Consider the following 121,896-nt stretch of genomic DNA (forward strand, 5'->3'; position numbering starts at 1 on the left):
CTACCCCGGTATATTTATCGCTGACCATGTCATGCATGTAAAATGTATTGCTCCACCAAGATGCTGTGTATATAAATCGGGAGGGTCTTTTGAGGCTGATGTTGAGTAATATAGGCTGTCCAGTTTATTGCCTGGCTAAATATTTATATAAAATGAGTTCACTGATGGTGGGGAAGCCTCCATAAAAGGAGTCTTTCAATGTTACTAACTGATGAGCTACAACGCCTAAGGCTTAGCAAGAGCTAGGTGGTGGTGACTTTGGTACTTCCGCTCCCCAAACCAATTCCTGAGTTGCTCAGTGTTTTGAATCCCTGGGCTGAGTTGGACTGTGTGTGTGTGTGTGTGTGTGTGTGTGTGTGTTTAGCCAAGTAAGGCAATACCTTCTTGGTACCAAGACCAGTAGAGTCTGCAAGGAAAGAGGAAATGCTTTTTGGTACACACCCAGAAGAGTGCTCTTTGGAGCCATTTTTCACTGGCAGAACATGTCAGGGCAGGCAACGCTGGGATAAATGGGGGAAGGCTCACTTTATATCATAAAGGCCAGAGAATGAATCTCTTATGCAGGGGACTTGTTTTTGGCTGACCTTTCCCTGGGAGAGGAAAAATCAACCACATAGGTGACTGGGAGGATGTTGGGCCATGTCCAAAGACTTGATCATAGTGAATATCTTTTCAGTAAGTCTGGGAGTGGTAGGTCACTGGGCTGAAATAGTGCAGCCATTGCTTAAAGGATTGTTTAAAAATAAGCTGGAGTTGTTGAAGATTTAGAATTAAAGATACTCTTCACTTGGATTCTGAGACACCTAATGTTTCTGGTTTTCCTCATACCGCCCTGGTTTCTCCTTTTCAGTATCCTTTTATGGTTTCTCTTCTCTCCTGCTGAACATTGGTGGTCCTAGGGCTTGGTTCTCAGCCCTCTTGTCTCCATAGATGATTTTATCTAGTCTGATGGCTTTAAGTATTGTGCCTCCCAAATCTCTAGCCTGAACTGCACCTAAACTGCAAACTACTGACTCAGTATATCCACTGTGACACCTAATAAAGCATTTCATAATATGTCTAACACAGAGCCCTTAGTTTTTATCTTCCCATCCCCTGACCCCACAAGCCTGCTCCTTCCCCAGAATTCACCATTTCAACTAATGTTCTCGCTTACTCATTGGCTCATGTACAAGTTGCCTTTGAGTTCTTTCCTCATCTGCACCACACACATCCTGAGCTGCAGCATGAGGAGCTGGCTGACTCAGAAGGATGCCTTCTAATCTGGTCTTGGAAGATGCAGTAGGTAGGGCACTTAATGAACAGCAGACTACTCCAGGTCACTTCAAATTATTTTTTTCTTTCAATGGGCACAGGTGTTTCAGTGGAGATACCAGTTTGGCCCATCTCAGGGGTCAGATATGTAGACTTCAAGTCCTGGGTCTTTGTTTACAAAATTAGGAGTCTCAGTCCAGCTCATAAGCCCATGGACAGGAGCACAGGGTAAGCTGCTGTGTGTCAGATGGACCTTTGTTATCTGTCCATCTTTGGTCACTACAGGCACAAAGGTTGGGAGGAGAACTGACAAGACCAAATCAGCACCTGCCCCTCCCCCAACAGCCATAGCACCATTTATCTCCATCTCCTGGCATCTTTCCTTCTCTAAGGAATTTCTTCCCTTCCTAACCTTGCTTCACTCCTTAGCTTAGTGCTATTGAGAAACATGGCTTGTCCTCCCTCCACAGATCCCAGGCCAGCACTTTCATATTTCTTACTTCATTTTTCATAGTCAAACATGTTATAATGAAGAAATAGAATTCTTTATTGAAATGATGGTGAAAAACATTTCTTTCTTATTATTGGAACTACAAAAGTGATACACTTGATATACTAGAAATTTTTTTTAAAAAAAATCAGATGAGGAAGAAAATTAAATTCCTTTAAACCCCATCACTGAGAAATAATCACAACCCTTAACACTTTAAGATGTTTTCCTTCCATCTCCTTTTTAGTGAATTTATATTTGGAAGAAAAAAAATTGTACCACATTTTGTATGGAATTGGACCTTTTTTGTGAATTAATATACACAAACCTCCTCTTAGGAAGAAATTGGCCTTCCTGATAAATGCAGAAGCACCTTTCTGATGAATTTTTTTTTTTTCTTCTCTTCCCTTCCCTTCCCTTCCCTTCCTTTTCCTTCTCTTTTCTTCTTTGTTTTTTTGAGAGGGAGAGAGAGAGGAACAAGGGTCAGAGGGAGAGGGAGAGAGAGAATCTTAATTAAGCAGGCTCCATGCCCAGCGCGGAGCCCGATGCAGGGCTTGATTTCACAACCCTGAGATCATGACCTGAGCTGAAATCAAGCCTTGGATGTTTAACCGACTGAGCCACCCAGGCACCCCAATTTTCTGATGAATTCTGATGGGATTAATACCATGTCTGAGAAACCAGTTACTCATCCTCCCAGGCGACTCTCAGCTGACATTCTTTCTTTTGGTATCCTAGTCTAACAATGATTACCTAATGATTTCTTTTCCCCACTAAAAGGAAGTCTTTGGATTAGCCTGATGTATATAGCTCTTTTCTTGCAACAAGATTGCCATAAAACTCTGACTCTTAATCACATCTGGAGCAGAGTTCACCAGTTTCATTTGGAAACAAATTTCTTCCCCCTTCATTTCATTAAAAAAAAAAGGTCAATTTCATGTAGCTAAAATTTATGTATGATAAAATATATCCATTTGTTGACTGCCAACTCTCTAAAAAGACCATAGCTATACTCCGCTGATCAAGCAAAGCTGTTTGTTACTTACTGCAATAGGGGAGAACACCACCTTGACAAAGTCTTAGTAGTAGCTTCAAAGGGAAAGATCCAGGCATATATGTGTAGGGTTTTAGATCTGGGTTTGAGTGGTTTAAGGCAGACCTTTCAATGTGGGGCTTCCAAGTGGGCAAAGTTCATAGAAAGGTAAGGGTTCTAAGAAGCAAGGTACGCAGTGATAAGCAAGTAGGTCTGTCCCACAGAGCAACTTGTTGGCCTGAAAAAGGGGGCTGGTTGAGTGGTCCATTGTTTGAAAATAAGTAGATGTTCAGGAAGCTCCTGGAGCAAACACTGAGGTTATTTACTGGACAAGAATTTCCTGGAACAAATACTAAAGTCATGTTGATGTGGGCTTAGTTCTGTTAGTTATGAGGCTGCTGGCAGCTCCTAAAACCCAGTTCCCTAAGACTAAGTATAGAAAGGCAGATTAGTTCTCTGACCTTTATATGCTAAATGAGGAGACTATGCTTCACAACAATTGCTCATTGTTAAATCTGGAAAAATCTGTAGGCATGACTGGAATACTAACTGCTGCATTCCCACCTCTTGAATTTAAGCCATAAAACTTGTTATTATATAAAATACTAACATTTCAATAGCAAGTCCTGGAAACAAGATATGGATTTGTGAGGCTTCTCTCTTTTTGTCCTTTCTCTGACTTTATTTTTTGATTTATGATTCCTTTATGAAACAAAACTTTAGTTTCCCTGTCAAGAATCCAATGGGAATGAAGAGTGAGAGAAAGTACCAAGAGCATGTTAGTTTAATAGCAGATGATTCTAATGAGGTCTCAACATTTAGAAAGCAGTAGTGGTTGAGGTATGAGCAAGGTTGCACATGGTATCAACATAACTATTTTGCTGCAAAGTGGGGAACAATGAGCTCTCTATAAGACTCTGAGGATGGGAGATCTCCTTGACCAAGATAAATGGGGCTGGAGCTTAGGAGGAAGAGAGCAGAAAGAGTTACACAGACGCATTTAAGTGTAGCTGAGGTAAGTTGCCACTTCCCACCAATCAGGTCCCTAGCTACATCATGAACCATTCACGTGGTCAAAATGGAAGACACAGCCAGTCCGTAAAACATTCCAAAGGCACCATTGCCATCATGTTACACATAATTCGTGGCCAAGGCTTGATGCACAGTGTTGGAGGAAGCATGCTAGGGCTTGTGTGACTCCCCAGCCACACGTATGGTGAGGTAGGGATGTAGGAAAGTTTCTGGCCATGGAAAGTAAACATCTCACCTCCAAAAGGGCAGAGTCCTGCACACACCATGAAACAAAGACTCAGTATTGTGAACTGAGCCAAGAGTTTCCCAAAAGGGAGGGTGGAGCTTGGGCATGGCTTTCCTTCTCCTCCCTGGTGTAATATTGTCACATCATCTGGGGGTAGTGTGTGCAGAACGGAGCCTTTAGAAAGTTGGCTGTGCTATAATTTATGGCTCCCCTCAGCAACTAAATCTTTGCTCTCTGATCTACAGCCTGGCAGCCATAATTCCTCTCTCCCTTTTTAAGTTGTTTTTTTTTTTTTAATAAAATGTATGTACATAATTTAAAAATTAAATAAGCCCCCAAATATCAAGGGCCTTACCACTTCCTAGCCCAAGTCCTGCTGCCTAAGACCCACTTGCTTTCAACTATTTTTTTTTTTTTTTGGGTATTTATGTTTGCTTACACTCTTTCTGGATTATTCATTTTAGGCCCTGTGTGTTGACTTTCTGCTCTGTTAAATAAGGACACAGTACCTTTGCACACTCCCTCCCCTTTTCCTCTATCCCTATTCCCATAATTATATCACAGTATTTTAGCTAAATCAATTGTCACTATTTATGTTGTTATGGTTCGTAAATATGGTTTCCCCCAGAACCAAGTAGGGAATTGTGATTATCTTTCTTGCCCAATGCTTAATTTTATTGTTGTTTTCCACTTGCAGAGTTTTCTGGGTCCTACCTTAATTTTTCCAATCAGATCTGTCAACCCCCCCACCCCACCACCCCCACTGACAGCTTTTCCAAAAGCTCAAACATATTAGATAATTTATTCTACTGTCTTCCTCTGAAGTCTTCCCTGCAGAACCCCTCTGTTCTCCTGTTTTGATGCAGTCTTTAGGGCTGCTGCATGGTTGTCATCCTGGAGTATTTTTTCACCATTACCCTGTGACTTCCCTTTTTGGCTGCCTTGTTTTTTTTGATCCCCACATCTCCCACTTTCTTGGCTTACCCCCTCCTTTTGTAGGATCATCTTCTCTAGTGGTTTCCTAAGACAGAGCACAGGGGAGGCACTTATTTTTTCAGTCCAGGAATGCATCTGAAATGTCTTTATTATCCCTCTTACAATAATTTATAATTTGGCTATATATAGATTCCTGGTTGAAACTCAATTGCTTTACTGTCTTCTAGCACATATATTGCTGTGACTAGTCCAATGCAAATTTCATCTCCAATCCTTTGTAAGTGATGTCTTTCTTCCTTCTCTCTCTCTCTCTGGGATAGTTTTTAGGATTTTCTCTTTATTTCCATGAGTCTCACAGTACTGGTCACTCAGTGAGCCCTTTCAATCTCAAGGCACAAACCCTTTAATTATGGAATTTTTATTTTATTGTTTCCTTAATAATTTCTTTGCCTCTCCATTCTCTGAGTCTTTGAGACTTAGAGAATAACTATTATTTGGATCTTGGATCTCCTAGATTGATTCCCCAAGACTCTAATCAACCTTTATGAAAAATATTTTTCTATTTGTTCTACTTCCTGAGAGGTTTCACCCACTTTATTTTCCAAGCCTTCTGATTTTTAAAAATTTTAGCCACCCTATTTTAAATTTATAAGAGTTCTTTCTTATTATTTCATTCATTATTTTTTATAGTTTCCTCTTCTTGTCCCATGGATGCAACATCTCTCTCTTTTTTTAAAGATTTTATTTATTTGAGAGAGAGAGAGAAAGATAACGCAAGAGAGAGCATGAGCAGGGGGGAGAGGGAGAAGCAGGCTCTCCACTTAGCAGGGAGCAAGACATGGGGCTTGATCCCAGGACCCTGGGATCATGACCTGAGCTGAAGGCAGATGCCTAACCAACTGAGCCACCCAGGTGCTCCGTAACATCTCTTTTCAATCTAAGGATATTAACTTTAGTGGGATTTTTATAGTTTCCTTCTGATCGCTACATTATCTCTTCGACCTTTGTGTTTCTTTTCTCTGTAATTCTTTGTTTTGGTTTTTGTCTTTTATGTTAGGAGACATTCCTCAAATATTTGGTGGTCTTTGGCTCTCTGTTCCTATTTCTAGTAAAGTACTTAAGACATGACTGGAAACTTTATATGCAAGAAGGACTTCACAGTGGAATCAAGCAGTTGACCAGTTGCTCTGTGGGAGGACTCCCAAATGTCAGTCAACTTCCCACTGAAGAGTCTTCTAATTCTCTTACCAGAGGCTTATGCCTAACTGCTGAAGTGCTAGGGGTGCATACCACACCTACTGTGAAAGCCACATTACCCAAAGTGCTGAGTGTGGCGCTGGTGGCACATGAGTTGACTTTAGGGCACGAATGGCCAAACACTTTTCCTTATAATATATTTGCTCTAGTATGTGCTGGCCAAAATATAACTAACACACCAAATCCATGGTGTCATGGACACGATCACTTAAGACAAGCCAAGTGAATGAGAGTGTGTCATGTTCAAAGTATTAAGATCAGTAATAGTACAGGGAGGGATAGAGACAAGGCAAAAACTCAAGAAGGCAGTACTCAAATGATTGATGTTTGGGAGACACTGTAATAAAGAAAAGGAAGACACCTTTTATTACATTAAGAGAGGGTAGAAAGGGGACTCCATATGGGATTGATGGACAAAGCAAAGGGGCAGAGATGTGAGGTGGGAAAATTATAAGTCCCTCTCTGTGTGTTTGGAGGGTGGTCAGGGGCTAGGTTATAAAGAACCATGTATTTTTATAAGTATTATTTAAAACACCAGTTCAAGGTTGTATAGTGTCTGAGTCCAAGAGGCAGCTTGGTTACTCATTGAGGCTGATCCAAGTCCAAGTCAGTAAGTACTGATTTCCATCTGAATTATTCACAACAATTAAGAAAGGATAGAGACTGGCTTTCTGCTGTCACACAGGAAACTACTGGTGTGTCTCCTGCTCCACCCGTCTGCCCCCACCCAGCCCACATGCCCATCACTTCACTGGATGTAGTACGCTAAGCGAGTGTAAATTTATTTATTTATTTTTTAAAGATTTTATTTATTTATTTGAGAGAGAGATAATGAGATAGAGAAAGCATGAGAGGGGGGAGGGTCAGAGGGAGAAGCAGACTCCCTGCTGAGCAGGGACCCCCGATGCGGGACTCGATCCCGGGACTCCAGGATCATGACCTGAGCCGAAGGCAGTCGCTTAACCAACTGAGCCACCCAGGCGCCTGAATGTAAATTTATTTTAACCTAAATCTCAGAAAATCTTAATCGGGTTATAAAATCTAAGTTCATACATTCTCAATGAGTATACATGTGATGAATTTTGGATTTCTTACCATTCTAGGCATCCCTGTGTTTTCTGTATCTACACAAGTTAGGTAAACTCTGGAATACAACATAGCAATTCAAGTGTTCTGTAACTGCACGGCCCTATACAGTAGCTAGTGGCCCTATGTGACTATCTAAAGTTAAAATAATTAAATAGAGTAAAAAAATTCAGTGTCTCAAACTAGCCACATTTCAAGTGCCTTCTGGTCCCGTGTGACAAGTGACTACAGTACGGCATATCAAGATACAGAACATTTTTATTACCAAAAGTTCTCTTAGGTAGCACTGTCCTATGGTTATGAAAAGCTTATTCTTTTTCATTGAGATAGAATGGATATTTAACATTATATTAGTTTCAGGTGTACATCATAATAATTACATATTTGTACAAAGTCTACTGTTAAATTTAAAAAAAATCTTAAGATTAAAGTAACCACCACCACCATCATGATGCAGAACAGTTCCATAACCCCTCAAATTCCCTCACACTACTCCTTTAGAGGCACACTCTCTTACCATTCCAACACAGTGCTTGAACTCACAACCCTGAGATTAAGACCTGGGCTGAGATCAAGAGTTGGACACTTAACCAACTGAGCCATCTAGGTGTCCCAATATGTGACCATTTGAGACTAGCTTCTTCTACACAGCTTAATGCCTTTAAGATGTATCCAATTTGTTTCATGGACCCGAGTCTTCAGTGCTGAATTGTGTTCCATTATATGGTGGTTTCACAGTTTGTTAATCCACTCACCCACTGAAGGACATCTTGGTCATTTCCATTTTGGAATTTATGAATAAAGCTGCTAAAACATTTGCGATCAGGTTTCTGTGTGAATATAGGTTTTCATTTCTCTAAGGTAGATATCCAGCAGTAGTATTGCTGGGTCATATGGTAAGTATAGGCTTAATTTTACAAGAAACTGCCAAATTTTTCCAGAGTGGCTGTACTATAATGCATTTCCAACAGCAGGGTATGAGAAATCCAGGAGCTCTGTGTCTTTGTTAACACTGGTATTGTCTTTTTTTTTTGCCATTCAAATACATATATGGTAGTCTCTTATGGTATTGCAGTTCCTTAATGGCTAATTCTGTTTTGCTTATTTATCATCTTTATATCTTCCTTGGAGAGAGGCCTATTCAAATTTTTTGCCCATTTTAAAATTAGATTGTTTTTATATTGTTGAGTTTTGAGAGTTATTTATATATTCTGGTTATAAGTTCTCTGTCAGATACATGATTTGCATGTACCCTTCTTTTCTTTTTTTTTTTTCCCTTTCTTTTAATAGTGTCTTTTATGGAACAAAAGTTTTAAATTTTGATGGTTCTGATTACTGTTGCTTTATAATAAATCTTAAAATTAGATAGCATGATTTCTCCAAATTTATTATTCTTTTTCAAAATGGTTTTGGCTGTTCTAGCTGCTTTTCCAAATGAATTTTAGAGCCAGTGTTACTTTATCCACAAAAGAAAATCCTACTGGAATTGGGGTTGGAACTTAGTCAAATCCTTAGATCATTTGGGGCAAAAATTAACATCTTACTATGTTGAGTCTTCCCATTCATGGATGTGGTATATCTTCCTCCCTTTTTTTAAGATTTTATTTATTTGAGAGAGAGAGAGAGAGAGAGAACACGAGCAGGGGGAGGGGCAGAAGGAGAGAGACAAGCAGACTCCCTGCTGAGCCGGGAGTCTGACACAGGGCTGGATCCCAGGACTGGGATCATGACCAAGCTGAAGTCAAATGCTTAACTGACTGAGCCACCCAGGCACCCCTGTGGTGTATCTTTTTATGTATTTAGATCTTCATTGATTTCTTTCATTAACGTTTTGTAATTTTTCTCATATAGACTCTGCACATATTTTTTAGATTTCTACATAATTATGTCAGTTTGGAGTTATTGTAAATCATATTTTTTATTTTTTTGAGTTCTAATTTTTGATTGCTAGCATGAAGTAGTATGATTGTTTTTTTTCCTTTATTTTTAAAAATTTCGTTATATTATTATTACCATTACTATTTTTAAGTAAACTCTTCCCCCAGCGTAGGGCTCAAACTCATGACCCTGAGATCAAGAGTTGAATGCTTTACCGACTGAGCCAGCCAGGCACCCCTGATTGATTGTTTGTAAATGCTGACCTTGTATCTTGTGACCTTGATAAGTTCATTTATTAGTTCTAGATTTTTTTTTTGTAGATTCTTTTCAAATTTCAATATATACTATCATACTACAAGTGATGGACAGAGCCTTCTTTTTTTTTTTAAAGATTTTATTTATTTATTTGACAGAGAGATTGACAGCAAGAGAGGGAACACAAGCAGCGGGGAGTGGGAGAGGGAGAAGCAAGCTTCCCGCTGAGCAGGGAGCCCAATGTGGGGCTCGATCCCAGGATCCCAGGATCATGACCTGAGCCGAAGGCAGACGCTTAAAGACTGAGCCACCCAGGTGCCCCCAGAGCCTTCTTTTTAATATCAGGGTTTTGGCAACATTCTACTGAGGGATCAGATAAAAATTTCAAGTCATGTAAAACAAAGCTGAGTTTTTTTTAAACTTTATTTTATTATGTTATGTTAATCACCATTCATTACATCATTAGTTTTTGATGTAGTGTTCCATGATTCATTGTTTGCGTATAACACCCAGTGCTCCATTCAATACATGCCCTCTTTAATTCCCATCACCAGGCTAACCCATCCCCCCATGCCCCTCCCCTCTAGAACCCTCAGTTTGTTTCTCAGAGTCCAAATTTTTCAGAGTCCCCCCCCCCAATGAAGGGGGGCAATCGGAGGGGGAGATGAACATGAAAGCTGAGTTTTCTGATCCCTTTCTTTTTCATTTCTATCTTTTTGATTGAAATTCCTTTTAGATTATCTACATGCTTTCCCTCTCATACCCCTAATCATAAGCATAAATATTCTCTCAGCGAAATGGTCTCATGGTAAGAGTGGTTTTGGTGACATAGTCTTCAAACCAAAACCAACTTTCCTAGATGTTCTCAAGGATTTATAACTTCATAAGTTGAATAAGTTATTCCATATAGTTACTTGGGGATAAATGTTGCATCTTTAGCACTAGTAATGAGAACATGAAACTAGAACCAGACATCCTGGTGACCTCAGGGGCTTCTGATAATGGAATGGAAAAGCATCAGTCCCAGGAATGAGACAGCCCAAGGAGCCAAGAAGGAAGGGGGCTGACATTTCTGTCCCCTCAAAAGGTCACTGGCACCAAACCACAGCTGGTATCTTCCAGACATAGAGGTTCCATCGTTTGTTTATAGGAAAATGGTCCTCCCACCACTGGCTGACCCCTGCTGACCCCAGGATTTTTCAAACAGCTTAGCCCACACAAATGACAGGCTGAAGTTAACTGTGCCATGCTAATTGAGGACTGTCAAAAATACCAACATGCAGGAGGTGGCAGGGGACATGGGTGTTTAGCACATCAGAGTTGCTGGCTCTTGTATGATGCACTTGATCTGTTGTGGGTCCAGAATTGTCCCAGGGAATAAGAAGGAAGGTGAGAGAAATATTTCTCTTGGGCTGCCTTAGTTCACATGCTGTATGTCATTAATCTGGCAACAAAACAGGAAGCAACATCGGTGCTCAGAGCCAAAAATAAAGCTCAGGCGCCATGTCCAGAAGCCCTAAAGACAAGACAAAAGCAGTCTTTTAATTAAGACTGACCAGCCATAATAAACCTATGGAAACAGAACTACATGCTTTCTGGCATGCACTACACCACGCATACAGCAGTATCAGTAGCTAAAAATTTACATTGTTTGAGTGAAAAGAGAAAAAAAATAAGCCAACATGAAATTTATTGGGTCCCTAGGGATGGGTTGACTTACCAAATTTCTTTTCTAGTAATGCACAGCTATGATCGGACTCTACCAAATTCATTCTCTCTACCTCTTAGGCCCTATTTCTGGAGGGGCTTCCAAAGAGGGCCAGGAGCTGTTGGTAGGAACCAGATTTTAATTTTTTTCAATAAATACTCACAGCATGTGGCCATACCTGAACTTTTAACAAGCTATAGCCACTTTATCTTTTTTCCCTATTCTTTCCCAGCTTTATTGAGATATAATTGACATGTAACATGTTTAAGGTACACAAGATGATGATTTGATACAAGCATATATTGCAAAATGATTACCATAAGACATTTAAGTGTTCTTGATGATATTGAGGCTGGTCCAATCCATCCACCCACCCATCCATCCACCCACCCATCCATCCAACCATCTACAATTGCCCAGTACCTACCCCGTGCCTGCCACCTACTGATATAGGTGCTCAGAACACAAAGTTGTACAAAATATAAATATTCCTGCCTCAAGAAATTCATAGTCTTAGCTATCCTTTTTTTTTTTTTTTAGAAACCATGTTATTTTCTTCCTCCCGTCATTTGACAAATCCTAATTGTAGTATAGCCACTTTGTCTTAAATTTGAAAGTAACTTTTATTTTTTTCTTTATTGCTAAGAAAATAGAAGACGAACTGCTGTCAGCACTTCTATATATATCCTTCAGATCAAGGTTTCTCAACATTAACTCTACCGACATTTTGGGCCAGATGAATCTTTATTATGGAGGGCTGCCTTGTGTATTGTAGGGTGTCTAGTGGATCTCTGGCTTCTTACCCACTACCCCTTAGATGCCAATAACAACTCCCTTCCTACTTCTCATCTGTGTTGGAACAACTAAAAATGGCTCCTGACCGTTGCCAAATGTCTCCTAAGCCCTCACTGCCTTAGGCCATTCTGGGTTCAAGGTGGGGTTTATTGACTGAATCCTATCATCCATCCCCCTTCCCCACCAGGAGTCTAGATGATACTTATAAGTTATCAACTTTATCAATTATTCAGTTTGAGGCAACTGGAGCATGAGTGGGCCTGACTGGTTTCATTCATCCAAAGTAAACTGAGAAGCTGGAAGCAGAAAGAAGAGGCCTGGTTGGACCTGTCTGAGGTAAGAAAAAGCGTAGGGTTCTGCCAGAGCAGGTCTGAGAGGACAGGAAAGGAGACGTTCTGTTTTTGAGTTTTGAGACAGAATGACCCTAATTGCTGCCGATACAGCAGGTTAACATAAGTTGCTCTCTCCAGGTTGGAGGGTCATCTCCACAGCTGGGAACCTCCTCTGAGAAAGCCACACAGTTGGGAGGGGGTTCCTGCTTTAGGAGTCAAGGCAGGAATGTGGGGGTCATGCCAAGAAGGGCTCCCCCACATGGAGATTTTTTTCTATGAATATATAGATACACATACACATTTTGAGTAAAGGCTGTTTCGTACTGTTTTGTGGCCTTTTTAGTATCACACCGTACATACTGTTTTATAACCCTTTTTCAGTACCCATATCAACCCACATTAAATTATTTAAGACATCATTTGAAATGGCTGCATATTATTTGCTTGTACATAATGTAGTTAGCCAGTTCACTTTTGACTGTTGTTGTTTTCAAATTTCTTCTAGTATGAACATAGTTAAGCGTCTAAGAGATTAAGACTACAGTTCATCACTGATTCTTGCCTATGGGCAAATTATTAGACGTGGAATCATTGGTTTAATGGTGTGTATCGCAATGCCCTTCTCAAAGGGAGCCCCAAATTATAGGAAGCTTAAGGAGCTAAAATAACTAGGGCATAAATGAAGAAAGGGTAATTTAATAGATGCACTGCATATTTTTCTGCCTTCTCTAAAGCCCAGATGACTGCTGAAGTCTGGGGCTCCCAGTTTGAAAGGCTTGAGCCCTGATGTGGGTTTTGCTCCCCACCCCCCCAGCAGCCAACAGCTCCCAGGGCCCTGGGATGACTCTACTCTCCTGTGCCTGGGCCACTTAACTTTTGGCACACCATAGTACTTTGCCCCTGGCACGGTGCTGTGGACAGAACAACTGTTGTCTTCTGGATTTGGCATCCCTGATGAGGTTAGGTGCATTTTCATAGACTGTGGACCCATCTGGAGAAGGCTATGTGTATTGTAAATAATTTCAATTTTCTGTATACCATGATGTTTTGCCATCTTTGAAAAATCTTTTGGGCCTCCTGGGTGGCTCAGTCATTAAGCGTCTGCCTTCAGCTCAGGTCATGATCCCAGGGTCCTGGGATTGAGTCCCTCATCGGGCTCCCTGCTCCGCAGGAGGCCTGCTTCTCCCTCTCCCACTCCCCCTGCTTGTGTTCCCTCTCTCGCTGTGCCTCTCTCTGTCAAATAAATAAATAAAATCTTTAAAAAAAAAAAAAAGAAAAGAAAAGAAAAATCTTTCTCACAGCCCCTCCCTTGGTTATAAAATTCTTAGAGATAGCAAAGGATAGGGCCAGGAAACTGTCCTCCATGTGCAACCTAACCAATCCAGAGTAACCTACCTACTCTACTTGGCCAGTGCATCCCGGGAGGCAATATTCCTCTGCCTCAATCATCCCAGGGCTAGTGCTATTGCCAGGCAATTGATGACCGCTCTTAAAGCCCGGAGCCTCTTCAAAGTTTTCAAACTAGCAATCCTAAACTGTTTACCTTGCCCTGCCTTGCCCTTCCCAAGGAAACCCCCATAAAGGCTGTGGCCAAAGCATACCCTTCATTCCCGTTTCTGCCTCCCGACCACCCTCGTGCCTTTCCTACGTGGCCCGGCAAGGTGTGCCGTGCCTCTTGTCTCTAGGATCTGTGAGTATAAGAAACTTTGTTTTTCCCTGAACCTCTCCTCTGTCTCCTCTTGTGGCCACACCTGCTGACCGTCTCATAAAATATAAACCACGACGGCGCAGGACCAGTCTTCAGGCTTTATGAAGCTGATTCCCTGGGCCTCCAGCCTTGAGTTGTGGGGATTAGTTGTCACTTGAGTGCTTTTGCAACAAAGAATCACAGCATTGATATTTCCATTTGTGTGTTTTCGGCCTGAGGACCCCATAAGAAAGAGCTGCTGGGATTCACCCTTCTGCTCTAGAAGTTCCTGGAAAAGTAGTCTTTAACAGGGGTGGATTTTAAACACTAGCACCATTTAAATACTGTCTAGAAATCAAAAGCTCACTTTGTTCCAGGAGACTTCATATTTTTTTCTTCATCTCCCTCTTCCCCAACTTAAACATGACCCCAAAAAATCGCCGTCTAAGTTGTGAAGCAGGAGACAGACAGATGGCCAAGGTTAATATTTGTGTTTGGAAGCATGGTCCCCGTGGAACGGGCAGTAGCCCTTGAGCCGCCTCCAAGGTTTCTCTTAGACAGTGTGCTGGCCAAACAGTCCTGCTCTTCATTCGCTTTTTACCGTTTGGGAGGGAACTGAGTGTTTTCATGGGAAGAGACCGACTAGGCTTTGAGGAGCCTGTGGCAGTGGTGGGGGTCAGTCCTCTGGGGTCCTGCTCCACATCCCCAGCTGCCCCTTTCAACCTCTGGCAGAGATAGGAGAACCCATTGGGTCTGGGGAAAGAGTGGAACTGATGGGGTTGGCTCAGCTAACAAATGCCCAGTGTTCCACCCACTCTGAACCCAGTGCCAAGGTCCATCCTCCAGAGACACTGACGGCTCTGTTCTGTGAGGCGGCAGCCTTGCGTCACTCCACTGGGAAAAGGTGCGTGCTAGACCTCCCTCTTGTAAAACCTAGGTCCACCGGGAGCAGTGCCAGAGCCCTACCATTGGATATATGCAAGGCTGCTCAATCAGGGAGGCAGCTCATTTTTCCACTGGTCCTCTGTGGAGGTCAAGGACACCTTAGATTCTTTTGGGGAAGAACGAAGGGGTGTGGTGTCAGCCCTTTGATGTTGCCTCTTGAGTGGCACCGTGGGCCCCCCACCAATACCATTGCTGGATTCCAGTGCCCAAAGTCCTGATGGACCAGAAAATGCAGCTGAAGTGGAGAAAAAGTTGGCCAAGAGAATTCCCTACGTTCTGCTTACTGCTTAAAAAAAAAAAAAAAAAAAAAAAAAAACAGAAAGAAAAGCCTGTATGCATACATGTAAAGACTAAACGGAAATAAAAACAAAAATTTTAACTCAGGTTTCTTCATTTTTTTTGTAATGTGGTTATATGGTCTTTATAATAAAAAAGAAAAGTGGAAAGGAAACAATTCTAAAATTTTCACCAATTTTTCAAAGGTAGAATCAGGGAGGTTCATGTTTCCAGGAGTCCAGCTTGGCAAATGTGTATAAACATGCACAAGCCTGTGGAAGGTGGTGGTGGATTAGGAGTGGGTGGGAGCAGTCTGACTGGACATGCTTACCTGTGTGGGGTCTGACATCCTTACATGGAACCGAGTATGGTAGAATCCTGGAAGACTTAGGGCCTCTGCTATGCCTCAAGCCAAAGAAATCTTGGAGGCCGCTGGGGCTGTTTTCTGGGCCTGCCATGGCTCATTAATCATGTCCGCCCCTGAATGAGCTGGAGTGGGGTGAACCCAGGGCCAGCACAGATAGAGAGGGGCCAGCATAGTGGGCTAGGGGTGTGTGGTACATGGAGAAGATAAAGCCCTAGGAAGATGGGAAGAAAACAATGGATGCTCGAGAACTTGGCCTTAAAGGACATCCTCTCTCACTGAGTGGTCTAATCTTACCTTTACTTCCCAGGAGGGTGGATGTTTCCAAGTGTAGCAAGGAGACCATTGAGAGAATAAAGCTTCATTCCAGAAAACCTCCCCTGGACACAGAGATCTCTACTGGTAGGTCTTTTTCTTAAATTCTGAGAATCTCTGATTCTAAATGAAGGATCTCTCCCCGATCTTTTCTGTGCCAGCTTCCCATTCCATTATGTAGATAACTACCCCTTCCCTTTGCCTCCAGTTGCTTAAATTAATTGTACCCATGTATCAGGGTCTGAAAAGTCTGATTCTAATGTTTTGTTGAAGGAAACTTTGAAAATCCAGTCTGGGCAGGTGTGTGTGTGTGTGTGTGTGTGTGTGTGTTGTGTGTTGTGTGTGTGTATTTTAGACACTGTAAACTTGAGACCATCCCAAGACCTGCCCCTCCCCCCCAGTGATTCTGATTCCAATGCCAATGTGTAGGGACTTTCCCCATAAAGAAGCAAGCAATTCTTTGACACCAGTTGGGTGTCCTGCCATTCAACTCAATTCTGACACTCTCTACCCTGAGATGGCTTCAGATCCCACAGGTCAAGTCCCCCGACACTGTCACTTCCCCTAACTTCATATACCAATCACAAGTCCAGGTTGTTACCTGTATTTCTACTGACTGGCTATAAACCAGAGGTTCACATGACCCCCTCTTTGGGTTCAATTAATTTCTAGAGTAGCTCACAGAACTCAGGAAAACAGTTTACTCACTAGATTACCATTTTATTATTATGTAACTCAGAAATAGATGGGAGAGATTCGTAGGGCAATATATGGGGAAAAGGCATGAAGCTTCCAAGCCCTCTCTGACTGAGTGTGCCTCTCTTCCCAAATCTCCATGTATTCACCAACCCAGATCTCTGAATTCTAACTTTTTTTTTTTTGATGGAGGCTTCATTACATAGTCATGATTGATTAAATTATTAGCCATTGGTGATTGACTGAGTATCCAGCCCCTCTCCCCTTCCCTATGGATCAGGGGGATGGGACTGAAAGTTCCAGCCCTCTAATTACCTGGTTGATTCTCCTGGCAACCAGCACTGAGCCTTAGGTGGGGTCCAAAAGTCACTTCATTAACTTAACAAAAGGCAACTCATTACTTAGGAAATTCTAAGGGTTTTAGAAGCTCTGTGCCAGAAATGGGGACAAAGTCCAAATATATATTTCTTATTATAAATCACAGTACCACACCCCCAGAGCCAGAGATCAAGACCAAGGGTACTTCTTGGCCTTCATAGATCATGGTTCTCTCCTTTAGGATGTGATTACTGAGAGTATCCCACAACCCAAAAGTCCACTGAACACCAGAAAAGAGAATACTAAACAGAGAAAGATGGAATCAGCCTGGGATTGAAGCAATAGAGAAAGGAGGAGTAGAACATCTATAAGCAGAAGGGCTAAAAGTGAGAACATTCCTGAGTGGAGTAACCACATGGAAACAGAAGCTGGTGGGCTAGGGGGACCAACGGCAAGGCTGGTGTGGCTCTCGTGGCAGCTCTATGGAAACAGGGCTGCCCAATTGGCCTTGGGAACCCTCCCAGGTTCTGGATTCTGCAGGAATGGGGTTGGGGTCCCTGCTGCCTTTCGTCCTACAAGTTGGCTGCAACCATTGGTTGTGGGACCTGAGCAGGTGCTCTGCAAACAGGAGTCACAGATGAAAGGGGAGCCCTGCATCTCAGGACAGGGCTGGGCCTTCTGTAGATTAGGAGGACTTTCCTAGGAACCACAGTTGCTTGGTCCAGTTCTGCTGCCCCCAGTCCAATAGGGAGAAACACATTAAAAGAAAGTAGATGGATTCCTTTTGTTTTTCCCCTGGTCCAAGTGTGGTCTGGGGAGTCTCCTCAACTTTTGGACTCAGAAACGTTCACGTGGGTGCGCACTGAATTTAGCATTGTCTCTCGAGCCAGAAAGCAAGTACCTGAGGAATGAAGCCCAACAGGGCCGTTTTTCCAAGAGCCAAACTGGGCCGCCCTCCGGCACGCTGAACCTCTGCTCTCCCAGCAGTAGATGAGCATGGCCACAGCTTGTTTGGGTGGAAGTTCTGGCTTCCCCATGTGAGCCTCCAGGCATATCTAATACTGGCCTCCTGCCGGACCTCATTTAAGACCTCCGTGTGGGCGGCAAGGACTGGAAGTGGAATTTCTCACTTTCCCCACTTGCATGGGAATGCCACAAAGCAGGACTCGCCAGAGGTAAGGGAGGCCAGTGAAGGGGCATTCACCCCCATTGGCCAGGACCCTTCAGCAGCTTAGCATGTTGCAATATTTCCTCAGGAAAAGGCTCCATCGTTGGAGGCTTTGCCAGCAAAGTGCATGAAAGCAATTTTTCACTCTTCTTGAGACATTCCTTCCTGCATCTCTGCCAGTCACATCCTCTAGCTTCTCCTTGTCCATGCCCCAGATGGCCAGAAGTGATCCAAGCCAGGTGGGTAACCGCCCTCCAACATGCGCACGTCATCAGGGGGCACCCTGTCAGGAGTATTTGACCCCTCCTTGTCCCTGTGTGTGATTTCATCAAATGGGACATTCTAAGGCCCTCTGCAACCTTTCATGTCACTTGTGCAATCTCCAAACTTGAAAGCAGAGAGAGATGAGTCAGATATTGTCAACCAAGGGCCAGGAATTCCACAAATTCATCAGGCTGGAGTGTCCCCTATGTGCTGGTGAGGTAAACTTGCCTTGTCATCCCTGGCAGGGCTGGGTAACACTGGTCACACCCTTGACTTGCACAATCTTGGCTGTCAGGCAGCCCCAGGCAGCACTGCAGGAAGAAGACTGTCTCCTTATTTTGGAAGGGTGGACTCCCGTGCCTCGAGGGTCTGTCACGGACTCTGCTGCCTCTGTCCCAGGTTCCAGGTCCTCTCACCACAAAGCAATGCTCTCTCACAGCTCATCTTTAATACACATGGCAGACAGAACTGAGCCTTCTCTGCTCTGAAAGAAACATCCTGGAAATAGCTTAAAGTCAAAACAAATACAAAAACAAACAACCCATCCAGACCTGCAACCCATGCCCCACTGGAAAAACAAACTCTGTCTGGGTTTTTGGGCAGCGAAGATTTGGGAAGGCCAGCTCACATGTGTGGTTCCAGCATACTGTTTGAGTATTGTAATTGATTGCCAAAATGGCTGCAAATTCTTCCTAAATTTGTCTGTTACTTTGAAGCTCCTCTCATCAAGAGGTGAAGTCTGTTTCCTCACCTCTTGAACCTGGGTTGGCCTGTGACTTGCTTTGACTAAGAGAATGTGGCAAAAGTGAGCATTTGTCAGTTCTGAGTCTGAACCTCAGGGAGTGTTGCACATTCTCTCTCACTTTGGTGACCACCACGTGAACAAGCCCCAGCTAGCCTGCTGGGGGATGACAGACATGTGACTAGTCATCCTATAGCCTCACCAACAGCCATTCAGCCACCAGACATGTGATTGTGGTCATTGTAAAGCTGGCCATCAGCGGACCCTCTCCCCACCCCGCCATGTGATCACAGACACATGAGACAGTTTGCCAAGTCGGCTCAGAGGAGAAGAACCACCCAGTGCATCCATAGCATTTTGAAAAATAATAAATGGTGATTGTTTTAAACCACTATGTTTTGGGGTGGTTTGTTATGTAGCAAAAGCTAACTGATACACCAACTCAGTCCATCATCAGGAGAAGGGTGGAGAAAGGTGAGAGAAAGGGACTTCAGAAGAGGGGGTTGTCATGCCTCTTTGCTCAACCTTCCCGTAGACACATCATGTCCTCGGCTTTATCAGCAATTCTAATTTTACAGACAAAGTTCAAATATGAGCCCTTAAGGTGCACGAGGGACTTTGTCAGACTCCATAGCAGAGATAGCCTAGTGAGGAAATACTTGGGAATGTCTTGGCCTAACCAACCAATAGTTATGCTACAGGGGAAATTGGAGTATTTTCCTTCCTTCTATCCTTCTTTCCTCTCTCCCTTCCTTCCTTCCTTCCTTCCTTTCCTTTTTTTTTTTTTAACTTTTTGCTTGCTTGTACTTCCTGATATTTTGGTAACAGGCACATTTTGTGTTTTTTATCATAAGAAAGATGTTGATTAAAGGCTATTATTTTAAAACTGATGAAATAAAAGACATCGGCCTACTGTTTTCATGTTGAGCATGATTCAAGAATGGCTCAATTACACATGTGTTGCCTGGTTGTGGTGCCTCCTTCTCTGGTCTCCCGAACTAAGCAGAAGATTAATATTCAACCATTTATAAATGGTTGACAAGCTGCCACTTGTGACTTTGGGGAAACAGAGTTATTTTGGGGAGTTATTCTATATCATACCCTCTGCAGATTACTTTCGAGGCTGTTGTTCTCCACCAAAGGATCACATCTAAGAAAAGAACGGAGTCCTGAGATGCACGGAAACTAGTTCAAAATGGGCAATGGTCAAATGTCGAACTTTGGTAGGGATGAGGTATGCAAGCAAAGTTTAAAATCAGAATTCTGGATTCGGAGTCTAGGAGAAAAATCACCAACTGTTATTGACAAAGTGGCTGGTAAGCAAATAAAGAAGGTGACAAATGACGGCACCAGGAGATGTTGCAATCTGCAACATGTTACAGATTAGCTGGCATTGTCCTCACCAGTGAGACCCGTTATAGGGAAAGGGGGAAAATGTGGCTTGATTTACGGCTGATGATATCATGTGTCTAGTCACTGGAGATCAAAAGAAAGCTTGCCTGTAAAACACTGCTAATGAAATTGGAGCAAAGGGTAGGCTCTTCTCTTGGGTGTGTCAAAGGAAAGTTTTGCTCTGCATCAGGCCAGGAGGATGAATCATTGTACGTTCTTTGGGATGTGGTCGTGGCCACATGACCTCATGTTCAACTCCAGCAGCCCTAACTCTGCAGATGTATCAATTGTGTGTAATCAGTCCTTTTAACACCTAGTGATTTGGGGACCTAAAGTTTCTTTTTTTTTTTCCTATGATGTATGACTTGAGACTTCCAGGTACTTTGTTTTGTATTTTCTTAGAAAGTCCCTGTTGCACACGTGTGTGCTCATACTTGTGTGTGCGTGTGTGTGTGTGTGTATAGTGTGTGTTGGCGCTAGTGAGGGGACTGTGGAGAAGTGATTGACTTTCATATTCTCATTCTGTAAGACCAGATTTTGAACAGCTCACCTGTGATGACTCAATATTTTTTTTTTTTCCTGAAAACAGAAACTAGTACATGGAGGGTGAATTGATCTACATCTTCCTTAGATAACCCTGAGGAGTGCTGAAGTCACTATACATTTAGACAAGTCCAAGAAGTGACCGTCACATTGTCTGCAGTAGGGAATTAAGACGAAGGAGGACAAAACATCCCTCACATGAAACCCCATCGAAAGGAAAATTCTACTCTATTCTGGTGCTTGGGAGAAATTCATCATGGTAGGACTTATTACCCTGCGTAAGAGCAAATTCTTTCTTAAATACAGTGGAAACCCCCTGGGCCTTGCTTAGCTCCCTTCTGTTAAGTTCCATGTGCCCAAATTTCCACAGAATTCCTATTTCTAACACCACAGAGGTGCTGAAGAGCTATCAAACCCACACTCAAAGCTTAACTGACGCACTCACATTTCCTTTCCTTCTGGCCTCCAGTTACTGAAAACATTTGCTGAAAATTGCTGTCCCACTCAAGAACTGTCAAAGATAATTGTGGTGCACAAAAGTTACCGAGAAGCATGAAGTAATATGGTTACCACCTGGCGACTAACTTCATAGAACCTGTCTGATGAGCGCAAGGCTGGCCCATGTGTCCACACCTGTTTCTGTCTGAAAACCACGACAGCATACATTTGTGAGGAAGACGTGTCTCAGAGGCCTCTTAGGGGTAATTTACGATACAAATCCCTATGTAAAGGGCAGTTGTCAGGTCACCAAATCCATTGAGGTCTGAGGTTCTGGGGGTGGCAGCGAGGGGGAAGATGGGGGGAGAATTAAGGGCTCTGAGACTGTGGACCCGTGTGAAGCAAGTTGCAGTACTTACTTCAAAAACAAGGTCTGGACTTGGCTATTCTCACCACTGGCAATGACCTTGGTGTCTAAGAAAATGAAAATCAGAGACTCAGGAGGTTGGGGGTGGGGCTTGAGAGTCTGAGTCTCCCCACCTTGGCCTCTGGTCTAATCTGTGCTGGTCCAGATGAGCAGGAATCTTTTTTCCTCTTAAGATTTCCCAGAGAAGGACATCCTCTCATTCTCGATAGCCATTTTCAGAGTCTCACATTCTCCTCGAGATGGTTTTGCCTTAACTTGAACTTAGAAGACCCCGAGAAACTCTCCTAAAACAGGTGCCTCTATTCATATGGCAAAAACCTCACTAAACCCCTCAGTCCACTCAGGGATTTCTGTCTGAAACTGTCTTTCTGGGTCTGAAATTGTGGCTGTGTGGATATGAATCTAGTGCTTGCTTGTCAGCGCCCTAATCCGGTAGTCAGGGTGTGGCTCAGTAAAGGCACATTGGAACCCGGAATTTCCAACTGTGGGATCCAGGGTCCACACTGGAACGATCCTGACATTGTTATAAAATTAGCCAATATGAGGAGGACTTGCTTTTTTTTTTTATCTTTGGTGATATTTGCAGTTGAGCTTTTGAGGTACAAAACAAAAGTTCTCGCTTCTCAGGCAGTCTCTAAACTGAAGCCAGGGATGGCTGCATAGTTCCTGGGGCTCAGCACACACTGAAAATTCTCAAAGAGCAGAAAAAAAAGCTTTTTTCCTTTCTTTTGTGACCTCTCTCTCTCAACCTCCCATGGTATTTTTTTATTTGCTATTTTAATGTCACACTCCCTCAGGCATGGGGAGACTGGCTGGGTGAGTGCAGACCTTCACAAGCACCCAGAGCAGAGCCTGGCCACCAAGTGTGTACACGACCAACCCCAACTGTCCCTGTACCTGCACCAGGCCCATGGGGGGGTGCTCAGGGGCCACAGTAGCCTCTTGGTGGGGGTCAGGGAACAGGTGGCCGAGAACCCCTGCCAGGGAGGTGAGGGGGTGGTAGAAGGCAGTGCTGGGCACGCACCACCGTCCTGTGGGACTTCATTCCCAATACACAAATTCAAAGATAAAATTATTTAAAATGGTGACCACAGCATGAAATCCAAGTGTGAGGCTCCCTTCTGAGTTCAGGACCCTCTGTACCTTCACTGGTTCTGGTTGAAGCTTATTTTCTCTCACGATTTCAAAAGCATGACATGACTCACTGGCCATCTGAAATCTTATGGCTGGAGTCTTCTTTCCTGATGACCTTTTGATTCCCTTTTTTTTTTTTTTATGTAATCTGTTTCTAATTCCTGGAAGCTTTTAGGATCTTCTCTTTAACCTTGTCTTCTCTTCAGAAATGTCTCACTTCACCTTAATGTGAATTTTTCATCATTTATTGTCTAGAGCTCTCAGAGAACACTTCTGGTCTGGAAACCAATGTCTTCTGGGAAATTGTCTTGCATTGTTTCCTTGGTAATTTCTCTCCTCGATTTTTTTTTCTGTTCTGTCTTCTTGCAACTCCTATTGGTGGATGTTGGGTCAGTCCCCTAATTTGCTTTCCTTTCTTTTCCTTGTTTCTATCTCCTTGATCTTTGCCTCAACTTTGTCAACTGTCAATGAAATTAGTAAAATTTTTGCAATCATATTTTTCATTTTCAAGAGCTTTTTTCCTCTTTAGCAAACTGTTTTTATTTGTATGCAATATCTTTTCTTATGTATTTGAGAATACTAATAATATTTTCAATCCTTTTATTCATTCCTACATTAATTCTGTTCCTCCCCCCCCTTTTGATTTTTGTTCCTATTCTTTCATGTTGGGGACTTTTCATAATATCTGGTGATATGCTTATGTGGCATAAAAAATATTTGGCCTTTGTCCCATTTTCCCAGCACAGAACTCCTAAAACCCTTCGAATCTCCTGATGGAGCAGAGTTTCTTTCGTATGCTAATGAGATGACCTTTGGTTGAGGGGCTTCTAGATAGCTTCAGGATGGTAGCTGGTCTCCAGAAAGATCCAGCCATGATTAGAAGGTTAGGAGTCTCAGCTCAACCCCTGACCTCTGGAGAGAGGTGAGGGGCTAGAGGTGGAGTTGAATCACCAATGGCCAATGATTTAATCAATTCTGTCTATGTAATGAAAATTCCATAAAAACCCCTAAACTGCAAGGTTCAGGGAGCTTCTGGGTGGGTGAACACATGAAGGTGCTGGAAAGGTGGTGCCTGGAGAGGGCGTGGAAGCTTTGTGACCCTCCCACCACACCTTGCCCCATGCATCTCTTCCACCTGGCTGTTCCTGAACTATATCCTCTATAGTAAACTGGTTATAGTAAATAAAGCCTTCCTGAGTTCTGTGAGTTTTTCCAGCAGATCATTAAACCTAAGGAGGGGGTTGAGGGAACCCCCAATTTATAGCTGGTGGGTCAGTAGTACGGATGGCCTGAGACTTGTGATGAGCACCCAAAGTGGGACAGTCTTGTGGGACTGAACCCTTTAACATGTAGGATCTGACACTAACTCCAATAGAGGGTATCAGAACCGAATTGATTTGTTGACTTGAATTATCTGACCCAGCTGGTGTCAGAGTGTTGGGGAAATGGTGTTGGAAAAGACACTATGTTTTTGGTGCCAGGAGGGAAGAAAACCTCTCAGTCTACTTAAAAGTGAGGCAGTTTGATGGGATGCTCTAAGACCATGGATCGGGACACTTTACCGTAGGGTGGTCAGGGAATGAATCACCAATTCTTTGAAGAACTCCAAAATGTCACTATTTGAAGGTCTTTTCTGAACTGTTTAGAGGGGAACCTAAATCTCCTGCCAGGGTGTATGTTTGTGTGTGTGCACATGCATGTGTAGGTGAGAGTAGTTCTGGAAACAGTGAGGGGAAGGAGGATTGGGGGATTCACAGTATGACATGTAGACCTTTCTTCACCCGCCCCCCAAGTCCAGTTACTCCAAAGAATCAGCAGCCAGCTTTTTACAAAGACTTGAGAGAAGGGCTATTGCCTGAAGGAATGCAGGGGAGAGGAGACCTGAAGGGCTCAACCACATAACGGGCAAACTTCCAACAAATAAGGGGCCTTACTCTCATGTTTCTTTTGAAACTTTCGTTGCTTATAAACACTGAGCAGCTCAGAGTTTCTTCAGGGTGAAGCAGCTCAGTCCCCACTTGTCTGCAAGCAATTGGCTTTCTCCTTTCTTCATTTGCCAAGGTAATTACCATTCTTCCATTCATCTCTCACCTTCCAAAAATTTGTTGAAAGCGTTTATGGCAAATTGTCTCTCATTCTCTTTGACCTTGTTGATTAATTTGTTTTTAAAAATTCCGTGGCTATCATTGTAATGAAATTTGGGTAGGAAGAAAAGGTAGCCATGGTCCAGTATTTTTAACCAGAAGTTTCCTTTGGAAATCTTAATTTTTATTGGGGTCCAAGCCCATGCACCTCTCTTTTAGGCAAATCCCTGCTGTTTACTAAGTAAACAGTAAACAATCTAGAGAAATAGCAAGTTTTAGTCTGTACCTCATAGTGTACGCATATTTATTTAAATACAATTCAAATAATCCTGGTTATTTAGTATTTAGCTTTTAGTAGGGTAGAGGCAGAATTTTAGTAGGAAGTTAGATATGAATGTGGCAAGAGTCATATAGGCTGATGGTATCAAGACTAGCTGGCAGACTAAAAGGTGGCAGAAAACTTATAATAACAAGTTAAAAGAATGCATAACAGTAGAACAGTTTATACAGGTACACACTGTCCTATGCATTTCAAAATGCATTGCTGCAATTAAGTGTAATGCTCATGTCATCCTCCTATTACAAAACCTTCTATGGCTCCCCACCGTCTGTAGATACAAGTCTAATGCTCTCTCACTGTTCCATCTATTCCCAAACATTTGACCTGTGGTGCCAGCACAACACCCTGCTCTATTTCACCTTTCACTTAAGAAGTGTGAGTTTCTTAGCATGGCACACCCTTTCTTGCCATTGCAAGTCATCCTTCAAGACCCATTTGAATTCTCAAGATGTATTCTCCCTCCTTTCTCTTCCTTGTCCCCGTGATTCTTGTTTAGATGTATATAACAGCACTTGTGAGGAATTTTGAACTTACACATCTGCCTTACCTCTCCAGTTAGATCAGATGCACTAAATAGCATGGGCCATTCTAATGGACTGAATGTGTCCCTCCCAAGTTCATGTGTTGAAACCCAATTCCCATGTGTAAAGATATTTGGAGGTGCGGCCTTGGAAGGTAATGAAGTCACAATGGTGGGGCACTTGTGATTGGCATTAATGCCCTTGTAAGAAGAGGCTGGGAGTGAGCTAGCCCTCTTTCCACCATGAGAAAATACAAGATGTTGGGCAGTCTGCGACCCAGGAAGAGGGTCCTCCCTAAGAACCCAACCATGCTGCCCCTGACCTGGGACTTCTAGCCTCTAGAACTGTGAGAAATAAATACCTGATATTTATATTTGTTATACTCATATTTTCATTTAAAACTGGTATTGCACAATATAAGGATATATATGACTATGGTATATTTGTTATAGCAGCCCAAACTGACTAAGATAGCCATTACTCTTGGCATAATGCTTTGCCAGTAAATGTTCCTGAGTAAATGTTTGTTAAATCCAATTGAATATAATAATTGATGTTTGACATCATAATCTTTAGTCCTCAAGGACAGGTCAAATAGGGATCTGTACACTTTATTTAAGAAGAAAGCAAATGTGTGATGCATTTTAAAAAGATTTCAAAAATAACAAAAAAAAAAAAAGAAAGAAAAAAGCAAAAAAGAATGCCATATAATGAAATCATATAGTATGTGATGTTTTGAGATTGGCTTTTTTCCTCAGTATAATGCCCTTAAAATAATAAAAATGAAACAAGAAATAAATTTGTATGATGTATAAAAGAAATATTACCTTTAATTTATCATAAACTTTATTTCTTGTTAATAGAACAGTGAGACACTATTTTTCATATGGACAACAATCTTATTATACAACCAAGCTGTTTAAATTTGAACATTATAGCTTACATATGGAACATCCACTATGTCTTTTTAAAGGGAGGCACTGTAAAGGGGTTATGGCAGGTAGGAACAAATGTGAATATTTTTATTTCAGTATGTTTTGGGGAGCAGCTATGTGTTCCTCGACATAACTGACCTCTTCCCAAAATATTTGGGATCAAAACTTATCTTGTTATTGACTCATGTTGTAATTTCAAGGTGCTTTTATCTTTGCTTTGGATTGATCTTTGATTAGGTGCGACTCCTGACACATTTGCTTTAAATTTCTCTCTCCTCCCCTGTCAAGTGGTTAATGATCTCAAAATGTCACACTGGATTCCATGGATTTCCCAGGAAGTCAAGTGTGGGTAGAACAATAAAACAAATTTAAAAATGGAGAATCACCTTATTGGTGATTTCTACACATATATGCCAGGCCAGCTTCATGGGTATATGAGTTGGGTAGTTGCATGGGCCCATGCTCAGTAGGGCCCCATGCTTGGTTGAATGTTCTGCTGTTGCTATCTTGACATTTTTAATAGTTTTATCTTACATTGCACAAATGAAGTCTGACAGGGCAATGGAGCACGTATATGAGCTGAAGAGATATATACAATATGTGGGTCTGCTGTTTTTTGTTGCCCATTTGCAGTTAGTGTTTGCAATGGTACATGACTATAGAGCTCTGGCAGACCAGCAATGCATGGGAATTCAGCACAATTCAAAGCATGTATGTGTACAACATACAAAGCAAGCTGTAGTGTTGATAGCCCTGGGAGGCCACATTTTCCAGACTTGCTGTGAATGCAGAAAGAAGAAAAAGGCATTGTAAGAAGCATGAATGATCAAGAAACCTTATCATATCCTATATTAGCCAACCTTGTATGCTGGTAATGACACAGAGGGAAAGAGAAAGATAGGACAATGAATTGTTCTTTTCCTTTTAGTCCTTCCTAACTCATCTGTAAGCCCCAAATAGAGACTGGTTGGTAGAATGTGAGTGTGTGAAGTAAGATAAAAACCACCTGATTTAGCTTTTTTCAGCATTTCCACTGTTCTGATAAGAACAAAACACATAAGCATGTATGAGCCAAGAAATACAAATTGTGTAATTTTGGTGATTCCTTGCACAAGTTAAATACTCATATTTTCATTTAAATGTTAATATTTTCATTTAAAATTTCAATATAAGGATGAGTGGTAAAATTCATGCTAATACATTTTACATAAATTTTTTTACTTAAATTTTACATATATATTTACTTAGAACAACATTAAATAGCAAATAGAAAAACACATGGCAAGTCAAGAAGGGAAAAAGCTTCACAAATTACCAAACTCACCCGAGACAAAATAGGTACCTGAATAGTCCTACAACTAAATAAATTGAATCTGTAGTTTAAAGGCTTCCACTAAAGAAAATTCTAGGCTTGGATTTTCTCACTGGAATATTCTACTAATTACCTTAAAAAAACATACTACTAATTCTATATAATCTCCTCCAGGAAATCAGAGGCAACATTTCTTCCTTCCTTCTTTTTTTTTTTTAGAGAGAGAGGGAGAGAGAGAGAGAATCTTAAGCAGGCTCCATGCTCAGTGTGAAGCCCAATGCAGTGCTTGATATCAAAACCCTGAGATCATGACTGAGCCAAAATTAAGAGTTAGATGCTTAATTGACTGAGCCATCCAGGCATCCCAAGAGGCAACATTTCTAATTTCATTTTATGAGGCTTGATTTATCCTGACACCAAAATCAGTGACACTGAAAGAAATGAAAACTATAGACCAATATCCCTCATGAATACAGATACAAAAATCCACAAAAAAAATGTTAGAAAATAAAATTTAACAGTGTATAAAACAACAGGGGCTTATCTAGCACACGTAAGGCTGATTCAATATTTAAAAATTAATCAATGTAATCCAGCATATTAATGGTTGAAAGAAGAAAAACCATATGATCAAATAATAGATACAGAAAAAAACATTTGACAAACTTTAACATTCATTCTTGATAAAAATTCTCAACAAATAAAGAATAAAACAAACATCCCCAACTTAAGAATGATATTTTACAAAAATCCTAACATCATTCTTAATGGTTAAAGACTGAATGTTTTCTCTCTAGGACTGGGAGCAAGTCCCCATTCTGTTTTATACTGGAAGTCCTAGCCATTGCAATAGCAAAAACAAGAAATTAGAGGCATTCTGACTGAAGAGGAAAAAATAAACCTGTCCCTATTTGCAGGTGACACAATTGTCTATGTATAAAATCTCAAGGAATTTCTAAAGAAAACCTCATAGGACTAATAGTGGGTTTAGCAAGCTTACAGGATATGAGGTAAACACAATCAGCTGTTTACTATATACTAGCAGTGGACAACTGAAACTTAATTTTTTTTTAAAGTATGATTATTATATTACTTTTCTAGGGCTGCCATAACAAAGTACCACAGACCAGATGGCTTAAATAATAGAAACATTTTTTCGCAATTCTGGAGACCAAAAGTCTGAGATAAAGGTTTTGGCACGGTTGGTTTCTTCTAAGGCCTCTTGCCTTGGCTTGTGGATGGTCATCTCCCTGTGTCCTCACGTGATCTTCCCTCTGTGTGTGTCTGTGTCCTATTCTCCTCTTCCTATAAGAACACCAGTCATATTGGATTAGGGCCCACACTCATGACCTCATTTTAACTTAATTATCTCTTTAAAGACCCTATCTCTAAATATAGTCATATTCTGAGGTGCTGAGGACTCCAACACATGAATATTGGTGATAGGGGTATACAATTCAGACCATAACAATCATGAAATAAGATATTGCTAAAAATGAAATACTTCATTTATAAATCTAAAAAAAAAATGTGCAGAATCTGCATGCTGAAGACTTTAAAGTGTTATGAAGGAAATCAAAGATGTCCTAAATAAATGGGGGAGATATACCATGTTTATGGATTACTATGCAATTAAACATAATAATATGTTGAATTTACCCACATTGACCTAGAGATTTAAGGCCATTTCAATCAAAATGCCATCAGGATTTTTTATAGATAAGAACAAGCTGTTTCCAAAATTTATATGGAAAATTAAAGGAATTAGGATAACCAAAACAATTTTGAAAAAGAATAAAGTTGGTGAACTCAACCTGACTTAAAGACTTATCTTAAAGCTATAGTAATTAAGACTATGAAGTATTGGGGAAGGAACAAACTTATATATCAAAAAAACAGAATAGAACATCCAGAAAAAGACCCACACAAGTAAAATCAACTTATTGTTGACAAAAGTGCAAAGATAAATAAAAGGAGAGAGAATAATTTTTCAACAAATGGTGTTGAAGTAATTGGACATCCTTTTCAAAAAAGTGAACCTTGACCTCAGCCTCACACTTTATACAAAAATTAACTCAGAGCGAAAAAAAAAAACACCAAAAACTTAAAAGCGAATCACAGATCTAAATATAAAATGCAAAACTGTATAAAAATTTTAAAAAGTGAAAATCTTCCTGACCTCTTAGACATGACAGCAAAAGTAAAATAGATAAAAGAAAAATACTGATAAATTGGAATTCACTAAAATTAATCATTTTTGCTTTGCAAGAGACACTCTTGAGGAAATGAAAAGAAAAAACTATTGTCTGAGGGGAAATATCTGAAAGACTCATATCTGACAAACAACCTGTATCCAACCTGTATCTCTCCAAACTCAAGAGTAACAAAGCAACCCAATTTTAAAAATGAGCAAAAAATTTAAATATATTCCATTAAAGAGGATACGTGGAAGGCAAGTAAACACATGAAAAGATGTTCAATGTCATTAACTATTAAGAAAATTCAAACAAAGAACATAATGAGGTCCTACTATATACCTATTCAAATGGCCCAAATAAAAAAAAAAACATACTGACAAAACCAAGTGTTCACGAAGATGTGTGGCAACTAAAATGCTCATACGTTGCTGGTGGGAATTCAAAACAGTCCAGCTATTTGGTGTTTTCTTAAAAAGTCAAACATATACTTACCATACGACCCAGCTATCCCACTCCTAGATATTTATCCTAGAGAAATGAAATCTTATGTGCACACAAAAACCTGTACATAATTGTTTATGACAGCTCTTTTCATAATTGTCCCAAACTAGAAACAACTTAAATGTCCCTTATAGGTGATAGATAAACACACTGTGGTACATTCATACACTGGATTGTTACTCAGCAATAAAAAAAGAATGAACCATTTACACATACATACAACAACAACAGTAACAACTTGGATAAATCTCAGATTCATTATGTCCAGTGAAATCAGCCGTTTACAAAAGGTAATAGACTATATGTTTCTAGTTACATGACATTTCAAAAAGACAAACAGTGATCAGTGTTTAGCAGGATCAATAGGGTGCAGTGGAGGGTGTGACTACAACAGGTAGTAACAGAGAGTTTTTTGGGGGTTGATGAAACTGGTTTTTTGTTTGTTTGTTTGTTTAAAGATTTTTTATTTATTTATTTGAGAGAGAGAGAATGAGAGAGAGCACATGAGAGTGGGAAGGGTCAGAGAGAGAAGCAGACTCCCTGCTGAGCAGGGAGCCCGATGCGGGACTCGATCCCAGGACCCTGAGATCATGACCTGAGCCGAAGGCAGTCGCTTAACCAACTGAGCCACCCAGGCGCCCACGTTTGTTTGTTTTTTAATCCATAAAGGAGCCCCCATTTCAAACTGCTGGGCTTGAAGAACAAGGTTTTTGTTCAAGGTGAGTGTTAAGTACTCTTCTTTCAAAAATTTTTAATATTCTGCTCTATGCGTAGTTCATGGCATGAATAAGAAAAACCATGCCCAAATCGATGAATCCAGTTCATCAAATGGGAATTGTGAATGAATATGTATTACCCACATATCAGTATTTTGATGCTGGTAGGATTTACTGAAGAGCTGATCGTTTTGGATCTTGCTTTCACCTGAAGTGAGTTTTGCCTTCTGAAGGCAGCAGAGGGATTTTGGTCATGGTCAAGTGTCTGGGGACAAACAACCAGATGACTGTTCCAGGAAACAGGTTGGGGTGCAGAAAGTCGTATTATAAGCCGCGCCCCTTACTACCTTTCTTATAGCAGAAGTTGTGAGCCCTCTCATGACATCTAATCCCTGCTCTTTTCTGCTTTGTTTGGGACTCAAAGCGACAGGTTTCTCCCGGTTTTATTTATGGAGACAGATACTAGAAGAGCAAGCAAGCAAGAGCTCTAAACAAATACATCTTAAGCACGAGGTCTGCACGTGTTGCAGATTTTCTTTCCTCACTTTTCATGCCCAAACTCATTTTCAGAAGGGACCAAAGACCTCTAACCCCTTGCTAAGAACAAAAGATAATAATCTCAGTTGTGGTATCACATGTGTTTCCCATGAGAAGGGAGATTCTCCAGAGACCCCCCATTTGTCGGACTGTCCTGTGGGCACCCCCTGGTGGTCACTTAGGTGGAGTGGCTCTCTGTTCCTGCCTCCAGAAAGAAGCTCCCTGGCTGGAACACTTCTATAAAACAAATGGAAACATTCTGATTTATTTCTTTGGAGTCGCAAGAAATAGCAGACCAGCAAGAGAAGAAAGAGAAGAAAAGAAACAAAGTATTTTCTGACCAAATGGTGTTAAAATGTAGTCATCATGGCTAGGAGATCTGTGTTTTTCTTCCGCTGCATGAGTATATCTCTTTGCCCCTCCCTGTGCTTTAGTTTTCTCATCTGGAAAATAAGAAACTTAAACTAGGCTATTTATAAGGATGCTCTGGCTTTAAACTTATCTGTTATCCAATATATGTATGCTTAGGAAGTGTCTTCTGCAGAGGTGTGGGAAGCCATTTCTGCTCCCTGACTTGGCACCAGCTGGGAGAAGAGATCAGTGCCTGGGAAATTGAAGACAATGTGAAGACATCTTGTAGGCATCTTTCTGACCTCCATCACCTAGCCCCTTCCACCTGTGGGAGGGAAAGCATCCTGAATATTTGAAATAGCTGATAATAATTAGGGCACAATCAAAGCCAGTTGAAACAATTTCTTCCAAGAGACTGTCATCCAATCGCAGTTAAAACCCACCAGTCTTCAGAAAAACATAAGGATGCACATTTAAATCCTACACTCCTGATAAAAATGTAGATAAGATCCTCCTTCCACACTTTTGGGTCCTGCTCATCATTTTAAGCCTTCATAAGTCCTGAAGTTAAAAGCTGTATTTTAAAAATACACCTCACATTTAGTTATGTCTTAACAGATAATGAGGTAATTGATCCCTACAAAGTCCTGTGTATTTTTAAGCAACTCACTTAGTTGCTCACACCTTCCATTTCCTTACCAGTGAGTCGGGGATATGAAAGAGAACACCCATGAGGACATGTTTTATAAAGGGCCACACAAGCATGCATGTGTGAGTGTTATTGAAGCTGATTCAGAGCCAGATCCCAGAGATGTACCTGAAAGTTGCAACATTATTTCACATGTTTCTTGGCTTAAAATTAGAATTCCTCTTTAGTGCATGTTGTCCTTATTAGGAGGAAGATACATAACATTTCTTAGAGAAAAACACATCCTAAAAGTGACGAACTGACTACATTGAAATCCAGAAAGACTCGAGAAATACTCCATTTCCCACCGATTTGGCTACGAAAAAATAAATTCTGTTGGGAAAAGTGGACAGAAAAAAGGTTTGTTCATTCTCCCAGAAGCAAGCCTCCACTTCAAGCTGCTGACCGTGAAGAACAAGCTTTCCTTTCAAGGTGAATGTTACATACTCTTCTTTTAAAAATTGCTTTTAATAATCAACTGGAGGGGTGCCTGGGTGGCTCAGTCAGTTAAGCGTCTGCCTTCGGCTCAGGTCATGATCTCAGCGTCCTGGGATGGAGCCCCGAGTCAGGCGGCCTGCTCAGCGGGGAGTCTGCTTCTCCTTCTCCCTCTGTCTGCCCTTCTACCCCCGCTCATTTTCTCTCTTTCGCTCTCTCTCAAATAAAGTAAGATAAAATAAAATAAAATAAAAATCAACTCAAGGAGCAGTCCCTGGCTTGTGTAAGAAAAACCAGGTCTGAACTGATGAATCCAGTTCATCAAATGGGAGTAATAATCATAAGGTATTTATAAAGATTAACTAAGATAATAAGTATTTTAAATGCCTAACAAAATAAATGACCAAGAAGTCTTAGGTCCTTATGAGCCGAACCACATCTGTGTTTTTGGAAATAAAGGATACAAGAATCTCAGCCGCATTGGGGACAAAAAAAACGGTGCTGAGCTTTCTCTATGGTAATGCACTGGAGGGTGACCCTGGTTCTGTAGTCTTTTATCCAGCGGGATGAACTCTTTCTACCTCTGTGGTGTGATTCCAAGTTTCCCGTCCTGTTCCCCTTGAGTGGTTGTATTTCTAAAAAGTGACTTTCCTCCCTTTTGAACCAGTCCCCCCTTTTCTCAGCACCTGTCTTTTCAACAGGTCAGCCTTTGTGTGTCTCCTCCTTTACACGAACACACCCCACCCCGATCCCGCTCACCAGCTCATCCTTGGGACCAAGGAATGGAGCCTGTGGCTCTCCTTTCTTGGCCTCTATCCCATGACAGTCTGGTTCCTCTCCCTTAGTGCCTTCTTTTCCTCAGAGTTGTCCTGACACAGTCCCTGGCATGTGGGGAAAAATGCTTGTGACAAGTGGCTGTGTACCTCTGAGGACTCCTTTGATCCTAGGGGGATGGATGGTGGATGGTGAGGAATGTACGCAGAGAAGTAGAAATGGTGGTGCCTTCCCTCAGCGCACACCTAGTTGTTCCGAGAAGCCAGGAAGGACGGTGGCTTGGCCGAGGCTTTTCTGTCTTACTTTGTCAAATGTTGTCTCTTCTTCCTACAGTAATCCTGGGAACTCTTTTCATCCCAGGGTTTTATTCCAAATGGAATGTTAAGAGGGTTCAGATGCTGAGAGACAGCTCAGGGTGGTGGGGGTGGGGAGAGGTGTGAGCTTGTCCAGATCTGTGGCTTTGCCAGGACTGTTTTTAAGTTGACACAGGGCTAAATAAAAAGCCCCTTGCTTTGATCTCAGGGACTTCCTGGGTAGACTGTCTGATTAGATAAAGATCACGTATCGCCCCCACCCCCCAACCCACCCTCCATCCTTTAGGAAGTAATCTAAGCCTTGCAGCCATTCCTTGTCTTGCACTCCTGTCTCCTTCTCAAAGTCTGGTTCTCTCTGTGTCTCATTGGGTCCCTCCCTGGGTCTTGGGTTTTTCATTCTGTTTGAGCAGGAAAAGGAGCCTGAGAAAATAGGGCACTTCTTCCCCCTTTAAGCCTTCTTAAGTTGTTTAGAAACAAAGCGAGAGCTTCGTTTGAGAGCCTCATATGGACCTCGTCTGGTCCCGGGCATCAAAGGGAATTGGTCTCTGCAAGATGGTCAGCTGCTGGCATGCTATGAAGCGAGCGAGATGGCAGGTGGAGGGTTTGGAGAGAGAAATACAATCACTCCTTGAACTGGGTTCATCAGTCAAGACAGACAACAGGGTGTGAGGCGAATGGTGTGTGCGGGGGTCTCTTCTCTTAGAGTGACCTGTAATTCCGTAACCTGGCCCTGGACCCTCAGGAGATGCCCCACAAACTGTCTCTGACAGTGAGGAATTGGCTTGCTCTTGGGATTGGGGCAATTAAAAAAAAAAAAGCTTGAATCTAAAGAGCTGCCAAATTAAAAATCATCTAGTCTGGGTCATAGCTTTCCAGCTTTGTTCAGGAGACTCTCTTTAAGACATTAAAAAATGAGACTTTGTCAAAGGGTACGTGAGCTTTTAATATTTCATTTTATTTAAACCTCTGTGCCAATCACTGTCCTAAGTGATACAATTTACAGAATATAAATATTAACTCATTAAATCTTCAAGACAACCCCAAGAGCAACAGTACCAAATGAGGAAACTGTAGCACAGAGAAGTGAAGTATCTTGCTCAAGGTCACACAGCTGGTGCGTGGCCGATCACAGATTCAAACCCAGGCCGTCTGGCCCGAGAATCTGACTCTGCTGCCCAGCCCCCCTCCCCCAAACACACATGTACTTAGAAATGCACTGAGAAAATACACATGGGAAGAAAACATATACATTTATAAATTCAGTAATACTTTTAAATATTTTCATCCACATGAAAAATAGTCACACATGTATGTGGGAGGCAGTTGAATGTAGAGGTTCATTCATCGGTTTCATAAACATTTCTTTGAAAGCCGGCTGTGGGTGCCTGGCCCTGGGCTAGGTGCTGGGCAAAACACAGAGACCGAAGTACACCAGGTTCCTGTGTTCAAGCTGAGGCTTTAAGGCCACGGGCCTGGCCGGGGGACCAAGGATCACATGTGCACAGCAACGCTACTGAGGGTTTTAGATGCTGTGGGACCAGGGACCTGGAACTTCCTGGAACAGAGCATTTCTCTCCTCGGATCCAAGTGACAATCATCACTTACCTTGGGAGGGCTCTGCTGGTGAGCAGGGAGGGAAGAGAGCCCCTGCTCATGGGGCTCCTGGCCTGGTCTGACCACACTTGCCATAAAAAGTGTGACTGCAATTGTCATAAAAAATCATACGGTTTAGGTGCCTATAGAAGGAACTGCTCATTTTCTCTCCAGTATCTTCTTTGTCATGGACTCTTGTTAGCTGGGGCACCTGGCTGCCCAGCTAAAGACTTCCTCCTCTCTTGTAACTAGTTGAGACCAGAGGACTGAGTTCTGGTGAATGGGAAGCAAAGAGAAATGTGCCTGCAACTTCTGGGAAGTCCTTTTTCACCCCTTTCTCTTTTTTTGCTGACTGGAATATGAATGTGATGGCTGAAGTGTGGGTAGTCATTTTAGACCAGGAAGTGGAAATGGCTTGAAGAGAAATGTGGAAGAAACTGGATCCCATACCTCCCTGGGGCTATCTAAGGCCAGACTTATTTTTCACAAGAGAGCAATGAACTTCTATCTTATTTAAGCCATGGTTATCTTGTTTGATATAGCCTCCCTCTTAAATAATACATGATGTGGTTTTATTCTTACTTGTTTGAATCTCCCTAAAGCTACCCAACATCTGTCCAATATGCTTCCTTTCTTCTTAAATTAACCAGAGTTAAGTTCTCTTGTTTTCAACCTTGAGTCCTTACTGTCATCATCTGTCTCAAACTGCTGCCCTTGGGTTTGCAAACACAGGATGATACCAATGCTTTTAAGGTTAAAGTATCTCCTGAAATACAAAGCTAGTATACCACGTCGAACTCTGCTAATGAAGTCTGAATTCTCTTCAGAATTTGGGGAGTATTTTTGCTTGAGGCATACTCTGCTATCCTTTCCATAGGTTTATCTTAGTTCTGGGGAAAAAAAGACAAGATGCTGTATTTTTTCCAAGGCCCATGACCCCTCAGCCTTTGCTGGGGGTGGGTGGGGGGCCTCTGACTGCAGGGCATGGTTAATGGAGCCAGTGGTCTGAGTTATTGGTCACTTCCCATGGGAAGGGAAGCCTGGGCCCTTTGCTCTAGAGCTGCACCTGCTACACGTCTCCCTACCCCCACCCCCTGCCCCTGACTTTGGGGTCCAGGGTCACCGCCTCAAAGCAGGCTAGGCAGATCCTCTAGCCTTCAAGCTATAGGTGGGGTTTTCAGAATTGCCAGTGCTCTCTTCCCTCCCTGCTCACCAGCAGAGCCCTGCACAGTCTCTGTGGGACCCATGCTGGTCAGAGAGCTCCTTTCCTTTGACCAGACTTCAGACACGCCATTGCCAGGTACCCTGGTGGGACCACAGCCCCAGAGACAACAAGATGCCATACCCCTCCGTGGGCCTCTGTCATGTCTGATGTGTGTGTGTGTGTGTGTGTGTGTGTGTCGTGGGGAGGGGGTAATTTTTTTTGCGGCCAAAATGTAACCCCTTCATATCTTCAGGTGTCATAACAACCTTAGAACTCTGAAAACCAACTCTTTTTTTGGACAGATAAATAGGCTAGTGTGTGGGATATTTTTTTTCAGGCTTCCATTTCACTATCTTTTCCCCCGTTACTTCTCTCTCTTCTCTAATCTGTGCCTTGCTGAGCTCTTTTTTCCCACTTACCTGAGTGTGCCCTGTTAAGATTAAGTGGGGCTCACTCCTCAACCCTTGGCCCCTGAAAACCCAGATAAGGTGCGGATCAGCGGCCCCTGCTGTGTCCGAACTCTGCCTTCTATAACTTCCAGTTACTGACTAGAAGTAGAAACACCTGGCACGCCAGGCTCACATCTGGTTCATCCAGTGGAAGCCAGAAGTTGCTCATAGTCTAGTTGTTCTTAATCTGTTTGGTTTTCTGCAATTCAGTTTTTCAGGGGAGCAGGCGGTGGGAGAAATCTGTGGCATATGAATGCTTAGTCATCAGTGATGGCGGTGGTTTAGACCCTCAGATGGACCAGTGGGGAACAGGGGCCCAACTTGAATTTGGAAGGTGCTCAGATGAGAATCAGAGCTCACTCTCTCACACCCCTTTCAGATGCTGGTTCCGTGTAGGAAAGTTGGGGCAGAGGGGAGAGAAGTAAGCAGACAAACTGCCTCTATGTTTGATATCCAAATGGTGAAAGAAGAAATGTGGATTTGGAGTCAGACATCCCCAGGTTTAAATATGGATCTACTACTTGAGTGATCTTTCTAATACCTGAGCCTTGGGGTCCTCACCTGTGAAATTTTAAGAAAGTGACTGAGATGATTTCTGGATCCAATGTCTAGCACAGTAGGCAGGCATGTCAGCCTGAGATGGGAGCCAGTGGCCCCAGAAGGGGCAGTTTTTATGCTGTCTTTGGCTCCTCCTGCAGATCTGGGGGCAGGACTGCAGGGGGGTGGCAGGAACTGTGACTCAGCAAGGCTGCGGGATGGGCTCGGGGCCTCCCGTTCAGTAGATGCTGGATTTGGGACCATGTTCCCAGTGCAGGACTCTGTTTATCCCAAGCTGTGCACACAAGAAAGGAAGGAAGACTCTGAATCTGGGGAGAGGCTGTGTGTGCTTCTCTTGGAAGAACCAAGGCGGCCACTAGTTGGGAGTGGCTTCACTGCCTGGGAGTTGGTGAATACAGATGTCCCAACTTCACCATTACCATCAACAGCCAATGGCGGCTTGCACATCATCCTCTGTGTGTGGGCTCATATGTACCAAGGGGCATCAGACTCATGACCCTGTAGGATGCCATCCAACCTCACTACATCATTTATTTTTTCTTTTCAGTTTCGTGTATTTTTAGTACTTACTTTAAAATATATCACATATACAGAAAATCATGTAACAATTGTTCATTACCCAATGCTCAGATTTAACCAGTATTAAATATCTTGCAATATATTTTAGGTTTCCTTTTTAAAAAAAGAAATAACATATTACCTCTAGTGTTTTCCACTTTTTCCACCCGCTCACTGTCATCCATCTCCAGAAGTAACTGTTACCTTGAAGTTGGTGGTTAGCCTTCCCATGCATAATTTAGTACTATTGCCTATGTCAGTGCCAGACATAATATAACATTGTTTTGCGAGTTTTTAAATTATTGAAATAGTGAAATACTTTATATATCCATTTCAGATTTACTTTTTTACATATTATATGTTTATGACACATCTGCAACAGTATGTATGGCTTTAGATCATATATTTAACGGCTGGATGATATTCTATCTTATTAATACATGTTTTATGTGTCCATTCCTCTGTTGGTAGACAAGTTGTTTCCAATTTTTAACAATATAAAGAAAGCCCTCAGGAGTGAAATTGGTGACTTCTGCTATATCCACTTTATAGCATCCACTATACTAGGTATAGTCAAGTTATCCCCCAATTTATATCCCAATAAGCAGTGGCAATAAGAATTTCTGTTTTTGCACTATCTTGCCAACACTTGGTATTATCAGACTTTTTTTTCCTAAATAAAATGTGGCAACTCTGACTTATTAATTACAACTGCTGTGATTAATCACATCCTCATCTGGTCCATGGCACCTATCACATTGTAGTACAGTTGTCTGAATTGGTCACACCACTGAACCATTCACTTATGACAGGATTCCTGTCTGTTCCTATTTGTGTCTCCAGTATCCAGCATGGTGAATCGTGACAAGCACACAGTAAGTGCTTGGTGCACATACGTTGACTTAAATCTAAAGGATAAGAATATCAAAGAATGTTTAGTGTAGGGGTAGAACCAAGATTGATCAAAGAACCAGAACCTTCAACCACTCCTGGATAGAATGTCAACCAATATAACTACTTTGGAAAACCCTTGGGCAGTATCTGCTAAAGCTGTGCACACCCTAGGACCTGTTAATTACACTCCCAATACAAAAGTGTGCAGACAAGCATGAAAAGATGCACCCTGGACCATTCACAGCAGTGCTGTTTATAAAAGCTCCAAATTGGCAACCACCCAAATGTAGAAAAGGTAGAGACATGCAACCTAGATAGTGATGAGAATGAATGACCGATAACTACAACCAGCAATATGGAAGACTCTCACAACACAATGTTGAACAAAAGATGCGAGACCTCAGGGAGCACATGCTGTAGGATTCCACCAATGTTCGAAATCAAGCAAAACCAATATCGGGTCACGACACCTATTACTTTTGGTGGGAAGTGGGTACTAACTAGAAGGTGGCGCAGGAGTGATGGGGATGTTTTAGTTATTTGATGTTGAGGTAACATTGACATATGATAAAATTCAATTTTTTTCGATAAGGGCCCGATTCAGTGAGTTTTGACAAATGCAGACAGTTGTGTAGCCACGACCCTAACCGAGACGTAGAACATTTCATCCCAGGGAGCTCCCTCAGGAACCTTCTATTCTCTTTCTTGACTCTGGTCACGAGTGTGTTAGCTTTGTGAAAATTCACTGAGCCACACGTTTATGACACGTGTACATTTTTCCGATTGTATGTTATACATCAGTCCAATGTTCAAAGGATATTTTTATTTATTTATTTATTTTTTGAAGAGTATTAAAAAAAAAGGGTTGGCCCCAAAGAATGGCGGCTGGCTATGAGATGGCCGGTTGGGTGGCAGAAGGAATAAATGAGGAGCAGTGGGGAAGGCGGTTGGAATGGCACAGGGTAGAAATCTTGAAGAAGAGGAAACAGAGAGTGAGTTTGCTTTTATCTCAAGGTTTGGTTTTGTATATTTGCTGATGGTGATTGGCATGAACCAGGCTTTATCTTCCTAGAATGGGATCCCTGCTTTCCTCCTTTTTTTTCTCCTTATAATTCTCCTTAATTTCTCCTGTAAGAGCAGGACAGAGTGTTCAAGAGTCGCTCCATGGAAGGCTTTCTCCAGACCTGGGGAAGGCGGCCTTGGCCTCCACTCAGTAGAGTCAGTCCCCAGGTGAAGACCCGAAAACATTCTTGAAGAAAGGCCTTCCCTCCAGAGCAATCAGCACAGAGCATCCCACTCTCTTTTGACTGGAAGAATCTTCATCACGTGGCTCTGAGGCATGAGGCCTCTGGAAATCTCTTCCTGCTCAGGGCTGGTCCCTAAGGGGGGATTTGAAGGCTCCTTGGGGACAGGACTGCATCAGTGGTCTGGGTCTCCCCGGTCTTCCCCTGTGTAAATACCTCACCTTAGTCATACCGACAACCGGGGGCAATGAGTTACTTTAGAAGCTCCAAAGAGGATTTTGTTCTGGGAAATCCTGGCTTTCCTCTTTGCCTTCTCCTGCCTCCTTGTCCATTTGCTAAGCTCTCCAAAGATAAACAAAACCAAATCCAGGCTGGGTGTAGAAGGGAGTACAGGAGGACAGAGCTGGATAAAGCGAAACCGCACGTCTACTGGTGTGAAATTTCGAACCGGTGCTTGTTGAGATCTGCTAATGCTCCATTTCTCTAAGGAATTAAAGGTGTACTTCATTTAGAACCTAACATGCAGCCATGACCTTTGTGAAAAATAAACTTGGCTGCATAGAAAAAATTCCTTTTTTCTTTTTTAGAAGTCAGGCTTGAAATTTTTATATCCTTTGAGTCATGTTTTTGAAGAAACTGGCCGGTTGATTCAAGAAATGTTACTTTCCCAATTCAAACATGACATTTTGAAAATCATCCATGAATTACATGCCTCAGGAATGAAAGGCTTTTCTGTGCCATTTAAAAGTTGTCTTTATTTTATTTTATTATTATTATTATTTTTTATTTTGAGGGCAATCATGAATATCTGTAAGGGTATATTTATTACTCCCAAAACAGATAGAAAATTAGCAGTCACAAAGTTCTTCCCCAGCTTTGCTTTTGCAGCTGTGTCTCAATCCAGTCCCTCTACCACTTGCCCTGCCACTAAAATGGTTGAGGATGATGTTCTTTTTACCATTCCAGGCAAAGCACTGATCTTTGTATGTTGGCTTTCCAAACTTCTACATGGAGATGGAGATAGAAAAAAAATAAAAAACAAAAAACAAAAAACAAAACAAAACAAAAAACCGCAACTGTCTCTAAGCTTTTTTCTTCTGGTTCAACAAAGAGTTGCTAGTCCCATAAACTTATTTCCTAAGAAGTCTTACCTTCTGATCCCAGAAAGTGCCCCTCTTCTTCTAATCCCATATGGTAAACCAATACTAAGCTTCAGAAAAGCACCAGGCTGTAAGCTTTCTGTCTTAATTTATACTACTGTATTCAGGATCTGTACACATGGATGTATGTTCCTGTGGATACCCACCCAGTAATTACCACGGCAAGCCTTTAATTAGTCTGAAATAGTGCAGGCATAATGGTGACAACCCACATATTTTTCCATTGGAAATTGTAAGTGGATGACAAAGGGAGAACCCCGTCATCTTCCCTCCCCACACATAATTTCCTGTGAAGTTTTTCATGATTTTGTATGGCAGGCCAGAATCCCTGCTCATGGGGGTATTGATCACTGTTGCTCAGTTGATTAGAACAGTGCTACTCAAAGTGTGGTCTGTGGAGCAGGGCTGATTTGTAGTCAGCAAGGAGATGAATTCGAAAGTTAGGAGACGGTTTCACCAATTTTTAGAGGGATCTGGCAGAGTCATTTTCTGTCTGTTGGATCTAATCATAAAAACTGGGGGCTTATTATTTGTTTTGTAAAAGCTCAAAAATCTAGTAGAGCCCCAATCTCTTGTCAGAATGAGATTGAATTTTCTTTTTTGGTAGAGATATCACCAACAGTAAAACCTCCTCTCCACATGAGCATGATGATAATAATAGTAAGCTTATATTTGAATGGCACTCAGTAAGTATTAAAGCATAAAGTATGTCTTGGTTTGGGACTCCCCCAAAAGAGAATCTAGAGAGAATGATCTGAGCAGATAGCACACTGGAGAAATGATTCCGGCAAGCAACAGAGGGGGGTGGGGGAAGAAACGTGGGGATGGGAAGGAAGCCAATAAATGGCGTGTTAGCAAGGAAGTTACCACTGTGGGTGAAGGGAGCTCAGTCAGACTGGGAGCTCTGAGAATAGTATAAAATATGCTTCAGAATTGCTCCACTTAAGGGTGAGGAGGCTGGGGTATTCATCCACATAGTTCCTCTAGGTCAGCTGTTAAGTGCTCCTGGGCGGGGGGGCACTGTTAACACCCTGGCACTTTACTCTGTTCCTTGTGCAAGCCAAGGGGCCCCACTGCCCAGAGAAAGAGATCAGGCAAAGGCTTGATCAGTTGAGAGTTGGGCTGGTGGACTTCCACCTGAAAGGCTGGTGGACATAGATGTGTAGGAAGTGTGGTAAGTGCCAAGGGGGATGTGCCAGCAAGTAGGTAGAACAGGTGGTCTTATCCAATTGATAGATGGGAAACTGAGGTCCAGTTTAGCACTATAATGCAATGTGGAAGATGGTGAGGGGCTGGGAAGGACTTCTCTTCTTTGGTCACCTACTTTGGGCCCATCCAGAGATCCTTCTGCTGACTTTCATTCCTGCCTTGTGTAACCAGGTAATTGGTGGTTTACCGCTGTGGCAGACACAGGCTGAGTGCTCACATTGCCAATCTCGGCTTCCTGCACCCCCAACGCCCCAACTAAACTCTATTTCCCAATCGTCCTCGCAGAAGAGTGTGGCATGGAACAGAGCTGTGGAGATGGAGAGGAAATGATGTACAGTACTTCTCTGCTTGACCTACATAAACCTTTATGCTTGTCCTGCCCGCTCTTTACTCTTCAAGCAGGCTGGAATAGAGATGACCCCCAGGACATCCTAGAGAGTCACAACTTGAAGATAGCTGAGCCACAATATGGAAGGAGCCTGGACCCCTGGGTCATCACTTAGAAGAGAGTCACTTGACCAGAAACAGACCCTAGCTTTTTACTGAGTTAAGCCACTGTGATTTTGAGGATTATCTATTACAGCAACTAGTATTGCCATAAATAATGCAACATACGTGTGTGATCAAATAATTTATTTTTCTTTATATCACCTATCATTATCTCAGATTATGTACTTATTTATTTTTCGGCTGCCTGCCCTCCAACAGAAAGACTCGAATTTACATACTGTTGTATCTCTGGTAGCTGGAACAATGCCTGGCAACTAGGAGATGTTCAATATATAGTTGCCAAATGACTAAATCCCAACGTCTAAGCTTCATGGCACATGGTATCTGACAGGCCCCAGGAACTTCGTGGCTCTTATCTTAGTTTGTTCTCATAACAACTGTATGAGGAAACGGAAATGCACAGAGGCTGATTAACTTGTCCAGTGGAACCCTGCCGGCAGGTGTGGGAGCCGGGACTGGAATACAGGTCATTTGAGTCAACCTTCAAATTCTTAAGTCCTCTCTGCACATTGCCTGACGTCTGCCCAGTGCAGTGCTATGAGCTCAGGGTGTGGAAAAGTAAGGGACACGACACCTGCCCCAGAGGCCCACCCAACCGACGACAGCATGGGACTTGCCTGTGGGAGGGAAAACAGGCCAGACTCTGTTCTTCTAGAAATGTTGAGCTCGGTTACTGACCCAACCAGAGCCAGAGCTCAGCTATAGGATCAAGAACGACCAAGCTGAGCAGAATATGTAGAAATAAAGCCAGATCCTCTGTGCCCAATATGAGACACTGTAAGGGTTGATGCAGGGACATTTGGCAGATTTGAACAATCTGAGTAAAGGCAGAGTGAGTGAGAGAAAAACAAACAAAACCCAAACTGATCCTGTGAGTGTCGGAAGGGAGAAGGAAGGGAATGTGAGGAAGGGAGTAGAACAAGGATTAAGGTTATGAATGTTGGCTTGGTGATTAGAAAGAACTGGCTTCAACCAGCTCTTCCAAACACTCCGGAGACTATAATCATGGTGGATGATTTTACTGGGGCCAAGGAGAAAGCCCCGTGTCCCAGTCCTCTTCCTCAACTTTCCCATGTGTGGCCACTAGAGGGCCTTGGGCATCTCTGTTTGCCCCTCTTGACTCGCTCACATGGGGCACCCAAGAGGCCCAGTGGATTATTAGAAAAGGGGCTCTTTTTCCAGGGAGAATTGAAGGAGCAAAAAATCTGATGAGAGGTCTTTGTAGAGCACTTGCTGAGGGGTCATATTTAGGGACTGTGGGTGAGGGTGCAGGCAGCCTACTCTGCTGCAGGTGAAGTTGGCCCTTGAGTTCATGATCCACTTGCAAGGAAGGAATTACTTGGGGTTACCCTGGAGCTGGCTTGAGGTCCTATGCTGAAAATAAGATAAGATTGCCTTGTCTTATCAGATACCCGAGTAGAGGGGTTCTGGCTTTCTGAGTATCACTCATTGGCTTTGGGACTGAAAACTAGCTTATCCTGATAGAGGCAGACCATAGTTCAGCAAATTTCCAGAGGTATGGCACTAACCTGATGATGTATAGGAGACCAGGGATGTATTCAGTAGGCAAAGAGCCCAGGGGCCCTCCCCTGCCCCCAATTCACCTCATCTTCCAACTCTCATTTTACTAGGTCAGCAAGGTCTGGTATGAAAAGGCAAAGAGCCTGTTGAAAATATTGTTCATATCAGTCATTCTCACTTTAGTAGGAAAGACCTCTGTTCCTTTTAATCTTCCATGCTAAATCCTTAATAAAGACATCTTAGATATAGCTCCAAAACTTACTACTCTTGTTCCTCTGCTCATCACTCTAAATATACTGGCCTTCAGAAAACACCAATTTCATTCCTTGTTCCTTGTTTTTATTCTTACTTTTTTCTAACTCCAAGTATGTCCACTTCCCCCTCCCTCTTCTCTGCTTTATGAAATACCACTCCTCCATTAGCCCCAACAGGTACTTCCCTGATTCCTGCCTGTTTTCCCATAGTACTTTGCACTTACCCTTAAAGAAAACATTTATTAGAGGGTGTTACTGTTGTACATTTTTTTCTCTCATCACTCAGTTGAGCTCCTCATGTGTTTCATCTCCAGTCTCTGCTTGAATACCTGTCCCAACAGGGAACTCACCACCTCAAAGGCAATGCAATCCATTGCAACCAACTTTCTTTTTTTTTTTTTTTTTAAGATTTTATTTATTTATTTGACAGAGAGACACAGTGAGAGGGAACACAAGCAGGGGGAGTGGGAGAGGGAGAAGCAGGCTTCCCATTGAGCAGGGAGCCCAATGCAGGGTTCGATCCCAGAACCCTGGGATCATGACCTGAGCCAAAGGCAGACACTTAAAGACTGAGCCACCCAGGCGCCCTGCAACCAAATTTCTTTGCAAAAAATGGTTTTCTTATTATTAGAAACCAAATCTGCTTCCCTGATATATAGATATATTGATTCTCTCCCTATCAGTTCAGTTGTTTAAAATTCCTTCAGATGTCAATAAAGCTTCTCATGTCATAATAGAAATAGCTTTTAAATATAAATATTCTGAGAAGGGAAATACATGGGTAATTCATTCTAAAGTGTATATGATTGATAAAACCTTTTCCAAAAGAACATATTTTATTAGGGGAACTTAGGGGTGGGATCAAGAATACCAAAGACACCACCAGGACACCAATAATTTGATATAGTAGAAAGAGCATTGGGCCAGGAAATGAAAGATGGGTCCAATGTGATATATGTTTTTTTCCTGGGTTTTGGTTTTCTCATCTGGAAAATGAATAATCTGCATAATGAGTAGTTCTACTTACTTCTGTCATTGCAGAATTTTGTCCTGCTCACCTGGATGGTCTTTTTTTGGAAAGGGATGGGGGGAGGTAGGGGAGGGGTAGGGGTAGAGGGAGAGAGAGAACCTTAAGCAGGCTCCAAACCTAGCATGGAGCCTGACACAGAGCTCGATCTCACGACCCTGAGATCATGACCTGAGCCGAAATTAAGAGTTGGATGCTTAACCAACTGAGCCACCCAGGTGCCCCTCACCTGGACTCTCAAGCCTTTGTTCTGGCCTGCTTTTCTTAGCTCTTTCTTAGCTCTGAGTGGGCAAAAACTTATCTGTGTGTCAATGAGTTCAGCCTCCTGGGGACTGGCTTGACATTCTTGGTGCCAAAGATGCCATGAGATATACCACCCACCATCACATCAATCAATGAGCCTTTTATTCCCACCTGGTTTGAACCTTCCTTTCTCCTGCCTTGATGCCCTGGGCCTACTCTTTATGGTATTTGCATCATAAATATTTGCAGGTTACACATTTATTGCAGGTAACACATTTGATCATGATTTTATGATATATTCTCTTTTCCTGGAGTTTTGCAAGGAAAGACTGCATAAGAACAAACTCTTTGTCTTAAGTTCCACACTACATAACCAGGTCATATTACAATGCTTGATGCACAAGACTCAATGACTCAATAAATACTTTACAAAAATAATGTAGTTTTTTCCCCCTTTCTTAAAACATAAAAAAAAAAAAATAGGATTTTCAAGACTTGAGTCCCCCTACTCTTTTTATATGTATTTACTGGTAATATATTGGTGGAGAAAAACATTGTTACGATGGTATTAGAATAAAATAGATGAAATGAGGTCCATGTTCTTTTCCCATCTATTTTGCTTTTATTTTTTCTTTTGGAAAAGTGCTACTACCTGTTTTTATGTCCGACCTTCCCGCAGGCTTCTGAACCTCCCACTAAGACATGAGCAGAACTTCTGCCACTCTGAAGCCTTTTAGTAGAATTATAGCATTATGCTAATATTGGCCTTTTATTTTAAAGCCTATTTAAAACCAGTCCTCAGATTTGCCCCTAAAATACCCCTGTGCCCCCCACCCCCTATCCAATCTTAGGCAAGGGCATGTTGGAAGCCGAGACGCCAGCAAGGTGCGTCATGACTAAAGAACATTTGGTTTAAGGTGGGCGTTTTCTTGTTTTTGATACACTTCCATTGAGTTATTTAGTTTTAAAAAAGTTATTCCAAAATTCCCTTTCTCTTCCACCTCCTTAAGCCCCTGTCTGAACTCTCACAGAAGTGATTAAACAGTTTCACAACTCCAGCGAAAAGATTATGCTTAAGTCACATTCATATTAAATAAGTTATATATAAAAACTGCTTATAACGTTTACAACTCAGTCTTTCCCTCTTTGCTTCTCCTGGAAGCGCAGGATCTGGGTATAAATCGAATCCCACCCACTATGGCTTCCAGGTTCTTCTTCTGGCTCCTTTGTCCTCATCCTCCTGCTGACATCACCCCTCAGAGGGATTCCAAGGAGCTCTGCGGGCATTTTGGATGGCAAGGTGGCTTCAGACGGCAGTCACCCGGGCCTTGTGCGCACCTCTAGTGTAATTTATGGAAAATACCCGCGTGGTATATACAAATATCCATGGATGCGGATAAGACGAACTCTGCCCCGGCGGCAGATCAGCGCAGTGCGTTTGTGTCAAAATACCGGAGGTGACATCTCCTTAGTACTCCCTGGCCTCTTGGAACTGCTTGATGTAATCTTCGTCCGAGGGGCTCTCCGTGCATTTCTGTCCATTGTTGGGAGGCCGGGCCTCGTTGTATCTGCTCCAGTCGCCCTTGCAGATAATCCAGGGCAGGACGTCCACCTTGTAGTGGAGCTCCGCTGAGAACTCGGTGCTGATGAGGTTGGGCGTCCCCGCCCCTTTGCCCCTGGTGATGAGCTGCATGTTGTCGCCATAGCAACAGTGCTGGGCGGCCAGCGTGGTGCTCTCCAGGGACAGCATGGAGCGAATGCAGTACCGGGCCGTGGGCTTGTAGATCTCCAGCTTCTCCTTGGGCCCACTGGCGTCCTTCCAGCGGAAGTCCTTGCGCTTAATGCGATCAAAGATGTCCGCGGTGCTGTAGGCCACCTCGGTGGGGTAGGAGCACGGGCAGCTGGGCAGGTCATTGATCACCTTGTGCATGTACTTCTTTAAGAACTCACTTTTGCAGCTCATCCATCGCTCGCAGCTGTCCGTGTCTGAGAAAGACCACAGAGAAGCCCGCTCACCACATGCAACACCGGGGGCAGGTTAACACTGAAGTCAACTCCTCTCCTCCCAGGGACAACCCCTGCTGTCCCCTGGAACCACCAGCCCTCGGTTTGGTCATGCTCACCCCCCTTGAACTTGGGAACTTTATTTACAAGGCAACCTCCTCCCCACTTTATACTATGAAAAATGTTCAGACACAGAAAAGTAGAGAGATGATACATCAGCAGTGACTACCTGTCAGCAATCACCTAGATTTAACCATTACAGTTGCTTCATCGGTCTTGTTTCTTGAAAATATATGATATTATTATCCCTGAATTTTAGTAGGCATCTGGAAAAAAAGGGAGGATAGGGGGCCTATAACAAAATGAACAATAATACAGGGCAATTTTGAATCTCCTCTTTAAGTATCTGGTGACAAGGTAGAAAGTGCCTCAAAGGCAAACTGGTAGGACTAAGTTTTATTTGTGCCACTCACCGACAGGTTTAAGCTAGAGCTGGTGGCCTAATCTCTTAACCACAGGCACTGGAGGGTGACAATCCCTGTAAGCAAATCCATATGATAAGATGCCTCAAAGAGGAAGGGGCTGGTAGCCCTTGCTTTTAGGGAACTTAACATTTAGGCCAGAGGCCACTGACCTCTAGGCTTCCAGCCAGAACCTGCCCCTAGAGGTTGTTGTATTTGGACCTTACAATATTAAAAAATGCTGAATTCATTGCTAATTAATTAATTGTTGAAATAATTTAAGACTTAGGTGGTTCCAGTTTATTAATGTGGATTCCTGGTTTTATTTGAAAAAACAAGATATGTTTGTGCTGGTCCTGCCCCCAGGAACAGGCCACTTGTACAAACCAAGGTTGAGCAGAAAAAAATCTGCTGGGGTTGTCTGGGGGTGTGGAAAACATTCGGTGTCACCGGGACAGAGTTTATGGGGAAGGAAGGCTGTGGGTGTCAGATTTTGGGGCTCTTCAGTGCAGTTTAGACTTGTTCAGAGGACACTAGGGAACCACTGAAGGTTATTAAGGACAGTGAGCTATTGGCTGAGCTGTACAGGAAGAAGATATATTCAGTGCTGGTATCAGCTGCAAGAGTCCAGGTGGGAAGGAAGAGAACAAGAGGGATCAAGCGTGCTCAGAGAGTTAGGGCCACCGGGCCTGGGTGGGCTTGAGGGGAAGGAGGAGAGACATCAGGAGTGACTCCCCAGCTCTGACCCAGGTGCCTGGGAGGCTGGTGGTGCCCGAAGAAGGAATCAAGTGGCCAGGATGGGGGCAGGGTTGGGGGCAGTTTGGAGGAGGGCTCAGGCTTCTTTCTCTTCAGTGGAATGAGGAAGAGAGAGATGGGGCATCTCTCAGGAGCTCAGAAAGGCCTGGCCTAAGAAGAAGAGTGTGGGATCTTGTGTTCGGCTCCCTGGGATCGAATTCCAGCTCGATGGAATTAGTAGCTCATGCCCTTGTGCAGGTATAGTCTCCCTCCCGGGGTTTCAGTATCCTCATCTCTAAACTGGGGATGAAAAGAACGCCTGTCTCCTACAGTGTGATGAGGATTAAACTGCAGGAACGTAGGGAGCCCTCCACACAGGTTCCAGGGTGCTGCCGGCGGGGCTGTGCTAAGGCTCCACTGGGGCCTGAGTTCTAAGATTCCAGCCCTGTGAGCCCCGGACTGAACAGTAGGGAGAGACTGCAGGCTCCCTCCTGGGAAATGTGTTTCTGCAAAGCCAGGGAGGGTCTCCTCCATCAGACAGGTCTTCAGAGACAATATTCAGTAAGGCCCTAGAAAATGGCTTGGTTATTTTCCTTCCAGTGTGGAAGGTCATCATAATTCATGTACCTACAGAACATACACTGACTCATTTTTATCTATCAAACTTGGTAGGTGTTCAGTATGATGGGCACGTTCTAAATGCTCTGCCAGTATTAACTCATTTAATTCTATAATAGCTCTACAAGGGGGCCCTATTACCTTTTACCATTTTGCAGATCAGATAACTGAGGCACTACTAGGTTGACAAGTGACCCTGTGCAGATCAAGCTGTGTCCCATCTCGGCTAGGCTTCTTCTGTTTGTCCTTCTCTATCCTCATTCCATGTTTTCCCTTGCCCTGGAAGGTTGTCCTATGTGGACTCTATCAATGGGCCCCTTGAGCCCTGACTTCTCTTTGGGTTGAGCCAAAGGGAGGACCTGGCCAGAGACCAGGGGCAGAGAGGAGAGTGAGGTCAAAGTATTTGTTCCTGTGGTTCCTCCCTCATTGTTGCAGGTTGGCTACATCCTTCTGAGAGCCCCAAGTGCTGACAGGTAGGGGCCCTTCAGGCCAAGGGGTGGTAAGGGCTCCCCACTGTTCTGTCCAGCCCTTCTTGGTATCCATTCTACCCTGCTCATCACAACTTTGCCAACAGACCCTCATCAAATGCTCCTCAATTACCTGATTCCAGTGTGTCATGTTTGTTCCTGCCCAGAACCTGATTGGCACCCATCCTTGCTCATCTCTGTGTGTCTTTAGTCCCACCTCAGGTGTGGCTTTGTGCTACTGGACCTATCCTCTTCAAAAAAGCAAGCAGCTACCTGTTGCAAGGTGTGCAATATGGAAAGACCCGAGAAGCTCTCTGCCCCCAAGAGACAACCTTTGTTGCTCTACCATTTTTATGTAAATTTCCCACATTTAGTCTCTAATTTCTTTTGGGGTGACAGGGGTGGGGTAGTCAAATGCATTGTGTTTGCAGAAAGTTCCTGCCAAAGGTAGTTTGTGCATATGAAGGACTGAGGTTGAAGCCCTGGGTCACACAGGATGTCCAAACTGACTCCTGTTTGGCCGAGGTTGAAGAAGTTTTGGGTGGCACACAGACATGTGACAGAAGGAGTCTCACCTTTCTTTAATAAAGAATTGCATCCTGAAGCACATGAAGCTATTTTTAAAAAGGAAGCTTTTCCCTTGCACCTGAGTAGTCACTTGCAATTTGGCTTGGTTCATGTGGATTGTGTTTGGTCTAGCACTTTTGAGCAGACAAGTAGCAGGGTATGCCAAAGGTTTACAAAAAATGTATGCGGTAGAGGGAGGCAGTCACAATACTGAGAGAGCTCCTTTTCCCTCCTTTTGCTACAGAACTGAGACCAGCATTGCCTGACTTCTTGGGGACACTCAGTGAGGGCTGTCAGAAGAGATTCCATGTGGCCTGAGGCCCCACTGGAGACTGAATCCATGCTGAGGAGAGAGCGGCCCTGTCCCACTTCTTGCCATGGAAGCTGGATAGTAAGCAAGGCGGACACAGAGGCCTCTCTGCTCTGCTCAGCCTGCTGCAGGAGGCACGGGACGGCTCTCTCTTGCTTGGAGTATATTCAGTGAGCAAGAAATACGCTGGGAGAACTAGACCCCATAAGAGGAAAATGAAACACTTAAATGGATCCTAGGACCGGATGGCACTGCAAAGGCAAAGGAATCTCCAAAATAGTAAATCAATATTTGGATTAGAAAAAAAGGGGGAAAAAAAATCTCCTTACCAACTTCAAACAGTTTGGTGGCATTAAACTCCTCGCTTCCGGCCAGGAGACTCACTTCGGTGGCAGCTGTCCTGAAGGTGTCTTCAATTCCTAAAAACAGACAGGAGCTCATTTTTCCCTAGTTATATGGAAAAAGTGACCCCCCCACCTCCCCAGCAAAACAAGAAACAAATACACCTGAACAAAGCCTTTTTTGTATTCATTACTACTCTTGGGTAGGAACTTGCCAGTGGAGAAACAGTAAAAAGCAGGTAGTAGAGCATAAAATATATTAAACCCCCAGATACCATTTGCAGCATGAAATCAGATCCAAATGTGCCTGAATGAGTCTTAAGGAACTCATTCACTAGGCCCCGGAATAGGGTTTGGGGCAGGAGGGGACACGTATCTGTCTACAAGACTGTCTGTCTGGTGGTGTCAGGGTGACAAACTGGATTAGAGGCAGTGGTTAATATTTTGTCTAGTGGTCAATACCAGTTTTCAGGACCGACTGACTGGGTTCAAATCATTCCTAGCCTGTAACCTCGGGCAAGCCACTTAACCTTCATGTGCCTCAGCTTTCACATCTGTAAAATGAGGAGATACAAATGCCCCACCTCATAGAGTTAAATGCAATCAATGAATTATGTGTAAAGAAAGCACTTACAGCAGTAAGTGGTGAGTGTTAGCTGATAATTTCCCCAGGAGTATTTTCTAGCTCATTTTGAGGATATAGCAGTCCATAGCTAAAGAGCAGATACCTCACATTCTAGGACGTCTAGCACTGCCCATGATGCTTCAAAGAGAGTAAGCTGGGCTTGTCATTACTTGCTCTAAGTGGCTGAATCCAGTTTGTTTCCTACTTCCTGGTTCCCCTCTCCCTCCCTCAAGCTACCACTCCCATCCAGGCTTCCCTTACAAACAGGATTGCTGTGCTAGCTGAGGCATCTGAGGAGGCCAGGGTGGTGGAACATGGTAGTCTATGCTGGTGGAGAACCTTGGCTGCCTGCGAGGCATGACTTGATTTCCTTTAAGGGGCTCTCTCTGGCTTTATGTGAGGCCCCTTGAACTTATTTGTAGGGTTGACCTAGGGGACAAGCTTTTACAGTGTAATCACTGCCAGGCGGGGGTGGGGTGGGGTGGGGGTGGTTATTGCCTGCTCCATGATTCTTCCCAGTAAGGCTGAGAATCAACAAACCAAATAAAGAAAGAGATCCTGTAAGAAAAAAAATCCTTCATGTTCCAAAGGAACCCTGAAACACTGGACAGATGGCCCAGGAACAGAGAGGCAGAAAGGATGGAAGAAGGGCAGGGTCAGAAGAGAAGAAAATGTATAAGCAGGGCTACTGGGAACATTGCTCTAGGTGGTGAGAGAAAACAAGAAGGAAACATTCAAAATGGTGGTCACCGGGTGGTAGACTTGGATCCGGGTACCAGCTTGGGACAAGAAAACAATAGGCAAGCCCCTGAGCCCCAAAACTAAATGCTATCTATATCCACGGGTGGCTGAGCCCCATATCCTTCCTCCTGGTGGCAGTGGAATAGATTAATTGTTAAAACCATGGACTCTGGAATCAGACTGCCTGAATTCAGATTCAAGATTGATCTCTTGCTGCTTGTGTGACTCATGCAAGTTAACCCCATGCCTGTTTCCACAGCTGTCGAGTGGGGGCAATAATAAACACCCACTTCATGAGGCAATTGCAGGGAAAATGAAATAAGGCACATGAAGACCTTAGAAATTTGCTTGATACTTAAGTCCTCAAAAAATCCTATTCTCCATGATCTTCATTATCATCTTTTTTTTCTTCTTCATCTTCATAGTCTTTCTCTTCCTCCTTTGTTGTCTTCCTCCTCTTCCTCCTTCTCTACTTATTATTTATGGGTTTATTTCCACCTATCTAAATCCCATCACATCAGACTTCCAACTCAGCTTCATTATGATGAGCATGAGAAAGATCAGGAAAAGCATCTTGATGGTTGCTCCACTTTCTGAAATCCACCCACATGCCTGACATAGACCAGAACAGCCACTTGTTAAATTTCAGCCCCATTTTCTACATATGCTCTTTGCTAACATACACATGCCCAATCTGATCTTTCCTCTCTCCCCTCAGAAACCCATTTGCTCTTCTGCTTCTTCTTCTTTTTTTAAAGATTTTATTTATTTATTTGAGAGAGAGAGAGAGCATGAGAGGAGGAGGGTCAGAGGGAGAAGCAGATTCCCCACTGAGCAGGGAGCCCGATGTGGGACTCAATCCTGGGACTCCAGGATCATGACCTGAGCCGAAGGCAGTTACTCAACCGACTGAGCCACCCAGGTGCCCACTTCCACTTCTTTTTTGTTTCAAATCTCAGCCTTATGGTCTGACAACTGAGTTCTAGGAATAGAAAGAGGAAGTCTGGGGGCGCCTGGGTGGCTCAGTCGGTTATGGCCGGACTCCTGATTTTGGCTCAGGTCGTGATCTGAGGGTTGTGAGATTGAGCCTTGCATCAGGCTCTGCATTGAGTGTGGAGCTGGCTTGAGATTCTCGCCCTCTCCCTCTGCCCCTCCACTCACTTGCACTCTCTCTCCGCCCCCCCAAAAATAAATAAAGAAAGAAAAGAAAAAGGAAGTCTGTATCAACCTCACACCCAAAAAACAAATAATCCAGTCAAGAAATGGGTGGAAGACATGAATAGACATTTCTCCAAAGAAGACATACAAATGGCTAACAGACACATGAAAAAATGCTCCATATCACTTGGCATCAGGGAAATACAAATCAAACCACAATGAGATACCAGTTAGAATGGCTAAAATTAATAAGATAGGAAACAACAAATGTTGGCAAGGATGTAGAGAAAGGCAAACCCTTTTACACTGTTGGTGTGAATGAAAGCTGGTACAGCCACTCTGGAAAACAGTATGGAGGCTCCTCAAGACATTAAAAATAGAGCTACCCTACGACCCAGCAATTGCACTACTGGGTATTTACCCCAAAGATACAGATGTAGTGAAAAGAAGGGGCACATGAACCCCAATGTTCATAGCAGCAATGTCCACAATAGCCAAACTGTGGAAGGAGCCGAGATGTCCTTCAACAGATGAATGGATAAAGAAGATGTGGTTCATATATACAATGTAATATTATTCAGCCATCAGAAAGGGTGAATACCTACCATTTACACCAATGTGCATGGAACTGGAGGGTATTATGTTAAGTGAAATAAGTCCATCAGAGAAAGACAATTATCATATGGTTTCACTCATATGTGTAATATAAGGAATAGCATGGAGGACCACAGGGGAAGGGAGGGATAACTGAATGGGAAGAAATCAGAGAGGGAGACAAACCATGAGAGACTCTTAACTCTAGGAAACAAACTGAGGGCTGCTGGAGGGGAGGTGGGTGGGGGGTTGGGGTAACTGGGTGATGGGCATTAAGGAGGGCACATGATGTGATGAGCACTGGGTGTGATATGCAACTGATGAATCATTGAATGCTATGTCAGAAACTAATAATGTACTATATGTTGGCTTATTGAATTTAAATTTTAAAAAAAAGAAAAAGGAAGTTTGGGCATGTGGGGATCAAACTTTCTCTGAAATATCTTTCAGATGAAGCCACTCAGAATGTGCCGTTTCTTGGAAGAACCCGAGATCTTATTTTAAGCTGGTATTCTACCTGGCAACTGGAACACATGTAAAATGCAAAACTACAGACCAGGAGTTGGTAAATTGTTTTGTAAAGGGCCAGAGAGTAAATATTTTAGGCTTTGTGAGTCACATGTGGTCTTGGTTGCATATTTCTTCCCTCCTTTCCCCTCCTCTTTTTCCTCCTCTTCTTTCTTTTCCTCTTCCTTTTCCTTCTTCTTGACCCTTTAAAAATGTGTATGCTGTATAAAAACAGGCCACACTTTGATACCCAACTGCTACAGACAAACACAATTATTTTTTTACCCCCAATATGGCCTCTCACCAAGTTTACAATTAGTTTAGTTTTTAAAACACTGACAATGCAGTTTATTTTTTTTAAATATTATTTATTTATTTATTTATTTTTGCTTTTGAATCTCTGGATTTTAATGCATTTGCCCAGAGTAGGCAATGCAGTTTAAAGTAATAATTAACTGGGGGCGCCTGGGTGGCTCAGTCCGTTAAGCGGTTGACTCTTTTTTTTTTTTTTAAGATTTTATTTATTCATTTGAGACACAGAGATACAGAGAGAGAGCATGAGCAGTGGGAGAGGCAGAGGGAGAGGAAGAAGCAGACTCCCCACTGAGTCAGGAGCCCAATGTGGGGCTCGATGTGGGGCTCCATCCCAGGACCCTGGGATCATGACCCGAGCTGAAGGCAGACGCTTAACCATCTGAGCCACCCTGAGCGGTTGACTCTTGATTTCAGCTCAGGTCAGGGTCTCAGGGTCCTAGGATTGAGTCCAGCAGGGAGTCTGCTTCAGGATTCTGTGTTTCCCTCTGCCCCTCCCCCCATTTACTTTCTCTCTCTCTCTCAAGTAAATAAATAAATCTTTAAAAAAAAGTAATAATTAACTGCCAAGTTTCCTGTTTCCTCCCACGGAGCCTTTAGCAACTCTCCCGCCTCACCGACAGGGCTACCAGCATGGTTTTCCTGTACGCGTCTGTGAAGTCTTTCATCCTGGCTTCCTTATCAGACCATGAATGTCTCTCTGCATGTGTCTCTTCAAGGCACAACAAATCCCACATCAAAGGCCCAACTTAACCAGAGTCCCTCCTTTAAATTAAACAAGTACACTGCAGCATTGTCTTCTACGTCATGGCCTTTGCAATTGTGCATAAGACTCAGAAAACCCATGTTTCCATCCATTCAGCTCATTACCCATCTCTTGTTTCAGTCTGGTCAGAATTCTTATTAGGGAAATGGTTGTCCTTTAAAAAGTCATTTTCTCAAAGGTCTAAATATAAATGAAAAATTTCCCCTTGAACTTGGCCACTCCCCTGCATAAACCCACCTGGGCAGTTTGGACGGTCACACGTCCTAGATTCTGTTGCAGTACATGCGTAGCCACAAGACCTGGTGCGTTTCTGGTTGCCATTCCCACAGGTGACACTGCAGACAGACCAGAGACTCCAGTCGCCCTCACCATCTGTGGAATCTGGAAGGGAGCCAGGGATACGGTCACCAGCCTCGCCCGAAGAGTCCCCAAATCCCCCTTGTCAAGTAGCCTGCCAGTTGTCTTCTCCCATCGTTCTCACCGTTAGAGGGGACCAGATGCCAGCTGGAGTCAAAAGGCTTGTGGCTCCAGAGTTCATTTTAGGGATTAGCTTCATGAGAGCAGGGACTCTGTCTGAGGTTTTGAGCACTGTGGTGGTCAGCACGTGGCCAGGGCCTGACCCCTAGGAGGTGCCCAGTAAGACCTTCATGAGAATGCATGCATTTGTAGAGTATGGGATCATGCAATACTATGGTAGGTAGTTTCCAAAGATGACCACCATCACTTCCTTCCCTCCCCATACATACATTCATCGAGAGAGCAAGAGCGAGAGTGAGCAAGTGAGAGAGAGAGAGAGAGTTTATTTCCCCTTCCCTAAAATCTGAGCTGACTTCCACCCTAGGAGCCTGGCAGCTTCCGACTTTCGCTCTGGGCAATCCAGTCACTCTGAAAGAAGCTGAGGCTAAACCTGTAAATCATGGGCCACCACATGGAAGAGAGGAGGCACATGAGGGGCCTTAAGATACTACACAGGTGAGTGAAGCCTTGTTGAACCTTCTAGCCCCTCCCAGTGGACAGCTAAATAGAGCAGATGCCATGGCGAGCATGGCAACTGCCTCGTGGGGCCCTGCCTGAACTCCTGAGCCACGGAATCAAGAGATAATAAACTGCTGTTGTTTTAAGCCACTGAGTTTTGGGATGGTTTGTTATACAGCAGCAGATAACCGCTACATCATGGTAAAGCTAGAAATGATCCTTCGAGGTCATCACTTAATATCTATCCAATGAATATTTATTGAGCCCCTTTGTATGCCAGGCATAATTCTAGGTATATGGGAAATATCATTAAATAAAACTGTCAAAGATTTTTGTCCTGGTGGAACTAATATTTTCGTAGTAAGAGTCAGGCAATAATTAATCAACACAAAATGAGTAAGTTACACAGTATATTAGAAGCCAAGAAAAGGTATGGAAAAAAGAAGTAGACCAAACTGGGGCGCCTGGGCATGTGAGGGGTGTGAGGAAGGTCGGTATATTATCAAGAATAAGTTTCTCCTTTTAAAAGTAAAGAAACTAAGTCCTAGAGTGATTGTGGGGGGACTTACCCAAGGTCATAAGGGTAACAGAAAGGAAAGCTGGGGTCCTAGTGCTGAGCCCTTGATCTCCACAGCATGACTCCCTCTGCAGCATCTCTCCTCTGTAATAATTTCTCCTGGTTCCTCCAGATCTTCCTACAGCCTTGGGGCCTCTGCCAGTGCCAAGCTTGGCGCTATAGGCATGTGCTTTGCTGGGAAGGGGTCCTTTCGGTTCCTAACAGGTCACGGTGATCATTATTATGTAGACCTGGCAAGAATGTAGTCCACACATGTTTCTACCTGCAGTGTGGGCTCTTTGCCAGACTCCCAGGCTGTTGTTTACATGGTGCTCACTCTGAACACTCCTCAGGCAAACACAGGGCCGCCGAGTCTCCTCAGCCCATTAAATGGAGTTGGGGGTGGGGGGTTGTTCATGGTTGTATTCTCATCCCTAACCCAGAGCAGAGAGTTTGCCCACAGGGTCCCCATCCACTTCTCCTCCTTCCCCAAAAGGAATCTTTTTGTATTTTGATCTTCTTCTAAAGAAATGGTTTTCCAGCAACACAGCCAAGCCAGATGTTTGAAACTACTGTCTCATGTGAAGGAGTTGGGCCTGTTTCCCCAGTGTGAGCCTCTTCATCTCTCCCATCTCTTACTAGGCATCAACACATAGAATTGGGGAGGCAAGCTGCTTCCGGAGGGAGAAACCACCTTGGTAGGGGCAGCTGCTGCTTCCTCCAAGACCTCTGGGGTCTGGTATCTCTTGGTAATGTCCCCAAGAACATCAGAGATATGCCTGGAACCATCATGACATCACACTCTCATCAGGGGGAGCATTCAGGTGCAGTGGGTAATAGGCACACATGAACACACTCAACCACATCCTACACATACCACCAAGACCAGCTTTGTTGAAGGGAACAACAGCAACAAAAAGTCACAAATAAAGACTGTACTGTCATTAGACTCATCAAGGGGGTGGTGGGCCAGTTAGAAAAAGTTTATTAAATCACATAGTAAAGTTCCTGTATCTACATGGTGGGTACGTAACCAATGATGCCAAGTGGTGTTCCTGCTTGGCTCAGCAGAAGCAATGGGACTGCAGCCTTCTAGAAATCTCTTGCAACATTTCCTTCCTGTTGCAGTAATATGGAGAGATAATTTTGGGAAATATCCTTGAACTTTGAGACTTAAGCATTAAACCTGCTATGAGGCTTATATCAGAATCTTTGCACAAGGTAATTTCTGGTCTTGGTTTCTTGGATCTAAATTACTACACGTTAATACTGTGTCAGATTATGTGAAAAATGACTTCCATAATTCCTCTCCCCATATCAACCCTTTGGTTACTTTCCTCTCCTGCTGACCCCCAGCCTGGGCTATGTGACTTGCTATGGCCAACAGGAAAATATAATGCAAACAAAGCCTGGAAGAAAAGTGTTCGTGCATTAGGGTTTGCCCTCTTGCTGTAGAGAACTCTTCCAACACTATGTGAAGAGCCTGAGCTGGCCACCTTGAGGGTGAGGGACAGCTGGAGAAAGACCCCAGCCAGCCACCTGTCCAGCTGGGGCCCCACTGCTGAGGGAAACCATCCTACACAATCCAGCCCCAGCCAAGCCAGCCCAGAGCTGAAGAACAGTCCAGGCAAACTGCAGATTCTTAAGAGAGAATATGTTCTTTGAAGCTACTAAATTTTGGGGGTGGTTCCTTAAGCAGCAAAAGTTAACTGTTACAAATATACCATAAAATTCTCCCTAAAATATGCTTTCTAGATGGCTAGTGGACTCTGGAACAATGAAGGGTTCATTATCCCAGTAAGTGGCTTTCTTCATGTTTTTATTTTAAATGCTCACAAAGCCCTTTATTTTCCAAACTTAAAACGTGGTCCCCCAAAGTCGGGCACAGAATAGATCCGTTGCCACGTGGCTAATCATTTCTATTAGGCTAGTGATGAAGGGCTAAGCATGTATGTCAGCTCACCATCCTGAAGGCTCCGTAGCAGATTGTCTCAAGATGAATGTCCCAGGAAAGACCCTGCTCTTGGGGAATCTCTATTTGTTCAATGTGTGTGAAGGACAGAAGGCTTTGAGGGCAGTGTTCCATTCTGCTTTAATAAAACAAGCCTGTTCTCATTTGCTCACCTGCCAGGGAGCATCGCTGAGAGCAGAAAATGAATGTGAACAGCAGTAATTGCTAAGATGACAACAATGACAGTAAAAACCAGTCCCTGTGACATCAAAGAGTTCAGTGAGGGAAGAAAACAATCTGCAGTGTACTGGGCTGAGAGCTGGGTTTCAAGCATGTCATTTGAAATTTTAAAGTAGTGATTAAGCAGTTTCAGGGCACTAGATTTCTGTGGGTCAGTGACAGTGTCTGGGCAACTGGAGTGATTTGGGTCTTGACTTGGTCATGGGCAAGCCTCCACCACTAATCTTAGATGAGAGTGGCTACCAATTTTTGAGGGCCTGCTTTAACCAGCTTCTCTGTCTAAACATACTGATTAAACTCCTGTAATAATCCTGTGGGTAGGTGAAAACATCCACCTTTTATGGATAAGGAAACTGAGGCTCAGAGAGGTTAAGGATCTTGCCTAACGTCACACAGCTCAAACCTGGCAGAGCTGGGATGAGATGTGAGGTCTCTCTGTGCCTGCCGTATGCTGTTCTATATCCCGGTACCCCTGCAGCTATAATTCTGGCCCACACTGGCCTCTCTTTTTTAAGACATCCACTTAAGCCTTGACAAAACTCACTGTGAACTCTATTAAAATAGGCCTATGACCAGGCAGAGAATTGTAAAGAACGGAGTCCCAAACCCAGGTTATTGTAAGCAATACCCATCTGGTTTCATTATGCGGGTTATTCAGAACAATTTTGGGAATGGTATACAACTATTTGACAGAAAAATATTTGTTTGGACTCTTTCTTTGTCCTTGACGATACCTTAAGTATCTCTACAGAAGGCATTTCAAATATAGCACCTCAAATACAGTCCAGAGTGGAGCCAACTCATGGTCCCATCATGTTCCCACAATCACCAACTAGGTCTAACTAACTTCCACCAACTTCCACCAAATAGGTCTAGGTGTTTTATAACGTAGTCTAAGAGAAGAGAAGCCTGGGCATTGGGACTTTAAACAACTGCTTAGGTGAGTATAAGGAGCAACCAAGGCTGAGGACTGTCACTCTGGAATAGTGGTGCTCAGTGCACCAGAGCCCCCTTGAGGGCTTGTTCAAACACAGATTTTGGAGACCAGCCCAGAGTGTCTGATTCAATAGGCCTGGGGTTGGGGCCTGAAAATTTGCATTTCTGTCACAACCTCAGACCATGCTGATGCAGTTGATTTGGGGTTCACACCTTGAAGGCCATTGGTATAGAGGGAAGGAGCTGGGGCCAGGATTGGTAACTTTAAACACTCAATCGGGGGATTCTGATAGGGAGGGTCTGAGCTCCATTCTTCAAAACAATGTCCCCTGTGTGCTAGGCAAACAGGTTAAGCCAGAAACCTGTGACATGTCAGACTGGCACCCAGGGATCCTCTGGGTTTCTCTTGCTTTCCCTCCCATTTCTGTCTCCCAAGTTAAGCATGCATGTCTAGAAACCACTCTACTGTCTGAAGGGATATGTTATTTTTTGTTCCCCAGAGAGGCAGAATAACAAAGTGGTTAAGAGAACAAACTCGGGGCTCAGATTGCCTGAGATGAATCTTAGGTCTTGACCCTTGAGGTCAAGTTGCTTCACTTCTCTAGGCTTCAGTTTTCCCATCTGTAAAATGGGGTACCTGCCTGAGAGAGCTGACTAAATAAGCTAATATATGTGAGATGCCATGAAGAGGCAGTAGTGCATGGGAAGTGCTATATAAATGTTGGTGACTTTCTCTTGGAAAATAGATAAACTGGACTTCTGGGAAAGGGGAGGTTTTACAAGCCTTCTGGCTAGAAGGAGTATGGGAGTTCTCTTTCTGCTCCCCTAGCATCTGATGTGTATCTCTACCATGGCACTGTTTTCCTCTATCACTCAACTTTTCTCCCTTGTCCACAGACAGGTGAGATCCTCTTTATGGAAGGCCTGTGTCTTTCTAACTTTTGGATTCCCAGAGCCTAGCACGGTGCCAGTCACAAGGCATGCTCTTAAAAAAAGGTCTTCCTGTTTTGGAAGTTGCTTAGCATGGTTATTAGCGACAGAAATGACAGCTGGTCTTTCCACTGAGAAATGGAGGTAAGGGTGAGAGTACAATGGTGTGAGACAAGTCATTCCCATCATATAACATTTTTTCCTAAGGCTGCTTAGGAACCACAAGAACACCGTCATGATGGAGGCATGTGTATGACCTCAGATATTCTTATAACACAAGGCAGGCTGCCCGATTCCCCACGAAGCCTTGCCGGGTCTCTTTCTCTTCTCACATACCCAGGATGTGTTTCCCAGCTTTCTTTGCATCTAGATGGGGCCATGTGACCACGTGTTGCCAACAGAGTCTGAGCAGATGTGATGTGTACCATCTCCAGCCTGAGGTGGTTAAGAGCATGTGTGCCTTTTCCAGGCTCTGCCTGTCTGTCTCCTTGGCTGCTAACCAAATGCAGAGCATCCGGTGCGTAACTCAGGCCCTGGCAGCTGGCAGAGCTCTAAGAGGGAAGGAGCCTGGATCCCTGAATGACGGAGTGGAGCCCAGTTTCCCCCACTCTGTCTCCCACACCAACTGAAGTGAAAAGGGATTTTTATTATTTAAGTCACTGAATTTGTAAGGTGCATGTTACTTCCCCTCTCCTACTCTAAAAACATGGGGAACTGGAAGTCCCAACTTGGCATCTTGATATTTATTGGTGGGGAAGCCTTCCTTTGACAACCCGTGAAGCACGCATTCCTGTGGGTTCCCACGGGATGCTCCACTGCCAATGTCAAGCAAGGAAGCAGCTGGACACATCTCTTTGGACTAAGCTGATTTTCAGTATGAATTTTTACAGTAAAATATACAAGGAAGTTAATTTGGCAACTTCTTCATTGTTAGAAATAAAACCAAAACTTGGGGGGAACCTCAAAGACCCCTAACTAAAAAAAAAAATTCTCTCCTAGGATAATTGGTATGATTTAAAAATTATAGTCTTTTCAGAAAAATGTGGCTGTTGGTGCCTCCTTGGGGCTTCTGTGGAACAAAATCTTTATGAGGTATGCCTCATAGAAGACCCAAAACCACATACTGTAAACTGGGTTTTGCTTGGCTCCATGTCCATTAGGTCTCATCATCCTCATTTATTCTCCCCACCAATTTTGTATTGCTGGGTGGTAAACTCACCATATTCTGGCTGCTCTTTGGTTTCAAAAGTCCGGTGGCCCGGGGCTGGACGGTCCCACCCCCTGGGGGGGTTGAGGAAGTTGCTGTCATCTGAGGTACTGTCGTACTTATAGTCTTGGTCCCCGCTGTTGGCCCTCGTCAAGGACAAGGACCTCTGCCACCAGGCCCTCCAGTCGGGGGATGGGACTGACCAGCTGGGCTTATTCTCTGGATGCTGGTCTTTATCTGCTTCAGAGTCAGGACCGTCCACCACCTCTATGGTGACCTGAAGAATTCAGAACAGGCCAGAGTCAATGAGGAGTCTACAGCCTCCAAACTAGGTACCCTCGGAAGAAAGTCTAAGAGAGCAGAGGGAAATGATGGATGCGTCCCTCATGGAGGAATGCTGAAACTATATGGGGATGCAGGATGGAAAACACCCAGAGATGGCCCAATGGGCCCATGACCAGATAGGACTGATGTACATGGGCCTCAGGCTGGGAGGATACAGGTCATCACTGGAGTTACTGATTTACTGAAAACTACATTGTGGGGAAGTCTTTAATTCAAGGAGTAAACATGTACTATATGTGTTCCTGAGGTAACACAAGAGTAATTACAATAAAACCAAACACTTATTGAGCACTAAGTCTGTACCAGGCACTGTTCTAAATGCCCTACATATATTAATTTATTTAATCCTCATAACAACCGTATACGGTTGGTACTATTGATTGGCCCCTATGGTTGACCATCTGCAAAGACGGCCCCAGCAATTCAGCCCATCCTTGTAGGTATGTGCTACACCTCCCATTAAGAAGTGATTTCCTCTCCCTTTCATTCTGGCCTGGTCTTGTGACTTACTTTGTTCAGTAGAATATGGTAGGAGTGACACTGTGACAAGGTTTTGCAGCTTCCATTCTCATTCTCTCAGAATGTTCCTACCACTAGGGTAAGGAAGCCTTACACATAGAGACCACGTGGAGAGAGAGGCCACCTGGTGGAGAACTGAGGTACCTCAGCCAATGGCCGACTCCAGGGCCCCAGTCATGTGAGTGAGGCCACCTTAGATGCTTCGGCCCCGTTGGGTTATCACAGCCAATACCATGTGGACCAGAGACAAGCTCTACTGGCTGAGCCCTGTTCAAATTCCTAACCCACAGGACCATGAGCAATCCGATGGTCATCGCTTCAAGCTGTGAAGTTTTGGTTGCTAGACAGCAACAGGTTAGCTTTTCACAGAGAAGTTAACAACTTGTTTAAGGGTCACGCAGCTGGTCAGTGGCAGATGTGGATAGTCGAGCCCCAGAGCCCATGCTCTTTTTTTTTTTTTTTTAAGATTTTATTTATTTGCGAGAGAGAATGAGAGACAGAGAGCACGAGAGGGAGGAGGGTCAGAGGGAGAAGCAGGGTCCTCGCCGAGCAGGGAGCCCGATGCGGGACTCGATCCCGGGACTCCAGGATCATGACCTGAGCCGAAGGCAGTCGCTTAACCAGCTGAGCCACCCAGGCGCCCCAGAGCCCATGCTCTTAACAGCTTTGCCACCCTGCCTTCCAAAAAGTCACAGAAGTACTGTCCCCTGCAAGTAGGGGCACGAAGGCCACAGAGGCTGGTGGGGGCTGGCTGCCTCAGCTTGTGTAGAGGTGTGAGCACAAGGTCCTCAAGATCCACAGCTGTGGCTTTCACTCATGCCATACCCTGACCCTGTGTGCACACTCCTCAACCGACCCTCAGGGTCAGAACAGAGAATTCCAAAGCCAAGGTTAGAACTTGCTCTCGAATTTACAGAGCCTAGTTTTGAAGTCACGGGGCTGGAAGAATGCAGTTTCTTGGCTCTGAGAGACAATCAACGTAGAGAAACTTGTTTAAAAAATATAATAAAAGACTCGCTGGGTTCCTTTGGCCATCACATAGCCCTTGCAACACCCCCTGGATGAGTTGTGTGCAAATGAATCAGAAACATGTGCTTTGAGTAATCAGCGCAAGATGTACTGGGCAGATGCGTTTCCAGTTTTGCCCTAACCCAACATCTGATAGAGTTGCTGGGATGCTCTGCCAAATTGCACCAGGGTGTGCCCATCCCTGAGACAAACATCCCCTTCCTTGTGTGCTAGGCATGGGGAGATTTGAATTCTCCTTGCTTTGACCTTCCAAGGAAGTTGCCGGGCCGAGGCCGGGCCAGGGCTGTGACCTTGTGTGGTCCAGATACAAGGTCAAGAGTATGGCCATCAGTCCCGGAGTGTCCTTGGCTGCAGCCAGCCAAGGGAATCTTTTTTTCTGGTGTGGGATGCCTAGATGGGTAACACTGGCTTTATTCCGCACAATCACAATTTTCCACTCTCGTAAGCATCCCTTGCATATTTATAAGTAATTATGGAACTTTTAGAAATCTTTCAAAAAGGGGAAAAAAGGGAATCATATGTCTTATATCACTGCTGTTTGTTGGAATGTCTGGTCGCTGGAGAGTGACTGGGACCCACACGCAACTCTGGAAGGACAAGTGTCCCAGGAGTGCGAAGCTGGGCGGGGCAGAACCAAGCCGGGCAGTGACGGGGCAATGCTGAGCCTTTGGAGACATAACCCTTCTCCTCTGCAGTCTCGTCCCCCTCTGCCTACAGACAGAACAACTGAGCCGCAACAATCGTCTGTAAGGCTATTAAGGGTCTCGGAGGGGAGAAGCTGCCAAGAGCCAGGCAAGCCTGCAATTATGGTAATGAAATCAGTCTCTGGGTAGAAGATAAGGGGGAACATGCCCAACAGTTTTGGTATTCGTTTGTATTCAGACTGGAGTCAAAGGGATTGCCTAAGCAAAATGTGCCCTGCAATTTCTCCAAGCCGGGAATAAAAACAATTTCATGATTTAAGCTATTACCGTCAATACGATTTCTTTTTCCAAACCGTTGCTCAGATCCAAACAAAATAGATTTGTTGCCTGGCCAGGCAATAAGTAGCAAAATACAAATTTACTCCAAAAACTATATCAATGACTAAATCTCAACAGCTTAGAGGTTTCTTTTTCCCCTTTAATTTCTGGCCACTGCCCCAATTGAATTAAAAACAAAACAAAACAAAGCCCCAAAAAACAAAACAAAAAAACCCCACAAACCTTAGAATCCACCCTTCCCTACAGTTAATAATGTGGAAATCTCATACTGATATCAAAAGAAGAAATCTAAACCTGAACCTGAAATTTTATAGGCATCCAATTAAAGAAACTTAATGAGCATGATCAGTGGCTTCTCAGATGGCGGGGATTAGTTTTATATTTCCTGTTGCTCTCATTCTGTTTACATGTTCTTTAGCATCAAAGAATGTGTTGATAAAGATGCCTTAAACAATAATCGATGTGATGAGCTGAAGGTGTGGGAGTGAGTACAGCAGATTTCCAAGCCAATAAAGATGCTAGACCTTACCATCCTTTCTCTTCCTTTATACACATAATTGAGGTGTCTTAGTATATTTATTTCTTCTGGACTTCCATACCATGAGTCAAGACAGTACAAGCAAGAGAACTCTTTCAAAAGACCCAAGTCCAACAACTGGCAGGATCTTGTTAGCTCCGAGAGAGAGAGAGAGAGAGAGAGAGAGAGAGAGAGAGAAGAGTCCAAAATAGCTGCCAGTTTGGTGTCCAAAACTGGGAAATGAGGATAAGATCTTATGAAGTGTTACCAGCTTCTTTCCTCCTCTTGACAGTTAAGACATTTATTAGAAACAAACACTTTACACTCAGTCTCAAAAGTCTACTGGTTATTCAATGAATGACTGAGAATACAGAAGCCTTGACCTCAACTCAGGAGAATCTTCTACAATCTCTTAGCTCAGTCCTCTAAGCCTTGAAAGCTATGGTGACTAGGTAGGCATGGGTCAGTATTTCCCAGACAGGAATGTGAGCCCTAAGGTGAAGTGATTTCCTCAGGAGCACAGAGCATCCAGGGACAAGAAAACAAATCTCCAGTGAAAGGCCCGGGATTACGCCACTCCTCCTTCCTTGACAATCGCTGCAGAAAGGACACAAAATGGACTATGGAGATATATCATCCCCTCCTTTCAGACTCACTGATGCTCTAAAAACAACTATGGTAACCCAGCTAATGGTGGTTAATGCTTTGAGACTTGCAGCATGCTGGCCCAGATATTACTGCTTGTTCTCCGCAAGTTAGATTTGAATTTCAGGCACAGAAACTGGCATGGAGAACTCACGTTCCTGAGGTGAAGAATGAGGAAGGTGTAGAGCTGGTCTCAACACTAGCTCTTGTGATTCCCAATTACGTTACATGTTTCATCTGTCATCTCAATCTATGGTCATCACCAGCCTGCATCCACTCATTTGGGGAAGCTTACCATATACCTGTCCCTCTTGCGAGGTGCTTCACATGGATGCTCTCACTTCATCCTCATAACAGCCCCTGCTTCTGTGCAGTGGTACTGCAGAGGTACTCATGGGTAGTATTATCATGCCCATTTTATAGACAAGGAAAATGAGGCACAGGGAGGTCCAGTAACCGGCAGGAAGCCATTGTGGCCAAGCCTGGCAGACACGGTGGTGGCACCTGATCTCAAGTGCAGGTCAGTGGGCTCTGTCATTCATGTGCTGGACAATATGCCCCCGTGAGAATCTCCACAATACAGGCTTGTCCCCAGACGTATGTGGGGCCATGCTTTGGGCACAGAGATTTCCTGGTTCTTGGTTGGCCAGAGCTGCCGTTCCAAAAGTAGTTTAGAGAAAAAGGAGGGGGGGAATCAAAAGTAGAAGCACATACATTTGTAGCCTGTGGCCAACCCATCTGATTGTATCCGTGGCACTCAAGAGGCCGACGCCCATGTAAATAAGTCTTCGCAAGGGGAAAAAAGACCTGTAGATGACTATTTTAAGTCCCCCTCAATGGGAAAAAAAGAAATAAGTATATTGGTTGAAATGAATACTAACCTCGGCTTGATCCAGAAAAGAGAAATAATTGGTTGTGAATAGCTACTGTGGTAATGAATTGATGCAGTAAAGCCTAAAAATGAGCTTATTTTAGAGACTTTTGTCTTTGCTATCTGACCATCAGCTGCAGACCAAAAGCCCAGTCAACAAGACTAAAGTTCGAGTCTAACGTGTCCTGGGAGAATTTCCTTTCTTTCCTGAATGATTGACTGATTGATTTTTAACAAAATCCAACTTCTACTATTGTTTCAGATTTAATATGGAGATTGGGTTCAGGAGTTTGAGGCTATTTCTTTCTAACTTGTGCCTCCCACTCACTTCCACAGCCCTAAGCCAGTACCACCTGGCTTGGAGGGGAGGGGGGTTTAAAAAAGCTCCAAAAAGCTGGGCTTTTTAACGGATTTTCCTTCCCCAAAGTTAAAAGGTCCAGGAGGGAGGTGACCCCTTGTGCAGGCTCAGCAATGTCACTCTGGAAAGGTGTGGGTTATTTGGCAGGAGGGACGGCAGACCCTAGGCCTAGAGCGTGGGAAACTTTTTCAGACACTGGAGGGGATGGGGGGGTTGTTCAGAGAGAGGGTATCAAATTCCTGTTCAGCTCCCCGGCTTCAGTAAAGGACAGCTAGGTGGGGGCGAGGGGCAGGTTGCCAGGGGAGGGGGGAGACAAGGCCAAGGGCCCTGGCAGCGGAAGCCGACCCACTGATGCGCCCTTCACCTGTCTTCACTCTGCTCCCCAGGGAGAGAAAATGCTTTGACGGCCCTGGGTGATCACTGGGGCTGTCTGCTTGGCTGAACCGCCCCGTGTCAAACCAGTGCGTTTCAACAAAAGATCAGTGCTGTAAGGAAGGGGTAAGGGCTGCCAACACAGAACCCATCACCCCCTTTTTAGAAAGCACCTCATCTTTTAAAGGACCACCAGGGAACTGGTTTACTCAGGTGCAGTGGTGCATGGGGCTGCAGCAGCCAGCGCTGTGTGTGTGTGTGTGTGTGTGAGTGTGTGTGCTTGTGTATGCACACTCACACTCACACACACAGGCCTAGGCTGCGGCTCTCAGGGAGAGCAGCTGCTTCATTCTTTCTTTGAACATCTTTCTGAGTGACCTTTGTGGTCTTCCAGAAAGAGAAGGCCAGAAATAGAGCTCAATTTTCTTTTCTTTAGGGCCAACAGGTCATCAGATCAGTAAAACATAGGCTGCTCCCCCTCACCCCACTTGCCTGCGGAAGGCTAACAGCCATGAGGATTGTACAGAGCAGATGTGGAGTGGCCTGTCTAGGCAGTGGACAGAAAGGTGGTAGTACTTTAGTCTTCATGGGCTTTGCACTCTAACAGGATCAGGGTTGGTGCGCCATTAAATGTCGAATCCATTCTGCCCATAACTTTGATATTTGCAGCTATGGGGAAGCCTACGATCTTGGGAGCTATGGTGAACTTTGCTATCCAAAGGCCAACTCAGGAAAGGGATGAGGACATCCAGGAGCGGCCCTGTCCTCTTCCCACCCTGTGTTCCAAAGCCTCCCTTTCTGAAGCAGCACCCGAAGGCGAGTTTTTGTCCCCGTGCTGGGGTGATGGTAAGATAGAGTGAAAACGAAGCACTGATTGTTACTTTGCCCCTGTTGTAAGTCTATGTAAACATGTGCCTTGGGGTCTCAGAGGGGACAAGGCAAATAATTTCCACCTGTACCATCTCTGCAGTCCTACCTTCATGACAGTGCAGAGGGAAGCTGCCTTTTATAAAAGTGCAAGAGCCTTTGCCAGACTCTCGTGTGTGGCCTTCTCATAACTCACCTCCATTTTCTGCCCCTTTGGCTCATTCTAGTTCTCTCCACATCCACCAACTCCAACAGCCCCTCGCCCTCAGGAAGCCAGGTGGAACTGTTCCAGAGCATTCTTCACTTCCCATCCAGCTAAACAACATAGATGAGGATGATTTAAAATGAATTGGAACCCTGGGTGCTTTACTGACTTCATGCACAGATTGATCCATCGTGTGAGCTGTAGAGGGCTTAGCACTTCACGGTTGCCCTGTCCTTCTGTTTGGAAAAGGAATCTGGGTTTCCTGGGCCTAAGGATTTCAACCACTGTTCTTCTCTGACATTTAGGTTCATGTTTTAAAAAGGCCCAAGTGAGGTCTGGGGAATCCCAGACTCACGGATTTATCTAGGAGAGAGGCAGGGGATCCTGAGAAATTCTGCTCCAAATTTGGTTCTTAGGTAGAGCCCCATGTACTTAATAACTTTCCAATGAGAGGATACTCTCCCTGTAACCTTCAGTTCCCAGCATCCAGGCATTTTCTTGTAACTTAACATAAGAAATTCTTAAATCTGGGGCCCCTGGATGACTCAGATGGTTAAGCATCTGCCTTTGGCTCAGGTCATGATCTCCAGGTCCTGGGATCAAGCCCCATGTGGGGCTCCCTGCTCAGCGGGGAGTCTGCTTCTCCCTCTCCCTCTGGCTCTCCCCCTGCTTGTGCTCTCTCTGTGTCTTTCTCTCTCTCTCTCAAATAAATAAATAAATCTTAAAAAAAGAGAAATTCTTAAATCTACTACATTAATAGCTCAATTCTCAGCATTAAACCCCACAGTGTCATTTCCCACCTGTGCGGGGGGGGAAATGTGAGCCACAGCAAGCCTAAAATTGTTTTGGGCATGGCCTAAGCTCCCTTGGAGTGAAGGTGGTCTGGTCCTGAAACCATAAAATCTATAAACAAAGAAAAAAAAAATCACTTCCTGTAGGTAAAGGCCCAGTGGGGAGCACTGTTGAGTAACAGTAAGGAGATGTCTGCACCTTTTTTTGCCAATCTGCACCTCCCCCCAATGGATCCTTTGTTCTTTAGCAGAGAGCCATGTAACCACTTCCTGGAGAGAGAACAGTGGAGCAAAAGGCCTGTTTTTCCAATTAATCAATTAGAACAATACAAGACTCCCTGGAAATGTTAACAGGTGCATGCAGTGATTTCTGTTCATGGGTCATCAAAGAGTGACCTCCGAACATTTTTCATTTCTGGACCCTCAACATTATCCTGCCCTACTTCTTCCTGCCTATTCAGACCTGTTTACAATGGAACATAGCATTTTTCCTCCTCTGTCTCCATGTTCCCTTTGGCACTGTCTTGGGTGGTAGCTGGGACCTTCATACCTATGTCATCTCCTAGATGGAGAAGGTCGTACACTTCTTACTTTCCCATAACCCTAACACAGCAGTTTATACCCAGTAGGAGCTGGTCAACATTCTAATTGGGGCATGGTCTCAGTGACATTTGTTAGCCACTATGACACTGGTGTGATGAGCAAAACAACTCTGACCAAGGAAATCTGATCTAAAATGGTGTCATGCAGAGAATGTTAGTCTGGAGAGAGGGACAGTTAATTTAATTAAGGATCAATTGCTCTGAGGCCAGGTTCAGGAACTTTCAGCCATGTAAGCTAATTGGAATTTGAGGCAGAGGGGAAGAATAAGAAAATGCTGCCCTTTCCCAAATGAAAAGAATCAAGAACAAAGCTTAGGGGTATGGAAGCAGGCAAATGAGGACAGGAGCTACAACAGGGATGAGGTTGCCTTGTTGACCAGTCCTCTTCCTTGGCTATCATGGGCACCATCTCTGGGAAGACACAGAAGGAAGTACCAGCAAAAATCAAAATCAGGTTTGTCTCTGAAACATGGATTGGTAGGGTGAGTATTCTCAGGAGCCCAAGAGCCTAGATTTGAACTCCAACCACTTTTACTAGCCATGTAACCTTGGGCAAACCAAATAGGAACTTCCTGAGTACCTGTTGCTTTACTGATAATGGAAAAATGACGTTGTGCATCTCCTTCATGAGGGTGCTGGAAGAGTCAAATCAGATCAACATTTGCTTTGTAAAGCATGTCTATTTCAGCATAGATGAGGGTTATTATTTTTAATCCCACACACACTTTTCCCTAACCTCCCATTTCCTTCAGCTTCATCCCAGCCCATTTTAGCGGTACAGATTCATGTCTCCCCTAGGAACTTCTGTTCTCACCTCCCTTCCTCTCATCCAACTTTTTGAATCAGTCATTTACATTTTAGAGCAACTGAAGTGTTGTCACCTCCTGAAGGAGTTGCTGGTGTCTGAGGCAAGCTAAGAGATATTTGAGGGCTTGCCTTCTTGAATACCTTTGAAATCATACTATACTTTGCTGAGTGTACTTTCCATGTTAAATTGGCCCTTTTCTACAGCTACCATATTTTATCAATTTCAGGGCATATAATTTTGCTTTGTTTTTACATTTCAACATCTCTGAGAGCAGGATGTATTGTAATCCTTGGTGTGTCCTACTTTAATTATCAGTGTTTTCTTTTTTTAGTGGTGCATAAACTAAGGGTGCATCTCCCAATCAAGGGTGTCACACAGATGCAGTACAACACTGCTCTTACAGAGATGATATGATTGCTAACCAGATTCATAAGGGGGTGAGAAAAAAAGTGAGGTGAGGTAGTAGTTGCTTTGGAATCAGATTGGGACACAAAAAGATAGACTGTTTCATTTTCTTCCACCTTTCAACTCTTGAACGTTACCTGGATATTTGGATTCTGCCCATTGATGTCAGCTTTGGAAAGATCTGGAAAGTTTGGTAGATCAAGGAGAAAGGATCTGGGGCCATCTCTTTGCAGTGAAGGGTGCCCAGGCTGTTGCCGGAATCGCTGTCTGGGGAAGGGTTGGTGTGCAGCCTGGTGGTCCAGATGTTCCCCTGCTGCTTCTTTGGAGAAAGGAAAGCTCGTTTCTGATGTAGCATCACTTTCCATGTGGAGGTTATTCTAAAACAAACAAACAAACAAACAAACAAACAAGCAAACGGACAAATAAATAGGAGGCACATGATTTGAAAATACCCCCCTTAACAGACCATTAAATTCAAGAGCAAAGACAATTCACATGGCTGGAATTAAACCAGAATGGTATTCTCAATTCATCTTCACTCCCCTTGGTTTTAGTTACTCCATCTTCAAAAAGTCAAATCATCAGGAAACTTTTCCCAGCCTGCTACTTGGGAATTTTCTGAGGACTAAGATGTTACGGGATATTTATTACACATTGAAGCACATCAACACAAAAGTGCTATTTTGGAGGAGAATAGGTGTTCATTCAGAACTGGAATCAAATGATGGTTTCCTTCTCATAGCTTCAACTAATTAATCACTCTGGCATTAGTTATAGCCCCCGTGTCCAGAGCTTGTTTCTTTGGTGCAGGCCATGGAAAAAAGATCTGACCAAACTGGATAAAATGCTTGAGCCAAATCATTGACTATATCCATCCATCCATCCATCCATCCATCCATCCATCCATCCATCCATCCATCTCCCCATCCATCCAGTCAACAAGTGTCAGCCACATTCTAGGCACAGGACATAGAGCCATGAACAAGACATGGGCCCTATTCTCTTAATGTGTACAACTAATTGAGGGAAAAAATAATAAATATGACAAATAAAATCAGATCAGAAAGTGGTGACTGGTAAGAAGAAAGAAGAACATGATGGACAGTGGCCAGGGACAACATTAGACAGGTTGCTGGGGAAAACTTACTTGGGAAGGCGAGACCTGAACACCTGCTGCAATCTGAGGGAGGAACATTCTCACAGAGGAAACAGTAAGTAAGACAGTCCTCAGCTGGGGATGAACTTGGCCTCTTTGTGGGACAGAAAGAAGGCCAGTGAGGCTGGTATGGAGTGAAGGAGGGAAGACAGTATGTGATGAGGAGGAAGAGATGGGGATAGCCAAAGAAAAACTGACAAGAAGGCATTTTGAAATTTAATGCCTTTATTCTGAAAAGAAAAGTGCAAGTCTGTTGTTTTTCCCAGCTAGTAAAAAATGTCTCTATTTAGTTGTCATTTGGGTAAAATTTTTGTAGTGATTGAAGAGTGTAGAAGTTGCTGGACTTCTTTCCCAAACCAGCCCTTCTCCTCCTCTTGTTCTCCCTGGACCTCTCATTGGTGGCTTCCTCCATCCCTTCAGGGATCGCATTTTCATGTTTACTGGTGAAGGGAGATGTAGAGATAGAATTTCACCAGCGTTTGGGTCAGTGGTTAATGCTCTTGTTATTCTTGGGCATGTTTTGGGGTTTTGGAGTGTATATTCTAGCACACTGTCTCCACACGCACTCCCTGCCCCACCGAGGTGCCTTTGACCCAGCCAAAGGGTTACATCTGGTATCAAAACACTCCCGACTCTGAGTACCAAAGGTCAAGAACGGCCAGAGGATGAAACACATGTAGCAGATAAATATCTTCTTAGAGAGTTAATCTGAAGGCATGAATCTTTCCTATATCGTTTAAACAGAAATGGAGCTGAGGAATAAACGTGCTGGTGCAGAGACCACCTTGGTGAATATGCGAAGAGGGCAAGGGACCACCAGGCTGCACACTGACCCTTCCCCAGACAGAGATTCCGGCAAGGGCCTGGGGCACCCTTCCCTGTAAGTGCAAGACAGAGATAGCCTGTCTGCTCTCACCTCTTTAAAACATGCAGTTAGAGAGTTACACAGCGGGGAGAACCTGAATGCTCGTCATCATGTTTTTGCTTGCCCTCCCTTTTTTGCTCAAGAAATGTGGCCAAGGGCAGTGTCTTTGTTCACCTTTCCAGGCCCCTCTCTGCCATGGTTTTTGTCTCCGGGCACATCCTCGTAAAGGGAGTTGCCCTGGCATTCCCGGGCATTGCTCAATGCAATGAGGGCCAAATGTATTATGCTGAGACTGAGCCCAGCACATGGGGGGGGGAGGGGAGGGAAGGAGAGCAGGGGAAGGAGAGAGAGAGAGAGGAGCATGCTAAGTCTTCCCTCAACATAAGAGTTCTCTCTATCATAGTCCAAGGAGTGAGGACTGAAGGCAATTGTTCTCTTGTTCTTCTTCCTGGATCCCCAACCCTAAAACTTCTCCAACAGTGTTAGTGAGCACAGTTGGATTCTCATAGAGAATTTCTTGCAGAGGATTTGTGAGTATAACTCTCAGAAGGGAACCAAGGCTTGCTTGCCAATTGCTTCACGGATTGCCTGCATATCCAGCCCTAACTTTGTTGTAGTAACTGGGACACACTGCTTAACTGGGTTCAAAATGGAGCTCTCCTTCCTTTACCCTGTGAAGAAGTACACTTTCTACTCTTAAAAATCACATTTTAGGAGAAGAGATAGGAAATGCTATTTGGCATTTTGTTTAGATGGCTCAAAAACCAAGGACTGAATCTGATTGGTTTCTTGGTCTGACTCTGGAATTTCTTGGTAGGAGATATACCACCACAGAGTGATCCTGGCTTAGCATGGACCAAGAAAACCCATTAAACTCTCTGTGGCTCAATGATCCTCCATGTAAAACAGCAGATAATAAGGAGAGTCCCATGCTGTCCCAGCAGGATGGTCAAGACAACTCAGTTGGGTTGCGTGTACACATGAAAAAAGAGAGAGACAGAGAGACAGAGAGAGAGAGAGAAGTGTAGAGTTAGGGCAATCGGCTGATCAGCTCAGGCCAAAAGATCCTCTGCTGGGAATAGACTGGGGCTAAAGTATGTTTTGGCTTGAGTTCTGCACACAATTGTGGCATTTCTCCATCTTTTCCCAATACCCCCACCCATGCCCCAAACAAGCTTAGTGTTCATAAAGCATTTGGAAGATGGGAAGTAATAAAGAAACACTAATGACAATCTCTGAATATCTGAATTCCTCTTGCATCTTTATCAAAACATATTTAACTGGAAACCTTGGCTCTCAGCAATGGCATGGCCCCAAATTTCCAGAAACTGGAAGCCCTAGGATAGAAGGATGTCTTACAATGCCTCATATAAAATGAAACTCCACTTTATTCAATCAATAACAAGTTTCGGTAGTAGCCATTATTTTGAAAATCTCAATTTTACGTCTGGGGTGGGAGGCAGCAAACAGGATCCACCAACGATGCAGGAGAAAGCCTTTTCTTCATCTTTTGTCTGGGGGAACACGCTGCACGTCTTCCTTGCAGAGCCACCCCCCCCCCCCCCCGGAGGTCTTGGTTGATGGCCATCACTCCATCTCTATCAACGAGCTCACCCGCTGAATGTCCTACTTAAGTTATGCTAGCAGAGTGAAGATTCTCAGGAAGGGTGGACCACAAAATGAAGATTTTAAATAGTTTGTGTTTTATTTAGAAAAGCAAACGCTCTTTTCTGAAGGCATTATTTTGGGCGAGCCCAGGAGCTAAAGAAAGGAAACGTCGCCATGCTTTCTGCGGTGCTGCAGGATCATTTTGCCTAAATTCACATGACATGAGGAGGTTGGCTTAGCTTGAGAAAACATTTCTTTACCCATAATGCGTCTTTGAGCTGATCTTCAATCGGTGCTGCAGCTCCGGTCGCACTGTTCTCTCTGGAGCTGGGATTACCAACAAAAAGAGGAACCGAAGCACTAAGGCTGTTACATGCTCTATACACACGCACTGCTCAACAGCTGAGGCAGGCGATCTACAGTGACCAATTATATAGCTACTACTTGACGCTCCCCATCTTTGTGCATAAAGTCTGTCCTGTCCCTCCGTTATTTTACTACTATTCTTATCTAAAATGGGGGAAAGAAGTAATAAAATGTTAACAACTATGATAAAATAATGAAATGGGAGCCATGTATTTTGCCCTAGATGGCAGTATTGTGGCAGATATTGCAATTGCCTACCCAATTCTATCCCCCTATCATTCGTTCATTCATTCATTCATTCATTCATTCATTCATTCATTCATTTTTACTCAGTATTCCTGTCAGGTGGCCCTGTACCTGGCTAAAGCTACATTTCTCAGCAACCACCGCAGCCAGCAGCGACCATGTGACGCAGTTCCACCCAATGAGATGTACGCAGAAGGTGCTGGATGAGACTGCCCGGTGGGAGGCGGTCAGTTTACCTTTTGCTCTTCTCTCTTACACTTTCTCCTACCTGGAATGCAGATACAAGCGCTTCAAGTGAATGAGGCTGCTGGCAGTCACGAGGTTGAAGGCTAGTCTCTAAAGATGGCTGAGCGGAAAGATAGGGGAGCCTGGGTCCGGGATGGCAGGGTAGAGCCATCATAGGAATCCTGGACTGGTGACCTCTGATCTTTTACCACAGCCCCGAGCATTAATGTTAACGTTGACAATGCTGCAGCACCAGTAGCCACGTTCCCTGTTGTGACTCAGTATTAGAGCTGTGACTACCAGTGGAAAGGGAAAAGCCCTGTTCAGTGAAGGGACTCAAAGCTGGGTGCTCGGTTCTGTGCAATGCACATAATCGGCAGCGCACAGAGGTACCGACAGGGCACTTAGTGAGTCATCGTGGTGAACTTCACAGTGGCAGCCAGGCTACATATGCCCATTCTGCCATCTATGCCCTTCCCCATACGTTTACAGAGTCTTCTCATTGTGTCAGCATCTGTATATTACATTTCTCAAGTGTATTTCCCACTGTGTAATGTAATATTTCCTTTAAGTTGTCTTAAAATCCTATCATTAAATTTCAAGGAGTTTGCCCTCACGAAAAGAAACCAGAGCCCCTTGGACAAATGGCCCGCTGATTCCAGAGCTTGAGCAGGGAAGTATAGGTGAGTTTGGGATACTTGGATGCTCCAGAAAATGAGGAAGCTTTTAGTGGTTAATGGTGCCCTCCCAAAAGAACACAGGAGCCAGGTTAAAGGGCCCCCTCTGCACAAAGATTAGACAATTTGTGTGTCAAACAAACCCAAATTGTTTGTAGTTTACCACTGCACATAAAATCCATGCAAATCCATGAACTTAGGATGATACACACAAAAGAGAAAGCATGGAAAATACTGTCACCATTTGAGGTAGGAATTATGACACTTGTTACTTGGAACATTGGTGTTAAAAATAGGGAAAGGTTTGCCTGAAGAAATAATGTCTGAGCCGAGACTGCAGAGGCAAACAAAAGTGAAGCAAGTGAAGCAGGTGCAAAGCACAGAGCAGGGTGGGGGTGGGTGGGCCAGCGGAGCCCACAGTCCTGGCAAAGCAAATGGGTGCAGGCTCCCCAGGGCGTGGGAGGGCCTGGCATAGAGACCCAAAAGACATGCGAGCTGGGATGGAGTGGAGCCACTCTGCGGTCTTAGTAAGATATCACGGAGTTAAAGAATATAAACGTCAGGCCCAGCACAGAGATCTCAACCCATTAACCTTTGGTCTGAAAGTTTTCTGTCATAGTGTTGTGATTTTCCACCAGGCCATCACTTCCCTGGTGGCATTTTCTGGGTCATCTGGAGGCTTCTGAAGCTATGGGGTGCTGGGATCTCCTCCCTCCTCCCAGCTCTCAGTAGCTGGTCCTGAATGCCCCTGGGAAGGCTCTACCAAGATGAACAGAGAAGAAAAATGTCTCTCATCTGTAGACTGGGGACAGTTTCTAAGATGATAAGCCAGATGCTTTATCATCTGCGTCCTTTCTTCCCAGGACATCACTGGCCCAACCACTGCCTCCAGCCACTGCATGGCGGGGAGTTGCTCATTCTGGCTATCCTCGCGACCAGCGAGGGTCGCCGCAGCCCCTTCGAGGTCAAAGTGGTCACAATGTTCAGAGTTTCCAGCTGGCCATTTGGCATAGGCAGACAGAGAGGGAGAAGTTTTTTTGGGGGACACAGGGCAAACGAGGGTGATCAGCTCACAGGGAGGCAATCAAGGTGTGGAAATGGGTGATGGGTCCACCTTTGGGAAACGTGTGCTAAGCATCATTGTCCCAGTCTGCAAATAGGCACCTGCCCTATTCTGCAAACATCTACCAAAGACTGGTATGTGTGTGTGTGGGGGGGAAGGCTTATCTGACCATTTCCAGAACCTCCAGAAGAGGCACAAATTGGTGGCTGGTTAGGAAGGTTTTAGTGCCTTTTTTTTTTTTTCTTTACAAGGCTGTGGTAACTATTCCCAGATTAACACAACCAGGCAGACTTCTTGGAGGCAGACGGGATGGCAAATTTCTGGAGGGCAAAGCACAAGCGTATCTGCAATCTCAAAGCCCACACCCTCCAATTCCACAAGCTCAGGGGGCACCCAATAAGTACTAGTTGATGATAATGATGGCTATGGGCCTAGTTAGATTTCATTTTAATTAGGCTCAGGCTACAGGCCTCATTACCCCTAATGTGGCTTTTATGTGGGATTCTGAAGAAAAAAACCATCTAGGCATCGTCTATTGAAGATATTAAAGAAGATATTATTAGCAATGCTTTTGGTCTCATAGACTTTGAACAACAAACAACAGAGATTATAATTAATGTCACTGCAACCTCTCTTCTTAAAACATACTAACAATATAGCTAATTAGCAATATGTCCTCATTTGGGGCTGGACATCTGCATATTATTATCGACAATGCTTGTTTCCTTTTTCCAGATTAAAGGAAGCCATACTGCACCCAGGCATATGGCCATGCTCCTTTCACATTAAAACACTCCGTTTTTCTTCTGCCCACGATAAACACACTCAAAACTCAGAGCTTTATCTGCGCTAGGCATCGATTTTTGTCTGGAACACTTCCACGCATCTAAAAATAAGTTCAAGAATGCCACTGGTGGTATTTCAAAGGGAAGAGCAAAATTTCCCCGTTTGGGGAGATAAAAGAATAAAAGGGCACCCTGATTATCTTTACACATGATTGGGGAGCAAGCGCTTCTAGGAAGAGAAAACCAGAATAAACAAATGAGTTTCAGGCAGTGAAGTCGGCTTTCTTAGGGGGTTGCGCTTGCTCTTAGGGCCTGGTTGGGCAGACAGCATCGAGACCATTATGGCAGCGGCAGTAGGGGGTGGTGGAGGCTTGGTCTGCAAAGTGTCGGAAAGAAGTAAGCAGGACCCACAGGTGAAGACGCAGATGACAAGGCTGGCCACCTTCTGCTCTCTCTGTTCGGGTGTGATGGTAATTGCTCCCCTCCAGGCAGCAGGAGCAAAGACAGTATCATTGGCTTTATTTAACAGCAAGCACGGAACGGCAACTTCCTGGCAGAGGGGAAATGGCCAGAAATATGCTTCAATCTTTGTTGTAGCAGCCTGAAGACGACCCTGGGAGCGAGTGACACAAACACATCATGTTTCAAGAATGCAGGAGTGTGGCATCTCAGTTGGGTATGGATCCTTCTATTGAAAGCCTGACTAATGGCTGAGGAATCTTACATTACAGTGGCAGAATGTATCGCAAGAATGTCTGTTTTAGGGCTTGGGAATGACCCTGCTGATGATCCCAGGCGAGGCTTTAGAAGACATGAAGAATGGTCAACTAGTTGCATTTGAGCAGGGAGCTGGTTCCACAGGGGAAGGGGTCACTATGGCAGGCCACCCACTCCTGTGCTTCTTCCTTAATGGAAGGCTCTTGGGGCTGGCTGACAAAATGGAAGTCAATACCCCACTGGCTTGTCTCTGATACTGCTATAAACAGCTTTGATCTTGGAAATGTGTGTGTTATTTGTGATTTTTCAAGTTGTGCTCTCTCCACTGCTGGCCAAGAAAACAGAGTGGGAACTATCCAGGACCCATTTCCTTTATGTCCTGTGAGGCTAAAGAATGAATAGAAGTGAAACACAAATTATTCTTTCAAGTCTAAGAAAACATGTAAGAAGTAGAGCCTAAGGGTCAGAAGCCAATTTGGCCAAAAGAAACCTTCACCCATCATCTAAAACATCTCTGCAAATGTAAGGGGATGGAGAAATTGTATTTTCCAGAACCTTTCTCAGAGGCAATGGTGGACCTGCCTAGAAGGCACACTTTGATGAGTCCTTTTTGGTGTGAGACTCTTCAAGAGTAAGATACAGGGAGGTTTTATCTGCTGAGAGGGCTGTCGGAGTTTGAGGGCAGAGCTAACCTTCTCAGGGCTGTAGAGAACAGGCCAAGGGTGGCCACCAGGGGGCCCTTTAGCCATGTGGGGCTTAGCCTCCCCTCCATGTCAAATTTTGAGCAAATATTTCATGAGTCTGGATTACTGAGGGTTTTTCAAGTCGTGATTTCTCCATTTGTAGCAAAGAAAACAGAGGGGGAACTGTTCAGGACCCATCTTCCAGGACCTGATTTGAAGAGGCACCAAATTATTAACATGCCTAAGTGGCCCAACTATCTAAGTCGTCCCTTGGCCAGAGTGGGAGGATGTCAAACAGGACAAGGAGACGCATGGAATGGGGGGCTTCCAAGGCCCAGGTCAAGGCTGGTGTTCTGCTGTTGAGAGGCAGAACCAAAGAGCATTAGATGGCAGACCCCCAGAGGCTGGCCTGGGGTGCGGGTAACCCTGGGGACACTTGCCCAGATTATGATTTTAATCAAGAAGATGGATTTCTTTCAACACCCAAAGTCAAGACCCTTCACTGAACCCTACCATGAATCTATGTTCCAAGTACCTCCAAAATAAGTTTTAAAGGGAATTGGACCTTTACCTTGAAATCCTGGAAAAGGGTTCATGGTACTGTGGAGGGGGCCTAGGCCAGGAGGTATGAGGCCTGGTTCTATGTCCTAGCATTGCCCCTATCTAGTTTTGTAAGCTTAGGCAGGTTACTGTACCTTTGTGCCTATGGTTTGCAAAAATGTCTACAAATACTCTCTTAATATCTATGCTTTGGGTAGCTGCTTCCCACATTGTCATAGTGCTTGGCCAATGAAATGAGCTTGTGTACTGGGGCTTGTCTATTTTTGCTGCTCTTTGTAATCCCAAGACCACTGTGTGAAGAGGCCTGGGCTAATCTATTGGATGATGAGACACATGTGGAATGGAGCAATCCGCCCCAATCAGCCAGCCAATGACCAGCCACTCAAATGGAGATCATCCTAGACCACCCAGCCCTAGCTGAGTCAACCCAGACTAGAAAAGCCACTGAGCTGACCCACAGACTCATGGAAAAGAATCAGTGTTCATTGTTTTAAGCTAATGAATTCAGAGTGGCTTGTTACAGCAAAAGCTAAATAATTCAGAGCTCAGTTATTTCTTCTGTAAAATGGGCATGGTGAGGTGGAGTGGGAACTGCAAAAAAACCCCTCCATCTATCCAGTTCTGACATCCTAGGAACAGAGTCCTCAGGAGACACTAGTCCTGGAGAAAAATATTTTCCAACAATGCAAAAAAAAAAAAAAGTTACGTCAAATGCTTGAAAACATCAAATTGAAGGTGGGCAGATGAAACAAAAACTGATGGTTCTAAATATCTAAAATGTAACTACTATCTTCAATTGCTAGAACACATTTACCTTCTCCACCTGCTAACTGCCAAGCTGGGTGAAATCTGTTGGAAAACAACCCCCTGCCTACCGCTTCCGTCAATCACGTGTGCTGCTTTGTTAACAGCCCTATTGCGGGTTTTTCAAAGATTCAGACCTGAGATTTAACAGTTCTCCCCTCTCACTTTCATGATGCACCTGTACAGCTCTGTGGGCTGCCAGAAACTAGCAAATGCCCATTTATTAGGGAACCCCTACTGACACTATAAAACAATTATAAAGCCATCATAGACCAACTACAGCCCGACGTGCAGAGACCAGGACTAGCTCGCTTCCCCACCTGCCCATACAGATTGTTCTTATTTGGACTGCTGGTCTGTTCTCCCAGGGAAACTGTTTGATCCTTACGTGGATAGCTGGTAGACCAGGCGATTGTGGTCCCTCAGCTTAGCTTGGCTAACCTTTCTTTATAAATGGTCGGGGGTGTTTGTTCCTTTCTTAGATTCACTCAGCGAACACTTCCTGGGCACCTACTTTGTGCCGGGTGCTCTGCGGAGGGTGAGATAGTTCAATGGCACATCGCTTGTGAAGGACAAATTATCCAAAGCTTGGAAATAAAGCAAGAGGATGTCTGCAGGTCTCTCAATTCATACCAGGCTGAAGGACAACAGGCCTCTTCAAGATTATCTAATTCTCCGGGAGAAGGTAGCTTTGTTTCACCTATTATTTACTACTGATTAGGCCCCAGACTAAATGTTACATGCTAACCTGTACATTTTCATCCTGTAGAAATATAAGTAGTTTTTTGTTTTTTAAAGTTTATTTATTTATTTGACAGAGAGCCACAGTGAGAGAGGGAACACAAGCAGGGGGAGTGAGAGAGGGAGAAGCAGGCTTCCCACTGAGCAGGGAGCCCGATGTGGGGCTCGATCCCAGGACCCCGGGATCATGACCTGAGCCGAAGGCAGACGCTTAACAACTGAACCACCCAGGTGCCCCAATTTTTTTTTTTTGACTTGGTAGAAATAATTCCCTAAAAATTCTCATCATAAGGAACATGTAACTCCATGAGGTGATGGATATTAACCAAGCTTATTGTGGTGATCATTTCACAATATATACATATATCAAATCATTATGTTGTGCACTTTAAACTTATGCAACGTTATATGGCAATTGTGTATCAATAAAATTAGGGAAAAAAAAGAAACAATAACTGAAAGCTTACTTATTGCCCTATAGGACATTAATCAGTTTTATTTCTAGCTTACAAATTTACATCCTTATGATTTTGTTAAGTAATGTTTTAAATATGTGTTCCTCAAGTCCTCTGACCTGGCGTTAGCATCTTAGCTCCCTTATTAATTAAATTAATTTTTGATATGTATTCCTTTCATATTTGTATCAGACTCATGTTTTTAACATTATGAAAACCATATTTGGACAGTGTTTTTTCTTCAAGGACTTCAGACTCCACTGGGGAAGTTAAAAAATGCTTACACACATATAAGATGCAAGGTAGAAGTGGGAAATTCCTTAGGAGTGGAAGCTTTCAATGTAAGGAAGTAAAATGATCCAAACTCTTACTAATGACTTCAAGTCAGCATGTACTGAATCTTTTACAGCACCATATTATGTTCTTTTATTTTCTCTAAAAGACCCCTATCTGTATACAGGTCCCATGCAGCAGCAAGCTGAAATGAGTGTGGAGAAGCATGGTTTGTGAACAGGACTTCTCTTGGGATTTCTCCTCTGACGAAGGGCCGTGGAGGGAGGGTGGAAGGCCATGTGCCAGTGGGCACCCACACTACTTTCAACCATTTTATTACCTCCATGCACCCATACAATTTCCTACTCTGACCCTAGGGAAACAAGGCAACCCCCAATGTTGTTCTTGACAAAGATAATTCTCCCAGTAGAATTCATTCAGTGAGGAGAAGTTCAAGAAAAGAGGACAGCAAGGTTCTCAGAAGCTTGCTTTCTCGGGGCGGTCATGAAGAGGGGCGGTTTGCAACAGAGAACATGCTTACAGGTTTACTACCCTCCCCAGTATAAACACCATGGTATTAGGATGTATCAGTCTGAATCTGGGCAGGAAATGGATGGCACTGAGGTACTGGGCGGCCAGGGAGAGCTTAATAAAGGAACGATTTACAGATGTCTGATCAAAGATGCTGGAAACCGCCAATGATACTGCAGTACCCATGCCCAGTAAAGCCAGGGCGATCTTACAGCCCCAGGCCTGAAGAGGCAAGGAAAGGGAGACATTACCATTATCCAAAGTGGAAGGAGGAGCATGGTGTGTGGGTGTGTGGGGGCAGATGAGGCTTGCTAAATACTGCCACCCTCCCTCTCTTCTTCCCCTCTTCTGCTGCCCCAGAGCAAGGGAGCCTGTTGATGTAATACATACAGATCAAGTACCTGAGGCCTAAGTTAGGATGGAGAAGGGCAAACGCTGGGTCCAGAGACAGAAAGAGAAGATATAGGGCACATAGGACATGTCTGGGAAGACCACGTGATCACTCGTGCCAGGCACTGGACGTTAAATCGAACCTTCACAGCATCCATTTGAGGTAGACATGAGTACCCCTATTCCAGAGATGGGGAAGGTGAGTCAGAGAGGTCCCTAGCTAGTAAGTAGGCTCCACAGCCCTGTTCCTCCCACTGTGCCCTGCTGTCCTAATTCCTCCCCTGGAGGTGCTCTTGAGGCTAAGAGGGTCTGCAGCCCCTAGAAGTCCCCATCCTCCCCTGACTGCGGCTCCTGTCCAGGGGTATTGAGGGGTAGCAGTTCCAGGGGGATGGCTCAAGAATACTGACCTGCAGCACACTGTTGATTTCATCCTCAACTCTGCTCCCCTACTTTGTTTGGTGGGGGAGTCCTGGACTCTTTTTCTTAGGAAAACTTATACTAGCCCAATGCCTCTTCACTTGGGCAGTCTGATTTTATACATTAGCACATGCAATATATACTTATATATTATATATATAATTTATATTTATAAATAAATATATATATAGTCACACTGCACAAGTTGAGAATGAATGAGTTTTCCTAGGAAAATGAGTCCAGGACTCCCCCTACTAAACAAAGTATATATTTAAATTTATGTATATATATATATTCATAAATAAAAAATCTATCTATCTATATATGTGTATATATACATAGAGAGAGAAGAGATGAAGTAAGAATGGAATGGCACATGAGGGTGCCTGGGTGGCTCAGTTGGTAAAGCATCCGACTCTTGGTTTTGGCTCAGGTCACGATCTCAGGGTCCTGGGATCGGCCCCCCACATTAGGCTCTGCACTCAGTGGGGAGTCTGCTTAAGATTCTCTCCCTTTCCCTCTGCCCCTCCCCCTCCCCTCTCTCTCTCTAAAAAAAAAAAGAATGGAATGGCGCATAGTACTTCATGCAAACATTGTGACAGCTATTCAGAGGGCCAGATGAGGCAAAGAACAGACAAAATAGGTCACAAAGAGCCCGGCCTCAAACATGTGTTGCTTCGGAGATTAGCATTTGGTGCCATCACATTCTTCCTCATGCCTGCTAAAAGTCTGGGGTGACCTTTGAAAGTACTGGGGGCCCAATGGCTGGCCATCCACAGGAGAACGTATAAGTGAAATGCAGGCATAAAATAGTTACAGAATGAAATGCTATGGAGCAAGGAGAATGAACAAAGTTCATCAATGAACAAACATTGATGAATCTCACAAACATGATAGTGAACAAAGGAAGTCAGATACCAAAGAACATAAAACATACGATTCTATTTATACAAAGCTTAAAAGCAAGCAGAATGAACCAGGGCTGTTACAAGTTAGGACAGCGGTGACCCCGGGGGTGCTAGTGACAAGAAGGGAGCCGTTGGGTTTCGGGGGCACCAGCCATGCTCTATTTCTTGGTCTGGGAGCTGGTCACGCAGTATGTTCACTTTGTGAAAATCGATTGAGCTATGCACTGTGATTTGTGCTCCCTTTGGTGTGTATGTTACTTAGATGCAGAGCTTATATAATTACCAAAAACCAAAAGAAAAGAAAACAGAATGAATCATAGAGCAATGGCAATTGGCAAGATCACGAATATTTCTTAAAGATGCCACACTTCCATATTACTGCTATTTTCTGAACAATAAAGGGTACAGGGAATGCAGTTTTTGAAAAAAGAGGGGCTTCACCTTGCCAACATTACTTCCCTGTGGCTCAATTTTCTCACCTGTCAAATGGGGAGCATCTCTGTAGTAAACACAGGTCTCTTCTTCTCCTCTTCATTATTCCTTTTTCTCATTAGCCTTTCTAGTACTCAGAGGTATCTATCTTTTCTCTTGAATGTTTCCCCACTCAGCTCCTATCTTCCCTAGTTGTAAGCACTCCTCCACCTCTGCTACCTTTTCAGAAATGTCTTCTCTGTGCTAGCCTTGTCCAAACACTCATCATGCATCAACTCAGTGCCTCCCAAAGCTCCCCATCAGATGGGTACAAGCACACCACCTCTACTGTACAGATGAGAAAACTGAACGGAGAATGTCACCAAAGTCGCTCAGCTCATAAAGGGTCCAGCTGGGGCTTCCTATTGAATTGACTGCTTCCGTGGTATTGCTCTTGTCCACCACAGTTTTCCACGATGGAATCACAAAAATTTAGCCTTATCCTTTAGAGTTGCCGTCTCATCAAAAAATCTGGACCTGCTAAATACCCTCTGAATAAGTGGATGGAAGGATAGATGGATGGATGAATGAACAGGATTTCAAAGCCCCATAGGTGTGGGCACAGCTGAATCACCCCACCTCCCTGAAAACATGTTAGGGTCCTGGGATGTGGGGGGGATGAACAGAGGCTCTGACAAAGGTGGGGAAAGTTCTCCCTACCTCAGTTCCTGGCTTGGTCTCCACTTGTGAGGTGACCCCAAGTTCTGCCCAACATGACATGGCAGAGGCACTTGCCTCCCAGTGACATCATGAGCAGTGCCTGGCTTTACTCTCTGCCCAGACAGAGAATGTAGAGACTGCACTGGAGGGACCAAAGGGGACAGCCACCTGGGCATGACCGATTCACCATTCAACACCCAGGGAGTGTACCAGCAACATAGGGCAGGAGGGGCTTGGGAAGCAGGGACAGAAAGAAGACTCAGAAGGAGATGAGGGGTAGGAGCCCAGGTACATTCAGTTCTGATTCTGAACATTTTCGGAATCTACTTGTTCTCTTCAATGTCAAATAAGAATCCAAAGATGATACATATGTATGTCTAGATACATACTGATTTGCAGATACACATATTTATAAGTATGGATACATAAGTGTATACACGTGTTCACCAAGCTCACAGAAAGCTGGTAATAAGGTGAATTATCACTTTAACCTACTTGTTCTCAAAGTGTGGTCCCCAGCATCAGCATTCCGTGTTAACTTGAAAAATGCTGATTCTCAGGCCCCACCCTGCAGAATCAGTCTCTGGGGTGGGGCTCAGCAGCTCGTGTTTTAACCAGCCCTTCCAGTAATTCGGATGCAGGCTAATATCTGAGATCCTTGGCTCTAACCAGGAAAATATGAGGAACAGGTAGCTGAGTAGTAGTTACGGAGCTATTATTCTGATAGTCACTTTAGCAAAGGGAAAGACTTTCAGGAAATGAAGGGCTCTCAAATGGTTGGTGTATTTTTACTGGGGAAATGTAATCAGGTGAATAGCAAATTAGCCCGAAGGCATCCAGTCCAGCCTGGGGAGACCCTCTGAGCTGTCACCCACTCCTCAGGGACTTCCCCCCAACCCCCCAGTGAGGACACCCAGGACAGACCTCCTTACCCTCCTGAGTCCCTGGGTGAAGGAAGCTGTTGCTGAGTCAGGTGACATTAGAAACCAATACACGGGGTGAAAAGGTAGAACCTCGAAGGTAGAGGGTGTACTATAAGATTTGACTTGCTTCCCACTTATCCCCAGCATCAATATATTCTAGCCTTGTCCTGCTCACTTAGGTAGCAAGTGTCCCGAATGGGGCAGCAAAGGGTTTCTAACTGACATCCCCTTCACCGTGTATCTATCTCTGAATAAGCTACGTGGGTCCATGGGGAGGGACAGGCTTGGGCCCTGATTGGCTACTAGATAAACTTTTCTAGCTCAGAGGGCTGGCAGATTCAACAAGGCCCTCAGGAAGGCCAAAGAGAAATTATCAATCAGTATACAAGAAAAGAGGGAAGAAAGAAGGCAGAAGACAGAGGAGAGAATTAGATTGAGAGTTTCCTTCAGGCACCCCAAATGCCAAGTGCCTATTACCATGGTTTGGAGGTGGCTCCTTTTCAAACCTGAGAGCTCCCCACTGCCCTAAAAGCGCCACACAGCAAACCCATCATCAAGGTTAAATCCCAAACTGTCCAACAGCTAACCCGCAATTTTTCAGGAAATTAAAGAATGACTCAGGTGTGAAGTTGAAGAAACAAATCTATCTGTTCCCAGCCTATCCGCAGCAGTCACCATAAAAATGTGCCCCATTCTAAAGGGAAACACCCCCGAGGAGCATTCCTTCACCAGTTCACCTGCACACTTGCTCCTTATTCTCCCAGGGAGATCTTCTGGAAAACAGAAGCCTGATGGATGAATCCAACCCGAGAGAATGCTGTCTTCAGACAACCCCCACAGGCCCCGACTGGAAAGGGCTCGTGCAGCAGCCAGAGATTTCCTCTCCTCCAGCAAATTTATACCTCATTCTGTGAAAATGCCATTTCTTGGCTTCAGCTTGGACTCTCCCCTTCACTCCCCAAGTCTGCAGATGGAAAGACTGGTTTTTAGGTAGAGAAAAATCCATTTTTAACCAAATCATGAGTAGTCAGTCAAATGCTCGCCCTCCCCAGCGGTCTACAGGAAAGGCACACAGTACACAGAAACTTCTCCCACATGCCAGGTTCCATCAACTTACGAATGACTTTCAACATCCTGACTTTTGAAAGCAGGCTCTAGAAGGTCAGAAGATAGAGTTTGTTACAAGTGGGTCTGTTCATTCTCTGACCAAAGGAAATCCGTTTCTTGCTTTTCAGAAGAAAAAGAAAGCATCTTATGACCCCTCCCCCCTCACACCACTGCTGGTTCCCTCACTCCCTGACCGGGATCTCGGGGGCCTCAAGTCCAACTAATAGAGGATCCCATTCCCTGGAATTCCTGCCCCTCCCCAAGGGAATTGCTCCCGTCCTAGGTTTTGAACAAAGATTCCACGACGCATGTTTGATCTCTTCACGCTCCATTTTCATTAGTCCTTCACACTCTCCATCACTTGGAAAAATACAAACAGCATGGTTCAGTTTTAAGGTTAAGAACTGACAGTCTCCATAAACATTTTTACAATGGAAGTTGACTTATCCACTGCCAGGATTCGGTGTCTGTGGGAGGGGGTGAGGTGGGACGAAGGCACAGTGCGTAGTAGAAGCCTTCAGTGTCAGAACGAGAGAATAAGAACTGTGCATTAAAAGCGGGTGAGAGAAGCCCCTGTGAATTTGCTGGCCAAGAACTGGATTGATCCATTTCTGGATAATTAAGGTATCACAGGGAGGGACAGGGAAAGCCAAGGTGCAGGGTACCCCAGGTATAAATTCCTGACTTATAGAAAATACAAAGCAATCAACGGTCCTCAGCTGGGACACTGCCATGCCATGAAGATGAAAAGTAACCTAGGAAGAGCTTATAAAATCATTCTCAGGATGTTTTAAGAAGAGAGACAGAGGATAAAATAGATGGGGTCAAGGAAGACCCAGACTTAACCCGCATTCCACCCTAAACCACCTCAAATATTTAAGAGCTGCTGGGATTCATTTCGAATGGTATGTGGGCAGATGAACTTCAGGACTTTATTTATTTGCTCACTCAACATGTAATTATTGAGGGCCAATTACTCTACCCCAAGCACTGGGAATACAATGATGAGAAGACAGACACCATTCTTGCTTTCATGGAGTTTATAGTTTCCAGCAGGGGTTCCCAAACTTTGCTGTACCTCCTGATACCCAGGTAACACCCCAAACCATTTAAATCAGGGTGTCTGGAATAGGACTCAGGCACCAGTACTTTTCAAAGATCTCAGAGTTTCTGTGATGCCACCAAATTTGGGAATCACTTAGGATTCTAAGCTGTGCTGCCACGATTTGCCCAATCTAAGAGTGCCAAACGTTGCTCGTTGCTTGTTCTAGCAGCTTCCACTCTGCATTCTGAAGCTCCATGTGTTCACAGAACTTCATCCTAATGTCTTCCAAACAAGTGCAAAATTCTGTGTAGCTCCTAGGGGAGTTTCCTGACTACAAGTACTAGCCACATTTTTAAACACTGGTAGGAACACCTCCTATTCCAAACCCTAAATCAGAACACATTAGCCAGCACATAATCTGATAACAGTGTAAAATATATGAGACCCAGGCCATCCCAGAAACTCGAAGCCTCCTGGCTGCCATATCTACATGGTCATTTCGTGGCATAAATCCTGGGAGCAGATTCCCAGCAGGTTTAAATCACCCGATGTCTTTGTTAAGGTAGAAAAGGAGAACTTGCTCGGTAAGCCCTTTCCCTCTGTTCTCTCCGAGTTTTTTATATCCAGTTCCCCTTCAAGCAATCAATGGAAATCCATTATAGCCTTTCTTGGACCTACTCCTGGATTTTCATCAATTTAGAAAGGAAACATTACATTAAGTCTTTTTCTGGAAGGCCCCAGGAATGTTCAAAAATCAGAATAAAAGAAAAGAGAAAGAAAAAAGAAGTCTGTTTTGAAGTTGCAATGAATGTGCCAGAAGAAACAAAACAAAATAAAAAAAAAAACACCCAAAACCCAAATGATGGATCCTGAGAAAAATGTTGCAGAAGAAGGACTTCCCCTGCTTCCCGTTGTGCGTTCTTAAGGCTGAAGTGGTCCCTACTCAAACCGCCAGAGCCTGCCAGTTGGCCAACCCAGCGGCATTCCACTGTAGAGATTAAAACCAACTTTATGATTGTGGTGCAAATAATAAAGAGCCTGGCAGGGTATCCTTCCAAAATGAAAGCTCATTTATTTTCCGAGGTGTATAATTTGGTTGTAAATGTTTCCTTTGGGCCAAAACATCCCAGATTGGGTTTTTGCCTGGAACGCATCATGGCTTTGCTGGAGAAGAATGGACTCCGTGTGGTCCTGCCCCATCCATCCACTCAGGGCATGGAGAGGTTCAAGTTGACCTGCTCTGGCTTCCCGTCTGGAGGCAGAGCAGAACCAGAGGTGAGGAGGCAGGAGGCCCTGGGGCCTGGACTGGCTGCACCAGCTCCCAAGTCCTGGTCCACCTGTGAAATGGACAGGTTCACCACTGGCCCTCACTCATGCCTGTTTCTGTACCTCTTGATGTAAGTGGAAGATCATTAGGAGCCCTATTCCCTGCAAGACTTGGCTTTTCTTCCAGGTCTTTGTGTCCTCATTTTATTTATCTTTTCAAAAAAATCATCCTACAAAAATCCACCCAGCAATGACTAATATTTGGATAAAGGCAAAGTCAGATTCTTTCCAGGGCTCATGTGCTGACCACACGTACTTGGGGCCAGAATTTGGCCCATGGTGTGTAGCCAATCTCACCCAAATACAAACAGCTTTCTCTACTATATAAGCAGCTTCAGAAATAACAGCCCTTTCTACCAGTTTTGTGTTTATCACCTCTCTTCCTTACATCATATACTTTCACCCTGTCTCCCAGTTGTATCTTCATGGTAAATCCAAAGCCAGTGCTATGCTTTGTAGATAAAAATATATTTATTCCATTTTTCCCCACTCCCAAACATCTTGTGGGATCAGAGGAATGGCATCAAAGCCATCATGCGACATCCCTTCAGGATCTCTGAAGTTGTCACTCTAACATGGGGATCGGGGTGCAGGAAGGGGAAAGACATGGGCTGAAAGGAGAAGCAAAATTCATCCTAGGGAACATGAGAGGAACACTTGTAGAAATTTGTGTTAAGGGACCTGGCTCAAGTGGTGAAGTTCAATGGCCTCACGTATTATGAAGTCACCTGCTGGGAAATGATGAAGCATGCTTTGGCTAAACCTAAGACCCTTCTGAGATTGACCCTGCAGCACTATGTCAGGCAAAATGTTACATAAAAAAAATAGCTTCCTACGGAGTGTAGACACCTCACTGCTAAGATGAATGGCCCACCAGCTTGTCAAAATTATATCAAATTTTCCAGTTGATCACGGCCTCTCTGAGTCAGTTCACGCACCACCAACTATGGGTAGGTCACAGTCAGCTTTTTGGATAATAACCTGCTGCTGGACATCAGGCTGCTAATTCAAGTGGAGAAACAAGCAATGTTCTTGAAGGAGAATCAAGGGATTAAATGCTAGAGAATAAAGTCTTCTGAAAATTCATGTACAAAGAAACTTACTAATATGAATGGGGCACCACAGCCTTAGCCTCCAGTAACCCAGTAGCTAATTCCTTCAGCCCTTTTTGCTGTCGCCATCAACTGCATGGCCCACCTGGCACTTGGGAAATCAGGTTCATACAGTATTTGGAAACCACAATACTGATGCAGCATAGACAAGCCATACAGGAAATTCTGACTTTCCTCAGTATCAGACTCACTAAAGTAAGGGATTCAGACAAGGCCTGTTGCAAGAACATCACGTTTGCACTGAGGTTAGAGGGCTTTATTCGAGGACACATGCATCCTACTGAGATAAAAGAGAAACCAGGATCCGACTTTTTGAAAACCATAATTCTTTCCTACTTCACTACCTTCTGTCAATACATCTGAGCCTCTGGGGCTGTAAGTCACTTCCATCATGGTCAAGTTACATCTCCTTTATGAAGCTTTCAAGACTGTTCACAGTTCCCAGGTGCAAACATGGCTTGGCTGAAAATCATTTTGAATTCAGAATATGGTCTACAGAGGTCTGGAGAGTGGGCTTGAGAAATAATTACCCTTCATGCCTGAGTCTCTTTTAAGTTGCTCCTCCTCCTCTGAGGTGTGCGCATGTGCGCACGCACCCACACCCACACACACCACATACACACCACATACACCACTTTCCCGACAGAAATGCCTGTGGTTCCAACCACAGCATCTGGCGAAAGTGTCCTGGGTCACTAGAAACCTCTTGACCTGTGTAGGCTCCAAGCTACATGATAACTTACTTCATCACATGGTCAGAAGTGAATCAGGGGATAGCAACACACACACACACACAAGGTGACATTTAATAGCACAATGTTTCCTGATGCTGCTTTTTTTGGTAAGTTGAAAAGGTTAATTCACAGAGGAGCAAAAATTGCAGATTCGGGCCCCCCTCCTGCCCCTGATGGTCTTTTATTTATTTACTTCTTAAAAAAAAATCTCTGTTCTACTCCGTCTTTTGCCCTGGGACGGTTAAAAAAAAATCAAAAGAGTAGAGCATTTATTATAATGCGGGGGTTGTTGAATGACTGTGAATCATTCCACTAAAAAATCAGGTCAAGTTAAGCAGTTTTACATTTAAAAGAAAAAGTAAGATATGAATGGAGAAGCCCTAATTAGTCACTTCCTTCTTATAGGTCAGGGGTTGGAACTCAAAAATCTAATCACGGTCAGCTGTCAGCAAGGAGGTCAATTTTCTGGATGTCAGTTTTCTCATCTCTAAAATGAATTTAAGAATGTCTGCTCTGTCTTCGCAAATCTAGTGAAAGCATTTTGGGAAGCACAGTACTAACTGACAGAGCACATTTTACTGAACATGCGCTGTATACATTCAGGGATTACACCATGTGCTGTGGGGTAGAAAAGAGGAGCAGCTACTATTTCTGCTCCCAAGACCCTTACTCTGTTTTGGCAGGCAGAGGGGGGAGTGGGGATGTTTAACATCCTCAGATAATTATATATGAAGAATGATGGAGTCATCACTTAGTGGACACACAATGCCATAAAGGTTCAGAAATGGCCCGTTTCCACCTTGACAGTTCATAGAAAAAACTTTTGCGACTTGTCCAGAATTTTCGTAGCTGGAAAGAGGGAGCAAGGCAGTATTAGCCAAGCGAATGGTCTCAGCAGAGAGGCAAAAGAGCACAAGGAGGAATAAGAGTCTAATTTGGTTGCAAATACAGCCTATAAAGCAAAGGGTGAGAAAAGTTGATTAATTCCAGATATGCAGTTCCTTTATACCTGTTCTGAGGCAAGCAATAGGAGGAGCTTCTGGAGGTTCTTAAGCAAGAGAGGGCAATCATTTTTAAGGAACTTAATGTATTCTATTTTAAATAGACAAGAGAAACTAGAATTAAAAATAAGGAGATCTAGGAAGTAAGGACCCAGTTCACCACACCAGACAGGGAAGGGGAATGGTGCACTGCGACAAATCAGAATGGGCAGGGACCCATTTACATGTGGAGCCCAGTACAGAAGGCAGCTTCGGAAGGGTCCTCAGTGGTGGAATCTCCTGCAGTTCACACTTTCCTGCAATCCCCTTTCTTTGAGTGTGGGATGGAGCAAGTAACCTACTTCTAACAAATAGGATATGACAAAAGTGATGGAATGTCACAGAGATTAGGTTACAAAAGACCATGGGTTTTGTCTTGCTCATGCTCTCTTTCTGGCTTTACTCATTTGTTTGCTCTGATGAAGTGAGTTGCCATATTTGAGCTGCCCTATGGAGAGGCCCCCACGGCAAGGAGCTTTGGGGACCCTCTGCTGACAGCCCGTGAGAACCCGAATCTTGCCAATAAGCAAGCCAGTAAACCTGGAAGCCAGTCGTCCTCCAGCCATACCTTGAGATGACCATTGTCCTGTCCAAGAAACTCGCAGCCTAAGCTGTGCCCAAGTACCTGACCTACAGAAAATGTGAGATAATAAATGTCCTATTTTAAGCTGCTAAATTTTGGAACAAGAGGTAACTAATACAGGGGGGAAGATACTTAACTGGCATGGAGATGGTGGGGACAAATGCTCTTTGAGATTAAAATCCCAGCCTCATGGTCCAAAGTTGTGCATACTCTTTTATCTAGGCTTTGTTGATTTTAGAAATTTTCATAAAAAAACCCCACCTCTCCACCACCCCCTTCTTCCACTGTTTCCTAGAGCTGATTAAAGAAACGTGACTTGATTTTCAATTTCAAGCAACTTAGGGGGGCATTCCAATAGAAAAACTGGCAGGAAATTAATGCGATACACAGGAGGGAAGGCAGATACTTCTAAATCTGATATTTAGGTCAAACACACCTTTCCTTTTGCCCTCTTTTGATTTTGCATTGGCAGTTTGTTTTTAGGAGCCTGGTAAGGGGAACTATTCTCTCAGTACAAATGCGTTAGTGGCACCAAAATACTTGAAAGATAGTTAATAAAAACAAAAAACTTGGCCGAGGATGTTTAAGAAACCGAATTATCGCTTCGTTTGTGCTTGAATTACAGTAGTCTCTAGCAAAACTAATATCATGTAAACTATGGAATAAACTTCCATGTTAAACCTTTTATATGTGTTTCTTTATATGAAATGTGATTACCTGTAATTAAATTCTTTTCACTGGTCTTCTTGCGAGAAAAACAAATTCTAAAACTGCCTTACCACATAGCTTGCAGGACTTAAGGACATACAATGTCCAAAGAAGTAACCACACTCCATTTCTATTAGCTAAGGCTGTTTCGTTCTTCCCTCCATAATGACATCTTCCACAGTAGTGGGAAACAGAGACTCTGTACTTGAGCTTGACACCTTGGTGAGAACTTGTGGTCATCATAGCGGTGAGAGACGGCCACCTGCAAATCAGTCCTAGGTGAGCTGTTTTGAGTCAGTTCTCCTGCTCATGGACACTTTTCATTCTAAAAAAAAATGAGCTCTGCATTTAGTACCAGATTGAGGCATATTTTCTTTCTGCTTGAGTTTGCGTCGCCCATCTGTGAGTGAAGGGGAAGACAGCATACAGTGTGGGTTTGTCCATGAGTGTGACCTTTCTAAACTGCTAATGGGCTCTCTCTCTCACCTGCAGGTGCATCAGCACCTCCTCCATTGCAGCTGGGTAATAGATGAACATTCCTTTCTGCAAATTCCATGAGCATTGAGGCTTATCTCCATTTCATAAAGGAAATATGTTATCTGGGTAATAGAGAAAGTAAGTCCATCTTCCCTTCAAACATCTAACTATTTCAGGGAAACCATACCTGCTACTCTAACTGCAGAAATACTGTGAACTCTAAGTCCTGTATTCCTAATCAAATGGGTTATAGCAACTTCTACCCAAACTATGTTTTGCTGATTGGTAGCTGGATATATATTCACATATAGGTGCAAAGGGATGCTTTTCTCAACTATATGTCTTACAATCTGCGAAGTGATGGGCTGTATGGTAATTAACGGTCAGTTGTGGGTCATGCCATGAGACACACCTAATGGTGAGGCAGGAAGAAGACAAAAAGCTGAGAGCACAGGCTCAAGTGTGGTACGCAGGAGTGGACACACAGAGTCCTGGAACCATAAGGCACATTGAATAATAAGGTAGGGAGGGCTAGCCATCCACCAAAAATAGGTACCCCTGCTCCAAAGTGGAGGCAGCCAAGGGATGCACTTGCCAGCCACCTTGCATCAAGGTATGATTGATGTGAGCAGAAGTGATGTGTGTCCTTTCTAAGCTGGGACTGTTAAGACGACAGTGTTAGGGGCGCCTGGGTGGCTCTGTCGGTTAAGCGGCTGCCTTCGGCTCAGGTCATGATCCCAGGGTCCTGGGATCGAGCCGCGCATCGGGCTCCTTGCTCGGCGGGAAGCCTGCTTCTCCCTCTCCCACTCCCCATGCTTGTGTTCCCTCTCTCGCTATGTCTCTCTCTGTCAAATAAATAAATAAAATCTTTAAAAAAAAAAAAAAAGACGACAGTGTTAGGATGCCTGGGTGGCTCAGTTGGTTAAGCGTCTGCCTTTGGCTCAGGTCATGATCCCAGGGTCCTGGGACTGAGTCCCGTACCAGGCTCCCTGCTCAGTGGGGAGTCTGCTTCTCCCTCTCCCTCTGCCTGCTGCTCCCCCTGCTTGTGCTCTTTCTCTCTCTCTGACAAAAAAAAAACAAATAAATAAAATCTTAAAAAAAAAAAAAAAAAGACGACAGTGCTTCCATCAGCTTGGGTCCCTGAATGACTGCATGGAAATGGCCACTAAGAAAGCTGAGGACGATAGAAGTTAAGTGCTGTGTCCAAGATCACAGCCAGTTAGTGGCAGAGTGGAGACTCAAACTCATTTCTTCTGATTTTCAAGGTAAGAGCTCTTTCTGACAATGAAAAAGGAACTTGCCCCAAGCTACTGTGGTCATAGTGATTGAAAGTATGGACTCTGGGATCCAGGCAGCCAGAGTTCAAATCCTGCCTCTACCTCTACTAATTATGTGACTTGGACAAGTTATTTAACCTTATAGTGTAAAAATAGGGTTAATAATAGTGCCTGCTCATGGTGTTGTTTTGAGGATTAAATAAATTAACATTCTTCACTTGCTTAGAAAAGTGCTTGGCTCATAGTAAGTGCTATGTAAGCGTTTGACAAAAACAGGTAGATAAAATCAGGTGAGATCTATATAACTACCAGCGTACACCATTCCACATGTGAACACTAAGGGAGCGATGCCTTAAGCTATGGCTGCCAATGCCACCTTGTGAGACCTAAGTAACTCCTATCCCTCATCTGATGCCATTACATCAAACTAATCAGAGAAACAAGAGCCCAGAGGCCACCATTTAGAAAAGGTGTCACCTCCAGTCAAGAGAATTTCAAAACCATTCCCATCATGGTTACTCTAGCTGCCATTGAGAGATCTTCCATGACCATAAGCTCTCCATCCCACACTGCTTTGAACATCTCTTAATTGGACTCAAGCTTCACCCCCCCCAAACCCTCCTTCTAGACTTTTATTCCATGATAAGCCATCTCCTCTCATTTTCAACTTCATCTCTGACTATTCCTTCAACCTCCTCCTAGGTCTTCCTGGTCCCCATAGCTTCTTCCTGACCATTTCTTCCCCTTCTTCCTGAAAAACAAAACCAAAAATGCATAAGCATTTCAGGATGATGGCCATTCCAATTGCTATGTGGACCCTCTCATCATTCTTCTTCATTCTTTGAAAATATAACCTTCTGGCTCAGTCTTCTTCACCAATCTCATCTGTTATCCTGTTTGGTAATTTCAACATCTATGTAGATGGCCCTCTCAGCTCCTTGACTTCTCACCACCAACAACCTTTTCCTCCACTGCATCTCAGCTACCCTCTGCCTAGACCTTCTGTCAGAACATCTACACAAAGATACTTCCCGTCCTGTTAGCTCATTTCCCTAGATTTCAACTCACTGAGATCTCTGGTCTGCTACCATTTTCTTGCCACCCTGCAGCTTTCTCTTTTACTTTCCTTCTTATTTAGCACATATTCCTTTATATAGCCATTTCTTTGTAACTCCCCTCAACTCTCCTTGCCTCCTTCTCTCCCTATGATCTATTTCACTGGCAAAACTTCAGTTCTGGTTGAACCCCATGATCCAACTTCTCTATGTTAGTAGCCAAGCAGATGGACGACAGGAAAAATAAAATAGCCCAACTTGAAAACCTGCTGTTTTCCATGTTCTCAAAGCTCAAATGAGTACTCAGCACTGTTCCAGAATCAATGGCCCTTCACTCACAATCTCGCCTTCGCCGGTATCCAAGATAACTATTTCATATCTACTCCCTCCAAATCCCCTACTCTTCCTCACTGTCCTCACTGCATATTTCATTGAAGGAACAGGAGCCATCCATGCTTAATTCATCCATGAGAGTTGTATGGTTGACTTTTGTATTCTCACACTAGAGCTACACTCCCATCTGCATAGCTCCCCCTTCTTCTCAACTATTGCATGGAACGGTCACCCTGCTTCTATCAAAGGCCAATTTCCACACATGCGTTCTTCTTGTTTTCTTGATCAATTTACCCCTCAGCCCTCCCCTCTCAATCTGTCATCATTAATTTTCTCCTTTCTATTGGCTCAGTCTCAGCATCAGTGACACCCTGGTACCTCTGATCTCAAAACAAATGAACCAAATATCTGCCCTCAACCCCAAGTCACATGTTTCCCCTTCATAGCAAAGCTTCCCTAAGACCTACTTACAGATTCTGTTTCTTCTTCTTCACCTTCCATTTGCTACCTCACCCAGAAGAGGCTGGCATCTCTTCCCATGATGCCTCTTATACTGCTCTCATCAAGGCTTTCAGCAATGGCCATGCTGCTCAGTTGAATGGACACTTCTCTGTCTTTGTCTTCTTTGCTCTCACAGGAGCATTCAAAAGGACTCTTTCCTTGAGGTAGTCTCCTCCCTTGGTGTCCATGACATAACTCTTGGTTCTCCTCTTACCACTTTAGTCATGACATCTCAGTCTCAGTTCCCAGTCCATTTGACCACTTCCCTGCTCATCATCTTCACTTGGATGTCCCACAGGTATCTCAAATTCCATATGTCCAATATAGATCCACTGATATATATGCCCCATTCCCCATAAAACTGGAAGTTATCTCTGACTTGTCAGTTTTCAACTCTGAAATACGATCCATCAGCACATCCTATTGGCTCTGTGTCAGAATGGTGTCTTGCATCCATCCACTCCTCCCCATTCTGGTCCATGTCCCTTTTTTTCTTGCTGGATTATTTTATTACAGGACCTCCTAAGGTGTTTGCACCCATCCCACCCATTCTCCACAAACGAGACAGAGCCATCATCCAAAATCTCTTTAATGGTTCCTTCCTTGCTGTTCTCAGAAGAACAGATACATCCTTTAGCATGACCTAGAAGCCTCCACCCTCTTCTGCAAGTTCTCAAACCACTTTCTCCCTTATACTTACTCCTTTTCTCCAGTCTCTTTTCTATACTTTAGTCAAGCCAAAGTTTCCCACCTCAAGGCTTTGGTGCTTGTGATTACATTTGCCTGCACTGCTCTCCAACTAGGTCTTTGCAAAGATGGCCCTGTCTTATTCTTCAGCTCCAGACTTCAGTGCCACTTTTCCACAAAGTCCTTCCCTGGCCACACTCTTTTAGTAGGTATCCCCAGGTATTCCCTATCTTTGCTCCCTATTCATGTCCTGCTAAGCACCTATTATAATCCATAATAATTACTTTACTTATGAATTAATTATTTGCAATCTCCCCTTCCAGAGCATAAGCTTGTACTCTATTGAATCTCCAGTGTCTAGCAGAGTGCCTGCACCTAATAGGCAATATGTAAGTGCTAAGTGAATGAATGGAATCATGAAATGTTTACTATATAGTCGGGCCATGCTCTATACTTATATGTATACCATGTTTTTTACTTGACTGCAACCTGGTCTCTGAAATAAAACAGCCACAATTCATGTTCATTTAATTTCCTTTCAGTTCTCCTAACAACCTAATAGCAACTGTACTATCAGAGCCTGGGCATTTCAGATGTGCATTTGCTCCAATTCTCTTCAGCACAACAAAACCATGTTAAAGATGTCCAGAAATGGGAGTTTGTGTGGTTTCATGAAAGAGGACTGGCTTGGGAGTCATTCAACCTGGAATGAGTAGTATGGCCTTGAGGTAGTTCTTTCATTTCTCTGGGTTTTGGATTCCTCATGCAAGAAATGGGAAGTTGGGACTCTATTTTCCAGGTATCTTGCCAACAAGAAAATTCTAGGGTTTGGTGAGTGCCTGTGACCTGCCTTCTAAGTAGAGTGCCTCATCTTGGTTGGGGAGTGTGTGTGTGTGTGTGTGTGTGTGTGTGGCACAGAGCTTGGATGAAGCCCTGGTTCAACCTGGTAAGCAGGGCAGGGACCCTGACTACACCGTGTGCATGCACAAGCACCTGTTATCTACACAAAAGCACTTCACTTAGATTGTTAGGACCAAGACACAGAACATTCTAGGGGCATAGCCAGAGCAATTCTCCTGACAGCATCCACCTTTCCTTGAATCTCAAGGGGGAGCCCACAGATGGCTCCCTGATGTTGTTCCAGGCTGAACACTTGGGATTTTGCGGGTGCTGAGTTTTTCTTTTTAAAGGGAGTCTATGTGGCAAACAGACAGCCCCTGCCACTTGGGCGAGCTCCATCTCACTGGCAACTTTCCACGGCACTTCCATCACATCCTAAGTGGCATGAAGAACCCCAACCCCAAGAATAGTAGACACATAAAAGAGACTGCAAAATAAGTAAATTGAGTTAATGGTTTGAGCAATCTTGGAGCAACAAGCATTCAGAGGCCCAGAGAAAAGAAGTAGGATCCTTAATTAGAGGGTAGCTCTTTAAAGCTGTGATTCTGTCTCTTAGTTTTCCCCTGTGTTCACATCCCTGTCCTTCGTTCACATTAGGAAGGTGGGAACGGTGTTCTTCTTGGCTCATGGCACACGGTTCTTTGCTTATTTTGGGCCATATCATTCTGTACTTGAGTTCTCTGCGTTTGGTCAGGCCCATTTCCCTTCTCTTCTTCCCTCCTTTTCCCATTTATGAGCACATTTAGGGCCAAGGATATTGACGTTCATTTTTGGGTTATCCTGGAGCTTAGCATGGGGCCGGGCCTTGGATAAAAAGAGACGAATCATGAGAGACTGTGGACTCTGAGAAACAAACTGAAGGTTCTAGAGGGGAGGGGGTGGGGGATGGGTTAGCACGGTGATGGGTATTAAGGAGGGCACGTACTGCATGGAGCACTGGGTGTTATATGCAAACAATGAATCATGGAACACTTCATCTAAAACTAATGATGTAATGTATGGTGATTAACATAACATAAAAAAAAAAAAGCAATGAAAGAGCCACGATGGGCCAGGGGCGCCTCACTGGACCGTATTTCAGGGCGACGAGGCGAGAACTTGGAACAGAAGGCTGTCTGCTGCAGGTGCCTTCTGAAGAGCCCGACTCTCATTACTTCCACCTGCTACTCAACAGTTAGAGTCACTCCCCTTGGGGATTCCATGGCCTTTCCAAATATTTCCAGTTTCTTCCCTCCAATGCTTATTTCTGTTTTAGGTGAGATTTATCTTATTTCATAGGTGTCTTATGAATTGTTTTGCCTCTGTCAAAATCTCACCAGGAAACCTGCAGCTGTTTCACATGGTAGGTGTTTCTTCCTGAAGGTGCCAGTGAGGGGAGCAGAAAGGAAAGGATCTACTCAGGAGTTAGCCTTTTTCCAGCCAAGTGTGGCATGCCGAACCTTTTCAAATTTCAAAAGTAATGGATTAAATAGAAATGGAAATCTTGAGCCAGGGGGACTTGGCCACTCTTGAAAATATTTTATCCCCTGTGGACTGCTTCACTGCTGTAATAAGTGATTGCAGATTGAAAGGATTGTTCTGGATTGTTTGGTTTTGAGTGGGCTGGCAATTGGGATTGCAGAAGCCTCTTCCTCTGCCACCTGAGTTAGACCTCAAGTTACACTGAAGACATCCTGTATGTTGTGATTTTACTTGTGTACTGGAGAACTGTTTTCCCCTTACAGAGGTAATAAGGTTCTTCATTTTCTCAGAGTCATAAGAACAACTCTGTTCTTTTCTCACTCAGTTCTAGTATCTGTAAATGCTAATAACTCCCTGAGATTTCCACTCTTAGGGCTGTGTGAAGGAATGCTGTCCACGTGGGTCCTGAAGGACTGCAGAGAACTGATCCAGGCTTAGTTTGGTCTCAGTACTTAAAAAAAAAGTGTACTCCACAAAGGGCAACTCCAAATAAGTTAATGAGTAATGGGATATGGACTTTGCCATTTTGCCTGATGTCGGTGAGGTGGCCCTCTGGTTTGAAGTTGATCGCCCCTCACTAAGGACTTTCCCAAGACTTCGCAGAGCCTAGGGAAAGGGCTGGGGCATAAAAATATAACTCAATTAGTCAAAAAAAGTCACCATGTTGAATAGAAGGCTGTCAGACCAATGGCTAGACTTTTAGGAGCGTTTGGGCACACGTAACCACAGTGATGGAATGCTCATCTCACAGCGCTCTCAAAGGTGTTTTTTTTTAAAAAAATTTAAGTTATTGCTTCTCTTTATTGTACACAATGTCCTATAAAGAAGATATATGTCCACAATTGAGCTTTGAAAGAGGACCACGGGGCCAGTTCCATTTAAAGGGAATGAAGTCAAGCAGTAAATTTGCTGGTCATTCTTTTCATATGGACTGTATCTTAGTCAGCAGTTGGTCTTTGATGTCGTAACAATAGCATGGGGCCATGGAGGCAGCAGACGATCCCCATAACACCGAAACTCGTCCACACTCATTAAAATGTGGAGACCAGTCTGCAGGGTACCGCCCATCAGGGAGCAAAGGGAGTGGGCTCTGGGGCTTGTGGGCTGCCCTTCCCAGGGAAAAATGGCCATCTCTTTGGTACTGTCCACCCCGCCTGTTGCATGCCTTACTGTATTTTTCATTGAAGTCTTGACACACATATAGAATGCACATACATATAACTATACAGCTCCGTGAGATTCCACGAACTGAATGCATATGTGCAGCCAACACTCACATCAAGAAACAGAACATTACCAGTACCCCCGACAGCCCCCTGGTGCTCCCTTCTAGTCACTTCCTTGACCAGGGTAACCCGTGTCCTCTCTTCTCAGAGCATTCATTTGTTCTTCCTGGTTGTTTTACATAAACAGTATCAGCCAGCAAGTACTCCTCTGTGCCTGGCTTCTTTCAGTCAGCATTACATTTGTGAAGTTGTATGGGTTGTGAGTAGTTGTCATTTGTTCGCTCTCAGTATGTGCACTTACTGATGACCTGTTCTACTGTTGATGGGCATTTCGCTGGTTCCACTTTGGGGCTATTTAAATAGTGCTGCTCCAGGGGTGCCTGTGGCTCAGTCGGTTAAGTGTCTGTCTTCAGCTCATGTCATGATCCCAGGGTCCTGGGATCGAGCCCCACATCAGGCTCCCTGCTCAGCAGGAGTCTGCTTCTCCCTATGTCCCTCACCCCACTAGCGCTCTCTCTCTCTCTCAAATAAATAAATAAATCTTAAAAAAAAATAAGTAGTGCTGCTCTGAGCATTCTTTCTCAGGTCTTTGAGTGCACAGATGAATACAGTTCTGTGGTGTATATATCCAGGGTAGGACAGTTGCGCCGAGGGGTACATATACATTATTTCAGTAGTTTGGAAAACCAATTTTCCGAAGTGTTTATATCAGTTCACATTCCCTATAGGTGCTCTATATTCTCGCCAACACTTGGTGTCTTCAGTTTTTTTGTTTTTGTTTTCCTTTTTGCCTTTCTGTCGGGATAGTATAGTGATTTCATATTTTCAGTGGTCATGTATTTTTTACAATTATTTTGTCCTTTCTATTTTAGCTATATACCCAGTCGATGCTCAATTCTGTGACAATCAACAAATTAATGAGCTATTAAGATAGTTGAAATGAGACTTGCCCAACTCAACATTTGGGGTGCAAAGGGAGAACAAAGAGGGCGCTGCAGAACATACCAGAAGTATGAGACACAGCCTACCAAAACCAAAACAAAACAGAGGATAAAATACACTGGGGATTCAGGGCAGTAAGGGACTTGGGAAGAATAACCAAAAAAGACCTGGAACCAGAGTGGCCCACAAGCTGATTAGATATTAGCAATGTAATGCCATAGCTAAAAAAGGGAATGTGATACTACTCTCAACTATGGGAAACATTTTCAAAACTGACCACTTGTTCTTCAGAAGACCTTGAAGAAATGGACTTTGTGACACACTGAAAAAGGGGAAAATTGAATTAGTCGCAATGAAGAAATTCTTCTGGCCAGCAACAATCACTAAAAAGCAAAATATATAGCTCACCGAGCCTGGGGAACTCCTGTCCCCCAGGCATGTCATGTTTCTCTTGTTTTGTCGGGGAAAGGAAGGTAGGAAAGGGTGTCCCTTCGTCAGGGAAGTGGTTGCAGGCTTAAATGGTTAAGGCTCTGTGAGTGATGAAGAACATATTTGCGGGCACAGTTCCATCCCTACCATGAAGCACACGATGTTTAAGCAGTGGGACTGCACAAGGGAGGGCATTCAGAGGGAAGGCAGAAAGAGATGGACATGCATTTCTTTTTTTTTTTTTTTTTTTAAGATTTTACTTGTTTATTTGACAGAGGACAGACAGCAAGAGAGGGAACACAAGCAGCGGGAGTGGGAGAGGGAGAAGCAGGCTTCCCGCCGAGCAGGGAGCCCGATTTGGGGCTCGATCCCAGGACCCTGGGTTCATGACCTGAGCCGGAGGTTGACGCTTAACGACTGAGCTACCCAGGCACCCCCGGACGTGCATCTCTTGACTTAGAAACGACCTTTGGTGGGTGGAATCCTGTGCTGACAGAAATCCACAGCCTTTTCTAGTTCTAATTTCTCAGAGGCAGGGTCCTTCGGGCCCCACCCTTCCCCTCGGCCTGATGCTGGCCCAGAGCCAGGCTGAGTGCTCCACAGACACACAGCCCTAGGTGATGGCTGGGTTCCACTGGAAATGCTCATCACATCCATCCGGCATCTGCTTTGGGATGCGGCCGCGTGGTGGGTCGGGTGGGGAGGGGGCCTCCGCTGAACCAGGAGGCCAGCTGCTTTCGAGTCTCTTCTCTCAAGCTGTTCTTGTTCTTTCCTTTCCTTCTCCCACATGGCAGAAGAAGACAAGAATAGCCTTTTCAGAAGCATCATTGATTGGCATGAGGCAGAATGTGTCAGCCACATGGAGCCAGCCTGGACTGCATCAGTTCTGTCATATCTTGCCCTCCACAGGAGGTGCTCTGAACAATCAGATGTTAAACCTTGATTTCCTGACATTGCTTTTCCTCAGTTTCTTCAGCTGCAAAATAGAAATAGTCCCTGTTGGGCTATTTTGCGAATTAAAAGGTGTAAAGACATATAGTCTTGATGCCAGGGCCTGGCACAGAGTAAATGCTTGCTGTTAGCTTTTGCATCATCATTATCAGTTTTGAGGACGAAGTTCAAAATTTAGAATTATCCCATGAGGATGTCTGTTCTCAGATAAAGCAAATGAAATGCAAAGAGTCGAAGTGACTTGCCCGGGGTCACACAGCTCTATCATACCAATACCCATGAGTTAAACCGTTCCGGGACATCTGAGGACAGTCCTAGCAACATGATAAGCTCCCAGTGATGTAGCTATTATTATTATTATCCCATTTTACTGAACAGGATACGGAAGCACAGTGAAGTGTGTGACTTCTGCCTAAGGGTGCGCCTGTTAGTGAGAAGCAGAAGTGAAGTTGGAACGAATCCAAAGCCCGGGTCTTTGGCCACTCTGTCGGGCCTGGCAATGAGTGTGTGCTGAAGGAATGGTGGGGCCCCGGCAGAGGGGGAAGAGTGTTTGTAGCCTCTGCCTTGCTGAGCGTTTTCCTTGTCATGACAGGAACACGTGGTAAGTAGCCTGCTGGTTGCAGGAACATGGGAGACGCCTGGATGACACCCAGACCCAACCCACAGCTTGGCTCTTAGCCTGCCTAGACCTACTAAACCCCAGACGACCTGCAGACCCATGAGCATGAGAATACATGCCTACTGTTACAGCCACTGAGTTTGGGGGTCCTCTGTCGTGCAGCATAACTGGGCAAGAGCTGAATAATCCCCGACTTGTATTGAATGTTTTCCGGGACTTGCAACTTACAAGATAAGCATCTTAAATGATGCTACTTAAACTGTGCTGTGCCTAGGATTAGCTTGGGGCCCTTATTAAAATGGAGGCCCTAACTCAGTTGTTCTGGGTGGGACCTGAGATTCTTATCTCCTTAGGAGATCCCAGGAGGTACTGCTGCTCTACTCAACACACTCTGGGTGCAAAGGTGGAGCAGTCATCCTGAGCCTCTCCTCTGTGTCTCGGAGCCACAACTGTGCCTGGTGAACATCAGGGTGGTAGATGGGTGAGGGAGGGACAGTTCCTGCCTTCCAGTGAGAACTCTGCATGGGTTTCTAATCCTGAGCACTCTCCCCTACGTCCAGCATAGCCAGGAGGTCAGCTCATGTTAACATTTCCTTCAGCCCACTTCATGGGCTAGGGATTAGAGTCACCTAATGAGATCTCCCCTTTTTTACTTTTTGCCCTTTCTACTTCCTGGAATTTGAAGGTTCCCAGCAATAAAACTGGCTTCCAATTCATTTGGGGCTCATAACCAATACCAGATTTCCAAGTCACAATGTTATTGAGTCCCCAGGCAAGAGATAGAAAATCTATTTCTGGTTTACTTAATTTCTAGTCAGGGAGGGCATGGGGACAGGAAGATGAAGGGTGCAATGGACAGCAGCTTACGTAGGAAGCTGAGTCTTCTGCTGGGACATCTTTGCAACCTATTTTTTTTTTTTTTTGGTCTAGTATCTAACTTTTCTTTCCATCACCATCACCTGGTGAATTGAGCCCCATGAAATTTTATCCTTTGGGCATCCTGCAAAAATAGGAGAATTCTCTCCAAGGAGATATCTTCTCTCCTTCCTTCAACTTTTCCATCATATAGATGACTCTTGAACAACAGGAGTCTGAACTGCCTGGGTCTATGGATTTTTATTGATTTTATTGATAAAAACAGTATGATACTGTAAATGTATTTTCTCTTCCTTATGATTTTCTTATATTTTCTTTTCTCTAGCTTACTTGATTGTAAGGATACAGTATATAGTATGTATAACTTACAAAACATGTGTTAATCAACTGTTTATGCTAGCAGTAAGGCTTCTGATCAGCAGCAGGCTATTGGTAGTTAAGTTTCTGGGGAGTCAAAAGTGATACATGGATTTTCAACTGTGTGGAGAGGGGAGTGTTGGTGCCTCTAACCCCTGCATTGTTTAAGACTCAACTGTATATTGTAGATCACAATCTACAAATGTTTTAACTGTAGGAAGATCTCATCCTGAGGCTCAACTTGCAAATATTCTGAAGTTTTCCATTGGATCCCTGGATTGTTATAGATCCTAAACATGTTATGTGAGTGCCTTAAAAAGATTGCCACAATTTCCTAATTAAGCTAAACATACACCTACCATGTGACCTAGCCATTCAGCTCCTAAGTATTCACACAGGAGAAATGAAAGCATATGTTCATGCAAAGACATACCTGAATATTCATGGCATCTTTATTTTATAGGCCCAAATTGGAAACAGCCTAAATGTGCTTCAGTGAATGAATGGATAAGCATATTGTATGCATACTGTAGAATACTAATTGGCAATAAAAAGGATCAAATGCTTTATGCATAAAACAACATGGATGATTCTCAGAATCATTATGGTAAGCAAAGAAACTTGCTGTATTGTACATTCTGTATGATTCTACTTATATAAAAATCTAGGAAATGTAGAAATGAATCTATGGTGACAGAAGGCAGCTCAGTGGCCTGGAGACTGCTGGAGAATGAGGGAGGACTCACAAAGGAGCACTAAGAAACTTTTGGAGATGATAGATTTACTTATCATCTTGATAGTGGTGATGATTTGACAGGTGTCAAAACTCATCAGATTGTTCACTTTAAATATGCATGGTTCACTGTACATCTACTATACCTCAATAAAGCTGTATTTTAAAAAATAATAATACAGTTGCCATTCCCCGCCCCCCCCCCCATTCTCTCCCCATCCCTATCTCTGAGAAGTTGTTGGGAGCCAAGGCATGTTTTTCATTTGTTTCATTGGCACTGGCATGAATATTCTATCTAGACACTGGTGGGGGTAAGTTAACACCTGGGTGGCCTATGGCATCATTTCCAGCTTCCCTGGATCCTTCATATAGATTCTGGCCACATCTTTTTATTTTTGAAAATAGAGATGTGGTGTCTGGTGGGAAATGGCCCATTGCCTTCACAGTCTACCTTCCTTTTTCCAGGTCACTTATCTGAACATCTGGAGGTTGGGGTGCCCCAAACTGTGAGTCTGGCAGCCAGGAACCCCAAATTTGAAAACAGAAACTCTCCTATTCTATTGGCCCTGTAGCACTGTCCCTGCCAGGGGGTCAGCATTTGTACTCCATCTAAACTCTGGACTCAGCAGCCACAGAAAGAAAAAAATTAAGTTTTATCTTTTATGTTCATGGCTTCTTATGAAGTTGGAAGTGGAGTACAGAAAAGATTTAAATAAAATGCAAAATGAGATCTGTTTCTTAATAGCACACTCCTTTGCTATTTCTTAAAGTCACTGTCTATCATCCTGGGCATTAAATTGATAACCCTATCCCATCCCCTAAGGAATCTTCTGTCTTTTAGTAAATGAGTACAGACAGAGGGACAGATAGCTGTCCCTGAAGAAAGAGGCTTCATCACCATCTCTTTCTTTTTATAAATCAAAAAATCCTGAGCTAAGGGTTGTAGAAGAATTCTCAGAAAATGAGAGAGAAATAAGAGGACCACAGAAACCATTAAATGCTATAAAATAAGACCAATGCAGACAAGTTAAAAAAAAAAAAGATGGAGATAATTGAATCTGGAGAAGAGAGAGAAACTATTAAAATAATAGTCTTCAAGTCCTGCACGAGATGCTTTTTTTGAAAAGTGAACGAATAGTGGTAAAAAATAGCAAACATGAAATTAAGAGGTAGCGTAAAAGATTTAACGGACACATCAGAGGGAAAATATTGTGACACTGAAGGTTGTTAAAAGAAATACTTGTACGACATACAGAAGATTGTGGGATTCTTTCCTTCGGAGGCTTTAAAACCAAAATAGATTCTCCTTTACTGAATGGATAGTTCTCATGACTTCTAAAAATGTCCCCCAGACTCAAAGATCAATGCCTATTAGAACATGGCTTGGAAAGAATGAACGAAGGGGCTACACAAACAATAAAACTTTCTTCTAGTTTGTATAAAGGAAAATTAAATTAAGAAATAAAATTACAGTGTTTCAGTTCAAGGTGGTAGACCAAGAATTTTCATTTACTTCCTTTCCCTCTCCAAATTCTACTGAAAAGGCAGATGAAAAAAAAGAATCCACAACAGAGCTGTAAAGCTGAAAGGGTTCACCTATAGAAGAAGGAATGATTTCTAGTTGACATGGAAGAAATGGTAACCAACTGAAAGTGAAACACTACAGAGCTGAGAAAGTGAAGAAAAATCTCTTTAAAAAGTGAGTTTCTTTAGAGAAATTCCTATAATACTAGGAACAATAGAGGCTATGTCAGTTGCCCTACTAGGCATTTACTCATAAGACATGAAAACATATGTTAACAGAAAGGTTTGCACAAGAATGTTAACATGGACTTTTTTATAGTATCTGAAGCATTGGAAACAACCCAAATGTTTACCAATGGGGGGAACGGATAAACAAATTGTGATATAGTTATGCAATGGATTACCATGTGGCAATAAATTAGAGAAATCTACTAATATACACGCCAACAAAAATGAATCCCCAAATCATTATGTTGAGCAAAAGAAGCCAGACACATACACAAAAATGCACACAGTATGGTTCCATCTATATGAAGATCTAGAACAGGCAAACTAATCTATGATGATAGGAATCAGACACTGGTTGCCTCCGGGAGGAGTGAATTGCCTATAATGATTCACTAGAAGACTTTCTGGGATGATGTAGACATTCTATATCCTAATCTTGATGGTGGCTACATGAGCATATAAAATTGTCAAAAATGGACCTGAACTTTTAAGAATCATTTATTTTATTGTATGTATATTATATTCATTATTTTTTTTTAAAACTAAAACTGCTGAGAGAAAAAATAGAAGAGGAAGAGGAGGGGAGGAGGGGAGAAGGAGAAGGAAGAAGAGAAGAGAAGAGAAGAGAAGAGAAGAGAAGAGAAGAGAAGAGAAGTGAAGTGAAGTGAAGAGAAGGAAGAGGAGAGAAGGAAGAGGAGAGGAGAGGCAAGGCTATAGAAGTTGGGAGAGAAAGGTGAGGACAGGAAACTGATTAAAGAGTGCATAAGCAAGAAATTACTCGAGAAGTGTTCTTAAGATGAAGACAAACATGGAGCTTCAGATTAAAAGGGTCCACTGAGTGCTAACCAGAACTACCTAACTAAAGCCTTAAATCTAAACATAACATGATGACATTTCTGAACATTATGAATAAAGTGAAAAATCCCAAAAGCTTCTAGTTTAAAAAAAAAGTCATCTACAATGCCACAGCATCAGGTTTTTGAGTGAAACATGAGATGGTATAATAAAATTGGATTTTATCTTCAAAATTCTGAGGGGAAACAATATGGAACACAGCCAACTACCAAATTAGCATTTAAGTATGATAACCAAATAAGGATATGTTAAAAAATTTAGGATCTCAGCGAGTTTAGCCTTTGATAAAACCTTTCTAAAATAAATTTTTGAGAATATTTTCCAAGAAAATAAAAGATGAAAATACGAGATTCAAATAGCAGCAACAGCAGATAAAGAAATAGCTAAATCTTATAGTTACACCTAGATAATTATTGGGAACATAAGTGAAACTGCTAAGAAATTATTCCTAAGATAGTTCTAATGAAAAAGAAAGAATGAAAGAAAGGAAGAAGGAAGAAAAAAGAAACAGAAAGAAAGAGGAATAATCTGGTACTAAATATTCATATAATGTATTAAAAGTTGAGAGATACATAGAAAAGGCATGTCAGATTCTTATTTGGGGGGGATTTAGGTTATAAATATGGATTGATTTTCAGCACTGATAGAAAAGTGTAAGTTCAAATCTGTTAAAATCTTAAGAGTAACAGCAATAGAACACTTTCAAAACTTGAGGAAAAATGAACAAAGTAAATACTTATTGAATGTTCATGTGTTAATAAAGTACTTTTTTAAAAAAGATTTTATTTATTTGACAGAAAGAGACACAGCGAGAGAGGGAACATAAGCAAGGGGAGTGGGAGAGGGAGAAGCAGGCTTCCCACGGAGCAGGGAGCCTGAAGTGGGGCTTGATCCCAGGACCCTGAGATCATGACCTGAGCCGAAGGCAGACACTTAACAGCTGAGCCACCCAGGCGCCCCTCATGTGCTAGTAAAGTACTTAACATTCATTCAGTGTTTTAATTTTTACAACAGCACTAGGAAATAGTTATTACATATCTAATTTCCTGAGGAGGAAATTAAGACATAGGCTAACTCTCTTGCCAATGGTCACACAGATAATAAATTAGAAGGTAAGAGGCAAAGTGGGAAAAATTGTGGAAATTTGAGAATACTACATAAAATGGGAAAAATATCTTCAAATCTATTAGTAATCACAATAAATATAAATGAGTTAAATTCATTGACATACTGCATGGAAAAAGAAAATTTAGCTATTGGTTATTAATAAGAGAGATATTTAAGAGACACTCAACAAATCCCAGAAGAAAGAAAAATAAAGCAAGAGTTGCAACATTAATATCAAACAAAAAAAGTATTTAAGACAAGGAATTTCATCTTGATAAAATATAACCACCAAAAAGGATACTTTATGTCCCAACACTATGGATTCTAAACAAGTAAAGCAAAAATTAATGGGGTTATGAGAAACAGACAAATCTACAACAGTAGGATAAAAATGAAATCAATTTCCTTGAGGAATCAGCAGATAAGTAGATAATAAATAAATCAAGAGTTGGAGGGTTTTCATAATATAATTAACAATCTTGATCTGATAGGTCTTACAAAGAGATGTAAGATTGTACAGCATAAAAATATACAGTCATGAATATTTGCAAAATATGCTTGTACTATGTACAAACTTTATACTGAGAAAGTCTAATTTATCAGTATGTAAAAATATATGATATTCTGGGAAAACATAATTTATCAAAATTGACTAAAGAAAAGTTATATTATCTGAATAGACTATTGACCATGGAATAATATGGAATATTAATCAGAGATCTTAAGCAAAGAGGTACCAAGGCCAAAAGGGTTTTATGAATGAATTCTAACCATCTCATAATCTTCTTTAAAGTGCTAAAGTGAAAAAAATGAAGATTTTCAACTCCATCCCATGAAACTCTAGTGATCTCACTATTGAAATGGATACCTCTAGCTTTCATGCATACACCAAGAAAACTGTAAGCATATATTTCTATAGCTTTCCTAGATTCCAGAACTAACAAATTGGAAACTATAACAACAAGAAATAAAACACTATTCACAATAGCAATCAAACCTAGGTATGATAGGACAAGTGGCTATTCATTTGGACAAAAACCAAAGCTGTATCTTTATCTTAAAGCTTAAGCCCAAAACAAACAAACCAACCTTAAACCCACAAACAAACAAACAAACAAACCTTAAACCCACAAATAACACCAAAGTAGATTGTAGTTCTAAACAACAACAGCATCAACAACAATAAAAACTATAAAACCGTTAGAACAAAATCTGCTTAAAGATTTTGACAATCTTTATTTGAGGAACTCTTTCTTAAGTAAGGCAAGAAAACCACAAGTCATAAGGGAAATGATTCAGAGTTGCTTACATTTAAAACAGAAAGTTTTTGCATGGCCAAAGGCAGCAGAAACAATATTAAAAGATGAGTGCAAGATTGGTCTAAACATTTACAAAGCCTATGAGACAAAAGTCAATATGGTAGAGATTTTGCAAAGATGGCCACAATAATTCCTCCCATCCCTGTACACATGCTCCTTTGCAATGTTACTTTGTTGGTCCTCCAGTCAAGAAGAGTCTACTTCCTGTCCCCTAGACTCTGAACTGACCCAGTGATTTGTTTGGCCAATAGAATGTAGCTGAAGTTGTACAAGTTCATCAAGAGGTCTTGCAATTTCTGCTTTTACTCTCTTGCAGCTCTAAGTCTACCATGTAAAGCCATGCAGGCTAGCTTACTTGAAGATGAAAGACCTGAGAGAGCCCAGGTGACAGCCAGCATCAACCATCAGACATATGAGTGATGTCATCTTGGACTATCAAGCTCATGACAAGCCAACACAAGGCTATAGCCACAGGTGTAATTCTAGGTGAGATCAGCAGAAGAACTATCCAGCTGAGCCCAGAGCAAGTTGCTGACACACAAACTGATGAGCTAATAAAATAATGGTTGTTTTTAGCCACTAAGTATTGGGGTGGTTTGTTATGTAGTAATAGCTAAGTGGGACAGTCATCCATAATTTATAAAGAATTCCAGGGATAAGAGCAAACAGCCTGCCTGGAAAATGGGCAGGCAAGTCACAAAACAAGAAACACAATGTCTGTTGACCTGAATCAGAGCTGGGAGTCCTGCTGAGGAACTGGAAAAGGAACTTGGGCTCCACAACCCGCCTGCCTGGTCTGAATCCTGGCCCTGCCCACCACAGCTGTGTGGCCTTGGGCAAGTTACTCAAATCTCTCCAGGCCTCAATTTCCTCATCTGTGAAATGGGTATACAAAGACTATCAATCCCACAGAATCATTGGAAGGAAACTTACTTGTATTAAGAACAAATAAATGTCCCTTTTGCTTCTACTGCTATAAAGAGCTCAGGTGACCTCTTGCATCAGAAGCAGTGAGTACAAGAGGCTAAGCCGTATTACTGAAGGCAAGTAGAGGGATAAAGGAAGAAAGAGCTCTTAAAGATGGTAATTAGGAGACAGAGAACAAAGGCATTTAGTTACATTTCAGAGTTTGGTTTGCAGTAATGGTATTATAAAAATAATCAATTTGATGGTTTATAATACTTGCTTATATCTTAATAAGCTCTAGCTTTATTATTTAAAATCAGTAGAAATTCATGGTTTTAAATCTGACTGACGTTTAGTAGAGAGGCAGCCATCTGAATTTCAAGTAAAAGAGATATAATAATATTTATTATTATTGCTGTGGATTCTATATTTTAGGATGCTCTATCTTCCAGACTGCTTTCATTATATATAATTGTTTTCTTACTATTATCAATTAAAGGCATGAAAGAACTAATCTGAGTATCTGATCAACATGAGACACTCATTTCAATTAGGAGATAAGATTCATTCAAAAGTGAAAAAAAATTGTTTCTGTGCATTTTTATGCAGCTGTTGCAGACAACTGGACAATTTCTTATAAGATATTTTAAAATACCGAAAGCAGTATGAAGACTAACATTGTTTTCATGAGCCACATGAAATATAGCATGCTCAAAGCATTTTACTGCCACCTCATAACATCGTACCTACAGTACGAAGACAGTCACAGAGCCAAAAAGTGTATCCTCTAGTATGTTGAAACTACCCCCAAAATCATGTTAGATCATGTTTATATATATGTGCATGTGTGTATATATAATGTTATCAATGTATGTGTATATATATATAAATATATATATTCATATTTAACACAATAAGACTGTCAAGATGTGTTTGCAAATTTAAGTTGTTAAAAGGCTTTTTCTGTCTTATAGCCAGCATGAAGACTTTGCTAAGAACTTGGAGTACAAATATTCTTCGAAGATTTTTCACTATAAAGTAACAAAAACAAATTAAGCAGCTTCTAGCTGTGCACCCTTGGACAAGTTACCTAACATCAGTGTTTTCATTTGAATCTGGGATAGCGAGAGTGCCCGATTCATAAGACTTTTGTTGATATACGTAAAGTGCTAAGAAGAGTGTCTGACACATAAAAGACACTTGAGAAATCTTAGCTATAATTGTTGTTATTCTTACTACTATTTTATTGGGTGTCCTTGATACGTGAAAATCACCAGATCTTAAACAAGGAAGTATCTCTTTTTAAAAGATCCCAAATACAATACAGGTTGGGTAAATAAACCAATCGTTGTGCATTTCTAACTGCAACCTCATATTTTAGAATATTTTAAGCAGTAATAACCAAAAAAACAAGGTAGTGTAAGGATTGGTTAACTTCCTGGTTACAAAGAATGAGTTTAGCAACTTAAAATATCACAGAGCCAAAATAAAATAAAATAAAATAAAATATCACAGAGCCAACAAACTTAAGTGGAGCTTAAGATGGGTTAGAAATGTCCAGTAAACAGAAAGAATATAGTGTCCCCAGTTTTGTTTTTAAATACACCTGCTACTAGTGAATTCAGTTTCTGGGGCTGAAAACAACATACTAATAAATGTCTTTTGCAGACCTTCTCACTTGGTGGAACATATTCTCTTTCTCCATTTGAATTGTAATATCTTTGGAGAGCCAAAGAAATAACTTCAGTCAGGAAGAATATAAAACTTTTACAATAACAAATTACAAAAGAGAATAAAATTATGAACCAAACTGTTAAATGCATCATTCTGCCTGGATAAGTGCATTGAGTGGACAGAATAACCCAACACTATTACAAGATAAGCTGAAGCTGGTGGATTAGCAGCTCCTTGGGACCCAAGATATTCCTAGGAACATTACTCCTTCTAAATCCCCCCAATTTCTTTTGCCCTCTTGGGGAAGTTCTTCAGCCGAAGGCCCTTTTGAGAATTTAATCCACTTCCCCTTTGCAGTTGCCACTTCCACCAGATGCTTCTCTCATTACCTTACTGTTCAGGCAGAAAAGGCCAACCCCAGGTTATTCTAATGATAGCAAACACCTCATAAAGAAATCTGCCAAATTTACTTTTCCATTGAACATCATTTTTACAGCTTTTCATGAGCCCATGAGGAAAGAAAGCATCATGTATAAAATATGACTTCCAGAAATCTTGAAGATATTAAGAATGATGCCTACAGTGTTAGACTGGTGGGATATACCATAGTCTATAGAATGGGAGTCTCTTCAGTTTCCCCAAAGGAATCCTATCAGTCTGTCATTGTACCTGTTGGCCCACAGGAGTTGACATTTTCAGAAATGTCCCAAATTTAAAAGAACTGCTAGCTCTGGGGTGTATACGTTTCCACTCCTGGTTGGGCATTTGTGTGCAAGGATCACCTTGCTTTAGTCTATGACACCCGGGCAGAGAGAAAGCTTGGTATAATTAATCAAGAGTTTGGAATGTATGAACTTGGGCTAGTTTCCTAATCTCTCTGTGCCTCAGTTTTTGCATCTGTCAAGGGGGCATATTAACAGTATAGAACCTCATTAAATCAGTGAAATTCTGTAAAGCACTTAACGCAGTAGCACATAGTAAGCACTATGGAAATAGGTGAATTCTTCTCTCCTTAACAGTAAAACTTTTCACAAAAATTACATAAAATGTAAAAAAAAAGGAATTAGCTGGGGCAGTAATTGTAAAGCCCTTTGGGAACAATGAATAATACTTATCTGGACATTGCAGAGTAAAGAGTTTTAGAGAGGCTGGTTTGAGGAAGAGATTTTAGGAGCCAGAAAATTCCCACTGCTTCCTGGGAAAATCCTTTGTGGATTTTCTTCTTTTCTTCTACCCATGCTCCAAGTTGACAGTTGTTAACACCCTTAGACTCAAGGAAAAACGTCTTCCAAGACAGCCCCAGGAAATCCCTACCTGAGCAATCCTTCATTCGGAAGCTGTAACTGACCTTGTGTCTGAAGCCCATTATCCTCTCCCCAAAGGCGGACCCCCCCCCGCCCCCCCCCCCCCGCCCCGTCCCGCCTTGGAGCTGAACGGATCATCAGAATCCCATTCCTTAAAGCGACCCTCAACAGGAGCAGAACGCTGGAAGTCTTTATGTTTAAAAGCCCCAGGTGACCCGGGCCCCAAGTACGACAGGTGGCTTGATTCCGCGCCCTCCGCAAGGCTGGGGAGGGACAAGGGAGGCATGTGGACCGCGTGGGCAGACAGAGCGTGTCTGGCCATTCTCCTCGGGAAATTATTTCCTGACCTTTGGCGTTGCTTTCCCAAGGGGCGGACTCACAAGGTTCTTCCTCTCCAACCCAGTTTGGGGATATTACCCTATAGTTAACAGTCTCCTACCCTATCGTTCCCCTGCCCCCCCCAGATTAACATTACTTAGACTCTGAAGGGCAACCAAAGACTGGCAGCACCCCAAAGCAAACACGCATACATAACTCCACACTTCCTCCGCGCATCCCAAGCCTCGCACCCCCGGGTACCTGACAGACCTGAAGGAGAGCGTCTGCCAGACCTCAGTGCAGGGTTCAGCCTTCAGGCACGCAACCCCGCTCCGCCTCTGCCTAAAACAGGTTGCCCCCGCCAGGCTGCTGCCCAAACAGTTGCTCTTTGGCGGGGCGGGGGACCCGCCTCCTCGCATCCAGCGGGTGCTAGCGCAGCATCCCACCACCCGCGGCCCCGCAGCCACGCGCGCCCCTCTCTGGCGGCGCACTCACCTGCAGCTGGGTCCGGCTGGCGTTGCCCGCGGCCGCGTCTGGCCCGTCGGCGGCTCCCGAACCGCGCAGCACCGTGATGTGCAGCGTGAGCAGCAGCAGCCCCAGCAGCAGCAGCAGCTCCGCCGCCAGGCGCACCATCCTCTTGAGACGCGCGGCTTTAGGACCCGGCGCGGCGGGCGGCGGCGGCGGTGGCGCCGGGGGAGGAGGAGTTGGAGCCCGGGAGCCCGGCAGCGCGGCTCCCGCCTCGGGCCCCGCCGGGGCCCCGCTCCCCGGGCCCACGGGGCTGGCGCTGGGCTCAGCGGGGCGCGCCGGGCCGGGGGAGCAGGAGCTGCCGCCGCCACCGCCGCCGCCGCCGCCGCCGCCGCCGCACCACGGCGGAGCCACGGCGGGGCCGGGGACGTCCAAGCCGGCTGCGGAGCAAACCCCGGCGCTCCCCGGCGGCGGCGGCGGCGGCGGCGGGGACGGGGGGCAGCCCGGGACTCGGGCCGGGCCAGGGACCACCCTGCGGGCAGGGGGCAGCGGGGGCGGCGGCGGGACGGGCGCAGCCGAGCCCCCGAGCGCACATGGGCGCCCCAGATGTGGCCGCGGCGCCGCAGCTGGAGCGGGAGCCGCAGCCAGAGGAGCGCAGGGAGGAGGAGGAGGAGGAGAAGGAGGAGGAGGAGGAGAATGAGGAGGAGGGCTTCAGTGGCGGCCCGGAGTTACCTCCACGCTTGGCTCCCCCGCCCTTGCCGCCCGGAGCCACTCACCCGACGAGCCACCTCCCCTCCTCCCAGCGCTCCTTCGGGCCGCGGGCCGCGCCGCCCCGCCGCCGAGTCCTAGGGTGAGCCGGCTCCAGATGGGGGCCCCGGGTACACAGGGGCTGTCACTGTTTGGAGGTGACCCGGGCGCCCCTCCGGGATCGGCGTCGGCCTCCGGGCTGCGCCAAGTGCGCACACTGCTGCCGAGGTCGCTGTACAGGGCGAGGGCAGACCTTGTGCGTACTGAGGCTCGGGGCTGTGGGTGGGTGGGGTGCCTGGGCGAGTTTAGAAACCTTTATTGACAAAGTGGAGTTGGGAGTTGTGGTGGTGGAGAACCGAGAGGGCGCAGGACAAGCCAGGTGTCTGTCTGCGACTGTGCGCCCCTTGCCGAAGAAGCTGCCGTGCGCGTGTACCAGGGGAATGATAAAGTGTCGTTCCAGAAGGGTCTTGACACTTGCTCCTGGACGGTGGGCCGCAACTCCCTGCGCAGCGCTGCTCACGCGCCCGCGGCGCGGGGTAGAGCCTGGGAAGTGAGGCGAGTCGGGTTCGCTAGGTGTGGGTCCGGTCGAGCGCGCAGGTGGCGCGGCGGGAAGCTTCTGGGCAGGGAGCCCGCGGCTCAGGCGCGCAGGACGTTGGTGGGGCACTGGGGTTTCAAGCAGCGCAGACAGTCGCGGGTCGAGGGGCTCATCCCGGAGGCGCTGCGCCCGGAGGTGACCTAGGGGCTGCCGTCGCACAGCCGCCGCTCCTGGGCCACCGCCTCATGACCGCGCTGCAGCCTCGGGCTCCCGCGCGCCGCTCATGCCTTGCTGGGGGCCTTGGGCGAGTGGAAGGGCTCCCGGGTCGAGCGGAGGGCGCGGAGTCCTGGCCTCGGATGCGAGAGCGAACTGGGTCCGGTAGCAGGCTCTGATAACCGCAGTGGCCGCGCGCGTTTCCCTCCCTTTTGATCTTGCTCTGGCTCCCGCCTTCCCGAGTGGCTCAGAGTGGCGAGCGTGCTGTATGGCTGGGGCCTTTTATACTGCGCTGCCTCCGCCTCCTACCGGGTTTCCTCCTTCCCTCCTTCCCTGTGCCCGCCCAGCCGGTCCCTCCCAGCGTGCGGAGCCCCCAGCCTAGGCGTTCGCACAAGTCCATTTCGCAAATTTCCAAGCCTACCTCGCCTCTGGGACTCCGGTGCCCTGGGCTGATCCTCCCGATTCTCCTTTGGTGACCAAAATTAAATAAACTTTTTCCGCCTGCACACCCCCAGCCCCGTTTCTGCCTTTCTGTCGGTCCTACAAACTGAAGATTCTAAAGTCAACTACCTTCCGACTTCACATCTTTGCGCAAGGGACGTTAGCCGAGTCTTACCCAAATTAAGACAAGAAACCCTTCATCAGTCCGAAAGTTCCTCAGGTCACCGTGGCATTTTGCAGAATTTAAATAGCTGTGGTTAAGATAGGGTGTAATGGTTGCGTTTTAATTTGTGTCCGGAGAAGGAAGGGCTAAGCTTGTTGCCGCTCTAGAGATGCTGTGAGCATTTTCAAAATTCTAACCAGCCCTAGCATTTTATTAATGAATTGGCAGCTGTTTATAAAGCACTCGGTATCTTTTCCTTTTCAGTAATTTGGGGAGGGATTGCAGGGAGAGAAAGGGGAGATGTTTGGAGGGAATGCTTGCTTTGAATTTTCAGGCGGTCGGTCCTGTCAGGCATCTCCTTGCAATCTCCAGGCTCTAAAATGCCAAATAATTGCCAACAGGAGCGCTAAGGGAGAATTTGAAACAATAGACCGTCAGCAGTTCAGATGGGACATCAAAGAGGGGATCCCAGCAGTTTTCAGACCCCACAAGGATCCTCCTGTGTGTTTTCTAATTAGAGTCACTTCGAAAGGGGAGGAGGGCAGGAGAATCAGCACAATAATGAAATATATAAATTAAGATGGCAAACTAGAATCCCAAAGGCAGAGAGAGTTTAAGCCTGGCTCTAAGCCCCAGTTGTGCCAGATTATGATG

At 43.9% G+C, this 121,896-nt stretch overlaps 1 protein-coding gene across 5 annotated transcripts; it reads right to left on the reverse strand.

The window, feature by feature from the left end:
* Window positions 1-46,868: 46,868 nt before the first annotated feature.
* ISM1 (isthmin 1) lies at window positions 46,869-119,538 on the reverse strand. Of its 5 annotated transcripts, none has more exons than XM_045885392.3 (6): window positions 119,174-119,535; window positions 73,577-73,816; window positions 64,135-64,399; window positions 57,565-57,708; window positions 52,613-52,702; window positions 46,869-49,107 (listed from the first exon to the last, which is right to left on the reverse strand). In XM_045885392.3, exons 1-6 carry the CDS (start codon window positions 119,309-119,311, stop codon window positions 48,590-48,592), a joined length of 1,395 nt encoding a protein of 464 aa, XP_045741348.1. In that variant the 5' UTR covers window positions 119,312-119,535; the 3' UTR covers window positions 46,869-48,589. The 5 variants fall into 5 exon arrangements, with proteins under 5 accessions (XP_045741348.1, XP_064428884.1, XP_064428885.1 ...); XM_064572814.1 differs by lacking the exon at window positions 119,174-119,535 and adding an exon at window positions 100,233-103,125; XM_064572815.1 differs by lacking the exon at window positions 119,174-119,535 and adding an exon at window positions 89,702-90,220.
* Between the last annotated feature and the right edge of the window lie 2,358 nt (window positions 119,539-121,896).

This window comes from Mirounga angustirostris, unplaced genomic scaffold, assembly GCF_029215605.1.
Source record: "Mirounga angustirostris isolate CCGP_5_RB_7025 unplaced genomic scaffold, mMirAng1.0.hap1 SCAF_10, whole genome shotgun sequence".
Taxonomy (NCBI): Eukaryota; Metazoa; Chordata; class Mammalia; order Carnivora; family Phocidae; genus Mirounga; species Mirounga angustirostris.

Excerpts from the sequence above, each read along its gene's own strand:
- ISM1 (XM_045885392.3), bottom strand. The coding sequence starts at position 119,311 with ATGGTGCGCCTGGCGGCGGAGCTGCTGCTGCTGCTGGGGCTGCTGCTG. Across the intron at positions 73,817-119,173 it reads CCAGCCGGACCCAGCTGCAG|AATAACCTCCACATGGAAAG; the intron begins GTGAGTGCGCCG and ends TGTTTGTTTTAG. Across the intron at positions 64,400-73,576 it reads GGCAGAATCCAAATATCCAG|GTCACCATAGAGGTGGTGGA; the intron begins GTAACGTTCAAG and ends TGAATTCTTCAG.